This window comes from Papaver somniferum, chromosome 4, assembly GCF_003573695.1.
Source record: "Papaver somniferum cultivar HN1 chromosome 4, ASM357369v1, whole genome shotgun sequence".
NCBI lineage: Eukaryota > Viridiplantae > Streptophyta > Magnoliopsida > Ranunculales > Papaveraceae > Papaver > Papaver somniferum.
In genome coordinates this window covers 155311620-155455798 of record NC_039361.1, presented here as the reverse complement: position 1 = coordinate 155455798, position 144179 = coordinate 155311620, and the positions used below count along the sequence as shown (strand labels likewise).

General features: G+C 36.1%; 1 protein-coding gene, 1 long non-coding RNA gene and 2 pseudogenes across 2 annotated transcripts; 3 read left to right on the top strand and 1 right to left on the bottom strand.

Moving 5' to 3' along the window:
- The first annotated feature begins 3907 nt into the window (after positions 1-3907).
- LOC113276696 lies at positions 3908-4007 on the top strand (annotated as a pseudogene).
- Positions 4008-36997: 32990 nt separating this feature from the next.
- LOC113273328 lies at positions 36998-118222 on the top strand (annotated as a pseudogene).
- Positions 118223-121227: 3005 nt separating this feature from the next.
- On the top strand, positions 121228-121739 carry LOC113271659 (histone H4). Its single transcript, XM_026521555.1, has one exon. The coding sequence runs from the start codon at positions 121275-121277 to the stop codon at positions 121584-121586; it is 312 nt and encodes a 103-aa protein (XP_026377340.1). The 5' UTR covers positions 121228-121274; the 3' UTR covers positions 121587-121739.
- A 5648-nt stretch (positions 121740-127387) lies between these two features.
- Positions 127388-129630, bottom strand: LOC113274390. The gene is made up of 3 exons (XR_003322988.1): positions 129309-129630; positions 128299-129214; positions 127388-128201 (listed from the first exon to the last, which is right to left on the bottom strand). It is a non-coding gene; the product is annotated as an uncharacterized LOC113274390 (long non-coding RNA).
- Between the last annotated feature and the right edge of the window lie 14549 nt (positions 129631-144179).

Genomic DNA, 144179 nt, shown 5'->3' with positions numbered 1-144179 from the left:
AAGTATCGAAGGGATCTTTAGAACTGTTTGTAGATCTAAAATACATCTTGTGATAATCCATTGTTAACAGACTATGTTCTGTGCGTGATTGATCACAAGAGATTCAAGTGGTGTTGTGCATATTTAATTGAAGATTAAAGAAGATTTGAAGACGAAGAAGATTTCTTATTGGTTTCTCATATCTTTGTGTAGCACAAACCATGATCGGCTGGGATCCAACTAGAATCAGATTTATTGGATTGATTAGTTGCATGAGATCGCATCACTTTATAGTTTCTTGTTGGATTATGTACTGATTGATTTCAAATCTAAAATCTGCTACTTCGGTAGTTGTTAAATAGATTGATCTAACCAGGCAAAGGAGTTTATTAGTTTAAACGGAAGAGCCTTTGCATATGACTTGAGATATCTTTATCTGGAAAGAATTAATAGAGTTGTTACCAAACAGATTTGTTTTTCACTTTATTGTTTGAAATACGATCCAAAGAAATTTTTCCAGTGCGTCCACTTTTTGAATGTCGGTGTCACAGTATGCATAGTAGGGGATACCTGTTTAATCTTCCTTCAGTAGTAACTTGTGTGTATTTAACATTTCTGTTATTGGCTGTTACTAGCCGTTTGATTGCAGACATGTGTGTGTGATCCATTCCTTAGGGTTAGACCCAATTATTGGTCATTTAAGATGTAAGAATGATTTGTTGGATCTTATCTGAAAAGTTAATGAAATTGGTTTTCTTCTTGGCTACGTTGTTTAGCTCAGAAACTTGGCTTGGATCTCTGATTCAAGAGGTGATTAACACCAATTATCCTCCATTTTCATCCATCTGTTGTTCTATTGTTGTGTAACCATGACAATTGGTATCAGAGTCGTTCCAGCCACCAATTTTTTTCTTCAAATGACGCTGAAAGACATTGCAGATAAAACCACAGCTCATGAAGCTGCTATCAGTAAACTTCAATCGGATTTCAAAAACCTTTCCGCGGATCTAACTCAGCAGATTGCTACTATGACAGCTAGTTTGAAAGAAAACTTACAAGAGAGTAATCGCAATCTTATTCAGTTGCTCCAAAAACCTGCAAATCATAATCGTACTGAAGATCCAGGAGGTTCAAATCAACATGATGACGACCACCAAAATTATTCTCATCATCATTTTAACTTCGTTAATCACCATCATCGAATTCCTAAGCTCGACTTCCCAAAAAATGATGGAGATAACCCAAGAGGGTGGATTCAGAAGAGTGAAAGATACTTCTAACTTAATGATATTGAGGAACATAAGAAGGTCGACATAGCTGCCATCTATTTGGAAGGTAAGGCTGAGAAATGGTTTCTAAATTTTAAAGTTAATCGAAATAAAATTACATGGCAAGATTTATCTCTCCATTTATGTGCTAGATTTGAAAATCCTGTAGAGGAAAATTTTGTTGGTAGCTTCAATAAATTAGTTCAATCATCTTCTGTGGATGATTATTATGAAGAATTTGAGTCACTCAAAGCTTTGATGCTGCATATGAGCCCTTCTTTGAGTGAATCTCATTTTGTTATGAGTTTTCTCAGTGGATTGAAGGATGATATTGGAAAATATCTGTCTATGTTTCACCCACAAACATTGATTGATGCTTTTTCCTTAGCTAGATTACAAGAACAAAAGCTTCAGTTAACCAATGCAACATATAAAACATTTCACAAATATTTTCCAACCTATATAAACTCACATAGACCATACTCTCCTATCCCCTTACCTCTCAAGCAAATTATCACTTCACCTAAATCTATCCCTTCAACCCCAAAATCTTTTTCACTCCTCCACCAAAGTCCATCACTACAACTCATATCATTAAAAGACTAACTCAGGAAGAAATGGATAAGAGAAGAGCTCAAAGGCTCTGTTATAATTGTGATGTTGTATACAAACCTGGCCATTTATGTAAGGGTGGACAAAAACTCTACATGTTACACATGGAGTCTGCTGAATTCCAAGACACCGAGGAAGAATTTTTTTTTTATTGAGGCACCTGTCTGATGTTGAAGTATCTCTTCATGCTCTCACTGGCTCAGCAACTGGTGATACAATCAAAATCCCTAGTATCACAACAAGAATATTTTGTCTATACTTATTGATACAGGTAGCACCACTAGTTTCATTGACAGTGCTTTGGTTACTTCACTCAAGTGCTTCATCATACCAACTTCACCTATGCTGGTCATTGTTGTAAATGGAGAGCAAACAACAAGTTCGGGCATTTTTTCTAAGCTACAATGGAGCATGCAAGGGCACCATTTCATGAAAAACTTGAGTGGAGAGCAAACAACAAGTTCAGGAATTTTTACCACTTAGAGGTTGTGACATAGTACTTGGAGAAGATTGGTTGAAGAAATTATGTGATGTGACTTTCAACTTTGCAAAACTTAGTATTTATTTTCAATACAAAACCAAGCATATTACATTGCAAGGCACTACTCCAAAACATTCATTTCTGATGATGAGCGGAGAGGAAGTCAAAAAATTCTTTCTAAAACATTCACATGGGATAGTAGCTCAACTATTCTCCATCAATACAACTTAAACACCCACTAAGTCCTAGTTGTAAGTACACATGGTATGGCAGTAAGTTCACACTGGCTCCTAAGTCAAGTAAGGCTTTTTCTACCCGGAATTTACCTATTGTGCAAGCAATGGTAGGGGAACCTGGGTCTTTGTACTTTGGAGTTGTAGTGTTCTGAATGATTGAACTTACATGACTAGCTAAAAAGGCTTTCTTATGGACGCTAAGTTTTCGCTTTCATGTACACATATCCTTAAGGAACTTGGCATAAGCAGGAATTTGCCTAATTGCATATAATAAAGGAAGGTTTATGGTAACTTGCTTAAAAACCTCCAATATGTCATTAAAGTTCGATTCCTTCTTTGTTGGTACTAATAGTTGGGGAAATGGGGCTCTAGGCACAGAATCAGACCTCTCAGGGACCGAATTTGCATCATCAGAAATTTTATCAGTCCCCTCAGCTAGTGGTCCTGAGGGGTGAGATCCTGAGGGGTGAACTACAGTATGTTCACTATCGGGCATGGTTACCTGATTGTCTACTACTCTACCACTCCTAAGGGTTCTAATAGCATTCAACTGATTCGAGGGCATTGCACCTACTTCATGAACTCCTCTAGGATTGGGATTAGTCTGACTAGGGAACCTACCATTATCTCTCTCACTTAAAGTCTTAGCTATTTGGACGACTTGAAGTTCTAACTTAGCAAGGCTCTGATCATTAGTTTGAAAGTTCTGTTTGGTTTCCTGTTGGAAACTAACATGGCTCTGTGCTAACATTTCCTGAGTTTTTTCTAACATCTTAATAGATTCCTCTAAGCTAGTCGTCTTATTTTCTGGGCCTGAAGAATTCTTAGTGTAACCAAAACCTGGGGGAGCATTAGGGTTACTAAGCTGACCTTGATTCTGGCCCTTAGACCATGAAAGGTTCGGATGATTCCTCCAACCAGGATTATAGGTTTATGAATATGGGTCAAACTTCTGACGGTTATCAAACCTAGTGTTATTATAGAGAGCATTGGCTTGCTCTTCATTATTCTGGCCTTCCCAAAAAGGCTCCAATCTACCACTAGTGTGACCCACTTCTAAGGCTTCTAACCTTTTTGCTATAAGAACAATTTTGGCATCTGATTCATAGCCTCCTTCTACCCTATTAACGTTTCCTCTACCTAGAAGAATTGTTTTCTTGGGTTCCCTGCTATTTTCCCATTGTTGGGTTTTTTCGGCGATTTCATTCAAAAAGTCCATCGCCACATCGACAGTTTGGTTTTCAAACCCACCAGTACATAGAGACTCAACCATGGTTGTTGTGGAATAATCTAAACCCTCATAAAGGATCTGAACTAGCCTAACCTTTTCTAAACCATGATGAGGACACTGGGCTACTATATCATTAAACCTTTCCAAATACTTATACAAAGATTCTCCCTCTTGTTGTGAAAATGTGCATATTTGCGTCCTAATAGACGATGTTTTGTGCGTAGGGAAAAATTTGTTCAAAAAGGCAGATGTAAGTTGTTCATATGTTTCAATTGACTCGGAAGCCAAACTATATATCCACGATTTGGCTTTATCTTTCAAGGAGAAAGAGAATAGCCTAAGTTTCAATGCATCATCATCAAGGTTTCTAATTCTTAGGGTACTACAAATTTCCTCAAAATCCCTAACATGGTAATAAGGGTTTTCATTTTCTTTCCCTAAAAAGATTGGGAGCATCTGTAAGGTCCCAGGTTTAAGCTCATAATTTGCTTCTGTTTCAGCTAACTTAATACACGAGGGACGAGTAGTCCCAGTCGGATTCAACAAAGCTTTCAAAGTTTCCATTTCTGGCTCTATCATAGTATTAGGGATTCTTTCCTCAGTAAAAGACGGACGCTCAAAATTAGACTTGCCGAAAGTCGTACTCTCTAAATTAAGGTAATCGAGATTCTTAGAACTAATGAAACGTCCTAGAGCGTCTCTGTTACGTTCAGGCATGCAAAACAAATTCCTAAATTGGAAGGTATAGCAATCACAAACAAGGCTGACTCAACCGAATCAAACCTATTGATTTCTAGCAAACAAAAAGCATGATGGCTCCACTTAGATTGTTTCTAGACCAGCTTCTACTCTTCCAAGAGGCAACTAGGTACAATTTTAGCAAATCTCGTAGGACGATCCGAATAAAGTAAGTCGAAGAGAAGTATGAGAAGCTCAAGGGAGCTTTGATACCCCCACCTCTTTGGCAACGCTTCCCTGGGTTACAAGGCGGCTCTAATCGACTTCCAGTAATCTTCCTGAACTTTGAGCTAGGCTAACAAGATACCCAATACGATCCTTTTGAACGAATTTCCTATAAGCTCGTTACCTTATCGGTCTTGTTCTAGTCAAAATTTTAAGCTTGGGTTCGCGTTCGGTTTCGTTTTCCTAAAGCGGGCAAGAAGAGAATGGTGATGAAATCCGAACCCTTATATTGTATGGCCAGGCCTTTCCCTTTACTAGGAAAATAAATGTCCGTATTCAGTCCTCAGCATATATGCATAAGAAGGAGTCCAGTAACTCGCTGACAGGGGATTCGCGAGTGTTTAGAATTTTACCTCCCGTTCCAGACGGGGATGAACCGTTGCAGTCGACTTGGTCCACAACTCCTATGTCATGTACGAACCCGAGGGGCCGAGACGATATCGTAATCGTCGTCCTTCCCTGCAAACAGTTGTATATTTAAGGGTACCCTTCCATAGGGTAATAAAAAATAATGTCCAGTGTCCAAAGTTCAAAGTCCAAAAAGAAAAGAAAAATTACAAAATAATAAAGAAACCCTAATACACACTTTTTTTTTCTAAAATAACAAAACCCTACAAAATAAAATTGTCTTCTTTTCCGTTCTTTTCGCTTTAATCTTTAGCTCCAAGTCTATATGTAATCACCAACCTCCTTGGATCTATTTTCTTTATGTTCCAAAACCTGTAGACAAAAGATAAATACCAAAAAAAACGTAAAATAAGACAAAAATAATAAAAACCTAAAAAAAAAAGAAAAAAACCCTAAAAGCAAATCCGCGTCGGCGGCGCCAAAATTGATGTAGTTTTGAAAGTGATAAGTAAAGTTCGATTCTCAGACTTGCGAAGGATAAAATATAGACTTAAATTCTAAAACAAAATAGAAAACTCAAACAAAGATGATTTTGTTATTAATATTAAAAGAACACTGAGGCTAAGATTCCACTATTTTCCAAGTTCAAAGTGATTTAAATCCAATATTTATATTTATTCAATTTTTCGTTTGATTTGATTCTAAGATGTTGTAACAAGTAGATTTTTAAAATAACAAGTGTAAATCAAAAGCATGGGATATCAAAAACCTAAGTCCAAGCATATACCATCAATGGAAATCACAATTGTTGAATAAAAATCATTAAAACAATTCTCAATCAAGGCAAATAATCATATAAATAATTGTAATAAATAAATAAATAAATAAATAAGAAAATACCACTTTTTGTTGGAAAATAGCTTCCTATATCGCTTCAGCTATGGGGTTTAGCTCCTCATATTAATCATGATCTCAGAATACATGTATAAAGCTCAAAAGTTGAATAAAAGAGAGTAAATCAATTGAACAGAAAAATCGCAACAGAACTGTTGCAAAGGCGTTGTTCAACTGTTACAAGAAAAACAATATCTGGCAAGTGCTGTTGAAACTGCAGCTGCGACCTACACCTGTTCGTCGAAAACTCTGTTGAAGAACGACTGTCTTGGTTAGTCTGTTCTTCACGTTCTTCAGCTTCTTCTCCTGAAACAGCAGCAGCAAAAACTTCTCTTCTGGATTGATTTCGAGAGCTCTGTGGTGCTCCCAAAAGGTTTCTGATCTTTCCTAAGGCTCTGATATCCCTTCTGGGACTCGTAGAAACTCCTTATATACACAAAAACCTATCGAATCCGTGTATATCTCGGATTATTCTTCTCTGCCAAGTTACGGACTCTGTTTCCTTATAAAACTCTCTTCACGCGTATTTGATTAGAGTTGTCAAACGGGCAAGCTAGGGTCAACCCGGCCCTAGCTTGCCAACCCGTACTAGGGTTAGGGTCAACCCTAGCCCTAGTACTATTCACGAACAAGCTCAAAACCCAAACCCTAGCCCTAGACGGGTCAACCCTGACGGGTTGGCGGGTTGGCTTGCTAATGTTATCAATTTAAAAATTAAATTTAAAATTTAGGATTGTTTAGGATTATTCATTTAGTAAAGGTCGAACCTAGGTCAATTTGGTGTTTAATTAGAAGCCCCACCACTGAGTTGTTGTAAAGTGGACGTTTTTATTGCCACTTAATCAACGATATAGCCGGTTACGGCGCTTTAGTTTTCTTAGGCAGAGAACCCTAACATCAACTAAGCATTTTACTTTTTTTTATCATTTTATAAGTTTAAATTAATGTGAGTAAGACTAACTCACTGTTTAAATTATGCTAGTCCTTTTATCAATTTAGGATATCCCGAATAAATATGTGATTGATGAATCTAAGTTGTAATTTAATTTATTGATTGATTATTTAAAATCTAAAAATTGTTATATTTGTTTGGGTAGATCCAAAATTAGCTTTATTTATTGATTTAAAATTAACTAATTCTAATATATGTTTGCAAATCATGGATTTTAAAGAGTTGGTGGGATTGAGGGATATACTTATTAATTTTGACGGGTTGACGGGTAACCCGCGGGTTGGCCCTAGCCCGGCTTGTTTTCTAGTAGGGTTGTATATGCCAACCCTAACCCGGCCCGTTTAGACAACAAGCCAAGCCGGGCCGGGTTGAAACAAGCCGGGTTAGGGTCAACCCGCAAGCCGGGTTATAAATTGACAGCTCTATATTTGATATCTCCCAGTCCTTCCAAACTCTTTCTTTAGGTAACTACGAATAGTTTGGAAGCTTTCCTAACCTTTAATCTCCCTGAAACTACGAAACTCTTCCTCAACAGAGTCCCGTGAAAGTAAATACTCTGTTTTGCTTCTCCCGACTTATCCAGCCACTTCTAGTCATTCCAATCACTCCCATTAGCTTTCTCTAAGTCCAAGCAGCAAGCCCAAGCAATTACAGCCTTTTAATCCCCCTAAAACAGCCCCAAATCTTGAACCCTAAATCTGCCTGGTGAACAAAAAACAATTCCTGCCAAAATTTGTTTTCAAACGGTGAAGGTGACCTCCCCTAGTAATTAGGTTACCCCTTATCCAGGGTGCTGGGGTCCGCATAACACTTGTCCCTTGGGTGCCTTTAGCAATTTTTCTAGGATGTTTTCAACACTTTTTCGGGGTTCCTCTGGGGTATTTCTGGGGTGTCTCCAACATACTTCTGGGGTGCTTCTGGTACGTTATCTACGGAGGTTCAAATGCCACATTTTGAGCCAATTTCGCCGCAAAAGCTTATTTCTCCAAAAACACCTACAAAGACATAAAATAATCAAATAAGTACAAAATCGAGCACTAACAATATATACAATTGGGACAAATTAGACACATAAATGCGTCTATCAGTGTAGGACCGGCCATGGCTAGGGCATGGCCTGACGGCTAATGGGCCCGATCCCGCGACACCTTTCCTAAATTTTATTATTTCTTCGATACGAGGAAACACCATGAGACTGGGGAGTTTCCTTGAGACGAAGGAGATTTTTTCAAATGAAGGGATTTTCATGAGATCGGAGAAAAATAATAAAATATGATAAAATATAAATTTGGGCGTGGGACTGGTCACGGTGTGACTGGCAGGCCAGTGGGCCCAGTCCCCTAGCGCCTTTGCTAATATTTTATTGTTATTATTATTATTCCTATTTTGCATAGGTTTATCGTTCCTTTGTGTTTTGGAATGCTCGTTTGCGCATTCAGGTGCTCGTTTGTGCATTGTTGCTGAGTACACTCGCACCATTATGGTCGGGGATTACTCGATAACTGCTCAAATGCCCGTACATTGAATATTTATCACTAACCCGTGGAATTCTTCTAGGAAGAACCACGGATTGAAGTGACGAAATATTACGAAGAATCGTAGAATATTGCTGAATATTCAGTTAACGATTAGAGATAATTAATTGATGGCTCTATACTAGCAGGCATGCTGTCTATGAGCATTAATTATATGAGAATTGAGAAACATGAGACCGTTGAAATGTCATATTTCCTTTATATAGTCAGGGAAAACCTTGTTGCACCCTGAAGATGTTATTGCTCTATACTATCAGGCAAGTTGTCTAGGAGTCGTCCAATCATTCGATTTTATATAGAATTAATTACTGAAATTGCTCAGTATTTATGAGATGTATCGTTTCCTCAGTTGAGAGACTACACATCTACATATACTCTGAGAGACAGTATTCTCGGTCAGAGATTTTGCAGCACAAGCTTTCATGCTTTCGACGAGAGACATGGGTCTCAATACTCATCTGATTGATGCATCAGTAGTACTATAATTATGTTTTTACGATTTTAGCCTTTGTCAAAAATCCACCATCTATATTAAGTCCCCCGCTTAGTGAGGGACAGTCATGTTCCTCAGTCAGCACTGAACGGTGATTTCCCAGTTATGAACGAAATAAGTAATTGAACTTAGCCGTAAAATAAGATAAGACGTTACCGGATTTTCGATTGTGCGAGGGGACCATGACTTGAACGAAGATCCCAGTGGTACAATGGAGCATCGCCTAATGAGCATAAATTGGTGTTGAACCGCTGGTTTGGTGATGGGACCTTGATCGGATTAGGATTCGCGGGGCCGGCCCAAAAGGAAATCCTTGTGAAATTAGGTTTTGGAAATAAAATTGATATAAAAGGGAATTAACCCCCTTTTTTTTTATTTCACCTCACAAAACCACCACCTTATTCCTCCCTTCATCATCTTCACGCCTGAGAGAAAAATATATTTTTTTTCCAGAGCTTTGCACCGTCCGACCGGAGCGACCACCGTCCGGCCGTCGCTGATCAAGTTCGTGGCATTTTTTTATTTTTTTTGCTGATTTCATGAGTTGTTCATTTTTTGATCATATTCAAATTTTATACATGTGTATATATGAGTGTGAGTTTTGTAGAAAACCCTTATTTTCAGAAAACGTATGTTCGTTCGATCGTTAGTTTAAGAAACTACCAATAATCCCTGACTTAGGAGAATTTTATATATATATACATAGACCTGTGTCCAGTGATAAAATTTTGTTTATGGGCTTTCATGAAAACCAACACTTTATCTTAAAAGGGTGTGAACTTTTCACAAGACCGAAATAAACCTTCATTTCAAAGAAAAATGCTCATACGAAGGAAAAAAGATTTTTCATAAAATCGTGACCTGCTCACAGATTATATTTTTGTGAAACTGTGACACATATATTGCCATTTATTTATTTACGTGAGTAAATAAAGGTTTTTGAAAAAATACGTGAATGATTCACGTTAATGATTGTTTCGTAAAATCAAAACATAGATTTTGAGTAACCCTTGAACTTAGACAATTTATTTATGAAATATCGTCTCAGTGTAAGATTCATAGCTCAGTTGTGGATGTTTAATCTATGAAAACTATGTTCATGATTTATGAAAAATCGGGTTTCAATTTTCAAATGATAAGGCTTTGTTCGTTATTGCAGGTTTCAAAGAACGAACTAATTTCGGAGTGTTAACTCTTATATCACAATCACTGTTAGTGGAATTTTAAATAGGTAAGAGTTAAGAATTACCATTTTTGTAGATGCCTGCATGAATATTTTGTTGTCAGATTGTGTAGTTCCATCATATTGTCGAAGTTTGCATCTTGTATGACATTACTCTGAAATAATGTTTGCGCATATTACAGCTACTTCGCAAAGATGTCTGTCTCCCAGGAAATGATGCCTCCAGAGACGATATATGTATGGATGAGACCTTCGCTGGTAAAGAAGAAGAAACTCCTGGGTTCAAAAACGTCCCAAATATAGATGATGCATTTTTCGCGGTTCAGCAGGGAACTGAAAAACGTCTTCAATCTCCAGCATTTCGCCTTCTGATAAATCCCAAAGAGGTTGTTCAGAAGAAACTAGTGACAACTCGAGCATCTATTCGATTTTTCCTTGAACGAGAACTTTTTATCGCGTCGATTATAGAATTCAAGCTTTCTCGACGACCTTTAGAAAAATTCTCTGGATGGGCAAGACATATGCTGGGTTTTCTTCGTGTTAGAGACATGTTGGATAGAGCACAGGTGACCAGGTCTATCCAAGCATCTGGATACTTTTTCATTTTCCATGACGCGCGAGGTATTGTAGCTCTACTTTCTCGCTGCTGCATTCCAACTCATACCTTCATATGCAGATGGGGAGAGTTTACCATTACTTTGGAGGATGTAGTTGCTCTGTTACATCTCCCCATCACGGATAACTTCCCTGAAGAGCTTTCAGCAGAGGAGACAGCAGTTTCTAACATCTTGCGGTTGAGATGGAGAGAATTAATAAGGCATCTGGCAAAGGTTGTTAAGCCCACTGGTTAACACACTGGTGGCCACGAGATACCCCTCTTGACGAACCTGACGGTATATTATTTATTGCTGCTTTCTTGTGTTTATGGTTGTCCATGGACGTGTTTGAAGACATCGGAACTTTTCTAAAGCCATTTGTAATCCCTTTTTCCATTAAAATGGCTCAAGGTGAACAACTTCCCATAGGTAGTCTATTCTTTGGCTCTTTGTACTCTAACCTGGACTCTTTGGTTATAGACTCTAGAGTTTTGAATGGCTTTATGAAGATTGAATGCTACGCTAATACGATGTTTTTCAGGCCTTGATGTGGGAGCGCTTCAAGAATTATGCACCCATTCCCCGTAATATCTTGCAAGGGCTGAACGCTGCTGATTCTCGTCGTATTTTTCCTGAGAAGGATAATGCCAGGATTATGCGCTGGTCTACAAAGCAACCTCAATCCAAGACACGTCTCATTGATGTGTTATACAATGAATCTGAGTTTAATTTTTGCCCTGGGTGCTAATTCCTTCTTATGTTTCTCAGTTAAAAACTTTCAATACTAAAGAAAGTATGACTTTGAAATCTGGTGTTGACTTGAACGATGGAGAAAGATCCTTCATGTCGAGTTGTACTCCAGGTCACTTGATATCATCAATATATGAAGACTTTTCAGTAGAGGAATACAACATCGATGAAGCAGCTCGTCAGATGGGTATGGATCAATGTGTTCCAAATTTTCGAAGAAGGAAACCACCAGTGGAACAGCTTAATGCATGTTTATATCTCACCCGCATTGAAGGAGGTTCTTACTGGTTTCCTTGGTATGAACAAATCACATATGTAACTCCATGTTACATAGACTTCTGGGATCGGCAGCTTGAGCGTTTACATGATTTTGTAAGGGTTGACCAACCTTTAGTGAAAGATCCTCCTTATGTTGATATGATTGCTTCTCGACCAAGATTGAAACCTATCTCTGGCGGCGATAAGCGAAAGGCATCTCTAGGATGTTCACCAGTATGTGTCTTTTACATATTCTTCATAAGATTGAAAATAGTTGTTTTTGATTATCGCATCAATTTCCTTTCGCAGGATGGCCGTGTTGTGAGACCTTGAATCGAAGTAAACTTCTCAAAAGCAGAAACTGTCATTCACGGTGGACAAGGCAGGAACAAGAATTTTAAGTTGTTGCCTAACACCATAAAGTCCCCCGTTGTTTCCTTGGTGAGTTGTCAGTACTTTTCCGCAGTGACTTTTTTTGTCCGTATTACTAAGATCGTAAACCAACATTCGTTATTTGGTTACAGAACTTTGCTTCATCAAGTATTGATGGTTTTCAATTTTTTGTTGCTGGGCAGACGGTTTCTGACTTGAGTGTTTAAGAGGAGAATGACGTGAGTACTCCTCCACATAACCAAATATAATGCTTCATAGATAAAATGCTAATTGTTTGAAACTATGTCTAGGAGGATAATGCCATGGAAGTGGAGAGTGCTGATGATCATTCACCTTCGGAGGGTGGAGATAAATAAAACTCCCAGGGTTCAAAACCGAACGGAAGTAATGAGACTCTTGATGTTGACACGTGCAATTATGATTCTTTAAACGTTTCACAAACCATTAAAGTAAGTGTTTCCATTGAATTTTATATATGGAAGCATAAAATTGTTGACTTATGAATGAATGAACGAGAATCCATGTGCATATACGAAAAACTTTGCCGAAATACGTCACCAGAAAATTCAGAACTCAGTCTTTTAGAAAAAAACACCATAGAATCTTCGTATGAAGTCGGATTTTCAAGGTCTGCATATGTAGCTTCAAGCCCGGAAAATTTACAAGCTTTAACATAGAATATTTTTAAGTTTTGAGCATGTTTGGGACCTGAAAAATGCGAAACATTAAACTTTCAGAAGACTTTCAGAACTTTTTTAGACTGCATGTTGTCCAATGTTTAACCACACCTCCTTGCTCATCGGATTGTTATGAAATTTTGATATATTGTAGAAGAAATCAATACGAATAGAATGGTATATAACTCATCCTCATATTCCTTGTAGATTGCTCCCAGTTTGTGGTCTTGTACTGGGCAGAGTAAAATCTCTTCAGATGAGCTCGCCGTAAAAACGTGTTTCATGACTTTCACGCTATTTGTTTGTGTATTGAGTGCATAATGATGAATTTTGATGATGTTGGGATGCTTGTATGTTGTAGTGTGTGATCCCATTTGGTTTCCATGTTTAGATTGCTCTAACCTCATGTAATCTTCGTATTAGGTGCCAAATACCGAAGTTGAGGATACTAAAACCAATAAGGATAATTCAAGCAACCCTGGAGTTATTGATGAAGATACAACCATCCTTTCACTTCAAGGACATGAGAGAGTTGTCACCGAAGTTATGGAAACTTCAATTATTTCCACTCCAATAATAGAAGAAACAGAGCCACAAGCATAGGATACTGAAGAAACTGTTGCCATGACCGTAGAAGTTTCTCCAGTAATTGAGAATATCATAGTGGTGAATGAATATCCAAGTTCAGGAGTTGATTTTGATCCTCCATTTTATGCATCACTCCCATATCATGAACTAGTTGGTGGATTCAGCGTTCCTGTTGGATATGCAGGCTTATACGAAAAGATATGGAGGAAGTTTGGTCACATCGTTGTTACTAGAGATCCTAGACATGCTTATGCTTTAACAATGCAAGTAAGTGTAATCTTAAGGGTTGTAAGTGATATATCGCCAGGGATAGAAATACTGTAACTCCAGATGTACTCTTTGATTGGGAGTTCAACTTGGAGAATTCTGAAAGACTTCAACGTGAAGTCGCATCGTAAGAAAATAAATGCGATTAAGGACTCATGTGAGAATAACATACCCTTTCCCAATAATGCTGTGATGGAGAAGGAGGAAAAGATTGCTAAGCTGACCGAGGCGCTGAACCTGGAGAAGGCAGCTTTGCAAATATTGAAGGATACAGAGGAGCAAAAGTCTTTCTTTGCTGACTTCCTTTGATTCCTTTTAATAATCTCTTGAACTTCTGAACTTCTGAGAGATGTGAGGTTTTATTTTGGTTTTGGATTGGTAGATGATTGAGGATTTTCTTTTGGATTTGATAGAGATTTTCTTTAAGTAAAATGAACTGAATTTTGATAAATTGTTGAATTCAAATACTGAATGCAAGTATTGCAAACGTTTTTGAGAAATTGAAATATAAGGAAATAAAATCCTAAATGCTAAACCCCAGGCGTCATGAATGCTCAAACGCTCAGTATTTCAAATGCCCAATCATTTCTGGCGTCAAATGCCTTGAGCCAATTCTCATGGATTACTGGCAGGGTCCTGCCATCCATGTTGATCAACCTGTAGTATCCTTTGGTTATGGACTTAGAAACCACGAATGGCCCTTCCCAGTTGGAGTTTCTTGCAGAGTGTAGGTTGCACTGAGTTTCTTTGAGAACTAAGTCTCCTTCACAAAATTTGTTAGGTTTGGTTGTCCACGCCTTGAATATCTTCTGTTGATTCGGAATTCCTCGTTTGGAGGGATTCCAAGGATGTGGCACATATGGACACTCATACAAATGGGAGTATCCAGAGTACTGCCTGTCATGCTTAGCCATGTCTTCAGCAATGAATATTTTGATAGAATGCTCAGTTTGAAGAAACTATGTATTCAAACACTTGGTATAATATTGTCGCGGTGAGGCTATCCACTCATAACACTTTGTGACAGCTAAGTTGTCAGTGGGAAGAAGTTCCTGGACCATGGCAACATGATTAAAAATTGGCAATATAGGTGCATGAATGGGAATCAAACTTGCCTGAGTACGGAACCTTTTGATGAAAGAGTGTGCGCTTTCCACAGGTTTCTGTGTTAATTCCATCAAGGCTTTGACTTCCTCCAGATGCCCAAATGGTGGAGTATCCTCTATTTCTTCTGAGTCGGAGCTTTCTTCAATTGAAGGCATTAGAGTCACTTTTCCAACATGAAACCAAGGTCGTCCAAGAATCATGTCATATCATGGATCTTCCTGGATTATATAAAACTTGTCTTCAGTGCGAACCGAGTTTTATCTGATATTAAGGGTGATGTAACCGTACACATCTCTGGGTGTCCCTTCATGATCCCTGGTTGACATGGGAGCATGAGTAGCTTCTTGTCGAGTGATGCCAGCATCTCTGAGGAATGACGTTGATGGCAGTATCAACGTCAACTAATGCTCTTTTGAATTCATTTCCCTTGATATACAATATGGTGAGCAGTCCCCAATTATACATTTCTTTGTCGGTGGATGGAGGTTCAGGAGATACTTCTGGAAACAGTAGACGTTTCCCGGATACTATATGGTTCAAATCCATGAACATGTCTCCTCTTTGCGCTTTAGACAAATAAAAAAATTCACAGACATGCTCGATCAATGACTGAACTGCTTCTTTAACTGGTTGTTCAGAGATGGAGAAAGTCCTGACTGGGAGAGGGTCTCTGTGCACTCCTTCAGTCCCCAAGTTGAGCTCTCCTGATTCAACCTTTTCCTTGAATATGCGTTTCAATACTCTGCAGTCACTGGTGGGATGATTGACAAACCTGTGGAAGCGACGGTAACGAGGACTTTCCATGTCATCTTCAGTTGGTTCTTTCTTGACATATGGAAACTTGATTGCACCATCTTGGATCCAAGCATCCAGGAGCTCGATCACTTCTTCAATGTAAAGGAGAAAGTCAAGTGTGTCTTGATCGGGATCCCATGTGCGCTGGTCAGGGGCTTGCGCATCTTGCTTATCCTTCCTTTGTGCTTTTGAAGGAACAGAAGTATGCTTGCGCGGTGGTTCGGATTTCTGTTTGCTCCCTTCTGCGACAGCGTTTGTGGAAGGTTGAAGATTGTACTTCTTGTTGATCATACGTCTGCTACCTCGAGCGTCTCGTGGTTACTCATCCTTTGTAGATTTTGTTCTTTCCAGTAAAGCAGGTGCAGTAATTTTCGATCTCTTTCCCGCTTTATGAAGCTCTGAGAAAGTGTGGAAACGAATATTTTCCAATAAAATTCTATATACCGGGATCATGTCGTTGATATACAAGTGTACTAGCTGTTGCTCCATGACATTTGGATCATGACAGTCCAGGGCCTGAACTCTGAATCTATTCACGTAGTCATTGGGGTGTTCATTGTTCTTCTGAAACATTCTTCCAAGATCAGAGAGAGCAACTTTCTGTGAAACAAAGAAGTACTTTTTGTAGAAGGCGTTAATCATTTCTCCACAATTTTGATAGTTCCTGGTGCGATGTTGTTATACCAGGTGTATGCCAGGCCCTTCAAGGATTTTGAAAATTCCTTGAGGCGAACCACATGGTTATGCTCATGTTCACCCAAGGCCTATAGGAACCGAGACACATGATCCCGAGCATTGCATGTTATGTCATACAAAGTGAAGGTTGGAGAGGTATAACCTTTTGGAAGAGTAATCCTTTGCATAGCAGCAGGGTATGTATGTTGGTGACAATGGACATGTGATGTCTTGTCTTTTCCATGGTTCTCCAAGAGTCGTCATAAATCTTCTCGAGTAATGAAATTCGATGATTCCTTTGCTGATAGATCATCTGCAGCTTTGCGGACTTCTCTGTCATCCACTGTATGAATTGGAACCACTTCAGGATCAGCATCTGAGGATGTTTCTTTTTCTTTTCTTTTTCCTTGAGTCTTCTCTGATATTTTGTCAGTGAAAGTCTTGAGATAATTGAATAGATACCTATGTGTTGTATCCATGTCAATTTGATTCTTTGCAAGAGTCTCTTGCACCTTGATGAGATCATCCATGGTAGGTGGTGGATTCCCCCTGAATTCCTCAGGGTGTCGGCCGAACAGGGGATGACCTTCCATGTTAGCGTGAGGAGGAATGACATCACCACCGTCAGTGTTAGAGGCCGGAATGGTTTTCGGGATATCCTCATGGTTATTATTGCTAGTGCTCGCGTCATTTGTGTTGGAACCTATAACTAACCCAGACCTAAGACCAGGATCTTTGTGAATACTGAGATTGCAACTGAGAGAATGATCTCCCACTGTGGTCGCCAATCTGTAGATGGGGGAAAAAGATTTGCTGGTTTTCATGGAATTGAGGAGATGACCGTGCAGAGAAGACTCCTTGAACCGAGCAAATGCTCAACCTCACACAGAAGCATTGCAAGAAGGGAGTGCTTTAAGTTCGAGAGATCAATCTGAAGGACTCCGTCCTAAACCAAGACAATGGTCGTTCCAAATACAATTCGGTCACAAGACAAGATGGGTTGATCTGTATGAGGGAAGCTGAGAAATGTGTGAGATCAATGGTGATCGAGATTGTAAGTGTGTTGTGTATTATGCGTAAGAAAGTTCTGAATGATTGAATTTTACTCAATTGAGAGTGGTTACTCATACGGTGAGTTCGTGTAGACAATAGATTGTCTGTGTGAACTTGTCGGGAAATTCTTGTCTGTTTCAATCAAGATTCAGAGACTTATTTATATTGGCGGCATTGTAAATACCTTGATCCCATGAAGTGTGACAGTTGTTGAAGTCAAAGAGTGAGGAAGTGGGAAATCGTGTCAAAACCAATTGCTCATCGTGCGGAGACTTGGTTGATTTTACATCCACTATTTTTGCTAACTCCTTCAACTGATTGCACGACTTTCTCACATTCTAATCGTGTATATGAACACACGTGTCGTAGACCACCAGACCAAAACCCCAGTTAGTATCCCCCCGTGTGACGTGATTGACATCTTTTATGGAGTCAGTTGCTGACTTTATGGGACGATGAGTCCTTGTATTTCTGAGTCGAACGTGATTTGCAAATGTTTTGATATTCATGAATCGAACATGTCTGCTGAGGCAAAAGCATATTATCGAATAAACGTTGATAGCTAACGTGAACAAATTATGTTCTGAGTCGTTGAATATTTATAGTTGAACCAATATTCCTTGATCTGTGCAAATATTTCTCATATGAGCATATGTTGCTCATTTGATGAATTGTTGAATATTAATAGTTGAACCAATATTCTTTGGTATGAGCAGATGTTGCTCATTTGAACAAATGTTGCGTGTTTGAGGAATCATTGGTAACAGGACTAAGATAAATTTAAAATATTGGAAGCTGAACCGAGTATAATTAATTAGGGTGTTGATTATGGGATCAACATAAAATTATTAGCGTTTGAATCTGGAATTATGAACCCTGGATTCGAAACCCTAATTTTGATCAACTGTTGAATCGATGATAAATTGATGACTTATTGAAAATCATTCATGAAATGAAGGAGGGACCGGCTACATGGGATGATGAATCGACCATGTAGCGCCCAGATGCTCAAGTGAGCAAAATACCAAAGTCTTACGAAGACCAGTTGGTGAAAAGATGATTAAATACTGGTTTAATCATTTATTCAAATAATGCTCGTGTGAGCGTCAGATAGTAGAACTTTATTATGGAGAGATGAGAGACCGACCAAGGGGTTATGGACCGTCCCTTGATGGTCATGGGACCAGATGATGGTCGTGTGATCAAACTCCCAGTTTCCTGAGAAGAGTCTGGACCCAATGTGAGCAATTGAGCAAATTAAGTCAAAATTGTTAAAACGCATGGGAGAGACTTTTGCAAGCCTCAGGGACGGCCTTGGTTGTTCAAGGAGATATTCCCATGTCGTCATAATGTCATGTCTCAATCCTGAGAGTTTCGATATTTTTTTATGTGCATTTGAGCAACATTTTGAGAAAATATGAAAAAACCAGGGATTTTTGCTGAAACCGGGAAAACTTCATGAGATAAGGGATAAATTATAAAATAATGAAGGAACCATGAAGTATGGGATCCACTATGGCCAAGGCATGGACGGCTGGCCAAAGATCCCGGTCTCAAGGTGCTTTTCCTAATTTTATAATATTTTTCATGATTTTAGAGAAATATCATAAAATTAAAGAGTTTGTTGAAACCAAGGAATTTGTTGAAATCAAGGAGTTTCCATGAGAAAAATAAAAAATAATAATTATAAACTAAGAGGAGTGTGGGACCGGCTAGGGCATGACCGTCCGGCTAGGACCCGGTCCCACAGGTTTCCCTAATTTTATATTATTTTCATGACTTGAGGGAAATCTCATGAATTCAAGGAGTTTGCTGAAACTAGGGAGTTTCCTTGAAGTGAAAGAGTTTCCATGATATGAGGAAACAAATAATATGAAAATAATAAGACATGGGCGTGTGAGACTGGCCATGGCTAGGGCATGGCTGGCTGGCCAATGAGCTCGGTCCCATGAGATTTTTCCCTAATTTTATATTATTTTCATGAGTTGAGGGAAACATCATGAAATCAGAGAATTTTCATGGGATGAGGGAAATAATAAAATAATAAGGAGTCATGAGGTTTGGGACCGGCCACGGCTAGGGCATGGTCGGTTGGCTAGTGGGTCCGGTCCCGCGACACCTTTCCTAAATTTTATCATTTCTTTGATACGAGGAAACACCATGAGACTGGAAGTTTCCTTGAGACGAAGGAGATTTGTTCAAATGAAGGGATTTTCATGAGATCAGAGAAAAATAATAAAATATAAATTTGGTTGTGGGACTGGTCACGGCGTGACTGGATGGCCAGTGGGCCAGTCCCCTAGCGGCTTTGCTAATATTGTATTATTATTATTATTATTTTCCTATTTTGCATAGGTTCATCGTTACTTCGTGTTTTGGAATGCTCGTTGCGCATTCATGTGCTCGTTTGTGCATTATTTTTGAGTACACTCGCACCATTATGGTCGGGGATTACTTGATAACTGCTCATATGCCTGTAGATTGAATATTTATCACTAGCCCGTGGAATTCTGCTTGGAAGAACCACAAATTGAAGTGACGAAATATTACGAAGAATTGTAGAAACTTGTTGAATATTCATTTAAAGATTAGAGATAATTAATTGATGGCTCTATACTAGCATGCATGTTGTCTGGGAGCATTAATTATCTGAGAATTGAGAAACATGAGCTTGTTGAAACGTCATATTTCCTTTATATAGTCAGGGAAAACCTTGGTGCACCCTGAAGACGTTATTGCTATATACTAGCAGGCAAGCTGTTTAGGGGACGTCCAACCATTCGATTCTATATATAATTAATTACTGAAATTGCTTAGTATCTATGAGATGTGTCGTTGCCTTATCTGAGAGACTACACATCTACATATACTCTGAGAGACAGTATTCTCAGTCAGAGATTTTGCAGCACAAACTTTCATAATTTCGGCGAGAGACATGGGTCTCAATACTCATCTGATTGCTGGATCAGGAGTACTACAATTATGGTTTTACGATTTTAGCCTTTGTCGAAAATCCACCATCTACACTCTCTCATTCTTCTTGTAAAAAAGAAACATAACTCACGGAGTTCTGTATGGATTATAGGAAGCTCAACAACCTCACTATTAAAGATGATTTTCCTATCCCTATTGTGGATGAATTGCTAGATGAACTACATGTTGCTATCATCTTTTCAAAGATATATCTGAGGGATGAATATCATCAAATAAGAGTTCATGATCTTGACATCCACAAGACATCTTTTAGAACTCATCAAGGCCAGTATGAGTTTAAGGTCATGCCATTTGGCCTCACAAATGCTCCTGCCTCATTTCAAGCTCTCATGAATGATATTTTTCAGTCATTTTTAAGAAAATTTGTGTTGGTCCTATTTGAGGACATACTTATTTATAGTAAAAGCATGAGTGAACATTTGGAGCACCTCAGATTGGTCTTTACACTACTCAGACAGCATCAACTCTTTTCCAGACTATCCAAATGTTGCTTTGGCCAACCTTCTTTGGAGTATCTTGGTCATACAGTCACAACAGAGGGTGTTTGTGTTGATCCAGGTAAAATTGCTTGTATGCAATCTTGGCCAATTCCAAAGAATATTAAAGAGATGAGAGCGTTTCTGGGTCTTACAAGTTACTAAAGAAATTTTGTGCAGTATTATGGAATTATAAGCAAGCCACTAACTAATTTTCTCAAGAAAAAACAATTCCATTGGATCCCAGCTGCTACAACTGCATTTGAGATACTCAAAAAGGCATTGAGCTCTACACCTGTATTGGATTTACCTGATTTTTCTATGCCCTTTGTAGTGGAAAGTGATGCTAGTGACATGTTCATTGCATCTATCATATTGGAAGAGAAGAAACTCATTGCATACTTCAGCAAGCCACTAGGACTTAGAGCTGCAACACTTTCAACTTATGAGAAGGAATTTCTGGCCATTGTTACTGCAGTTCAAAGGTAGAAGTATTATCTCCAGGGTACCAAATTCATTATAAAAACTGATCGTCAAAGTCTGAAGTACTTATTGGAACAAAAGGTTACCACTGCATACCAACAAAAATGGCTCATCAAATTATTGGGGTTTGATTATGAATTTCAGTACAAGAAGGGCTGTGACAATGTGGTTACAAATGCACTTTGTAGAAGACCCTCAGATCCTGCTACTTGCCACTCCATGGAAATATCTTCCCCAACTTGGGTACAAGAAGTTCAGCAGAGCTATGTTAATGATGTCAAGGCCAATCAACTTATATCTCAACTCCTACTAAGCCCTGATACTATACCTAACTACTTATTCCTTGATGGTGTTCTGAGATACAAGAATAAAATTTATATAGGTACTGGTGCTCAGATTAGAGATAAACTATTACAATCCCTACATACTTCTGCCATTGGAGGACATTCTGGCATTCAGGCTACATCTGTGAGAGAAAGAAGTCATTTTTATTGGTCAGGTATGCATAAAGACACAGTCTCACTTGTCTCTCAGTGTGATGTTTGTCAAACAAACAAAGATGATCACACTAACTCTGTTGGCTTGCTACAACCTCTGCATGTACCTGAACATGCTTGGCAGCATATTACCATGGATTTTATAGAGGGTTTGCATTTAAGCAACAACAAAAGTGTCATTTTAGTGGTGGTAGATAGACTGACAAAATATGCTCACTTTTTAGCTCTGCAACATCCATATATTGCTGCATATGTAGCTTATTGATAAACAAGAAAGTGCGACGCATTTACGCCCGTAACTACATTAGCTGGGACTCCTTTTATCACTAATAAACTTGTTTTAAGTCTTTTCCAGGAAATAAACTCTTATGGAGAAAGTTGCTCGAAAAGTTGTATTTGCACCCCCGGAGGTCATTTGCTAAACGGACCCCTACTTTGGATAAGGGGAACCCAGTTGGTTAAGGGGCACCTCAATTACAAAGGGGCACCTTCTTTACTATTTGCACCCCATAGCGTCAGCTGCTATTCACACCCTACTCTGGTTAGGGGGCCACCATTTTTCATCGTTTAAATTCCAAAATTGGCGGGAAAAAACCCCAGGCACATGCACATTCCTGAAACAGAATTGCACGAGTTTTAATCGGATTTTCTTCACAGTATGGATTGATATGAAGTCAAACAGGGGTTATGTACGCTTCAGATTCGTTTAAAGAGGAAGTTACATGTACTTTCAACAAAACAGGGGAAGTTCCACCTGTGTAATCGCTGGAAGAGTTTTTGGAGAGATTAATTCGAAGTTCGACGTAGAAAAGGATTGGTGTTATCCTGTTAGTCTCAAACAGGGAATACACGGTGACTAGATTTGAGTAAATAGGGGTATATCTTCAGTTCTAACAGAACATGGAAGTTTATTCCCGTGAGAAGAAATCAGGGGAGTATGTACGAAGTAAGATAATCGTGAGATCTTCTACCATTTCCCGAGTATTATTGAGGGTGGCATGTGTTGGACTCAATCTCTCGTGAGTTTTCAACTTATTTGGAGGGTGTTCGGATGTTGCGGAGACTTGATGAGCTAAAACAGGGAAGAAATATTCTCGACTTCACTCTGTTGAAGTTATTTTGGGCAGTTTAAGGAAGTAATATTCCCTGGATTTTATTTTAATTATTAAGAGAGATTTTTCTAACCCAGAGATGCTGGAAAAGTTAAAGAGAGAAATAAATCTATGTGATTTGGCAGAGGGAGTAAAGACGAGATATATTGCATTGAATCGAGTGGGTTGAGGGTGTTGGTGATGTATAAATAGGTTGTTGGTGTCTCACGGGAGAAGATATCGAGAGTTGGGGAGAAGAACAGAGGGATTGCAGAGAAGACTTCTCTGCTGCTGCAGAGAAGAAGAAGAACATTTGACGCCTATTGACTGTCGCAGAGAACTGTCATTTATTAACAGTACTCGTAACAGTTAGTTTGGCACGCTTGTTTTGAATTTGCAACAATTCTTGTAACGATGACTTCTGTAACGCCAATACAGCGTTGAGATTCATTGTATTATTAGTTTTCTCCAATAAAAACACCATTTGAGCTATGAATTATATTTTTGAGTGTATTTTCATCATGAGAAGCTAAACCCCAACACTGGGTCGACGGGGGAAGCCGAACTTCATATATGGGTGAATTTATTTTATTTTCTATATGACTTTTGCACTAAGTAAAAAAGAATTATGGTTTGAATTAATTAATTATTATTTTATTTGATGGGTCATTGTTGCTTACATGTTTGATGTCCCATGCTTACGATTTATGACTAATATTTTGAGAATCTACCTTGGTAAAAATAAGAGTCCATGTTATTAAGCTTTAATTGTTGAGGATAAATAAATTGAATCCTATGTTATGAATTCAGTGAACTCCTAGACCCCTTAACTCTCCCTTTGTTATTTTCTTTAAACCTTTAAATTTAATCTTCACAAGTCTTAGAGTTCGAATCTTTATTACTACAACAATTAAAAAATCCATCAATTTTTGGCGGCGCCGACACGGAGTTGTTTTTAGATTAATTTTTAGGTTTATTTTTTTATTTTGTACAGTATTTTTATTTCATTTTAGATTTTTTTTCCTTTTTATGCGTTTCTTTTTGTATTTCTTTTTCAGGGAATTTTTGAGGATGATGACTTCTTCCGAGGAGACGTCACCTAAGATGACATTGGCAGAATATAAGCGTAGAAATTCAAATCAACAGGTATCCTCATCTGAGATGACGCTTGGTGAATACATGCATAGACAACGGTATGGAGTTTTTGATCCAAATGTGGTAAGTGAAGAATCTCTTCTAGAAATATATGAGAAGTATTATAAACACACACCACTTAGTTTGGACTTGATTGAGAATACTGGAATGTAAAAAATTATTTGATGATGATGATCAGTCTTGTAGTGACTCTCAGGTCGAGACAGAATTTGTAGATGACCCTGTGAATGATTATGTAGATGATTTTTCTAATTTATTAGAAGAATCTATCTCGCAAGATCTTTCACCCGACTTAGACGTTGTTTCTAGTCCCCTAGACTTCCAAAAGTTACCTAATTTAGGGTTAGAATTATGTGCTTCAAAAAAATTGTTGGATTACTTTGCATCCAAATACCTAGAGGACGTCCTTATTTCTGATACCGTGCATGAGCCAATTGACAATTTCCCAGTCCCAATAGTATCCCCATATTATGTTCTTTATGCACTTCCTTGTGAAGTAAACACCAAGGTTGGGGGTAACTTTTTCTTTTTGATAGTTTCAGTGTCTCCGCGTTGTCATGACATAAATGTGAAGCTGTCATTTGTGAATATAATATTTTGGGTTGATCCCCAAATTTTCAGGTTATTAGTTTATAAGGATCTTTTATGTACATTCCAATAGGTATATTTGTTTATTTATTTATTTTTGTTTTTCTTATTTTTATTTTTATTGAATTTCCCATCTTAATTTTTACGTTGGATGACTCAATTACATTGAGGACAATGTATGTTTAAGTGTGGGGGAGCGGTTAACTTTTTACTTTTCTTTTTCAGGAATTTCCTTGCATTTTATGACCAGCTGTGTAGCGGGTATACAATGAAAAAAATAATAATGATCAGTTGTTTAGTGGGTCTAGAAAAAAATTGCATATGACCAGCTGTTTAGCGGGTCTTAAGAAATGAAAAAATAAAAAAAATTATTATGATTGTTAGGTTATGACTAGCTGTGTAGCGGGTCTAAAAAAAATTGATATGACCAGCTGTAGCGGGTCACTTTCTCTCTTATATGACCATTTGTGTAACGGGTCTTCTTCTGTTTTGCTCGAGGACTAGCAAAATGTAAGTGTGGAGGAATTTGATAAACACGAAAATGCGACGCATTTTCACCCGTAACTACATTAGCTATGACTCATTTTATCACTAATAAACGTGTTTTAAGTCTTTTCCAGGAAATAAACTTTTATGGAGAAAGTTGCTCGAAAAGTTGTTTTTGCACCCCGAAAGTCATTTGCTAAATGGACCCCTACTTTGGATAAGGGGCACCTCAATTACTAAGGGAACCTTCTTTACTATTTGCACCCAGAGCGTCAGCTTCTATTCACACCCCTACTCTGGTTAGGGGGAAACCATTTTTCATGGTTTAAATTCCAAAATTGGCGGGGAAAAAACCCCAGGCACATGCACATTTCCTGGAAAAGAATTGCACGAGTTTTAATCGGATTTTCTTCATAGTATGGATTGTTATGAAGTCAAACAGGGGTTATGTACGCTTAAGATTCGGTTAAAAAGGAAGTTACACGTACTTTCAACAAAACAGGGGAAGTTCCACCTGTGTAATCGCTGGAAGAGTTTTTGGAGAGATTAATTTGGAGTTCTAGTGTTATCCTGTTAGTATCAAAAAGGGGATACACGGTGACTAGATTTGAGTAAATAGGGGTATATCTTCAGTTCTAACAGAACAGGGAAGTTTATTCCCGTGAGAAGAAATCAGGGGAGTATGTACGAAGTAAGATAATCGTGGGATCTTCTACCATTTCCCGAGTATTACTGAGGTAGGCATGTGTTGGTCTCAATCTCTGGTGAGTTTTCAACTTATTTGGAGGGTGTTTGGATGCTGCAGCGACTTGATGAGCTAAAACATGGAAGAAATATTCTCGACTTCACTCTATTGAAGTTATTTTGTGCAGTTTAAGGAAGTATTATTCCATGGATTTTATTCTAATTAAGAGAGATTTTGACAACCCAGAGATGCGTGGAAAAGTTAAAGAGAGAAAGAAATCTCTGTGATTTGGAAGAGGGAGTAAAGACGAGATATATTGCATTTAATCGAGTGGGTTGAGGGTGTTGGTGATGTATAAATAGATTTTTGGTGTCACAGGAGAAGATATCGAAAGTTGGGGAGAAGAACAGAGGGATTGCTGAGCGGATTTCTCTGCTGCTGCAGAAAAGAAGAAGAAGAAGAACATTTGACGCCTATTGACTGTTGCATAGAAATGTCGTTTATTAACAGTACTCGTAACAGTCAGTTTGGCATGCTTGTTTTGAATTTGCAACAATTCTTGTAACGGTGACTTCTGTAACGCCAATACAGGGTTGCATATTCATTGTATTATTAGTTTTCTCCAATAAAAACACCATTTGAGCTATGAATTATATTTTTTGAGTATTTTTTCATCATGAGAAGCTAAACCCAAACACTGGGTCGATGGAGGAAGCCGAACTTCATACATGGGTGAATTTATTTTATTTTCTATATGACTTTTGCACTAAGTAAAAAAGAATTATGGTTTGAATTAATTAGTTATTATTTTATTTGATGGGTCATTCTTGCTTACTTGTTTGATGTCCCATGCTTACGATTTATGACTAATATTTTGAGAATCCACCTTGGAAAAAATAAGAGTCCATGTTATTGAGCTTTAATTGTTGGGGATAAATAAATTGAAACCTATGTTATGAATTCAGTGAACTCCTAGACCCAGTAACTCTCCTTTTATTATTTTCTTTAAACCTTTAAATTTAATCTTCAAAAGTCTTAGATTTCGAATCTTTATTACTACAACAATTAAAAAGTCCATCACTCATGCATTTCTAAATCAGGTGGCCAAGTTACATGATTACCCTCTTCTATTGTGTCTGATAGAGATAAAGTCTTCACCAGCAATTTCTGGCAAGATTTATTTAAAGCATTGAGTACTAGCATTAACCTCACCACAGCTTATCACCCCCAAACAGATGGCCAAACTGAAAGGGCAATGCTTGTGTTGAAAATTATTTAAGGTGCATCATTGGATACAAACCAGGGAAATGGAATGAATTCTTAGCACTGGCTGAATGGTGGTATAATACTAGCTACCACACAAGTTTAAAGACTTCTCGTTTTCAAGCATAGTATGGGTATGTTCCTCCTCATGTTGCTTGTCCTTCTGCTACTACCACTTCAGTTGATGCAGTGGAGACTTACTTGAAAGACAAAGCTTCTTTACTTGACATATTCAAAGAGTCCCTTCTTAAAGCTCGGGAGAGAATGAAGCTATATATTGATAGGTCAAGACAAGATAGAACCTTTGAAGCTGGAGACTTTGTCTACCTCATACTTCAACCATACAGGCAGCCCTCTCTTTCTTTGAGAAATTTTTTTAAGCTATCTTCCAAAGTTCTATGATCCTTATCAAGTTCTTCAGCTCATTGGCAAAGTGGCTTACATGTTAGATTTACCATCACATTCTCGCATTCATCCTGTATTCCATGTCGCTCAACTCAAGAATCACATTGTTCAGAAGCACACTCCCTCACAATCTCTGCCACTAGTGGATCATGAAGGCCAAGTGATTATGCTACCTGAAAAGCTTTTGGGTACAAGGAAAATTCTACAGGGAAAGCATCTTGTCAGGAAGGTATTGATTCAATGGACTAATTCCTCTCCAGAGAATGCAACTTGGGAAAACCTCTCCAACATTCGCACTCACTATCCAAAGTTCATCCTTGAGGACAATGATGTTTTTCAGGGGAAGGTAATGTCATAGTATGCATAGTAGCGGCTACCTGTTTAGTCTGCCTTCAGTAGTAACTTGGGTGTATTTAAAATTTCTGCTATCAGCTGTTATTTGTCGTTTGATTGTGGACACATGTGTGTCTGATCCATTCCTTAGGGTTAGACCCAATTATTAGTCAATTAAGCTGTAAGAATGATTTGTTGGATCTTATCTGAAAAGTTAATGAAATTGGTTTTCTTTTTGGCTGCACTGTTTACCTCAGATACTTGGCTTGGATCTCTGATTCAAGAGGTTATTAACACCAATTATCCTCCATTTTCATCCATCTATTGTTCTATTGTTGTGTAACCACAACAGTCGGAAGCGCAGGAATATTGAAGAAACTAAGTGAACTAAGATCAGTTATTCTAAGAGTATTCAATTCTGGACTTGGTCCCGGGGTTTTTTCTGCATTTTCGGTTTCCCCGTTAATAAAATCTTGTTGTGTCTTTTACTATTTTTATTTTCGTAATTATAATTGTTTATTATAATTAAAAGTAAAATACACAAACTTTAACTCCGTATTACTTGATAGTGATCTTATAGAGTTTGGTTAAGTCTGAGCTTATTATCAAGTAATCATACTTTGATTGTTGTATTGTCTCGATCTCGTATCCTTAACGATCACACAAAATGTGAATACCAATTTGTCGTATTGTCTCGACTTTGTCCATAGACAAACACTTTCAGTAAGAGGACTTATAGGTGGATATTTTAAAGATTGTGGTGTATTTGGGTACCCTCGTCTTTTCAATGGAAATAAATAGAAGGAAAAACAAAAATAAATAAGATGCAACAATGATTATTGGTTTTGATATTTGTGATTTTGGGAATGAACAAACTTCAGTTATGGCTAAAACACCAAATAATAATTCTAAAGAAGTAGTACACGGAATTCATGTGGAAGAAGGAAGTGTCTTCTGGGAGATTTGAAGTATTCAAAGAAATAGAGCCTACTCAGGAATCTTATGTAGAATTCCTTCATTTAGAGGTAAGTAAAATGCTTTTTGTTGGTACTTCTGCTAATACAAATGTTATCAAGGTAATTCTATCGGTAGTGAGTAAGGAAGTTATTTTGGAAATCCCTCCTAAAGTAAAACCTATTAGCAACCTTACCACTATGAAACAAGATGCAAAAAATAAGTAAGGATGAAAATAGGACGAAGAGCAATGATCTTCAAAAAAAATTAAATTTCTTCTAAATGAGATAGTTATTCTGGAATGCCAGAGGCTTGAGAAGAAATAAATCCAAATACAAGTTACAGAATTTAGTTAAATTTTTTAGTCATTCTTTAGTTTGGATTGTTGAGCCAAAGATAAGTGTTACTTCTAAATATGCAAAAATGTTGAGGTTGATTGGAATAGAGTAGTTTAATTCATAACAGTGGTGATGGTAGGAAGGGAAATGTATGGTTATGTTGGAATGCATATGTATCTGATCTCATTGTAGTTTCAGTAACAAGACAATCTATACCAGTAAATGTTGGTGGTGTATTGGTAACTGGAGTTCATGGTGCAAATTTAACAATTGATATAAGAATTCTATGGCAAGAACTTGAGACAATCAATACATATGATTTTCCTTGGTTGATGATAAGAGATTTTAATGCGATTATATATATGGATAAGAGATGTTTTGATGGATTTCAGTCATTGCTTAAATTATTGTGGTCTCATTAATGCTCCTAAATCTGGAATTGAGTTATCCTGGTGTAACAACAGAGTGAGAGTTAAAAGGGTTTTATCTAATCTTGACAGAGCAGCATACAATTTAAAATAGTTAGACTTGTATCCAAACTGGGAACACAAAGTGGTAACTAGAGGTTTCTAACCATAGTCCTTTAAGTGGAATCCTAAAAATTTTGACTCTTCGCATTTATAGAAAGAACCTAAAAGACAGGAATCCTACCAAGGTCCCATTTTCCCATCTTTGTTGTCCATTTCGTTAAGGTAGAAAGAAGAAAAGAGCAAATAAAATAATTCTTAAGCCTCTAAATACTCCTTTTATAGCTTTAAAGGTGTGGTTGTCACATGAAGATTTCCCAAAAGTAGTTGATGAGGAATGACACAAAAAAGGTGAAAGGTACTCTTATATTTAAATATATGACAAAAATAAAAAAAAATCTGAAGAATATATTGAAAAATGATATTGGAGGTGTTTGGAGATGTGAATGAAAAATTAGTAAAAGCCGATGAAGAAGTTATGAAGGCTGCTTTAATCTCTGACATAATCCATAAGATATCAATCTTTTAAATTACTTGGTTACAGCAAGAGGAGTGCAAGAAATATTATCTAACCAACAAAAGAGTGTTTCTTCATCAAAAGTCTAGAGTAAAATGGCCGAAGGAAGGTGCCAAGTTTCTTCACACAAGTATTAAAATCAGACAAGCTCGTAACTCAATTTCAAAATAAAATATGAGAATGGAAATATTGTGGCAATACAACATGAAATATCTGATACTCTTGTGAAGCATTTTGTGAAAAAGTTTAGATATCATGAAGTTCAAATTTCTGATAGTTTGATGTAAGTGATCCCAAAGGTTCTCACTGATAATGACAGATTTTGGATTGATTCGGTTCCAAATGCTAATGAAATAAAAGTAGTTGTGCATAATCTTGATCCAGATAGTGCACCAGGACCTGATACTTTTGGGGGATGGTTCTACAATAAATGTTGGGAGATTATAAGAACATATAGGATATTGGTTGTTCAGTATTGCCGGAGAAGATTTTATATTCCAAACGGGGTAAATTCAAATTTTCTGGTATTGCTTTCTAACACTCAAAGTGCAAAGAGACCTAATCAGTTCATACCAATTGGTTTATCAAAAAAAAAAATTACAATGAGAATAAATAGTTGCATCATTAAACTTAATTCTCCTCATCATGTGCTTTTATTAAAGGTAAAACCATTCAAGAGCAAGTAGTTTTAGATTCAGAAATAGTGAATAAAATGGAAATAAAGAGGAGAGATGGAAATATGGGCATGAATATAGATATTACTCAAGCATGTGATTCTCTAAGTTGGGAGTTCTTATTTGCAGTAATTGAAATTTTTGGTTTTTTTGAGAAATTTGTTTGCTGGTTAAAGGTATTATTTACATTTGCAAGGGTATCCGTTATGGTTAATGGATTTCCAGCTGGATATTTCTCAGTGAGTAGAGAATTGAAACAAGGAAAACAATGTGGGACAAACCTGACCATAGGAGAAGAGTACAACAAACGTCTCTGGATTGAACACGTATACAATAAAACCTATATATGTATAAGAATATCCTAGGGACTACAAAAAAAATCTTATATGGGGAGTATTCTTATATGGAAGTCTAGAATGAATAGACCAAAAGAAAACTTTTTATACATGTACAGGGGAAAATACATATATATATGCATGGGAAACACAAAAGTATATCTAGGTAAATGCAAACTCAAATTTGATACCAAAATTTGACAAACAAAATCATACGAGTGAAAGATATTTGTACTGAGTTATGAAAAAAATGCAAAGAATCTACTTTGAAGCAAGATGATTTTGTAAACCGTATGCTTCATCGTTAAAACCTTGACAAGAAAAACCCCACTGGACAAAACCTTTGTGAAGAAAAAAGAGTACAATGCGTGTAAGTACAAATACAAACCTTAGAGACAGAGAAATCGAAAGAGATCAGATGCTAGTAAATAAAATATCTATGAGATATTTCACAAGAGAAACATGTATTTTGCAAAGAACGAAAATGAAGGTGGGTCAAGATTATCAACTCTCGATTATGTGAGAAATTTTGTAGATTCTATGAGAGTGAATCGATGAGGAACCTATGTTATAAGTGTTATACTATTAATTTTTTATCAACTTTGAGTAATGAAGAGTGTCCTTTAAATCAACCGGTTCCCACGAAGAAAGATCCGAATTTTTATATTTTCAAGTTTGTATGAGTCTCAACATCTGCTAATGATAATTGTGTTAAAAATAAGAGCAGAACGAATGCGTTACCAATAAATTGTTCAGTAGACACAAATCGATGTTCAAATTATAAAAAGTGGGTTTGACATTTGGGTTTTAAGTGTCGTGGAGAAAATTTCTATTATTCGGTGCATCGGCTCCCTGAGGTTCATGGTCTTCCTCATGATTGTAAGAGTATATGGCGTGATTGCTAAAGAAAACCCTTTACTGAAGAAATAAAGATTGATAGAGAGGATTTAAATTCCATTGGTTCCTTTTTAATATTTCAAAGCTGAATCATTCACTAAATACCGCTTTGTTTTTTTTTTTGTTTTTTTTTCTTTAGGCACAATGCACAAAGAGAATTCATTTATTCAAAGAAAAATGTTAATGTATGGCAAGATGCATTTGAAACAACAAGATTAAAAATTACGAATACTTATCGTACTTTCAAGTTGTTTATGTTTCATGGTAAAGAAATATCTTTTACGACAAAGAGTTAATAAATTAGTTTAAAGGATATTATATAAGTTATTCCTTCTATCTCTTTATGTACACCGATTTAGGTGCGCTTTTCTCGTACATTAAGATAATACGATTTTATAGTCATTTCCTTTTCTTATTCTTTTTTGATCTTTGGATAAAAGAAAATATTAAACACAATTATTACACTCATGTATATAAATAACAATAAAAAACAGTATTTACTTCTTGACAATCGATAGTAGGATAGTTTAAATGAACAAAAAATTCCTAAATTATATTTTAGATAAACTAGAAAAAAACGACATATTGTTATGGAAACACAAAACTCGTTTTAAATTATGTACGATTACTTACTTCTTTTCTTTATAAGTTTTTTCTCTCCAAAAGATAGGAATGAGCTAGTTTCCCTACAAAAGAAACAAAACCCAAAATAACATTTTGCAGATGACGCTTAAACGTCGGCATGATTTCACTTGGCAAAGATGACCTACCTCCTTCTTTTCTTTTTTTTTTTAAGTTTATCAACTAATACTAATAATAATCTTGTTCAGAAAAAGAGCAGAATGATGGGTTACCATCATATGGTTCTGCAGTCACAAACCAATGCTCAAGATGTAACAAGAAGGTTCAATTTTTGGGTTTTCAGTATTGTTATGGAAATTTATATTTCTCGATGCACCAACTCCCGGAGATGCATAGTTGTACACATGACTATAAAAGGGTGGGGCGTGAGACGGTTGTTAAAGAAAACATTGAAGAAAGATAATCGATGTTCTTGATTATTCCGTGCATCTTCAACCATCTTCAGTAACTCACCCAGTGTTGGTGATATTATATCTTTATGATGACCACCATTAATTTTAGCGGGTGGTTCTAACTCCATTTCTCGATTCAGAAACCCTATCTTCTACATCTATTACAGATGATACATAGGATGCAGATGATGAAGATGAAATATCATAATGGTGATGATGGTCAAATTAATGATGAACATGTTGATGACAATGATGGATGAGGGCAGCATGATGTAAATGAGGTTCCGCCACCACCACCATTGGATGAAATTAATGGTGTTGATGGAGCTGATGACGATAATAGTAATGGTGGTGGTGGAGGTGATGGAGATGATGGTAATGATGATGATCCTCCTAGTCACATTAGGATCATGGAAGACGATAGGTGCCCGTATTGTGAAGAGGAGGATCATCAAGTAGAGCTGCAGAGGTTTTTTTTTTCTACCAAAGGTAGAAAGGTATGTACTGGTGTGCCTCGGGTGTGGGCACACCTAGACAAGGGATGTGAAAGTTATCATGTTGATGGCAATGATGGAGGAGGGAAGCACCATGTAAACGAGGTTCCGCCAGCACCACCATTGGTTGAAATTGATGATGGTGGTGGAGGTGATGGAGATAATAGTAATATTGATGACCCTCCTAGTCACATTAGGATCATGGAAGACGATAGGCGCGATATTGACGATTTAAATTCTTTTATTTCTTATTATTTAACGTTTCAAAACTGAATTGTTCACGAAATACCGGGTTAGTTTTGTTGATTTTCTTTGGGCATGAAATCCAAAGATAGAGTTCTTCTATGAAAATAAAAATAATAATGTATGGCAAGATGCATTTGAACCAACGACATTAAAAGTTACAAATTCTTACTCCCTGCGTCCCACTATTAAGTGATCTAGTTCAAGTTTGCATATTAAAAGTTACAAATTCTTACTCCATGCGTCCCACTATTAAGTGATCTAGTTCAAGTTTGCACAATTTTTAAGGCAAGCAGGAAAAAAAATATTTTTAAGCATTTTTTACAATTATACCCTTATGGATAATAAATAGTGAATTTTTAAAATGTTTTATCTCTCGAACTACACCACGGATGTTCGTACCATTGAAAAGCATTTTAAAACACTTATGTAACGAATATAAACATGACTATCAAATTATGCATATTTCTTGTATTTCTTATAATCAATTAAAAGGATAATTTTAGAAATATCTCCTTGTTTAGTGATATAGGTCACTTAATGGTGGGACAAAATCTAAAAGCAACTAGGCCACTTATTGGTGGGACGGAGGGAGACTTTTAAGTTTCTCAAAAAGATATTTTCTCTATAGTCCAATAACTTACTTTTAATGCTTAAAAAAGAAAACAAAAAAATTCTTGAGACTTGCAAGAGTGTAAATCTTTTTCAAGATCAATGGAGTCCTATAAACATTATATGAGTTATAAAATTGCACCACAAGACTAATGTTTGTTTGTTTTTCTTAGTAAATTGAACAAATATGTTCTTTTCAAACAACCTAGTAGGGAAATTTATTTGAGTAAAAACATAAAAACAAAAATCAAAGGGTAACATATCCAAGACCTCTTGGCAAAATAAAAGAAAAAGAATAATTTTTTTTATCTAAATCATTTATAAGTATGTGTCATTTTACTTTATCGTCACCAAGAGTATATTGAATACGGTAAATGCTTACTCCATAAACGAGATTATTGTTAAGGTTATTCTAAATAGACCGCTCAAAAAGTCCCTCAAAAAACGGATACTCAAAAATGAAGAATGCTCTCTTTTGCGGGACAGTGGACCCAATAGAATCATTGCAATTGGTTAAAAATTTTACCACATATATTTCATTTTTTTGTGCAAATACGAAAGTACCTGAAGTAAAGAGTTGAGACATCTTTCACCTGTAGATATGTTAGAGGATCTACACTCATAGACTTTAGATATTTAAAAAAAATCCAAAATATCAAAATTCTAAAAAAAATAATAATAATAATAATTGTAACTATAAAAAATAGTAAACATATTTTCAATTTAAATTGCATATTATCATGTGATTACAAGTTAAAAGCAACATTATTCATAGTTATTTTAAGAAATGCGCACGATTAAATAAAATTCAAATCCCAGTAAGAGTCTCTTGTAAAATAATTAATAGGGGTAGTCAATTAGGATTCATGCGGATCTAAAGAGGTATGGAATCTCTTGTTAGTTGATTTAGAAACCTTCCAAATTTCTGAAATCTTTATTGTTGGATATTGTGTTTCTAAAAGCCAATGAAATCCTCCGTTATTGGATTAAACTTTAGTATTTTTTTGGATTTTTGAGAGTCTTTTTAATTAAAATAGGCTTGATAGAAGTCTCTCCGAATATACAATATTTCGAGGGACTTCTTTATTTAACAAGTGTTTATTTCTTTTAAAGAAAGTGTAAATGAAGAACGGAAATGATATTCTGCGCCCTTTTGTGATCCCTGATCTCCGCCCATTCCTACGTGTCTCATGTGTGGCTTGCTCAGCTGTAAAGGTCCACGTGTCATCTTCTTTTTCTAGTCCAAGTTTTTTTCTCTTTTTTCAATTTCTTTCTTCTTCTTGATCTCTTTTTCATCGTTTATTACAAGAGAAGTAAATATTCAAGATCAATCAAAAATTAAATTGAAGCTTGGGTTCATAAAATCAACCTCTCAAGGTTATCAAGTGCAAAAATTTCAGCAGGTGGTTATTGTGAAGGTTCCATTAAGATCATCCAGATGCCCCCATTTCTGAATCAGTTAATAAATCTCATGGATTCCACTGGTTTTATATGAAACTTTTACAAAACCTAACTTTTATTTCACATCAAACCCATACTATAAATATGTTTTTACACCCTTAAATCAGTAAATACTAACCCATGAAATCAAAATAGGGTTTTCTGAAACAGTGAGTTGGGTTTGTTTAAGTTAGTCATTTTTCGGTCTTGTTTAAATTTAATTAGGATTTTTTTTTATTCTTAAGCATGGGAAGAATCAGTCAGAAGAGGGAGATGAAAGACAAAAAAAAATTGTTGGTATCATGATTAAATGTAATTCCAATGGAAAATTCTTAACTCAAATGAATGTTAGTGCTTCATCTAATTAATACAAAGAAAATTCAAGATTGCAGGGAAGTTGGAATTTTTGAACTTAATCAAGATATTGTTGTTTCTGCATTGTAGTACCATTTTGATCATCGTCAATTTCAAATCAAAAATTTTGATCAGGATCTAGAAACTGAAATGAGAAAGAAGGAGAAAATTTAACAGAAGGAGAATATAGAGAAACTGGAAAAGAAATAGAAAGAGAAATTCACGTGACACGTTTCAATGTTTCTGACATTTTCCTACACGTCAGTTTGCCATCTCAGCGTTGGCGATAACTAGGGAGCAGAGCAGGGCGCCGTGTAGCATTGTCGACTGAAGAATATGCAAAATGATTAAAGAAAATGACATGGCAAGGAAAAAAAATAACACTCTTTTTTCACCTTTTAAATATAAAAAAAATAAATACTACCGTTGAGTTTTTCCTCAATAAAAAGTTACTATCATACTAACTAATCAAAAACAATTTCTTTTAAAGGAACTATAAATATTTTTCTTGGTGATCAAAAATATTTTTTGTACCTTGATTTGCATATAATAAGGGATATTTAATGTTTGGTATCCAGTAAACGTCCAACACCTAATTTTGGTACTCAATAATTGAAATACTAAGAATTGGTACCTTAATTGGATGTTGACTGTCAACGACTCTGTTTGACCCATTATTATTTGATTTCTTTAATTTTTATTAAAACTTTATTCAAAGTTACAATTTAATCCCTAATAAAAACCCGATAAACGGCCATGATTAAATCCAAATTCTAAAAGAATACTAAAACTAAATTGTCGCCTTTTCTTATTCTTGTCTCTCTTGTTTCATGGAACCAACTTCGTCCATGGCGGAAGGAGCTATTGCAAAGGGAAACACCGCTTTCCCAAATGGCGATAAACCAGCAGCATATGCGTATGCATCACTTCACCAACACACATAAGCTTTAACTAATGCTTAATATTTTATTGTATTTTTCTTTTTGAAAGTAAACCAGATGGGAGTAATAAATGGTATAGTAGATTAGGTGCTCCTTTAATTGGTTTAGGTAAGTTCTGATGATGTTATTTCAACTTATAAGAAAGGTGTAGAAATTGATTAAAACAATAAAGTGGTAGAAGTTTGGATTACTGATGCCCAAGTCGACAAGTGTCTACGATATCTAAATGGAGATCGAGTTAGAAACCCGTTTGTTACGATTTCCATAGATCTGATTTGTGGTTAATGGATGATCTATCAACAACGATGTACTTGCAACAGCCTGATTTTGTTTCGGTGATATGGTTAGAAGAATCCTTATATGGTGATTATGTGTATGAATGATTTAGTGGTTCTTGAGGTTTCGTTGAATTGGATGTTAATATGAGAACGGGTAATCCTGATTAGATAATAAAAAAGGATAGAAACGGTTTAATTGGTAATCTGTTAACAGGGATGGGTTTTAATTGAATTTCATTAGATTGATTATGTTGGCCGTGGACCGTGGTGAGTGTTGGGGGATGTTAGTGGTGGTGAAGGTAGAAACGAGTAGAAGTTGCGGTGGTGCAGGTGCAAAAAAGAAGGAAGAACATGGGAAAAAACCGGTGGTGGTAGGGAAGATGTGACAGGGGGTATTTTTATGGATGTTTTATTAACTCCCTTTCTTTTAAAAATTTAATTTGTAATAATTATAAAAATAGAAAATTTAAAATAACGGGGTGAAACGAAATCGTTGATAGTCAACATCCTGTCGAGGTACTAACCCTTAATATTTCAAATATTGGATACCAAAACTAAGTGTTGCATATTTATTGGGTGCCAAACGTTAAATATTTTTTATAATAATATGCGAAAAATCTTTACAAATCAATAAATTAGTCTCTGCAAGCCTCTTACAAAAATCTCTTATGAAAACCGTTGAGAGTGTCTCATATATTAATTATTAAGTTACAAAAACTCTCTCAGATTCTTTTAAACTTCAAGTTTCTAAAAACCACCGGTAATCTTAATCGAGTACTTCGTAGAGAGGGGGAAGAGGAGAAATTTCTGGCATATGTAAAGGGAAACAAAAATGTTGCTTTGGTCGAGTGGTTAAGGCTTGTGCCTGCTAAGTAGTACGTGGGATTTCCCCGCGAGAGTTCGAATTTCTTAGGTGACGAGTTTTGCTCGTTTTTAGTTATTTATTTTTGAAACTTTAGATAGGTTAGCCATCAATGCACCAACCAAATTTAGATTAATTATTTATTTTTGAAACTTTGGATGGGTTAGCCATCAATGCACCAATCAAATTTAAATTAGAAAAGCTAACTGATACCCTTAATAATCATGTAAAAGATTAATCTAATTTGAAAAGTGAAGGAAGACCATCGTCTAATTTTAAATGTTTAGTACATGAGAGGGAAAAAATAAGAAATTCAACATCATCTATGTAAGTCTATAAGCCGACCTATACTTTTTTGAAAATGCCTTATATTTCTTTCATTCCAAATAGAACACCAAACTGCCAAAGTAATTAAATCCCAGATTTTTCATTTCTTAGCTTTGTCTTGCTTCTTCTTCCACTACCAAAGAGAAGCTCTGAAAAAATCTTGACAAACCCAACTCATCTAAGGCTAATAAGAAAATAATTCAGATTTTTCTTGTCACTTCACAATGCATGACCATATGTCTATTGGATTCAGTTCTTTTTCTTTTTTTTTTGCATAAAATGCAACCACTGATCACAACGGCATTATGTAGTTTATAAAGAGTTGTGAAAATGCAGGGGAAACCAAATACACACGACTTTTTTGTTCAGCAACCTTTGTAGACAAAACTTAATAAAACTGCAAGTATATCAACTTAATGATCCTTGACAATATGTATATAGAGTTAATATCTCAACCTTTACTCAATCAGTATGTATATAGACACAAGGTTCGCAAACCTGATTGAGTGATTGTTAAGCAGAGTACTTGAACGATCACAAAAAACAATATTCAAGATCAAACTATTCATATCCAAATAATTCTGTCGGAATTTTGTCAAGTGATTGAACTTGTTATCTATCTTTCAAGATATTAATTGTATAAGAAATGAGTCTCGTAAATGGTAACAATTAAGCGGGCTTATCTACTTAGATTAAATACATACAAATCTGTGTAAATCTAATTATAATGATAAACAATATAATGCGGAAAAGGAAAAACACAAGACACCAGAAATTTTGTTAACGAGGAAACCACTATAGCAGAAAAACTTCGGGACCTCGTCCAGATTGAACACCACACTGTAGTAAGTCGCTACAAACATTGGCCTCATATCAAACTTCGGACTAGAATGTAGTTGAGACCGAATCCACCCTCCAAGCGATTCATTTACAGTCGTGTTCCTTGTGAAAAGTTCTACGCACTTGATTCCCTTAGCTGACGTCCTTTACAGTCTAAGAGTTTTTTCAACCGAAGTGGAGACTTTTGATACCAATATTCCTCTAACAGATAAGCATATTTAATTTCGGTTTAGATCAAATATCTAGGTGTGGAAATATGTTTGCAATATAAAATCTATAAAACCTCCCAAATTCGGAACTTACGACTCCTGAAGAGCATCCTAGATTCTCAACCACCTCTCAACAACAATCGTCGAAAGATTAACTAAGATCAGTCTTTAGATATTTCTATCTCGAGGAATCACAAAGTCTAAGACAAAGAGAACTTTGTGTTTACTATCTATATTGTGTGAAAGAGATTACGAAAACCTAGATAACAGAAAAGCAAGATCAGGATTCACGAACTATCAAGGTAAAGATAGTCGTACATAGCTTCACGAATCCCCAAGCGAAGTCTTTGTAGTCTTTGACCTAAAAGGTCAATAGAGGCGACTTTAGAATCAACCAGGACACAAAGTATCAGGTATTGATTTTCCCAGTTGATAGGGATGCTCTATTTATAGTTTTTGAAGAGCAGGGTTAGCTTAGAATTCAAGCTAAGATAACTTGAGAATCAAGAAAACTAATTAGGTCTTCAAACTACGATAAAATATTATACACATAGGTTCTGTTACAGAACCGTGTATAATGATTATTCGGTTTGGCAAGTTTTCCAAAGAACTAAAAGTTATTGGACGTCTATTTAAATACCTAATGAATTAATCAAAATTGACACACATAAGTGTTTAAGTGATAAATGAATTCTTAGAAGTGTTTAAGTGAGTTTTAACGATGCTAAAAATATTAAAATAATAATTCTTTAAGCGTCTGTTAAACATTATCGGGACAGTTGGTATAACAATTTTCCAACCGTAGGTTTCTCTTCCTATTTTTAAAGATTATAATAATCCCTAATCTACAAGTTTTTTTTGATATTACTTTTACCTAGTAATTGTTTTTATCAAAATAAACACAATATTTTCAAAACCTTGATTCACATCTAAAGGGAAATCAAAACAGTGTTTTGTGCAAACAAAATATCAAATCGTATCAATCATGTTGGAGTATCTTCTAAAGAGAACCTTGAGTTATGCTAGAAGATTTGCGTGAAGAATTTCTAAAGAGAATTGGTATTCTGCTAGGAGTTCTACAAGTGCTGAAGTAAGTATTACATCTAGCCCGAATAGGTAGTAGGAAATTGGTGTAACAACTTATAGTTAGTGTGTGTTTATTCTTGAATAGGTCCCGGGGTTTTTCTACATTTGCGGTTTCCTCGTTAACAAAATTTCTGGTGTTTGTGTTATTTCTTTTCTGCATTATATTTTTTATATAATTGAAATATCACAGGTTGTACGTAAGTTCAATCAATTGTGGATCCGAACTTTGGGTTGTTGATTAAATTGATTGATACTTGGATATTGGTTTTTGGTTTTTGATACCGTCCAAGTTATTTCTTATATTCAATCGGGCTCGCAAGTTTTTATTTGTTTGATTGCGGATTGAATTGAGAAATTGAGATATAACTTTTTGATATACTTTTCTTAAGATTGAGTATGACTGTCTAGTTGATTCTCTTGAAAGTATATTAGAGTTAGTCCATACAAATTTCCAAACAAATTATTGGGTGTGGTTGTTGTACCCCCGCTTTTTCATCCTCCTTAATCAATAAGAACAAAATTTGTACAAGGAAGAAAGCCAAATCATTCCCGAACTCTTCATCATCAACGGACATTGGAACATAAATTTTATGAAGAAGAGCATTAGATCCTTCAAACATGTTTGGGTGTTGTTTGACAAGTGCTTATTGAATTTTCAAAGATTTATGCAAGATGTTTTTAAGACCTTGCACTTCCATCTTGGTATTCTTAAGATCTTCAAGAATATTTGCAAACCTTTGCTGATTTAAGAAGTTTACCCCAGATTTCTTCATGTTATTCATTTTTCTCATAAAAAGTGAATCTTTCTCCTTAGGAACAACAAACTCAACATATTTCGTTGTAGAATCAACAACCATAGGTAGAGAAGGTACATCCGAAGAAATCATACCTGAGGATACCATAGCTCTAACTTGAGTATGATGTGTAAAAAAAACTATAGATCTTCAAGTCACTTTAGGTTTTTTGAAAATTTCCGAAAACCAGTGAAAGTTTAAATAGAAAGAGTAACAAATAGTTCAAGAACCGACCGACCAGAAAAGGTTCGTTCATGTACCAAAAATCAAATTAAAAAGCAAAATACAATTATACCCTTTCTTAAGTTTGTGCAAAGGTAACTCTTTATACTTATTACTTGAAAAGTAGTGTGAAAAGAGCGAAATTAATAGTTTCAAGATAAAATTCTTTTGAATATTCCAATAATTTCTTTATGGAAGTGAGAATAAATTTGGATTATAACCAAGTCAAAAACCTTAAAGTTGTACAGAACTCAATGGAGCAAAGCTCAATATGAATTAATGTTATTCCCGTTTTAAGCACGAAATATCAATAAGAAAGTTTAACCTTGAATCTGTGAAAAATATATGGAAATTCAAGTAATAAGTTTCAAGATACAAACAAAAGAGTTTGTCCCAAGCCCTTTGGAGGTGCAATGTTCTCGTCTCTTTTCAGGGCATATGAGACAAGGCGACACCTTTTCCAATACAATTAATTTGTGTTGGGTGAGTATTAATAAGCTCACCACTTGGTTCATGTAATGGTTGTCAATTTTCATCTTTTTCGATCGTTTAGACCGTGATCTCTTATTTCCCCTTGGAACCTTTTCCTCATGAATATTAACACTTTTAGAAGAAGTAGGAGAAACAGGGTTGCATACCTTAGCAGGGTTAGGATTTTGAAAGAATTTAAGCACATTCGTCAAATGATTCGCCCTCCGTTGTAGTTTATTGACATACCTCACTTTATGCTTGTACATGACGCATGTTGAAGTTCATGACTTTCAGTAGTACAGTAAGGACATGATCGGTTGAGAAGGGGATCAGAAACACTTTCAGTCTCAGCTGTCAAACACATCGAAGATGTTTCTTAAGATCAATAATGTGTTTTTCCAAAGAAAAATCCATTATATCCTTAAAAGTTATCGATGAGAATCTTCAAACAGCTTGTTGAGATTGATATGAGTATCACTACTCTCATCAAGATTAGTTGTTTCAGCTAGAAGTATTAAACCAAAACTTTCTTCTTCTGAATCATAACAATCAGTAGTTTCATCAAGAGTTGCAGCAAAACCCTTGTTGCCAGTGTATTTTCGTCAATTTGGACACTCATTGGCAAAGTGACCAAAACCTCTACACTTGAAGCACTGAGGCATATACTCATCATCACTCTCATCGTCATCCCTTTTAAAAGTAATACGATCATGAAGTTTGGTTGATGATGAAGTACATTCTCCTGAGAACCATTTATTCTTCTTTTTGATAAGATCTCCAAACTGTCTTTTAATAAGAGAACCCAAATTTTCAAGATCTTCATCTGAAATTTCGTTAACAAACTCTTTCTCAGAGATACCAACACTTTCACTTTTAATAAGTACATCAGTGTTTTTAGGTGCTTTGAACGAAATAGATTTATCAGCTTTAGTTTGTTGTTCATGATCAAAGATCTTTAACTTTCTAACAAGAGTACTTCTGGAAAGTGTAGTAAGATCGTTCCTTCCATGATGGCATGTTTCTTAGACTCGTATCGAGCTGGTAAAGATCTCATAATTTTCATCACAATATCCCATTCAGGAATAGTCTTTCCTAGTGAATAAAAAGCATCCAGAATTTCCAATAATTTGAGATTAAATTCCTGAAAATAATTTTTATCAGACATAAGAAGTTTTCCCAGTCATAAGTTAGGTTTTTAAGCCTGACATCCTTCTCTACAGAATTCTCTTCAAATATGGTTTCTTAGATATCTCAAGCATCTTTTGATCTAGTGCATGTAGACACATGATGGTGAAGATCTTGGCTTATGTCGTGGATAATGGCGTCTAATCCATCAGAGTTGCATTTAGCATCTTTGATTTCTTCGTCGTCATATGTTGTTATGCCTTTAGGAAAAAAATCAGCTCCTTCACCAACAAGTGAAGCATCATATCCTCTTACAACAAGTGCTCATGTCTGAAAGTCACGAGCTTGTAAAAAGGAAAGAATAAAAGTTTTCCACCATAAATAATTTGTGTCATTGAAAGCTGGTGGTACGCTAATTGAGATTGAACCCTTGTTCATAATAGCGATCACTTCAAACACGTCACACCTTGGCAGACAAGCAGGGGATACCAAGTACACCCAACTTTTTCGTTCGATAACCTGTATAGGCAAAGCTTAATACAATCGCAAGTAGACCAACTTAATGATCTTTGGAAATATGTATATAGAGTTAATGTCTCAACCTCTATTCAATCAATATGTATATAAACACAAGGTCTGTGAACTTGCCTGTTAAGGAAAGTACTTGGACGATCTCAAAAATTAATATCCAAGATCAATCTAGTCATATCCAAATAATTCAATTGGAATCTACCAAGTGATTGAAATTGTTATCTATCTTTCAAGGTACGAATTCTAACTAGTCTCATAATCGATTACAATTAAGCGGAATACGTACAAACCTGTGTAAATCCAATTATAAAGATAAAATATAATGCAGAAAAGGAAAAACACAAGACACCATAAATTTAGTTAATGAGGAAACCATAATAGCATAAAAACCTCGGGACCTCGTACAAATTGAATACCACATTGTATTAAGCCGCTACAAACACTAGACTACTATCAGACTTCATACTGGAATGCGATTGAGACCGAATCCACCCTACAAGCGATTAAGTTGCAGTCGTGCTCCTTACGTCTCTTGAACCTATCAAGGTTCTACGCACGTGATACCCTTAGCTGACGTCCTTTACAGCCTAAAAGTTGTTTCAGCCAAAGTGAGGACTTTTGGTACTAATCTGCCTCTAACAGATAAGCCTATTTGATTTCCGTTTAGATCAAATATCAGGATGTGGTAATCTGTTTGGAATAGAAAATCTACCAAATCTCACAAATCCAAAACTTACTACTACCGAAAAGCAGCCTAGATTCTTAACCACTTCTAAACAATAATCGTCAAAAGATCAACTAAGATCACTCTTTAGATATCTATCTTGAGGAATCACAAAGTCTAAGACTATGAGAACTTTGTGATTACTATATATCTTGCCTGAAAGAGATTACGAAAATACCAATAACATAAAAACAAGATCAGGATTCACGAACTATCAAGGTAAAGATAATCGGACCTGGCTTTACGAATCCCCAAGTGAAATCTTTTTAGTCATGGACCTAATTGGTCAATATAGGCGACACTAGAATCAACTAGGACACAAAGTGTCAGGGATTTATTTTCCCAGTTAACATGGATACTCTATTGATAGTTTTGAAAGAACGAGGTTAGCTTAGAATTCAAGCTAAGATAACTTGAGAATCAAGCAAAACTAATTAGGTTTTCAAACTACAATAAAAGACTATACACATAGGTTCTGTTATGGAACCGAAAAATAATGATTGTTCGGTTTGGAAAGTTTTCCAAAGAACTAAAAGTTATTTGATGTTCATTTAAACACCTAAAAAATTAATCAAAGTTCGCACACATAAGTGTTTATGTGTTCAATATATTCTTAGAAGTGTTTAAGAGAGTTCTAGTAATGCTAAACATATTAAAATAATAATAAGTATTTATCTTCTAAACATTATCGGGACAGTTGGTATAACGGTTTACCAACTGTAGGGCTTGTTCACGAGTCAGGGACCATGGTGCTAAGGTTCGTGAACCGAATTCGGCAACTGCTAGACAATTTATCAAACTTATAAAATCAGTCCACCACGGTTCACCAACCAGGTTCGTGAATTGTACCCATATGAACTTGTGGTTTGAGTTCGCCAACCTTCCCTGAGTTGTAATTTCAGTAAGTTCATATATATATTATAATGTTTGACACATCCCCAAGTGATACAATCACTTGCATGGGAAATTTTTTAATTGATCCACAAATTAATTCATAGAACTAATATTGTTAAGGACCTTTGAACATCTAATCGCTAACTCATATTTCGAGATTTTTCACAAGACAAGCTTGACTCGAAACATCTTCTTATCATATTTACTATAAGTCATACAACATAATCTCAATAGATATGAAGATGGTATAATGAGTAAAATAGGATGGTTCGCTCTTCACATACCTTATACAGAAGTTTTTCCGAACGTCTTCGTCGATATTCAGTCTTCAAGGGTGATCACTGATACTCAACTACAATTCTAACCTATCTAAAATTTGACTTAGTAGATGTTAGAGTACTGCTCGGTCGAACTCGCATGCATTGCTATCTCAAGCATTTTTGTTAATGTTAGTGATCAAAACTATAAGTTTTGATTTCTAGCCTATTTATATATGTCTCGGATTAGGACATAAATAGTGTAGTTGAGCTTAGATTTCAAAAAGTTCATCATTTGAAGACGAAGAACGACTAAGGGGAGCTTGTGGAAATTCTTCGATAAAAGGTATGTGGAGACTTGAACTCATCTATCACTTGGAAAGTCTATTTCTACTATCTCATATATTGAGACATAAGTCATGTTACGATATAATTTTCTCTATACACATTTGAGATTTTGAACTGAGTATATCTCGCTTACATATTTCTCGAAATATGTGTTGGTAAGCTTTCACTTCGACCAAGTTCATCTTATATCATGAGAAAATTGTCGAGTAACATCTTACATGGTTTGTGTGATGCAATCATTTGATGTAGGCTTGGAATGTTTCGATAATGATTATTTCAATACCTTGAAAATTGCTTTGATGTTAATAGTGTGTGAAAACGGCTACTGTCATTATAGAAGAATATTTCAATGATTGAAATAAAGAGTTGAGAATGTAACCATGTTTAGATATAAGCATATATAGTGTGTTCGCACATTAGTGCATAAATCCACAAACCGGGAACTAATTGTATGCATATGTGTGTATACCAAATTGGTGAAGGAGACAAGATACTGAACTGAAAATATCTGCTGAGTTTGGGAATTACAAACTCCTAAACTAGTCTTAAGTATGCGTACCCGTACGCATACTGGCAGAAGTTTTCGAACCGAAAATTTCTTCTGAGTTTAGGAACTTTACAAACTCAAAAAACCGGTTGCTTAAGTACGCATACTTAAGCTGGTTACTTTGTAAAATTGGTTAGTTTATGGAATAAAACATTTAAATAATAAGGAATGCAATCTTTGCAAACCGTGGCTACAATGTTCATGATTGATTCAAGTGAATCAAACCGATTTTATTTCAATTGTGTTTTCTAAACAATTGGACAACTCTTAACTAGTTTCATTTGAGTCATTTGAAATAGTTATGGTTGATATGAATTAGGTTGATATCAGAGCAATCATATGGCTAACCTCGGTTAACTATTTGTGAACCAACATGGTGTACACGTTTAGGTACGGTGACATAAACCTAAATGAGGGTACATTTTATTTGTGTGTAACAAGCTAAGTTTGATCTAACGGTTGAAAGATATTAGCTTGGTTGAATCAGGTTTTTCATCTAACGGTGATTATTGAATGCTTTGTTACCAAGGTAACTTGGATTGCAAACCCTGATTTGAAAATTATATAAAGGAGAACTCTAACAACTGGGGAACCTAATCCCCACACCTCATGTATGTTACTAGTTGCATAACTAGAGTCGATTCTCCTTTAACCTTAAGTTTCTTCTCGAGACCCTGTAGGTTAACGACTTAAAGACTTCATTGGGATTGTGAAGTCAGGCCCAACTATTATCATTGTAGTTGTGTGATCTGATCTGGCTGTTTCTATCGTTTTGAGTACAATTGAAATAATTGGATCGCGATTTATGTCTCTGATATGCAAGATAGAGAAGTAATCAAAAACACCTTTGTTTCATCGTTTGTGATTCCACGATAACTTGTTTCGCTAGTCGATTAAGTTTATTGTGAGGTGATTGATAATACTAGGATGTTCTTCAGGAATATAAGTCTGGTTTATCAATTGGTTCCTGTTCACCTTGATTTATCAAAAGACGGACAAAAACTCTTGGGTATTTCTGTGGGAGACAGATTTATTCAATCCTATAGACTTTTCTGTGTGAGACAGATTTGTCTATCAAGTCTTCGACTTTGGGTCGTAGAAACTCTTGGTTGTGAGCGAGATCAACTAAGGGAATCAAGTGCGTAGTATCCTGCTTGGATCAGAGACATAAGGAGCGCAACTGTACCTTGAATAAGTGTGAGATTGATTAGGGTTCAACTACAGTCCAGTCTGGAGTTCATTGGTAATAGGCTAGTGTCTGTATCGGATTAATACAATATGGTGTTCAATCTGGACTAGGTCTCAGGGTTTTTCTGCATTTGCGGTTTTCTCGTTAACAAAATTCTGGTGTTTGTGTTATTTTTTTTCCGAATTATATTTTGTTATATAATTGAAATATCACAGGTTGTGCTTTAAGATCAATCAATTAGAATATCCAACCTTGGGTTGTTGATTTACATTGATTGACACTTGAACATTGGTCTTTGGTATCGTTCAAGTACTTCCTCTTATGTTCAATCGGGCTCGCAGATTTCTATTTGCTGATTGCGGATTGAATTAAGAGTTAGAGATATTAAACTCTTTGATATACTTTATTGTAGATTGATAGTTGATTCTCTAGAAAGTATATTGGAGTAAGTCCTCTCAGATTTCCAAATAAATTGTTGGGTGCGGTTGTTAGACCCCCGCATTTTCAATTGGTATCAGAGCAGACAAACACGTTAAAGAACTTATAAGTCTGTGTTTGTAGCAATCTGATTTCTGTGGGCTTGTATGTCTCTTAAACCAGCGCATACAGAGATGTCTTCCGAATCTTCTGATTACACCACAAATCTTGGGTTTTCCTCAAAGGATAACTCCTTAGTAGATTCTTTCGAATCCCGAGGGAAAAACAAGATTTGTGAGATCATGTCAGAATCAAAAATGGAACTCACCAGAACATTAAAAAAATCTATTGAAATCATCGATTGTCAAGCCGCCAAAATCAAGTCTCTTGAAGAAAATATTGATCATCTTATTGATGAATTTGAGAAATCTCTTGACAGTGAACGTGAACTCTATAGCTACGTTCAATCTCTCTCTAACAGTATCGAAAAACTGGCTCAAAAAACTACTCTAAAACACAAGAAGATTAGTATGCTTGAAAATTATGTCAGAGAAAACACAGCTACAGAAGAACGCCTAGTCAAGACTCATTCATCAGAAATTAACAGTTTTCGTGTTGAAAAAGAGAAACTTGTTGCATCTCTTCAATATGCCCGAGAACAGTGTAATGCCTTAAAAAGGGAAAACTCTGTTTTGATGAAAAAATCATCTCCTGCACCTTCTTCTGTTTCTCACAAGGGTTTACCTAGTATGAATGGTTCTTCTAAAGAATTACCCACCATGATTACTTGCAAAATATGCATGTGATATAAGAAGTTATGGATCAAGACAAGCATGTCTCTAATCCACGATGTTGTTCCTTCTGCGGGAAAAAGAATCACTATGCTCTTCATTGCTTTGCCAGAAAAAAACATATTTCTATTATCCATAATTTGCTTCTTTCTACTGTCAATGGAGTAAATCGTCTGACGACATCTATAATGAATCTCTTACCGACATAAAACCAGAATTCTTATAAATGATCTCTCTTCTGGAGATCATCACAGGTTGCATGTTCCTCATTATGGTATAAACTCTTGTGCTACTAATAAAGACTTTCTATGTGTTTATAAGAACAAGTCTGGTAAGTCTATATAAAGAAAATGTAAATCCTCCAAATTCCTTTTTCAGAAACCTATTTCTAGAGCTCCTAGACTCAGTCTTCTGAAAAATCCTTCAGATGGACTTTTGATAGGGTTTATGACTAATTCCTCTGGAATACATTATAATCAATGGAAAAAGGTTAATATACAAGTAAAACGGTCAAAAAACTTGTACAACCCTTCTTCCATGTTTGGCAGTGAGATCACTTCTCACTCCTGTACCTAACTTTAGGTAACCTCATCCTTGAATTTATCTTCAGAGGAACAAGGATGATGACTATGGGAGTCTCAAGGTTTTTTGTACGTCATTATATGTCGTTTTATTTTGTCAATCAATCAAAGTTATGAAAGTATGTTTTATGACTCAGGCTCTAATTCTAAGGATTATTGAGAAATATTTGGCAAACATTGTGTTTTTTTTCTTCTTACAAAAGTTAAAGCCTTTTATGTTATTGTTTTGATGAAAGAAAGGATAAAAATTTTGTTTACAAGGATTGAGTCTATTATATGTCATTGTGCAAATAGTGATGGAAAATAGAATGAATTTCTTGTCTATTCCGCAGTATTGGTCGATATCCGAATGTGCATATATTGTGTTGCTCCGTAAGGTTCCTTATGTTTGAGCATGACCAAATAAATTGATCATTCTCTTTTGGTTATTTTAGTTGTTGTTCCGTAAGTTCTCTTATGTCGAGTATGACCAATTGAATTGATCACTTTTTGTGGTGAATTTAGTTGTGTTATTCTAATTGAATTAATTATGAGTTTTCTTGTGATTAATTTAATTGTGCATTTTGATTGGATTAATCATGAATTCTTTTATGGATAATTCAATTGAATACTTTGGATTCAAATTCATGTTTTCATGTGATTTAAATTTTTCCAAAGAAATCCTTATTTTCTTGTGAAAGTAAGGTCGCCTTTGTTGTTCTTTCGGGAATGACATTTAATGGGGGAGAGTTCATTTTGAACTTGTGCTTAATTACCAAATATTTGTGGGGAGTGCGGCTGTGTAATATTAGGGGTTATCTTGTATCTTTATAAACTCCTTGATGAATTGATAAGCGCATAATTCATATGATTTTAGTGTCCATTCCATACTTGTTTTAGCTATTATTCTAGCATATTTTCGTATTATTACTATTGTTTTCTCTTATTTGCCTCCAATAGGTGAATCATCCAAAAAGGAGCTACAAAGTGATGAAAAGAGATATGAATACAAGTATTCCAAGTATCCAAGTACCCAAGTCCAAGAGAAGTGGAAGAAGTGCGACGAAAAAGAGCAAACCGCTCAAAATCAAGAGAAGGGTCAAATAACGATCTTAACTCATTCAAATTAAGGATTTCTGATCACCATCTTGAAGAGAATTTAAATAGGAAAATAATTCAAAAAGAATGAGGTCATTCCGAGTTCGGATGAAGAAGTTGTGGCCAAAACAAGTTTTTATCAATACCAAAGACAGTAAGGTTCGCATACCGGGTACGCATACCGGGTATGCATACTTAATTCCGAAAATTTCTGCTGGAATTTGAAGTTTTTGGACCAGGTACGCATACTTAGCAAGTGGTAAAACGTGTATTCATACCTTGGAAGGCCTAAGGTCACGTTTGGAGTCGTTATTTCGTATTTTTTGAGTCGGGTTCTTCAACCGAACTAAATACTTGATGGCCAAGCAATGTAAACCTATAAAAAGGTATTAGGTCATGTAAAATCAACGATATCATATCACAAGTTCTATATCAAACCTAGGGTTTACCCCTTTAGGGGGAAACCACCATTGTCATCTTTTTTGTAATATGAGTAGCTAAATGCTTTGTTGATTAAGGATGAATTCAATGTTCTAAGCGTGAAGCTTTATTATTAATACAAATCTATTGAGAGTTTTTATCATCATAGTTTGTTTTTACCATATCTAGGGTTTATGAGTGATCCTTAGATTGATTTGAAGTGTACGTTAGATTAATCTATTGATCGTTTTATTGTTAGTAGAAGTTAGGAGATAGGTAATCGTCGAATAACTCTCTACACAAGTAGAAATAACGAGACCTTACAGAGGTATTTTGTGGAAAAATCGTGTGTAAAAACAAAACCAGCAAGTAAACCTTGATCTAAGAGTTTAACTACTGAGATTAACCTAATTCACAAAGCTTAAAGCGTTCTATTAAATTACACCTTGAGTGAGATACTACTTGGTGGTTCGGTTTATTAGAATCTGATATTGGAGATCTTTCGTATTCGTGGTAAAAGAAGTTTTGGGGATAGCACTGAGCTAGCTGTTATTCTACGTTTGGTGATGAATGGTTCTTGCGAATAATAAATAAGTGTTGTAATCCTGTTAACTCTTGGTAACGGCGAAGGATTCCTTGATCATCTCTTTTTTATATTATTGTATTTTTATTTATATCTTATAACCAAAACCCCCCTTTGTTATTTACTTTATTTTGTTATTTCAAATAACCTATCAATTACACAACTCTCTGTGGGAACGATCTCTTACTACCGCTCTATTATCAGTTAGTTGGTGGTAAATGTATTTATTAACTTGTTGTGCCTACGACATCCCATACAAATTTTGGCGTCGCTTCCGGGGAGCAGTCGCTAATTGATTTGCTATTTGTTTAGCTTGTTTTATTTTCTCTTTTGTTCTTGTGAGTCGTCATGTTTCCTTACGGAAATAACATATACGTAGCACAAGATCAATCACGTAATAGTGATAATCAATATGGTTTTCAATCTCATTCATATGATAATTACCAACCATCATATGGGTATAATCAAAACCAATCTTTTGGTTACGATCAATATCTTACGGAACCTTTTGGTTATTCTCATACATATCAAGAACCTTATGAAGGGTATGTAAGTGAGCAACCACAAGGATGGGGGGACAGTTGTGCTTCTAATGATAATTCTACTAGTCTGGCAGATCTAATGCACCAGTTTATGAATAAGTTGGATCGAGATAACCAAACAATGAAATAGTTTCGTCAAATGATGGACGAGATCAACAAAAAGACTGAAGAGTCACACCAAGAAATTCAAAGGAATTCAGAAAAATTATATGAACAAATTGCTCAACTCGGTAAAAATAGGGATGAGGAAGAAGTTCATCCTCAAAAACAAAACAATTCTGAAATTCCTATGGACGATAAAGAATATTTTGAAGATGAGCAACCTTTGGAGATTCCATGTAACAATGATGCATTTATTCCAACTCCGGATCATAATAATGATCCCTCACCTATTCAAAAGGAGGAGGTTGGGTATGACATATTTATTGTTATAAATGGTGTAACGTATTCAAACGGAGATATTGTGAGTTGCATCAATGAACTAGACTTTTTGGGGGAAGATTCTGAATCCGATAAAGAGGTTATTGAAGAGATGGAGAATGAGAATAAAACCAAATTGATTGAAGTGGTGAAAGACCCAATTGATCTAGATAATAATAGTTCAATAGAGGACCACGATATACTTGAGGTAAGTAATTCATTGGAGATAATTAATGAGGATCTGAAACAAGGTTTGTCTAATCCTTTGCATAATTCTATATCCATTGATCCTTTTCCTCTAATCAAAGTAGCTTATGAAAGAGTTGTTAACCCAACTTTTAAGAAAGTACCTCACTTAGGATTGGATTTGTGTGCTTCCAAAGTGTTAAAGGATTATTTTTCTTATAAGTACCCACCACTTGATTTGTTTGATTTGAGTATTGTGCAGGTTCACCAAACTTTGGAACCTTTTGAAGTTCTCGAATTCTACGTTCTCTATCCACTTCCGAGTGTAGAAGGGACTAAGTGTGGGAGAAACTTCAATAAAGTGATAGTTTCAATATTTATATTTTGTGCTAATGTTTTTTTGAAGCTATTATTGGAATTGCTTATTTTTATTTGGAGGGATTACCAAATTTTAAGATTGTTGATGTATGGACGATAACAATAACGTCGAGTTGACGATGTTAAACCAAGCGCTAAATGGGAGGCAAACCATCGTTTTTGTATCTCTATCCCTTTTGTTTTTAATTTTTCTTAGTTTTTCATATCATATGTTGCATTACCATCTTAAATTTTACAAAGTTCTATATCTATAATGAAAGTTTTGACGAATTCTCGTCAGAAATTTCTGACTGCGCACTAGCCACGAAATCAACTCTCAAGACTTCATACGGAGTCCGATTTGAGTGGTTGACCCCAAATTTTAAAAAGTACAGACTCACCTTTCTTTTAAAAAATAAAATCTGAATTTGGAGTCTGTTAAGTTGGAGAGATAGGCCTGGACATTTGAGTTTCAGTATTCTTACAGACTTTTTTCAGATTGCATGTATGTCAGTCCGGAGGCGATAAAAGTCAGACCATTTATCGAAACAATGTTCCCTTTTGAAACTTTATAGAAAAGACGTAGGCGAACAACTTTAGTATAGGATGTTATTCCTAGTTCCCTACCCATTGGTACATTTTTCGAGTTTTTCAGGGCTGGTATGTCAGAAATCAGAATTTTCGGTTTTGAACATTGAGGACAATGTTGAGTTTAAGTGTGGGGGATTAGTTAAACATGTTTGGATTGCACAAAAAAATACTCTTTAATTTCTTGCGTTCTTGAGACTTAATCTTTTGGAGTTAATTATGAGCTATTTAGGATGACACTCTAAACCTCTTAAGGTTGAAACGATTCTTCAAGCTATATATTAAGTTCCATTTATTTCAATCCTTAAATATATACGTTCATAATTGAATGCCAAACTAAGCTACGGTAGTCGTTTGAAAGATTTATCCTCGCAATTAATCAATACTGAATCACTTACCCTTTATTTTTGCAGTTATATGTTTGTCTAAAGTGATTTGGTGGGATCCTGATACTACCGTGGATGTTGTAGCAAGGTAATCATTGGTTGAGTATATAAAAGCCCCATAATACATTTGTCTTACACTCATAAAGAATAAGCCGAAAAAAAATAAAAAATAAATAAATAAGGCTCCTCTTCATTTATTGACACTAATAAATGATAGGTCCGGAATTTCGGACTAATCATAGTCGATAAAACAAAAACCATATCATCATTATATATCAAGTCAAAAAGACTATTGATGAGGTTCTTGACGCTTAGATAACAGTACGTGTGAAACGTTATCCCTGTCTCCGTCGCCTAAGCAAACATGGAATGCAGGATCCAAGGCAACTATCACATACTTGCTGAAAAAGAAACATGCGCTTAGAGTATCTAATCATGTGGTCAAGTTAAATGGGTGCTTCTCTCAACTATTTTGTTATAAATAGAATCCTTTAGCGACATTCATACAAGTATTGTGGGTAATATCTTTCACTTTAGTCAATATTTGCACACTTCATTTTTTCATTTCCATTTTCTTATCTATCCATGTGATTTCAGTGTGCGAGTGTTGTGACAAACATTGAAACAAGTACGATGACTATCTTAGTATAGTTTTGCAATCAGGTTGAATGTCATACTAAGTAATTGCTTGTGTGTGATGATTGGAATGTATGTGGGATGTTTGCATCTAAAGATATGTATGATGATTATCTTATTAGCTACTATTTTGTGTCTATCCTTAGTAGTTCTTTCAAGGATAGAAATTGGAGTAGGTTTTGTGGGTATACCTCTTGTAAGCCCTCACGAGACTATAACTCGTCCACTAGGGACACCTAGGAGTTTAAAGGTCTGTTATTCATGCTAATAGTAACCGTATCCTCACGACATGGATTTGTTGTATTTAGGATTAGTTTTATTTAGTTTGCTCGAGGACTAGAAAAATCTAAGTGTGGGGGAATTTGATAAGTGCATAATTCATATGATTTAGTGTCCATTCCATACTTGTTTTAGCTATTATTCTTGCATATTTTCGTATTATTATTTTCTCTTATTTGCCTCCAATAGGTGAATCATCCAAAAAGGAGGTACAATGCTGAAAAGAGCTATGAAGAGAAGTATTCCAAGTATCCAAGTGCCCAAGCCAATAGAAGTGGAAGAAGTGCGATGAAAAAGAGCAAAACGCTCAAAATCAATAGAAGGGACAAAGACCGATCTTATCTCATTCAAATTAAGGATTTCTGATCACCATCTTGAAGAGAATTTAAATAGGAAAAGTATTCAAAAAGAATTAGGTCATTCCGAGTTCGGATGAAGAAGTAGTGGCCAAAACAAGTTTTTATCAATACCGAAGACAGTAAGGTTCGCATACCAGGTTCGCATACCGGGTACACATACTTAATTCTGAAAATTTCTGCTGGAATTTTAAGTTTTCGGAACAGGTACGCATACTTAGCAAGTGGTAAAACGTGTATTCATACCTTGGAAGGCCTAAGGTCACGTTTGGAGTCGTTATTTCGTATTTTTTGGGTCGGGTTCTTCAACCGAACTAAATACTTGATGGAAAAGCAATGTAAACCTATAAAAAGGTATTAGGTAATGTAAAATCAACGATCTCATATCACAAGTTCTATATTAAACCTAGGGTTTACCCCTTTAGGGGGAAACCACCATTGTCATCTTCTTTGTAATATGAGTAGCTAAATCCTTTGTTGATTAAGGATGAATTCAATGTTCTAAGCGTGAAGATTTATTATTAATACAAATCTATTGAGAGTTTTTATCATCATCGTTTGTTTTTACCATATCTAGGGTTTATGAGTGATTCTTAGATTGATTTGGAGTGCACGCTAGATTGATCTATTGATCGTTTTATTGCTAGTAGAAGTAAGGAGATAAGTAATCGTCGAATAAATTTCTACACAAGTAGAAATCACGAGACCTTACAGAGGGATTCTGTGGAGGAATCATGTGTAAAAACAACACCAGAAAGTAAACCTTAAGCTAGGAGTTTAACTACTGAGATTAACCTAATTCACAAAGCTTAAAGCGTTCGATTGAATTACACCTTGAGTGAGCTACTACTTGGTGGTTCAGTTGAATAGAATCTGATATTCGAGAAATTTCATATCCGTGGTAAAAGGAGTTCTGGGGATAGCACTGAGCTAGCTGCTATTCTACGTTTGGTGATGAATGGTTCTTGTGAACAATAAATAAGTATTCTAATCCTGTAACGCCTGGTAACGGCGAAGGATTCCTTGATCACCTCTTTTCTTTATTATTGTATTTTTATTTATATCTTATAACCAAAACCCCCCTTTGTTATTTAATTTATTTTGTTATTTCAAATAACCAATCAATTACACAGCTCTCTGTGGGAACGATCTCTTACTACCTCTATATTATCAGTTAATTAATGGGAAATATATTTATTAATTTGTTGTGCCTACGACAGCCCATACATGAATACATTTAACTTCGGATTTATGATGGTATCTAAATAAGTTGATATGGTATTCTCTTTTGGTCATGAACTATCTCTGTGAAAATTTCATGAGTATCCCACTAGTTTTCGTATCTTTGCCAATTTAAATTGACAAAAAGGGGGAGAATTAATGTGTAGTATGATACTACAAATACATATGGTTTACGGATCATTATGTAAGGGGGAGTGGTTTTCATGTTGAGATGAAGTATCGACTAAGGAGGAGTGATACATATCACCATAATATTGTTGTCAAAGTTGTGATACAATTGGACTTTGATGTTGTGTAATAATACTATGACACTGTATAACAATGATTGAGAGAATTTTGTTTTCTCATTGTTATCACTATAGATCTTCAACAACTGTGATGATGAACTTAAAACCTTTAGGATCATGGAGTACTTGGAAGTGACAAAGATTTCGAGTCGCGTTGAAGATGCCAAGGAGATCAAGCATTTGGATGACAAGCTATAATTTCTATCTATTTTGTAATCCATATATGTTGATAGTTTTGTCACTAAAATTGACAAAGGGGGAGATGTTAGAGCACTGCTCGGCCGACCTCGCATGCATTGCTATCTCAAGCATGTTTGTCAATGTTAGTGATCTAAACTATAAGTCTTGATTTCTAGACCATTTATAGATGTCTCGGACTAGGACATAGATAGTGTAGTTGAGCTTAGATTTCATAGAGTTCATAATTTGAAGACGAAGAACTATTAAGTGGAGCTTGTTGAACTTCTTCGACAAAAGGTATGTGGAGACTTGAACTCATCTATCACTTGGAAAGTCTATTTCTACTATCTCCTATATTGAGACATAAGTCGTGTCACGATATAGTTTTCTCTATAAACATTTGAGATTTCGAGCTGAGTATATCTCGCTTACATATTTCTCGAAATATGTGTTCGTAAGATTTCGCTTCGACCAAGTTCATCTTATATCATGAGAAAATTGCTGAGTAACATCTTACATGGTTTGTGTGATACAATCATTTTATGTATGCTTGAAATGTTTCGATAATGATTATTTCAGTATCTTGAAAATTGCTTTGATGCTAATAGTGTGTGAAAACGGCTATTGTCATTATAAAAGAATGTTTCAATGATTGAAATAAAGAGTTGAGAATGTAACCATGTTTGGATATAAGCATATATAGTGTGTCCGCACATTATTGTATAAATCCACAAACTGGGAACCAAGTGTATGCATATGTGTGTATACCAAATTGGTGAAGGAGACAAGATAAGTATGCGTACCCGTACGCATACTGGCGGAAGTTATCGAACCAAAAACATCTGCTGAGTTTTGGAATTACAAACTCATAAACTAGTCACCTTAACGCATTGATAGACGCATTTATGTGTCTATTTTCATCTCTATTGTGTATATTGTTAGTACCCATTTTTGTACTTATTTTGGTATTTTATGTCTTTGTAGGTGCTTTTGGAGAAATAAGCTTTTACGGAGAAATTGGCTCGAAAAGTGTTTTATGCGCTCGTGGGAGAAAATTACTATACGGACCCTCAATTTGGATAAGAGGTAACCTAATTACTAAGGGGCACCTTCTTCACCATTTGAAATATTGAATTTGGCGGCAAAGTTTTCTTCCTCGACTGAGCTTTTCTGGATCGAAAATTGGAAGATGTTTAATGAGATTAAATCGCAGTTTCATATTGGGCTGAACTCGTCTGGGCTTAGAAGTGTTACTATGGGTGTTTGACTCCCAGAAACAGGGCCAGTTCATGGTTTGAAAGAAGACAGAGGTGAAAAATATTTTAGGAATTTTCTCGGTCGTATTCCGGGAAATTAACTGCAGTTGAGGAAGTTATATTTGAGATTCATATCTAACAAGTTTGGTAAGAGTTTTAACAAATCAGCAGACGTGTAGAAAGAAAAGAAGTAAAGAAAGGAAGATTTTGATTCTCGACAAGCCAGGGGCGGGGAGCAAGTTTTGGGTTTAGTTCTGGTAACTACGTGGAAGTTTAGGAAAGAATATCTCCTCTGGATTTTCTGGATTCGATCCTGTGATAACAAAGAAGAGTTTGGATGAGAAAGGGAAGCCGTGTGAGAGAAAACAACGAGTAAGGAAGGCGTGAAGAATAAAAACAGAAAGAAAGTCCCGTAACTTCCTGAGGAGAAACAAATATTTTTGCGAGATATTTTGGTCGCTTTGGTGTATTTATAAGTTGGTACGAGCCACAAAAGGGGAGTTGAGTCTTTGGGGGTCGAACATAAACGCTGCAGAGTTAAGAATCACGCTGCAGAGAAAGTTGCAGCAGCATGAGGAAGAAGACGAAGCTGAAGAACATTGGACGATCGAAGTCAGTCGCATAAAAGTGATGTTTATCCACAGTAACACAGAACTGTCGTTTTCCAGCAGTCTTATTCTTCTGTATCCTTTGTAACAGCCTATTGCAACGCCTACAAACGTTGCAGATGATCTGTTTTAGTGGTTTTTCTTGTATTATCATCTTCAAACATCTTTTTGAGATATGGATTATTATTTTGAGCAAGTGTTTGATATGAGGAGTTAAACCCCATCACTGGGACAATGGAGGAAGCCATGTTTCACAATTGATTGGTAACTATATTTGATTCTTTTGACTTTTTGCATTATGTTTAATCGATTTATGATTTTCATTAATTAGTTGTGATTTCGTTTGACGGTATATTCTTAGACGTAAGAGCTTTTGATATACTATGCTTGTGATTTACATCTAATGTTTTAGAAATTTAACTTTGGCAAAGAATAAGAGTCTACAAAAGAGCTATAATTGTTAAGAATCATTATATGAACCAATTGAATGCAATTAATGGTGGAATCTTGAGTCCCAGACTCTCTCGATATTGTGACAACTTTTTGTGTATATATTTTCTTTATTTTTAATCCTAGTTACCAGTCTTATCAAGTCCGAGTTGAACGAACTTTACTTATCACTTTCAAAACTACATCAATTTTTGGCGCCGCTGTCGGGGATTTGTATTAGGTTTTAGGTTTATTTTTATTATTTTTTTGTTCTTTTTTACGCCTTCGGTATTTTTTTGATTCTTTTCAGATTTGGAGTGAAGCTACAAGGAAAGAAAAAGTGTTGTAAGAGGAAAGCATCGCCAAAGAGGGAAAGAAAAGAGGAATCCAAAAGGAGTGAAGAAGAAGCTTTGTATATAACTATTTTATTTTTATTTTTTTTAGAAAAAAAAAACTTTGTATTAGGGTTTTTATTATTTTTGTAATTTTTCTTTTCTTTTTGGACACTTTTGGACATTTTTTTTATTATTACCCTACGGAAGGGTACCCTTAAATATACAACTGTTTGCAGGGAAGGACGACGATTACGATATCGTTTCGGCCCCTTGGGTTCGTACACTGACACTGGAGTCAGTGGCCCGAGTCGACTACAACCGTTTCATCCCCCGTCTGGTGCGGGAGGTAAGCTTCTAAACACCCGTGAATCCCCTGTCAGCGGGTTTACCGTCTTCCTTAAGGTGCATATATGCTGAGGAATTGAATACGGACATTTATATTCCTAGTAAAGGGCAAGGCCTGGCCATACAAGATAAAGGTTTGGATTTCATCACTGTTTCCTTCTTGCTCGCCTTAGGAAAACGTAACCTACGCGAACCTAAGACTTAAAATTTGGACTAGAACGAGACCTATAGGGTAACGAGCTTAATAGGAAAGTCATTCGAAAAATATTGGTTACTATTTTAAGCATACTTCGAAGTTCTTGATGGTTTCTGTAAGTTGAATGCGTGACTGCGCCGCCTTGTAATACCGGTGAGGCCTTGGGTATCAAAGCTCCACTGAGCTTCCCTCGCCTCTATTCAACTTACTTAAACTCGGATTGATTCCAGAGGGGTTTGCTTAAATTGTAACGAATTCCCTTTCGAAAGATTAGAAGCTGGTCTAGAAACAATCTAAGGGAGCCATCATGCTTTTTGTTTGCTAGATTTTATAGGTTTGATTTGGTCGAGTCAGCCTTATTTGTGATTGTGTAGAATTCCTCTGTAGTTTGTATTTTTGGGGTGATGAATCCTTTTCAGGAGACGCCACCTGAGATGACGTTACGAGACTATAAGCATATAAATTCTCATTATCAGGAGACGTCATCTAAAACAACTCTTCGTGAATATATGGATGGGAAACGACATTGGGATGTTCCAACGGTAAGCGAGGAATCATATCTAACGATCTACGAGAAGTATTATAAAAACAGGCCGCTTAGTTTGGAACAAAGATCGAGAATTCTTGAATGTCAAAAATTATATTATGATGATGAGAATAGTGATGATGAAGAATCTGAAATATGCAGTAATCAGGAATTTGTTACTTCAAATATTGACTTTCAAGAAAATAGTGTTATTTCTGGTTCAGATCCTAATAATTTTAACAATTATTCACCTATTCAAAAGGAAGAGGATTTGACTAGAGATACTGTTTCAGACGATGTAGAATTTCCTTTTTACGAAGCCGGTGATAGTTTTGAGGAACGAGTTTATTCTGAGAATATTGTTTTAGAGTCTAGAGATTTAGAAACATTAGTCTTAGACAAATAAGATGAACTCGTAGAGCTTTCAAATATGAAGAGTGAGGATGCACCTTCCGATTATAACTTAGAAGAAGCAATTGACCATTCTCAGGATTCTGATGATCTAGGAATTAGGGAAATTGTAACTAGTCTATCTAGATACACTGAAACCTCTAAGTTTGGGGGTGATTATCATCCTCCATATTCCTTACCTTTAAGTCTCAGAGAGATCCCTCACTTGGGAATTAACATATGTGCCTCAACCATTTTACAAGATTATCTTCATACACATTTTCCGGAACCTAATGATGTCCATAAGGAAGTTCATTTGTTAGAAACCCATCCTCCGGTTGATGTGGTTTGCCCAGGCAATAATACCAAGATTGAATTTTTTTTCCCACCAAACAGTTTTATCCCAAATGTGGGAACTCATAGATTTCAAATGTTTCAATTATTAAGTTCTGAGACTAAACCTAATTACTTTAGGATATTAGAATCGACACATTTTCTTAAGAATGACCACTACTCTCACTGTGGTCAATTATGTAAGACAAACCCGATTGACTTAGAGGATCCTCAATTATTTAGGTTATTATTATGTGCTTCTAAGTTCTTATTTGAGTATTAACAGACTCTAGGACCTAATAATTCGGATCTCACTTTTGAGGAGTTGCAGCCTAAAGAAATATATTTAGACCCTTTCATAGAACTTGAACCTGAACTACAATTAGATATAGATATCTTAATCAGGAAACTAGATAAGGGCATGTTATTCTTGTTCACTTTCTTGGTTTATTGCAGTTTCCTTTGGTCAGATCTATTTGGTTTTGAAGACCCACAGTTATTTTGACTGTTACTATATGATTCGAGGTGACTAATCCTTTCTTAGTCTGGCTGAAGACATTAAACTTAGCACTTCTTGGGAGGTAACCCAATCTCATGCAACACGGTAATATCTTTCCTTAACTCTTTTGCTTCAAATGGTAACAGTTCTCCTTGTTCGTGCTTTTAATTTTATCTTTAGAACATTGAGGAAAATGTTAGATTTAAGTTTGGGGGTATGGGAGAAAAATTTTAGTTGCAATAAAATAAACTCCAGAGCCTAGAAATTTATGCGTATTTAGGATGACACTAACCGATCTAAGTGGATGGAAGCATTTTGGTTATAGGAGTTGAGGAACCAATCTGAATAGATGGAAACATCTAAAGAGTCTATTCATAAAATCACAGAGCTCAGGTGTTAGAAATAACATGATAGTTTCACCATATCTCGTTGAGTCCTTTTCACTTCTATTTTTTTTTTCATTTTAAACTATGTTCTCTAAGTGATTAGGTGGGGCACACGATTCAAGTTGTTACCACTGGTAGGGTGAAATAGAGTGATTGAGTTACTATTTAAAAAAAAAAAAAAGACTAGACCAATCAAACCAATCGGAATAAATATTAACACTTGGATAACAATATGTGTATGTTCCCCCTGTCTCCGTCACCTAAACAAGCGTGGAATGCAAGACCCGTGGGAACTATCGTGTAATATGCTGACAAGAAGCATGCGCTTGGATCCAAAACATCTATTCATGTCGTTAAAAAAAAAAAAAAAAAAAAAAGGCTATAGTTCTATGTAGTCAACCACTGGTTCCCTTGTATATGCCAGTTTGTTGATCTAGATTTAGGTTATCGGCCACTGGTTCCCTTGTATATGCCAGCAGTGTTGATATTAGTCAGACCGGTATCTCAGTCCATTAGGATAGGTTCATTTTGGCAGTGGCCTTCAGACAGATATGTGAAACATCGATCATTTGGTCAACATTAAAACCATCTACATTTTTCTATTTCCATCTTCTTAATCTATCCATATGATTAGTTTGACTCCGAATATGATGTCCAAAGTGCAACTATATGAGTAGAGCTCTGTCACTTATATATGAATTTTAGTATGCTTGAGTGCAAACTCGTGTACATCAATTGGAATTTCGCATCAGGGTACTTCCTCTTGTAGTCAATAAGTATGCCAACCAAGGAGATTATTTAGTGCCTTCCAAGGTTCTGCGTAGATAGCTAGGGTCTGGAGTAAAGGTTTTGTGGGTATATCTCTTGTAAGCCCTCCCGAGACTATAACTCGTCCACTAGGGACACCTAGGGGTTTAAAGGCTTATTACATACGCTAAATGCAATCGACGACGCCTGCGACAGTGAGTTAGGATTTTATTTTGTAGTTTGATTTGCTCGGAACTAGCAAATAATAAGTTTGGGGGTATTTGATAGACGCATTTATGTGTCTATTTTCATCTCTATTGTGTATATTGTTAGTACCCATTTTTATACTTATTTTGGTATTTTATGTCTTTGTAGGTGCTTTTGGAGAAATAAGCTTTTGCGGCGAAATTGGCTCGAAAAGTGTTTTTTGCGCTCGTGGGAGAAAATTACTATATGGACCCTCAATTTCGATAAGGGGTAACCTAATTACTAAGGGGCACCTTCTTCACCATTTGAAATATTGAATTTGGCGGCAAAGTTTTCTTCCTTGACTGAGCTTTTCTGGATCGAAAATTGGAAGATGTTTAATGAGATTAAATCGCAGTTTCATATTGGGCTGAACTCATCTGGGCTTACAGTGGTTACTATGGGTGTTTGACTCCCAGAAACAGGGCCAGATCATGGTTTGAAAGAAGACAGAGGTGAAAAATATTTTAGGAATTTTCTCGGTCGTATTCCGGGAAATTAACTGCAGTTGAGGAAGTTATAATCTTTGAGATTCATATCTAACAAGTTTGGTAAGAGTTTTAACAACTCAGCAGACGTGTAGAAAGAAAAGAAGTAAAGAAATGAAGATTTTGATTCTCGACAAGCCAGGGGCGGGGAGCAAGTTTTGGGTTTATTTCTGGTAACTACGTGGAAGTTTAGGAAAGAATATCTCCTCCGGATTTTCTGGATTCGATCCTGTGATAACAAAGAAGAGTTTGGATGAGAAAGGGAAGTCGTGTGAGAGAAAACAACGAGTAAGGAAGGCGTGAAGAATAAAAACAGAAAGAAATTCCCGTAACTTCCTGAGGAGGAGAAACAAAGATTTTCGCGAGATATTTTGGTCGCTTTGGTGTATTTATAAGTTGGTACGAGTCACAAAAGGGGAGTTGAGTCTTTGGAGGTCGAACATAAGCGCTGCAGAGAAAGTTGCAGCATCATGAGGAAGAAGACGAAGTTGAAGAACATTGGACGATCGAAGTCAGTCGCATAAAAGTGTTGTTTATCCACAGAAACACAGAACTATCGTTTTCCAGCAGTCTTATTCTTCTGTATCTTTTGTAACAGCATATTGCAACGCCTACAAACGTTGCAGTTGATCTGTTTTAGTGGTTTTTCTTGTATTATCATCTTCAAACATCTTTTTGAGCTATGGATTATTATTTTGAGCAAGTGTTTGATATGAGGAGCTAAACCCCATCACTGGGACAATGGAGGAAGCCATGTTTCACAATTGATTGGTAACTATATTTGATTCTTTTGACTTTTTGCATTATGTTTAATCGATTTATGATTTTCATTAATTAGTTGTGATTTAGTTTGATGGTATATGCTTAGACTAAGAGCTTTTGATATACTATGCTTGTGATTTACATCTAATATTTTAGAAATCTAACTTTGGCAAAGAATAAGAGTCTACAAAAGAGCTATAATTGTTAAGAATCATTATATGAACCAATTGAATGCAATTAATGGTGGAATCTTGAGTCCCAGACTCTCTCGATATTGTGACAACTTTTTGTGTATATATTTTCTTTATTTTTAAGCCTATAACCCAGTCTTGTCAAGTCCGAGTTGAACGAACTTTACTTATCACTTTCAAAACTACATCACGCATACTGGCAGAAGTTTTCTAACTGAAAATTTATGCTGAGTTTGGAAACTTAACAAACTCAAATTATATTGCTTAAGTACACATACTTAAGCTGGTTACTTTGTCAAATCGGTCATTTCATGGACTTAAACATTTAAATCATAAGGAATGCAATCTTTGCAAACCGTGGCTATAATGTTAATGATTGATTCAAGTGAACCAAACGGATTTGGTTTCAATTGTATTTTCTATAACAATTGAACAACTCTTTAACTAGTTTCATTTGAGTCATTTGAACTAGTTATGGTTAAGATGAATAAGGTTGATATGAGAGCAATCACATGGCTAACCTTGGTTAACTATTTGTGAACCAACATGGTGTACACGTTTAGGTACGATTACATAAACCTAAATGGGGGTACATTTCATTTGTGTGTAACAAGCTAAGTTCGATATAACGGTTGAAATATATTAGCTTGGTTCAATCAGGTTTTTCATCAAACGGTGATTATTGAATGCTTTGTTACCAAGGTAACTTGGATTGCAAACCCTGATTTGAAAACTATATAAAAGAGAACTCTAGCAACAGGGAAACCTAATCCCCACACCTCATGTTTGTTACTAGTTGCATAACTAGAGTCGATTCTCCTTTAACCTTAGGTTTTTTCTAGAGACCCTGTAGGTTAACTACGTGAAGACTTCATTGGGATTGTGAAGCCAGACCCAACTATTATCTTTGTAGTTGCGTGATCTGATCTAGTTATTTCTATCATGTTTAGTACAATTGAAATAATTGGCTCGAGATTTTATATCTCTGATAGGCAAGATAGAAAAGTAATCACAAACACCTTCGTATCATCGTTTATGATTCCACAATAACTTGTTTCGCTAGTTGATTAAGTTTATTGTGAGGTGATTGATAATACTAGGTTGTTCTTCGAGAATATAAGTCTGGTTTATCAATTGGTTCCTGCTCACCTTGATTTATCAAAATACGGAACAAAAACTCTTGGGTATTTCTATGGGAGAAATATTTATTCAAGCCTATAGACTTTTCTGTGTGAGACAGATTTGTCTATCAAGTGTTCGAACTTGGGTCATAGCAATTCTTGGTTATGGGTGAGATAAACTAAGGGAATCAAGTGCCTAGTATCCTGCTGGTATAAAAGACGTAAGGAGCGCAATTGTACCTTGAATTAGTGTGAGATTTATTAGGGTTCAACTACAGTCCATTATGGAGTTCATTGGTAGTAGGCTAGTGTATTTAGCAGCTTAATACAGTGTGGTGTTCAATCTGGACTAGGTCCCGGGGGTTTTCTGCATTTGCGGTTTCCTCGTTAACAAAATTCCATGTTATTTCTTTTTCGCATTATATTTTGTTATATAATTAGAATATCACAGGTTGTGCGTTAATATCAATCAATTAGAATATCTAACCTTGGATTGTTGATTTACATTGATTGACACTTGAACATTGGTCTTTGGTACCGTTCAAGTACTTCCTCTTATATTCAATCGGGCTCACATATTTCTATTTATTGAATGCGTATTGAATTAAGAGTTAGAGATATTAAACTCTTTGATATACTTTATTCTAGATTGAGTCTGACTGTCTAGTTGATCCTCTAGAAAGTGTATTGGAGTAAGTCCTCTCAGATTTCCAAACGAATTGTTGGGTGTGGTTGTTAGACCCCCGCATTTTCAGTAGACTAGAACTCAATATATAGTTTTGATCACCTAAAATTGACAACAGTCTTGTGATAGCGGAACTTTTGGGTTCAACCGAGCAATGCTCTAACAAGTTGGATCTGCATTGTAGCATAAACTCCAAGTGAAAAATGAGATTTTTTTGAGGAACTCTATGATTCTGTAAGCTTGATGAGAGAATCTTAAAAAACCATTATCTTCTTGTTGAAAGTGACAACTAACTGCTGAAAAGGTATTACCATGTCTCCAAATTTTAGAATCAGTAGCACCAGATAAGAGATTTGCTTCTGATACCAAGTTAATAAGGCTTATAACTTTATTTACATCTTTAAAGATAATACCTATAGAGAAGTTAAAATTCCAAGAAATAGTGCCATTTGATTGAATCACCATATCCTGCACGGTAAAGTTCTTCTGTCTAGAGAGATTGTAAAGAATAGGGTAACTAATGCAAAGTGCTTTGATATGTAACCAGTTATCTTTCAATAATAAAACTCTCGCACCATTGTTTACTTTGATAATATAATTTTTTATAACCAAATCCCTGCTTTTCAAAATAACACACCAGAGACTTTTCCCCACGGATATATTATTAGTATTAGGATACAAGGCTTTTTCCTTTCCACCAAATTTTTGATGAATAACGAATCTCCATTGATTTTTTTTTTCGTTTCGTATCTCTGTGTTCATTTGGCATGAAGGTCTTAATTCATCAGCTTTAATCTTCTAATACCAACACCACCTCTTTCATTCGTTAGGCAAGCCTTGTTCCAACTTAACCATCCTTTTATTCTTCTTAGAAACAGAAGACCCCCATAGCAACTAGCACATAATCTTTTCTAATCGTTTCTTCCACCCTTAGAAAGGTTTTATCTCTACTAAGTATTCAAACTTGAATGACATTTTTGACTAATAACTACCCATACACCTAAAGCCTTAGATTTTCTTCCTAAAAGGATGCCCAAATAGTTGAATGTAAAACATAACTTTTGACATCCAAAAATTGTAGCATACTAATTTAAATTCTAAGAGTTTTCACTTCAGCTATAACAGTTTTCTTGAAGCTTACACTTTGGACAGAATCTTAAGATTAGTAATTTTCTTCGCATTGAAGAAAATTAAGTCATCCGCGAATCGTAAATGATTTATAGCTCATCCTTCTGGAGAAGGTTTGAAACCTGAAATCAATCCTAAGGAAGTAACTTTTATAATCATAAGAGAAAGTAAATCCACCACCATGATGAATAAAAATGGTGGCGTCGGCTCATCTTTTCTAACCCCCCTTGTTACTTTTGAAATTTTTTGAATCTTGAGCATTGATAAATACTGCAAATTTGACAGAAGACACACACCAGTTTATCCAGTTTTTACCAACATTACCAAACCCAAATCTCTTCGAATATAAAATTGTTAGATCAATGCTCGGTCGAACTCGCATGCGTTGCTATCTCAAGCATGTTTGTCAATGTTAATGATCTAAACTATAAGTCTTGATTTCTAGCCCATTTATAGATGTCTCGGACTAGGACATAGATAGTGTAGTTGAGCTTAGATTTCACAGAGTTCATCATTTGAAGACAAAGAACTATTAAGGGGATATTGTGGAACTTCTTCGACAAAAGGTATATGGAGACTTGAACTCATCTATCACTCGGAAAGTCTATATATACTATCTCCTATAATGAGACATAAGTCGTGTTACGATATAGTTTTCTCTATACACATTTGAGATTTCGAGCTGAGCATATCTCGCTTACATATTTCTAGAAATATGTGTCCGTAAGCTTTAGCTTCGACCAATTTCATCTTATATCATGATAAAATTGACGAGTAACATCTTACATGGTTTGTGTGATACAATAATTTTATGTAGGCTTGGAATTTTTCGATAATGATTTTTTCAATATCTTGAAAATTGCTTTGATGCTAATAGTGTGTGAAAACGGCTATTTTCATTATATTAATGATTGAAATAAAGAGTTGAGAATGTAACCATCTTTGGATATAATCATACATAGTGTGTTCGCACATTAGTGTATAAATCCACAAACCGGGAACCAAGTGTATGCATATGTGTGTATACCAAATTGGTGAAGGAGAAGAGATAAGTATGTGTACCCGTACGCATACTGGCGGAAGTTTTCGAACCAAAAATATCTGTTGAGTTTGGGAATTACAAACTCCTAAACTAGTCACCTTAAGTATGCGTACCCGTATGCATACTGGCAGAAGTTTTCGAACCGAAAATTTTTGCTAGGGTTTGGAAACTTAACAAACTCAAAACCAGATGATTAAGTATGTATACCCGTACCCATACTTAAGCTGGTTACTTTGTCAAATCGGTCAGTTCATGGACTTAAACATTTAAATCATAAGGAATGCAATCTTTGTAAACCGTGGCTATAATGTTCATGATTGATTCAAGTGAATCAAACCTATTTGGTTTCAATTGTGCTTTCTATTGCAATTGAACAACTCTTTAACTAATTTCATTTGAGTCATTTGAACTAGTTATGGTTGAGATGAATAAGGTTGATATGAGAGCAATCACATGGCTAACCTTGGTTAACTATTTGTGAACCAACATGATGTACACATTTAGGTACAGTTACATAAACCTAAATGAGGGTACATTTCATTTGTGTGTAACAAGCAAAGTTCGATCTAACGGTTGAAAGATATTAGCTTGGTTGAATCAGGTTTTTCATCTAACAGTGATTATTGAATGGTTAGTTACCAAGGTAACTTTGATTGCAAACCCTGATTTCAAAACTATATAAAGGAGAACTCTATCAACTGGGAAACCTAATCCCCACACCTCCTGTGTGTTACTAGTTGCATAACTAGAGTCGATTCTCCTTTAACCTTAGGTTTCTTCTCGAGACCCTGTAGGTTAACGACTTGAAGACTTCATTGGGATTGTGAAGCCATACCCAACTATTTTCTTTGTAGTTGTGTGATCTGATCTTGTTATTACTATCGTGTTGAGTACAATTGAAATAATTGGCTCGAGATTTCATATCTCCGATAGGCAAGATAGAAAAGTAATCACATACATCTTCGTCTCTTCGTTTGTGATTCCACAATAACTTGTTTCGCTAGTCGATTAAGTTTATTATGAGGTGATTGATAATACTAGGCTGTTCTTCGGGAATATAAGTCTGGTTTATCAATTGGTTCCTGCTCACCTTGATTTATCAAAAGACGGAACAAAAACTCTTGGGTATTTCTGAGGGAGACAGATTTATTCAATCCTATATACTTTTCTGTGTGAGACAGATTTGTCTATAAAGTCTTCGACTTTGGTCGTAGCAACTCTTGGTTGTGGGTGATATCAACTAAGGGAATCAAGTGCGTAGTATCCTGCTGGGATCAGAGACGTAAGGAGCGCAACTGTACCTTGAAACAATTTGAGATTAATTAGGGTTCAACTACAGTCCAGTCTGGAGTTCATTGGTAGTAGGCTAGTGTCTGTAGCGGCTTAATACAGCGTGGTGTTCAATCTATACTAGGTCCCGGGATTTTCTGCATTTGCGGTTTCCCCGTTAACAAAATTCTGGTGTCTGTGTTATTTCTTTTCCGAATTATATTTTGTTATGTAATTGAAATATCACAGGTTGTGCGTTAATATCAATCAATTAGAATATCCAACCTTGGATTGTTGATTTACATTGATTGACACTTGAACATTGGTCTTTGGTACCGTTCAAGTACTTCCTCTTATATTCAATCGGGCTCGCAGATTTCTATTTATTAATTTCGGATTGAATTAAGAGTTAGAGATATTAAACTCTTTGATATACTTTATTCTAGATTGAGTCTGACTGTCTAGTTGATTCTCTAGAAAGTGTATTGGAGTAAGTCATGTCAGATTGTCAAACGAATTGTTGGGTGTGGTTGTTAGACCCCTCGCATTTTCAGTAGACTAGAACTCAATATATATTTTTGATCACCTAATATTGACAACATTTTTGTGATAACAGAACTTTTGGGTTCAACCGAGCAATGCTCTAACAAGTTGGATCTGCATTGTAGCACAAACTCCAAGTGAAAAATGAGATTGTTTGAGGAACTCTATGATTCTGTAAGCTTGATGAGAGAATCTTAAAAAACCATTATCTTCTTGTTGAAAGTAACAACTAGATGCTGAAAAGGTATTACCATGTCTCCAAATTATAGAATCATTAGCATCAGATAAGAGATTTGCTTCTGATACCAAGTTAATAAGGTTTATAACTTTATTTACCTCCTTAAAGACAATACCTTTAGAGAAGTTAAAATTCCAAGCAATAGTCCCTTTTGATTGAATCACCATATCCTGCACGGTAAAGTTCTTCTGTCGAGAGAGCTTGTAAAGAAGATGGTAAGTAATGCAAAGTGGGTGGCTATGTAACCAGTCATGCTTCCAAAATAAAACTCTCGCACCATTGTTTACTTGGATAATATAATTGTTAGTAACCAAATCCCTGATTTTCAAAATAACACATACCAGAGACTTTTCCCAACGGATATATTAGAAGTATTAGTATACAAGGCTTTTTCCTTTCCACCAAATTTTTGATGAATAACAAATCTCCAATGATTTTTTTTCATTTCGTATCTCCATGTTCATTTGGCATGAAGGGATACTAACACCACCTCTTTCATTCATTAGGCAAACCTTGTTTCAACCTACCCATCTTCTTAGAAACAGAGGACCCCCCATAACAACTACCGCATAATCTTTTCTTCCACCCTTAGAAAGGTTTTATCTTTACCAAGTATTCAAACTTGAATGAAAATTTTGAATAATAACTACCCATACACCTAAAGCCTTAGATTTTCTTCCTAAAGGGATGCCCAAATAGTTGAATGAAAAACATAACTTTTGACAGCCAAAAATTGTAGCACACTCATTTAAATTCTAAGAGTTTCCACTTCAGCTATAACAATTTTCTTGAAGCTTACACTTAGGCCAGAATCTTAAGATTAATAATTTGCTTTGCATTGTCATCAATGAAGAAAATTAAGACATCCGTGAATCGTAAATGATTTACAGCTCATCCTTCTGGAGAAGGTTTGAAACCTGAAATCAACTAAGGAAGTAACTTTTATAATCATAAGAGAAAGTAAATCCACCACTATGATGAATAAAAATGGTGGCGTCGGTTCATCTTTTCTAACCCCTCTTGTTGCTTCTGAAATTTTTTGAATCTTGAGCATTGACAAATACTGTAAATTTGACAGAAGACACACATCAGTTTATCCAGTTTTTACCGTCATTACCAAACCTAAATCTCTTCGAATCTAAAATTGTTAGAGAATTGCTTTGTCGAACTCGCATGCGTTGCTATATCAAGCATGTTTGTCAATGTTAGTGATCAATACTATAAGTCCTGATTTCTAGCTTATTTGTAGATGTCTCGGACTAGGACATAGATAGTGTAGTTGAGCTTAAGTCTCTCGACGTTCATCTCTTGAAGACGAACAACTACTAAGGGGATCTTGGGTAACTTCTTCGACAAAAGGTATGTGGAGACTTAAACTTATCTATCACTTGGAAAGTCTATTTCTACTATCTCCTATATTGATACATAAGTCATGTTACTATATAGTTTTCTCTATATACATTTGAGATTTCGAGCCGCGTATATCTCGCATACATATTTCTCGAAAATATGTGTTGGTAAGCTTTCGCTTCGACGAAGTTCATCTTATATCATGAGAAAATTACTGAGTAACATCTTACATGGTTTGTGTGATACAATCATTTGGTGTAAGACTTGGAAGGTTTCAATAATGATTATTTCAATATCTTGAAAATTACTTTGATGCTAATAATGTGTGAAAACAACTATTGACATTATAGAAGAATGTTTCAATGATTGAAATAAAGAGTTGATGATGTAACCATCTTTTGATATAAGCATATATAGTGTGTTCGCACATTAGTGTATAAGTCCATAAATCGGAAGCCAAGAGTATACATATGTGTGTATACGAAATTGGTGAATGAGACGGGTTAAGTATGCGTACCCGTACGCATACTGGCGGAAGTTCTTGAACCGAGAATTTCTGCTGAGTTTGGTTTTGGAAAAACTCTTAACTAGTCAACTTAAGTACGCGTACCCGTACGCATACTGGCGGGGAAGTTTTTGAACCGAAAATTTCTGCTGAGTTTGGGAACTTTACAAACTCAAAAAACTTTTTGCTTAAGTACGCATACCCGTACGCATACTTAGGCCGGTTACTTTGTCAAATTGGTCAAGTCCATGAACTTAAACATTTAAATCATAAGGAATGCAATCTTTGCAAACCGTGGATATAATTTTCATGATTGATTCAAGTGAATCAAACCGATTTGATTTCAATTTTTTTTTCTAAACAATTTAACAACTCTTAACTAGTTTCATTTGAGTCATTTGAACTATTTATGGTTAAGATGAATAAGGTTGATATGAGAGTAATCATATGGCTAACCTTGGTTAACTATTTGTGAACCAACATGGTGTACGCGTTCATGTACGGTTACATAAACCTAAATGAAGGTACATTTGATTTGTGTGTAACAAGCTAAGTTCGATCTAACGGTTGAAAGATATTAGCTTGGTTGAATCAGGTTTTTCATCTAACGGTGAATATTGAATGCTTTGTTACCAAGGTAACTTTGATTGCAAACCCTGATTTGAAAACTATATAAAGGAGAACTATAGAAACTGGTAAACCTAATCCTCACACCTCATATGTGTTACTAGTTGCAACTAGAGTCGATTCTCCTTTAACCTTAGTTTTCTTCTCGAGACCCTGTAGGTTAACGACTTGAAGACTTCATTGGGATTGTGAAGCCAGACCCAACTATTATCTTTGTAGTTGTGTGATCTGATCTTGTTGTTTCTATCGTATTGAGTACAATTGAAATAATTGGCTCGAGATTTTATATCTCTGATAGGCAAGATAGAAAGATAATCACAAACAAACTTCGTCTCATCGTTTTTGATTCCACAATAACTTGTTTCGTTAGTCGATTAAGTTTATTGTGAGGTGATATATAATACTAGGATGTTTTTCGAGAATATAAGTCAGGTTTATCAATTGGTTCCTATTCAGCTTGATTTATCAAAAGACGGAACAAAAACTCTTGGGTATTTTTGTGGGAGACAGATTTATTCAATCATATTTACTTTTCTGTGTGAGACAGATTTGTCTATCAAGTCTTCGACTTTGGGTCGTAACAACTCTTAGTTGTGGGTGAGATCATCTAAGGGAATCAAGTGGGTTGTATCTTGCTGGGATCAGAGACGTAAGGAGCGCAACTATAACTTGAATCAGTGTGAGATTGATTAGGGTTCAACTGCAGTCCAGTCCTAAGTTAATTGGTAGTAGGCTAGTGTCTGTAGCGGCTTAATATAGTGTGGTGTTCAATCTGGACTAGGTTCAGAGGGTTTTCTGCATTTGCGTTTTTCCCGTTAACAAAATTATGGTGTCTGTGTTATTTCTTTTCCGAATTATATTTTGTTATATAATTGAAATATCACAGGTTATGCGTTAAGATCAATCAATTAGAATATCCCACCTTGGGTTGTTGATTTACATTGATTGACACTTGAACATTGGTCTTTGGTACCGTTCAAGTAAATCCTATTATATTCAATCAGGCTGGCATATTTATATTTGTTGATTGCGGATTAAATTAAGAGTTATAGATATTAAACTATTTGATATACCTTATTCGAGATTGAGCCTGACTATCTAGTTGATTCTTTATAAAGTGTATTGGAGTAAGTCCTCTCAGATTTCCAAACGAATTGTTGGGTGTGGTTGTTAGACCCCCACATTTTTAATTGGTATCAGAGCAGGCAAACACATTAAAGACCTTATAAGTCTGTGTATGTAGCGATCTGGGGATGGAAGATATAGTCTCTGATAAACGCATTGCCAGAAATAAAAGTTTTGTTTCATTAACTTATATTAAAGATAAAAAATTTAAATCTCGAATATAGAAGAACCTTGTGTTCAAAGGAAATAGATAAAATATTGACAAGTGTTTTCCTGACTACCTTACAGAAGAGTCTATCTCTAAAGTTGAAAGGTATGCAGCCAAAGAGAGTGATCTGATTCTAAAACTTGTTAGAATCCAGGTTGATAATGTCAACCGCTTGAAACTCTAGTTGGTATGATAAGTGAGCGCGACTCTCATTTAATGATCCTTCAAGAAGTAAATCTCAAAAAGGATATTTTGAAAATTGAACATCTCTTAAGTAAACTCTCAATTCAAGAGTGTTCAAAAGAGTCCGCCATACCAACTGCTTCTGATTTAACTGTAAGAGAATCGAGTTCAGAAGCAAAACTGAAAAACCCTTCTGTTGAAAAAGATGTGCTTGTATCTTCTCCTAATCAAGGAAATCCCACATCAAACATAAGGAAGAATTATCCTAACAATGGTAAGACTGTTTTATCTAATCACTCAGGTGATCAGAAAGTGTGTCTCTTTTGTGATTCAAAGGACCAAGTAAATAAAGAGGACTTTTAGGTTGAATGACAGTTCTATCATTTGTCTTTAACACACCTTAGATTTAATTCTCAAAGGTGTAACTGACGTTCGTATGTCTAAACCAATTAGTTTTAGTACTTACCATGTGTATCCCACCAGGAAATCAGTTCAATGTGTTCCTCAAATGTTCAAACACATAATAGTCCTCCTAAGCCATTTCGACAACGAAGAAGAACTCATGGATATTCTTCAATTAGGAAGGGAGATTATGTTGTTAATGATGTGAAAAAGATACCAGAAGAAGGAAGCAAAAATGGAGGTATGGAAGAAAACTTAAAAGGGATAATTGAAGGATATAAAGAAATTATCAACAGGCTGTCTATTCCCTCTGATCAAAATTCTTCAGGTAAGAATCAAAATTATGTATCATACCTTGATGATAGTAAGTTTAGTGATAATTTTGACATCATAATGTTTTTCCTCCAAAGAACAGGAAAAAGAGGCTTAACCATTGTTAGAGCACTACCCAGCCGAACTCGCATACGTTGCTATCTCAAGCATGTTTGTCAATGTTAGTGATTACAACTATAAGTCTTGATTTATAGTCTACTATTATCTAAGTCTCGGACAAGGATAGAAAGTGTAGTTGAGCTCAAGACTCCATGGTGATCATCATACAAAGACTAAGAACTACTCAAGGAATTGGTGGAACTTCATCGACTAAAATATATGTGGAGACTTGAACTTATCTATCACTCAAAAGTATATCTACTCTATCTCCTATCTTGAGACGAAAGTTTTGCTATATAGACTTTGATTATACACATTTGCTATTTCGAGCCGAGTTTATCTCGCTTATCTATTTCTCGAAATATGTGTTGGTAAGCTTTCGCTTTGGCCAAGTTCATCTTTACCAGTGACGAAAGTCATGTTAAGTTTCAATCACTTAAAAATGGCTTTGACGAAAAATGGTTTGTGAACAACAACTATATAACGTCCTCTAAGGATTTTTCAATGATTGAAATAAGAGTTTAGATTATATAACCATTGTTGTATATAAGCATTGTGTGGTAACTCATACATGTATAAGTCCTTATTCCTTGAACCAAAGTATGCATGCTTTGTTGATCAGGAAAACCGGAACAGAGTCCGCGAACACAGTCCGCGCACTGTCGGAGGTTCTCTTCCCGAGAAAATCTGCTGGAGTTTGTGAACTATTTACAAACTTATTCCGGGTACTTAAATCCGCGTACTTAAGTTGGTTATTTCTAAAAATGAGTATTAATGAACTTAAACTTATATAAACTAAGGAATGCAAGTTTGCAAACCGTGGCTATAAAGTTCATGAATCGATTCGAGTGAATCAAATATTTTTTTGTTTCAACTGTGTTTATTATAAAGATCTAAGCAATTGAACAACTCTCTAACTGGTTCGTTTGAGTCATTTGAACTAGTTGTGGTAAAGAAGAATATGGTTGATATGAAAGTGCTCATATGGCGAACCATTTGGTTAACTACTGTTGAATCAACTAAATGTACATGTTTGGGTACGGTCACACAAACCTAGAAACGTGCATTTCATTTGTGTGTAACAAGCTAAGTTTCGATCTAACGGTTGAAAGATATTAGCTTGAATCTAATCAGGTTTTCATCTAACGATGAATATTGAATGCTTTGTTACTAAGCTAACATTGATTGCAAACCCTGATTTGAAAGACTATATAAGGGAAAACTCTAGCAACTGGGAAACCTAATCCCCACACCTCCTATGTGATACTAGTTGTATTAGATAGAGTCTATTCTCCTTTAACCTTAGGTTTTTACTGAGACCCTGTAGGTTAACGACTTGAAGACTTCATTGGGATTGTGAATCCAGACCGATACTACTTTCTCATAGTTGTGTGATCTGATATTGTTTTTTCTATCGTACTAAGTACAATCGTAAGGATTGACTTGAGATTGATTTCTCTGATATGCAGGATATAAAAGTAGTTACTAACATCTTCGTCTCAAGTTGTAATTACACAATATATATTTTCTCCATCATACGATTTATATTATTGTGAGGTGATTAATAATACTGAGTTGTTCTTCGGGAATATAAGTCTGGTTTATCAATTGGTTTATGTTCACCTTTATTTATCAAAAGACGGAACAAAAACTCGTAGGTATTTCTGTGGGAGACAGATTTATCTCTTACCATATACTTTTCTGTGTGATACAAATTTGTTTATTAAAGTCTTCGATTTTGGGTCATAGCAACTCTTAGTTGTGGGTGGGATCATCTAATGGAATCAAGTGTGTAGTATCCTACTGGGATCAGAGACGTAGGATCACAACTGTACCTTGGATCAGTATGAGATTGATTGGGGTTCAACTACAGTCCAGATCGAAGTTAGTTGTAGTAGGATAGTGTCTGTAGCGGGTTAATACAGTGTGTGTTTAATCTGGACTAGGTCCCGGGGTTTTTCTGCATTTGCGGTTTCCTCGTTAACAAAACTTCTGGTGTATGTGCTATTTCTTTTCCGCATTATATTTTGTTATGTAATTGAAATATCACAGGTTGTGCGTTTGAATCAATCAATTGGAAAATCTAACCTTTAGTTGTTGATTGAAATTGATTGGTACTTGAACATTGGTTTTTGGTACCGTTCAAGTGATTTCTCTTGTATTCAATTAGACTCGCAGATTTCTATTTTCTTGAGTAAGTATTGAATCGAGAAAGAGATATATAACTGTTTGATATACTTTCATTAAGATTGAGTCTGAATGTCTAGTTGATTCTCTTAAAAGTATATTGGAGTTAGTCCATACAGATTGTTAATCGAAATATTGGGTGTGGTTGTTAGACCCCTGCTTTTTCAACCATAAGCAACGTTCATTTAATTAACTCAAGGCTCATACTTGTGCTAATTAATCACAAGGTTGAAACCTCACTCTTAATAAAATTCTGACTGAGTGAGATGTTTTCAGGTATACTTATGTTAAAGAAATTGTCTCTTGATTCTCTATGCTGATTTCTTATCGTTCTTAGCTGGATTATCATTCCTAAACAAGTCTTGCATAAGTATTTGTTTATTTCAATAAGTGTCTGGTTCTACAAATTTCTTCTTGAGACTTCTTTTGTGAAAATTGCTACACTTATATGCTCTGAATTTTTCTCATATGAGAATATTAGATTTATTGATCTTATGTCTGTGAATCTTTTCACGTAGAAAACACCTTTGCGAATAAACGACATTCTTGTTTGTTTGATCACTTCTAGGTCCTTTCTGGTATAAGGTAAAGTTGTGTACGTGCGTGTACCGCCTTTCACATTGGCCCTGACCAAACTTGAAAAACCCTAATTTCTGGTTCTTGCAAAACCAATAAATACCAAACCTTCTATAGAGTATGCATACTCTTGTTGTGCTCTTTTAAGGATGGCGTCAACTTCAAGTTCTTGGAATTTACCAGCCGATTCAATTGATGATTCGGTCTATTTGAAGTTTGTTTTGAAGAAGAAAAGAAACCTTGTTAATCCGGACGAACTCGAATCCTGTGGATCATGCTATTATGCATTTTCTCATCAAGATCGAGAGAATGCTGAGATGGTCTCTGCTGAAGTGGTTCATGGATTTCTCACTGATCTTGGGAAGACTCAACTTAAGATCGAGAACTCTGTAAATGATCTTAACCTGTTACAAACTGAGTTGAAAAATATTAATATTTGTTAGAGCACTGCTTAGTCGAACTCGCATGTATTGCTATCTCAAGCATGTTTATCAATGTTAGTGATCAAAACTATAAGTCTTGATTTCTAGTCTACTATTATCTAAGGCTCAGACTAGGATAGAAAGTGTAGTTGAGCTCAAGACTCCATGGCGATCATCATACAAAGACGAAGAACTACTCAAGGAACTGGTGGAACTTCATCGACTAAAAGGTATCTGGAGACTTGAACTTATCTATCATTCAAAATTCTATCTACTCTATCTCCTATCTTGAGACAAAAGTCGTTTTGCTATATAGACTTTGATTATACACATTTTCTATTTTGAGCCGAGTTTATCTCGCTTATCTATTTCTCGAAATATGTGTTGGTAAGCTTTTTCTTTGGCCAAGTTCATCTTTACCAGTGATGAAATTCATGTTAAGTTTCAATCACTTGAAAATGGCTTTGACGAAAAAAGGTTTGTGAACAACAACTATATAACGTCCTCTAAGAAAGTTTCAATTATTGAAATGAGAGTTTAGATTATATAACCATTGTTGGATACAAGCATTCTGTGGTAACTCATACATGTATAAGTCCTTATTCCTTGAACCAAAGTGTGTGTACTTTGTTGATCAAGAAAACCGGAACAGAGTCCGCGAACCCAGTCTGTGTACTTTCGGAGTTTCTCTTCCATAGAAAATCTGCTGGAGTTTGTGAACTATTTACAAACTTATTCCGAGTACTTAAATCCGCGTACCAATCCGCGTACTTAAGTTGGTTATTTTCTAAAAATGAGTATTCTTGAACTTAAACTTATATAAACTAAGGAATGCAAGTTTGCAAACCGTGGCTATAAAGTTCATGAATCGATTCGAGTGAATCAAATCGTTTTTGTTTCAATTGTGTCTATTATAAAGATCTAAGTAATTTAACAACCTCTAACTAGTTCATTTGAGTCATTTGAACTAGTTGTGGTAAAGAAGAATATGGTTGATATGAAAGTGCTCATATGGCTAACCATTTTGTTAACTACTGTTGAATCAACTAAATGTACATGTTTGGGTACGGTCACAAAAACCTAGAAACGTGCATTTCATTTGTGTGTAACAATCTAAGTTTCGATCTAAAGGTTGAAAGATATTAGCTTGAATCTAATCAGGTTTTCATCTAACGATGAATATTGAATGCTTTGTTACTAAGCTAACATTGATTGCAAACCCTGATTTGAAAGACTATATAAGGGAGAACTCTAGCAACTGGGAAACCTAATCCCCACACCTCCTATGTGATACTAGTTGTATTAGCTAGAGTTTATTCTCCTTTAACCTTAGGTTTTTATTGAGACCCTGTAGGTTAACGACTTGAAGACTTCATTGGGATTGTGAATCCAGACCGATACTACTTTCTCATAGTTGTGTGATCTGATATTATTGTTTCTATCGTACTAAGTACAATCGTAAGGATTGACTTGAGATTGATTTCTCTGGTATGCAGGATATAAAAGTAGTCACTAACATCTTCGTCTCAAGTTGTTATTCCATAATATCTATTTTCTCCATCATACGATTTAGATTATTGTGAGGTGATTGATAATACTGAGTTGTTCTTCGGGAATATAAGTCTGGTTTATCAATTGGTTTATGTTCACCTTACGAGCAAAAACTCGTAGGTATTTCTGTAGGAGACGGATTTATCTATTACCGTAGATTTTTTGTGTGATACAGATTTGTTTATTAAAGTCTTCGACTTTGGGTCGTAGCAACTCTTAATTGTGGTTGAGATCAGCTAACGGAATCAAGCGTGTAGTATCCTGCTGGGATCAGAGATGTAAGAGCACAACTATATCTTGGATCTATATGAGATTTATTGGGGTTCAACCATAGTCGAGACCGAAGTTAGTTGTAGCAGGCTAGTGTTTGTACCGGCTTAATACAGTGTGTGTTCAATCTGGACTAGGTCCCGGGGTTTTTCTGCATTTGCGGTTTTCTCGTTAACAAAACTTCTGGTATTTGTGTTATTTCTTTTCCGCATTATATTTTGTTATATAATTGAAATATCACAGGTTGTACATCTGAATCAATTAATTGGGAAATCCAACCTTTGGTTGTTGATTGAAATTGATTGGTACTTGAACATTGGCCTTTGGTACCGTTCACGTGATTTCTCTTGTATTCAATTAGACTCACAGATTTCTATTTGCTTGAGTAAGTATTGAATCGAGAAAAAGAGATATAATTCTTTGAGATAATTTCATTAAGATTGAGTTTGTATGTCTAGTTGATTCTCTAAAAGTATATTGGAGTTAGGCCATACAGATTTCTAATTTAAATATTGGGTGTGGTTGTTAGACCCCCGCTTTTTCAATTGGTATCAGAGCAGGAAAACACGTTTAAAGATCTTACAGTTCTGTGTTTGTGGCAATCCGAGTCTGAGGACAAAATATCTTCTTTGGCATATACGCATAACAAGATGTCTTCTAAAGCTTTTAACTATGCCAAATGTCTTGGGAATACCTTAAAGGATTACTCTTTAGCTGATTCTTTTGAATCCCGAGGTAGGAAGGTTGTTCCATCAAATGCTGACATCTCTCCCTCCAATGAGATATTTGGCACTATGGCAAGAGCTGAAATGGAGCTCACTAGAATCTCAAAAAATTCTACCGAGGTTATTGATTTTCACGATCATGCTCAGCTTATTGATGAATTTGGAAAGTCACTTGATCGAGAACGCGAACTCTATAACATCATATAGTCATTTTCTAACAATATTAAAAAACTTCTCCAAGAAACTAATCTACAGCGTGAAAGGATTAGTGTTCTTGAGGATATTGTCAAGGAAGACTTGATTAAAGAAAAACGTTTGATCGAGACGCATTTATCAGACCTAGACAGACTTCGTGTTGAAAAAGAGAAACTAGGTGCATCACTTATTCTAGCCCATGAACAGTACAGATCCTTGGAAAAGGAAAACTCTGTCTTAAGGAGAAATTCTTTTGTACCAACTAATTCTCATGAATTACAGCACATGAAGAGATGTCCTTCAGAAGAAGGTTGTGTCAAGAAAGGTTTACATGACTTGCAATCTACTCATATGGCTATGAAATTAAAACAGGTGCCTGTTGTTGCTTCTCCTCCACGAACCTGTACATTCTGTGGGAAAAAGAATCACTATGATATTCATTGTTTTTCCGGGAGGAAACAAATCTCTAATCTTCAAAATTTGCTTCTTTCTACTATCAATGGAGTAAATAGTCTGTCGACTTATGCAGTGAATCTTGTGCCCACAGAAAACCAGCAAACCTTATAAAAATGATATCTTTTCTAGAAATCATCACAGGGTACAAGTTTATCCCAATGGTATAAATTTGTGTGCCACTAATGAACACACTCCCAGTGTCTATAAGAATAAATATGGTAAATCTAAGTCTAGAAAATGGATCCCTTTCTATCCTGATCCTCTTGAACCAATCTCAAGAGGTCCTAGATTTAGTCCTCAGAGAAAGCCTTCTGACGGATATGTTAAACAAGCCGTGTCTTACTCATCTGGGATGAAAGTCAACCGAAGAAAGGCGAAGAACACAAAGATAAAACTGTCAGATGATATGTACAACTCCTTTCTCAATGATCATGGTGGGATTATTTCTCACTCTACCACCTGGTTCCAGGTATTATTTTCCTTGTTTCTAACTTGAGAGGTGCAAGGACAATAATTGAGAAATGCTCAAGTATGTTGTATATTATTTTTCTTATGAGTTCATAGGGTTTCCATAACAAGAGTTCCCTTCTCCTGTTTACAAACACATATATATTCACTCTATATTGTATTTTTCCATCCCTAACAAAAAATTATATGGAGAACTCTGCAAAATCTCAAGAGATTGTGCATCTTGATATGGAGGAAGACACTCAAGGACGTGAGTCAATTCAAGATCTGGTTCTAAAGAAGATGCTTGAAAGAAAGGATCACAACTCTTGGATTAATGAGTCTGTCAAGGATTTAATTCGTTCCCAGAACGATTCAAAGGTCGAGCTTGCAAATCTTCAACTGCAAATAAACCATCTCTTAGATGGTCAGGACAGAATCCTTGCTAATCAGAACATTCTGATACGGAATCAGAAGAAGCTCATCATGGACTGCGTCAAGTCTAGACAACTTGCTCGGGTTGTTGATCGCAAAGTTGGTATTCTAACTCACGAACATGTTGTGTATACGGTCAAGAGAGTAAAGGAAATCGGTGATACCTTCTTTGATGGATTCATTGAAAGGTATGAGGTTCTCTATGAACTTTGATTTCAATTATCTAGTAAATCTTCGGATGATAATTTTATTTTCTTATTTTGTTCAGAAGAATAACTAGAGTTTGTAATATCCATTATTGTGATTACACATAGCTATGTCCAACGTTTTCATCTTTCTTGTTTTTCAGATTTATTTGATTAAAAATTCTAAAAATTTGTTTGGAAGATGATTTTTTGCAGTATATATTAATCTTTATGGTTTTATATATTGCAAACTTGTTATGGGAATGTGTTTGCGTCCGTGAACTGTGATTGTCCCATACTTTGTCAAAAGTAAGTCTTTCATATGTTGATATTCATGTATTGATAAAGAATGAATGAGCTTTTGACATTACAAAATTTTTAAACCTATTATGTCATTATGCAAATATTGATGGAAGATAGGATGAACTTTTGTTTACGAGGATTATATTTATTGTATGTCATTGTGCAAATAGTGATGGAAAATAGAATGAATCCTTGTCTATTCCGCAGTATTGATATTCCATGATCCATATTTTATGTATATATTGTGCGGCTCCGTAAGTTCTCTTATGTCGAGCATAACCAATTGAATCGATCACACTCTTGTGGTAATTTAGCATGGGTTTTCTCGTGGTTAATTTAATTGAGTATTTTTGGATTCAAATTCATATTCGTCTGTGACTTGTTATGTCCAAATAAATCCTTGTTTTCTTGTGAAAGTAAGGTCGCTCTTGTTGTTCTTTCGGGAATGACATTTTATGGGGGAGAGTTCTTAATTGAACTTGTGCTTAATTTCCAAATATTTGTGGGGAGTGCGGTCGTGGAATATTATAGGGGTTATCTTGTATATTTATAAACTCCTTGATGAATGCATTTAGCTTCGGCTATATGATGGCATCTAAAGAGTTGATATGTGCTTTCTTTTTGTCATGAAATGTCTCTATGGAAATTTCATTAGGATCCCATTTTCGTACCTTTGCCAATTTTATTGACAAAAAGGGGGAAAATGAATGTGTAGTTCACACTACAAATACATATGGTTTTCGGATCATTATGTAAGGGGGAGTGGTTTCCATGTGAGATGGAGTATTGACTAAGGGGGAGTGATACATATCATCATAGTATTGTTGTCGAAGTTGTGATACAATTGAACTTTTATACTGTATAATAATACTGACACTGTATAACAATGATTGAGAATTCTTGTTTTCTCATTGTTCTGACTACGGATTTTCAACAAATGTGATACTAAACTTACAACCTTTGGGATCATTGGAGTACTTGAAAGTGACGAAGATTTCGAGTAATGTTGAAGAACCAAGAAGATCAGGCATGTGGAAGAGAAGCTACAAAAGTTTGTTTATCTATTTTTATATTCCATATGTTTTGATAGTTTTTCACTAAAATTGACAAAGAGGGAGATTGTTAGAGCACTGCTCGGTCGAACTCGCATGTGTTGCTATCTCAAGCATGTTTGTCAATGTTAGTGATCAAAACTATAAGTCTTGATATTGCAGTAGTCTTGCCACGATTCTCTGCGACTGACTCTGGAAGTCTGTTCTTCGTATTCTTCTTCCTATGCACCAGCAGAATATTTTTCTGCAACTTGATTTGTTCGGCTCTGTAGCCTCCCAATTATCCGTACTGGTGCCCCCAACTCTTGAAAAAACCCTGCTAAACTTCTCAGCATCCTATATATACTCAAAAGAGTTATTGATTCTCGAAGAAATAACCAAAAATATATGTTCCTTCTTTTCGGCCAAGCTACGACAATTCCTGTTTTCTCCCTTCTTTCCACGTCTGTTGATATCCAAACAAATATAGGACTTGATAGAGTCGAATCTATGTAAAATATCTTCTCCCATTCCCATGTAATTTCCAAATACAACCCGTACACCCGTGAGACTCTCCTTGCTGGATTATCGAGTAAACATAGAAATCCCCTCTTTTACCGAAACTATCCAACTACCTTCCTTGTTTAAGCATAAGCACTCGCTACCAATCAAATTGCATGTGAGAACTCGAATAGATTTCGTCCAAAACCAAAATTGAAAGTTCGCCGGTGAATTTTTGTTCTTCTCCCTGTTTATCGAAAACCCAACGATCCAATCCAATTTGATCGATTATAAAAACCATACCAACCATGTTTATTCGTCATACATGCATCCCATCAATATCTCTAGTTGAATCTCCCTGAAACAGCTCCAATTATCCAGCCCTAAATCTGTCCATGAATATCCATTTTTCCCGGCCAAAATTTCAGAATTCAAATGTAGAAGATGATGCCCCTTATCCTGCTGCTGGGTGTCTTTAACACTTGGGGTGTCCTGGGGTGTAAATAGAAAATGAGTGCCCCTTAGTAATTTAGGTGCCCCTTATCCAAATAAGGGGTGTCTTTAGTGATTTTATCTCACGAGTACAATTACCGCTTTTCGAGCCAATTTTCCCACACATGTTTATTTCTCCAAAAACACCTACAAAGACATAAAAAGCCGAAATAAATACAAATATGAGTACTAACAATATATAAAATCGAGATCAAAATAGACACATAAATGCGTCCATCATATGATTTCTAGTCTACTATTAGCTAAGTCTCGGACAAGGATAGAAAGTGTAGTTGAGCTCAAGACTCCATGGTGATCATCATACAAAGACGAAGAACTACTCAAGGAATTGGTGGAACTTCATCGACTAAAATATATGTGGAGACTTGAACTTATCTATCACTCAAAAGTCTATCTACTCTATCTCCTATCTTGAGACGAAAGTTTTGCTATATAGACTTTGATTATACACATTTGCTATTTCGAGCCGAGTTTATCTCGCTTATCTATTTATCGAAATATGTGTTGGTAAGCTTTCGCTTTGGCCAAGTTCATCTTTACCAGTGACGAAAGTCATGTTAAGTTTCAATCACTTAAAAATGGCTTTGACGAAAAATGGTTTGTGAACAACAACTATATAACGTTCTCTAAGGATGTTTCAATGATTGAAATAAGAGTTTAGATTATATAACCATTGTTGCATATAATCATTGTGTGGTAACTCATACATGTATAAGTCCTTATTCCTTGAACCAAAGTATGCATACTTTGTTGATCAGGAAAACCGGAACAGAGTCCGCGAACCCAGTACTGTCGGAGGTTCTCTTCCCGAGAAAATATGCTGGAGTTTGCGAACTATTTACAAACTTATTCCGGGTACTTAAATCCGCGTACTTAAGTTGGTTATTTTCTAAAAACGATTATTCGTGAACTTAAACTTATATAAACTAAGGAATGAAAGTTTGCAAACCGTGTCTATAAAGTTCATGAATCGATTCGAGTGAATCAAATCTTTTTTGTTTCAACTGTGTTTATTATAAAGATCTAAGCAATTGAACAACTCTCTAACTGGTTCGTTTGAGTCATTTGAACTAGTTGTGGTAAAGAAGAATATGGTTGATATGAAAGTGCTCATATGGCAAACCATTTGGTTAACTAATGTTGAATCAACTAAATGTACATATTTGGGTACGGTCACACAAACCTAGAAACCTGCATTTCATTTGTGTGTAACAAGCTAAGTTTCGATCTAACGGTTGAAAGATATTAGCTTGAATCTAATCAGGTTTTCATCTAATGATGAATATTGAATGCTTTGTTACTAAGCTAACATTGATTGCAAACCCTGATTTGAAAGACTATATAAGGGAAAACTCTAGCAACTGGGAAACCTAATCCCCACACCTCCTATGTGATACTAGTTGTATTAGCTAGAGTCTATTCTCCTTTAACCTTAGGTTTCTACTGAGACCCTATAGGTTAACGACTTGAAGACTTCATTGGGATTACGAATCCATACCGATACTACTTTCTCATAGTTGTGTGATCTGATCTTGTTGTTTCTATCGTACTAAGTACAATCGTAAGGATTGAATTGAGATTGATTTCTCTGATATGCAGGATATAAAAGTAGACACTAACATCTTCGTCTCAAGTTGTTATTCCATAATATCTATTTTCTCCATCATACGATTTAGATTATTGTGAGGTGATTGATAATACTGAGCTGTTCTTCGGGAATATAAGTCTGGTTTATCAATTGGTTCTTGTTCACCTTGATTTATCAAAAGACGGAGCAAAAACTCGTAGGTATTTATGTGGGAGACGGATTTATCTATTACCGTAGACTTTTCTGTATGATTTGGATTTGTTTATAAAATCGTCGTAGCAACTCTTAATTGTGGTTGAGATCAGCTAAGGGAATCAAGCGTGTAGTATCCTGCTGGGATCAGAGATGTAAGAGCGCAACTGTATCTTGGATCTATATGAGATTTATTGGGTTTCAACCACAGTCGAGACCGAAGTTAGTTGTAGTAGGCTAGTATCTGTTGCGGCTTAATAAAGTGTGTGTTCAATCTGGACTAGGTCCCGGGGCATTTCTGCATTTGCACTTTCCTCGTTAACAAAACTTCTGGTGTCTATGTTATTTATTTTCCGCATTATATTTTGTTATATAATTGAAATATCATAGGTTGTACGTTTGAAACAATCAATTGGGAAATCCAACATTTGGTTGTTGATTGAAATTGATTGGTACTTGAACATTGGTCTTTGGTACCGTTCAAGTGATGTATTCAATTAGACTCGCAGATTTCTATTTGCTTGAGTAAGTATTGAATCGAGAAAGAGAGATATAACTCTTTGATATACTTTTATTAAGATTGAGTCTGACTGTCTAGTTGAGTCTCTTAAAAGTATATTGGAGTTAGTCCATACAGATTGCTAATCAAAGTATTGGGTGTGCTTGTTAGACCCCCGCTTTTTCAATATTGATCTTGTTCTCATGAAGTCACAGGTTAAAGATCTTTTTAATGAGGATATCTTCTCCGAAGATTCAGTTGATACAGTTAGTCATAAGTTTGAAGGTCTTGGTACCAGTGAAGCTTCCGTTCTGGAACTATAATTATCACTTGTGGTTACTCTTTGAGTTTGTTTTGGTTTGACTTTAATGTCTAGTAAATCTTTTTTTTATGTTTTTAGAAGAATAACTAGGGTTTGGAATAGCCATTATTGTGAGTACACATAGCTATGACCAACGATTTTCATCTTCATTGTTTTATATTTATTTATTTAAATTCTAAAGTATTTTTTGGAAGATGATTTTTGCAATTTTAATCTTTACGATTTTATATATTGTAAATTGTTATGGGATAATGTTGTTTACGTCCGTGAACCTGTGACCGTCCCATACTTGTTCAAAAGTTATCTCTATTATGTCGATATGAATGTATTGATGGAAGATAGAATGAATTTTTGACATTACAAAAGTTAAAGCCTTTTATGTCATGTTTTGATAAAAGAAATGATAAAACTTTTGTTTACAAGGATTAAGTCTATTATATGTCATTGTGCGAATAGTGATGAAAAATATAATGAATCCTTGTCTATTCCGCAGTATTTGGTCGATATCCGATCCACAATCTTTGTGCATATATTGTGTTGTTCCATAAGGTTTTTTATGTTGAGCACAATCAACTGAGTTGTTTATTCTTATGATTAACTTAGTTGTTGCTCCATAAGGTTCCCTATGTCGAACATGATCAACTAAATTAATCATTCTCTTTTGGTTATTTTAGTTGTTGCTCCGTAAGTTCGCTTATGTCGAGCATGACCAATTAAATTGATCGCTTTTTGTGGTTAATTTGGTTGTGTATTCCAATTGAATTAATCATAGGTTTTTCTTGTGATTAATTTGGTTGTTATTTTTCGATTGAACTAACTATGGGTTCTCTTGTGGTTATTTCAATTGAATTTTTTGGATACACAACCAAATTAAGTTATCCAAATAAATCCTTATTTTCTTGTGAAAGTAAGGTCGCCTTTGTTGTTCCTTCGGGGATGACATTTTATGGGGAGAGTTCTTTTGAACTTATGCTTAATTGCCAAATATTTGTGGGGAGCGCGGCTGTGGAAATTTTAGGGGTTATCTTGTATCTTCATTAACTCCTTGATGAATGCATTTAGCTTCGGCTTTATGATTGCATCTAAATTTGTTGGTATGTGAATACACCTTTTGGTTATGATGTATCTCCGTGGAAGTTTCATTAGGATCCCACTAATTTTCGTACCTTTCCCAATTTTTTTGACAAAAAAGGGGAGAATTAATGTGTAGTTCACACTACAAATACACATGGCTTACAGATCATTATGTAAGGGGGAGTGGTTTTCATGTTGAGCTATGTATTGACTAAGGGGGCGTCATGCATATCACCATAGTGTTATTGTCAAAGTTGTGATACAATTGAACTTTGATGTTGTATAATAATACTATGACACTGTATAACAATGATTGAGATAATTTTGTTTTCTCTTTGTTATGGTTACGGATCTTCAACAACTGTGATGTTGAACTTACAACCTTTAGGATCATAGAGTACTTGGAAGTGACAAAGATTTCGAGTCGCGTTGAAGATTCCAAGGAGATCAAGTATGTGGACAAGAAGCTACATTTTGTATCTTTTTTGTAATCCATATGTATTGATAGTTTTGTCACTAAAATTGACAAAGGGGGGGATTGTTAGAGCATTGCTCAGTCGAACTCGCATGCATTGCTATCTCAAGCATGTTTTTCAATGTTAGTGATCAAAACTATAAGTGTTGATTTCTATCCTATTTGTAGATGTCTCGGACTAGGACATAGATATTGTAGTTGAGCTTAAATCTCTCGACGTTCATCTCTTGAAGACGAGGAACTACTAAGGGGAGCTTGTGGAACTTCTTCGACAAAAGGTATGTGGAGACTTGAACTTATCTATCACTTGGAAAGTCTATTTCTACTATCTCTTATACTGATACATAAGTCGTGTTATGATATAGTTTTCTCTATGCACATTTGAGATTTCGAGATGAGTATATATTGCTTACATATTTCTCAAAATATGTGTTGGTAAGCTTTCGCTTCGACCAAGTTCATCTTATATCATGAGAAAATTTCCGAGTAACATCTTACATGGTTTGTGTGATACAATCATTTGGTGTAATACTTGGAAGGTTTCAATAATGATTATTTCAATATCTTGAAAATTGCTTTGATACTAATAGTCTGTGAAAACGGCTATTGACATTATAGAAAAATGTTTCAATGATTGAAATAAAGAGTTGATGATGCAACCATCTTTGGATATAAGCATATATCGTGTGTTCGCACATTAGTGTATAAGTCCATAAAATGGAAGCCAAGAGTATGCATATGTGTGTATACGAAATTGGTGAAGGAGACAGGTTAATTATGCGTACCCGTACGCATACTGGCAGAAGTTCTCGAACCGAGAATTTCTGCTGAGTTTGGTTTTAGAAAAACTCTTAACTAGTCACCTTAAGTACGGGAATCCGTACGCCTACTGGCGGAAGTTTTGAACCGAAAATTTCTGCTGAGTTTGGGAACTTTACAAACTCAAAAAATCAGTTGCTTAAGTACGCATACCCGTACGCATACTTAAGCTGGTTACTTTGTCAAATCGGTCAAGTCCATGAACTTAAACATTTAAATCATATGGAATGCAATCTTTGCAAACCGTGGCTATAATGTTCATGATTGATTCAAGTGAATCAAACCGATTTGATTTCAATTGTGTTTTGTAAACAATTGAACAACTCTTAACTAGTTTCATTTGTGTCATTTGAACTAGTTATGGTTAAGATGAATAAAATCATATGGATAACCTCGGTTAACTATTTGTGAACCAACATGGTGTACACGTTTAGGTACAGTTACATAAACCTAAATGGGAGTACATTTAATTTATGTGTAACAAGCTAATTTCGATCTAACGGTTGAAAGATATTAGCTTGGTTGAATCAGGTTTTTCATCTAATGGTGAATATTGAATGCTTTGTTACCAAAGTAACTTGGATTGCAAACCATGATTTTAAAACTATATAAAGGAGAACTCTAGCAAATGGGAAACCTAATCCCCACACCTCTTGTGTGTTACTAGTTGCATAACTAGAGTCGGTTCTCCTTTAACCTTCGGTTTGTTCTCGAGACCCTGTAGGTTAACGACTTGAAGACTTCATTGAGATTGTGAAGCCAGGCCCAACTATTATCTTTGTAGTTGCGTGATCTAATCTTGATGTTTTTATCGTGTTGAGTACAATTGAAATAATTGGATCGAGATTTTATATCTCCGATAGGCAAGATGGAAAAGTAATCACAAACAAACTTCGTATCATCGTTTGTGATTCCATAATAACTTGTTTCGCTAGTCGATTAAGTATCGTAAGGTGATTGATAATACTAGACTGTTCTTCGGGAATATAAGTTTGGTTTATCAATTGGCCCCTGTTCACCTTGATTTATCAAAAGACGGAACAAAAACTCGTAGGTATTTCGGTGGGAGACAGATTTATCTATTATTGTAGACTTTTCTGTGTGATACAGATTTATTTATTAAAATCTTCGACTTTGCGTCGTAGCAACTCTTAATCGTAGGTGAGATTGGCTAAGGGAATCAAGTGTGTAGTATCCTGCTGGGATCAGAGACGTAAGGAGCTCAACTGTACCTTGAATCAGTGTGAGATTGATTAGGGTTCAACTACAGTCCAGTCCGAAATTAATTGGTAGTAGGCTAGTGTCTGTAACGGCTTAATACAGTGTGGTGTTCAATCTGGACTAGGTCCCGAGGTTTTTCTGCATTTGCGGTTTCCTCGTTAATAAAATTATGGTATTTGTGTTATTTATTTTCCGCATTATATTTTGTTACATAATTGAAATATCACAGGTTGTGCGTTAAGATCAATCAATTAGAATATCCAACCTTTGGTTGTTGATTTACATTGATTAACACTTGAACATTGGGCTTTGGTACCGTTCAAGTAACTCCTCTTATATTCAATCAAGCTCGTAGATTTCTATTTGTTGATTGCGGATTGAATTAAGAGTTAGAGATATTAAACTCTTTGATATACCTTATTCTTGATTGAGTCTGACTGTCTAGTTGATTCTCTAGAAAGTGTATTGGAGTAAGTCCTCTCAGATTGCCAAACGAATTGTTGAGTGCGGTTGTTAGACCCCGTTTTTTCAAAAATAATTCTTTCATTGTTACTGTTTGTATTTGGTTTTTCGAAACTTGCAGTTGAAATCATGTAAATAGTTTTTATGCATAGTTCCACCCTCTTGTATCTTCCTTTATAATTATTTAACTCGTTGAGTGATTTAGGTTCTTTGGTTAAGTATCTCCTTGTAAAGTTGTTTCCCTAGTGATTTAATTACATTTTCTAATTAATTTGTTCAATATTATTTATTTATTTGTGAATTCTATTAAATTGTACAACAAATTTATAATATTATATTATAATTTGTCCACAAACCGCATTCAGGGTATCTTTTTTCTACTAGGTAATTAAGAAATATATTGATAGCACTCATAGGGACTCATCAATAGGTTTGCATAGATCTTTTGTGTCGAATTGAGATATGTGAAACTTTTACCATATCGCAATAAATAATCATGTTTGAGAAACCGATATTTTAATAAGTTTTATAAACTTGAATTTTTTTGGTCCTGGTTTGAATTAACCCTAGGACCTAAGGGTCACTAAAAATACTTTTTCATTTCCGTATGAGTGAATGAAAGGGAATATTTAGTCTGGCGTTGCTTAAACTAAAGATGGATGTCCTATTTGTAAACATATTCCCACATTAGGTATATTAGGATGTGCAGGCACGGTGAGCAAACTATACTTACCATTCCCTATGCTTTTGTGCTAGAGTTGGTATGTCAAGCTTGTTATCAATTTTAGTTGATAAAAACTATGTAATATTATACTATACTAAATTCAGTCTCGGGCTAGGAACATAACACGGTAGTTGAGTATCAGTGTTCACCAATCAACCTTGAAGATTGAAGACTGAAGAAGGACGACATCAATAAAAACTTCATCAACAAAGGTATGTAAAAACTGAATATCCTATTTACTCATATTATCGACCAGTCTTATGACTTTATTAAAATAACGAACATTTGCAAAGAAGAATGCAAGCTAAGGTGTAAGTCAAGATAATTCTTATAGTTCACAGACTGATTTACCAGTTCACGAACTTGAACTTATCGAAATAAGCGATTGTATTTGTGCAATCGGTTTAGCAAGGGAACTAAGTTTCTTAGTCAATCTGTTAAACTATTAGGGAAAATTGCTTCTGGAAATTGTTTCCTTGATAACATATTAAAACCAAGTTACTTGTAGTTTCGGTTTTGATATTGGTTATCTAAAATGGTATGTGAAACCTTCGTTCTCAACTCGTATAGGTTGTACAAGTCTTTTAGATTTGTAAGATCCTTTCGGTTTTGGTATTTGCTTGAACCTTTGTCATTTTGTGACAAAAAGGGGGAGAAATACATGGAGTAAACAAGTGATTTGTAATCACTAAGGAAAGGACAATTGTGCTTAAACGTTATATCTAACGAAAGAGTAAAGCATTGACTAAGTAGGAGCAACATATCATATTGCTATTGTAGTTATCTTTACTAAAAAAAGGGGAATAACAAAGATGTTCGGATTGAAAATCTACCTATCTTTCCTTTAGGGGGAGTATTAGCTTTGTTATTCAAATGTCAACATCGGCATATATGGATTGAATACATGCAGGGCATTGTGTTGTTGAAACTTGGAATCAAGCGTATGTGTAATGAATTCTTGTAATTTGTTTATCCATATGTATTAAGATTTATGTCACTAAAATTGACAAAGGGGTAGATTGTTAAAGCATAGCTTCGGTTGAACCCACCAAGCGTTGGTATGTCAAGTTTGATTGTCATATTTTAGTGACTCAAAACTCAATTAAAGAGTCGCTTGATTATGTACTAGAGACAACTTCGTATAGGTTTGTTGATGGTGGATTTTGGTTCAGGGATAAAATTGTAAAACCAGTATTTTTTTCCGTGTCACTCTGCAAAGGGAAAAGCAATTCAATAAGTGATGAGCGCAGAAAACCTCTTCACTGTATTTGAAGCAATTCAATAAACACACGAAATTCACCCAAAATGGTGCGTGCAACAACAATCCCAAATATTCTGTGAATTTTATTGGCATTATTAATCAATACATTATTTGCCTAGTATTTTCCGTGCTATGTTCTCAACCGAAACTCTCATTATTGACATGACATGACGATTGAATATTCACTCTCAACAGAGTAGCATGAATCTCCCGAAGTGCCAATATAGAAATGTGCATGAAATACCCACACAGGATACATCACTCTCTGACAGAGAGTCTCGCATCGACGCGCTTTGGTTAGCCCGATCGATCATGCTTAATTTCCTGAAGGGAAATCTAGACTTTCCATATCAGTCTCAGAAATGATCGCGGACACACAAGTTGGCCGCACAATTTAACAAGCCTAGCCAAACCCTGGCAGGAATAGGCAATCGTCGCGATGACCAACAATGGGTCCATTAATGCCCTAACCGACCGAACATTACCCATGTATCTCCCAGCGCTGTCAAACGCCAACCGTAAGTAGGGTGGTCGCTATTTGCAAGAAGCTCGATCGAGCATGGACTGTCCAAGACAGTCTTAATATCATCACAACCGTCCAACTTCTCCAGCCTGGTTGGACGGATTAGATCATCCCGCGAATGATCGGGGAAGCGCTAACACATACGTTGGCGGGCCCCACACGATCGGTCTTCCCAAAGGAGAAGCACAACTCACCAAATCGTTTGGCCAAAGTCACGTGGTGTGACTGTTTCAAAATCCTAATTAGGGTTTGCGGCAATACACATCTGTCGTAGTTCGATCACGTCCATCCATCTTCTCCAGCCTAAACTGAGGGTGTAGATATAGACTCAAGAAGTCCCAATGATGTTGACGTGATCACAATGGGCCCATATGTGTGTGTAACCGGCCGTCCTAGGCAGACTATGGCCAGGCGGCTCGAAACATGCGCCCAAAGATATCATCTCGTGCGGCCTTTAATCCTTTGCGGCAATGGATTTCTGTCGCAAATCGATCACGGCCACTCATATTTTCCGGTCAAATTGAGTGGCCTAGATCGAACCTTCATGGGACCGAGAGGTGTAGACATACAAAGCAATGGCCCGTCTTCACGCATGATCGGTCGGTCCCACCAAAACAAGCTCCCATGCTTGAATTCGATTAAGCCAAAGAGGATGTTGCGCACCTCTTTAAAACCCTAAAATCCATCAACGACAGCAAACATACGCCGTAAATCATCTCGTCCGTCCAAATTTTCCATCTTGTACGGATGGTTTAGATTTAAAGTTAGGCGACCAATGAAGCGCCTGAGTGATCACCGTCCACCACTCTACTACAGTAAGTGATCGACCAGATGGTGGCCTGCCCATGCGGCCTCCAAACGATTACTCGAAGATGGTTGGACATGCTACCATTTTAAGACGCTTAATCCGTGACTTATTCAGTTAAGCTTTAAAACAGCGATGCTTCATCCATATTGATCGTTTTCGATGCATTACATGCATCGAGCATACACGACATTTCATGAATATCAATTCTTTAAATAACTTAGTTGTTTAACTTAATAACACTGTATGCTATTTCTTGCGGTGGGTCCCACGACTCGATCCGCTCGTTCGAGACATCAAACATGTCACAAACTTGGGGATACTTACTGGGGTATTGGTCTGGCGTTTTACAGCGTGCAACATGCCATTACGAGAACGTGTCAGGAAAAGGTGGACGATTAACAGTGACGAGGGAAGTGGGCAAAGATGTGATCGTGTGACAATCACTATCCATACACGACCCCACTACTCCATCACTTCACCTCCTCCACTTCCTACGAGATGAGGGTTGTGCTCAATGACTTGTATAAATAGGTTCTTCACCTATTTCCAAACACACAGAAAATCAAGTGTTGTTAACTACGTATCCAGAAAACACCCAGAACTGATAGCTTACATTATGCAAGCCAGTTCAGCATTCTGATACAAGACATAAAGAACCAACACCTTCACAATCTCAACACCTTATTCGCTTCCCTCCCTAAGATCAACCCCATCTCCTTCATTTTGTGACCGAAGCAAGTCTGGAACGACCATTTCTTGGTTTAGGACAGAATTGTACTTATTGATCTCTCGAATCTAAAGTACTCCCTGCAGTGCATTTGTTTAGGGTTTAGATTCGTTTCTCATCCACACATACCCAAATTTACCAAAACTAGCAGAAACAGTTTTCATCCTCAAACAATTGGCGACCACAGTGGTAGATTGGTTGCATAATCAGTTTCTCAAGATTCATTCCAGTTTTCTGAATTTCAGAGGGATAGATTTTAGATTCAATTAAATTATTAGGTTCAACAACCAATTTCAATTCCAGCGTTCCATTCACTAAGAAGCTTCACAAAAATGCTTGTTCAAGCAATGCTACTGGAAATACCTTGGATAGATGAGCTCCAGTAAATCTCCCAGATGAGAGGACCAGAAAGCCGCGTGGAGACACAATATGCAACTACTACTTAGAATAATGATGGCTTCTCTCGAGATCCGGATTGAGCAATCACCTTTTCTGCAACACCACAAGTGTTGTATGGAGCAAGCCAGAAATGCCTCAAAGGGTCCACACCCAGAAAGACGAAGTGAAGATTCGCGTAGCCATTGTTTCAGTATGGAAATGATCGACAAAAAATTCAATACTAGTGGAGTCCTGGGAAGACACCTGCAGAGGTCACAAAATAAAAGGTCTATCTCTATTCCATCACTGCTACCAATTTAAGATCAGGAGTATCCGCTATCACTTCATCAACAAAACGTGTAGATCCAGAATACGGTGTAATTCCGAGAATTCATACATCTACAATAACAAAGGAGGCTCGACACATCTTCAAATCATCATAAAGGGTTCGCCTATTATGTCAACCCGAATAGGAGCGAACCCGGGACATCTCCAGGTCTACTGGAGACGACACCTCAAGAGAACAACCTCAAGAAGATAACAATGCCCGCATCGCAGTTTGCGCGAATAACTCAAGAATGTTAACGAACATCCAAATGATCAAGAGATGACGGACCCGAGGTACTAACACTGTCGTAAATTCTTTCATCGCTTTACCAATGCAACGGCCTGAAGCATATTCTCCAAAGGAATATTAATTTAGGAGAGTTACCCCTTTTCTTCGAAGATTAACGTGCGCAGTTTCATCGATGTGATCGAACCAACTACGGGTTTCTCGAGGTGCTCCATAACAACTTGGATTCGAAGCGATCACCCTTGGATAATTCAAGTCTTGTTCAACCGAAATCTTGTGAACCAGTAAGTTTCGTTAAACAATTTTACATTTTAAAAGCCCGCTGGGGACTTGACGCATGCGTCCCACATCGAGGAAGGAAGTCAATGATGCAGTTGTTCTTAGACACCAAATTATCTTCCTTTTACATGTTTCCATTTTTATGCAACTTTTGCAATTTTTACGAGATACTTAGAATGATCGAATTGAAAACCAGATGTCGGATTTAAGCGGATTTAAACATAATTCCTTTCAGAAAGTCATTCATAAAATCATCTCAAAAATAAACCAATTCAAAAATTCAATCACATACTAGTTCAAGAACCAGAAAATCAATCTGTGAAATGAATTCCTTACATCACTCAAGACACCTAAAAGGGAAATATAAAAGAAAATGCACAAGTATTCAAGGGAAGTCTTTCAGCAGCAACTCATTCTTTTGAAAAGAGTGCCTTTCATTTTGCGGAGAACAGCCTGCTTCAGCTTCAATTCCAAGGATATCCTCTCAATCTCCTCCTCTCACCGAGCAATGAAGTCCACGTAGGGAACTTCGTTTGTCTAATCTTGCAGCTTCTGGATTTTAGAAAACCCTTCATAAAACCAGGAAGCATTGAACACATCTCAGTGGAACTCCCAGTTTGAAACCACCTCCTCAGAAACAGTGCGCCCGGTCACGCTGCTCATGACATGAATTGAGGATAAAGCTTCTTCGACACGTCGGACCAACAGGCAAGACAACCTTCAAACTTCTGTAAGCGGTTTCACTGAATCAGCAAGAGAAAAACTATCGAGATACAACATCTTGCGCGTCCAAAATCGCCCACTTCAACTCCAGTATCACATGCACGACTGCCACAATGATAAAATAACGTCCAAGATATTCCATATCTGGATCGATGGAAACATCATCTATGAGGTACACTTTCAGAATTTCGTCTCCCGTAGAAGAAGTAGTTGCGTCACCAAAGGAGGTTGCACCTGAGACTTAGAAGGTACACACAGACTCTCCATGTCAAGATCTTCATCATATTTGAAGAACCTATTAGTTAAGTCATTCATACCTCAAAGACACGATCCAAAGATGATAAATGCAAATAGCACTACACATCTCAAAGATCCTGAATTTGGAGAGACGCAAGCCCAGTGTCATTATGATTCCAAGGTGCCCAAAGACGTAGACGTATTCGAGGGAGCAGAAACGCAACGTAGGCGCAAAGACGACCTCAACAACTCGTGCTACCCTCATCAATATTGGGTACAACTCCGACTCTCTTTCAAATTATTTCTTCAGAAACCCAGCATGACAACATCTATGAAGTTGAAAGCTCTGTAGATACTCTTGGTCAGGGGACTGTTTCCCTCCTTTCTGTTCCATGAGGAAACATCAAGGAAGCTATCGGTTCCATCATCAGCTTCTCCCTCTAATAACGAGACGGTCCCTACCATTATATGAAGACTACCAAGTTCATGCAAGTAGCTACCACGCCTCTCCCCCTGCCAGTCTCTTCTGATCACAACTGATGCTTGCTCGCCAGAGCTTCACCATAGAAACAACCACTAAGGACAGAGGTAATTTGAACTTCTACATATTTTTCTTTCCCATGGGGAAGTAATAGAGTCACAGTACGGAGGCGAGATGGTAATATCTTTATTATGGTAAACCCACTGACCATACAAGATGGAGCCATATAACTCACGCTTGGGGACTGAGACTCGGCATGAAATTCCTTCACCGTCAGTCAAGGTATTCTTCAACACAATAGAGACAGTCAATCAAGAAGCATGTAATTTGCAAGGGAACATCAAACTGAAGGAGAAGCCGCTTCAACGCTCTCTCCAGAAGAAGCTGCTTCAACACACACTCTCTCTTGAATCTGCTTCAACGCTCTCTCCGGAAGAAGCCGCTTCAACGCACTCTTTCCCGAATCTACTTCGATGCTCTCTTCAGAGGCCGAAGCCGCTTCAACACATTACCAGCAAATGCAATGGAAGTACGTCTTTCAAGAGAAAATAAGCTCGGGATAATTACACCTGGGGACTGCCAGCACAAGAGGCCTTCAAGTCCCTCAACCGGTTTATTTATAATATCATCAATCATCACTGTTGAAACTTTACGAGCCGTAGAAAATTCTCAACATGAAGACGTACATGTGCTTCAAAGACTCCAAAGTACAAATCGGAGATGTTTTCACGTGTCCAGCTACGCATCGATTCTGAAGTGTAACTGGGGAATGCTCATCGCATCCCATTCCATACAACCATCTAGGATTCAGAAGACGGTTCAAAGGATGTTGCTTGAAATGAAGTCCTTGAAGACTGATAGCGGCACGTCGACAACGAAAAGCCTCTCAGCTTGTCTACTTCACTTAACGGCTCTGGAGGATTGTTCCCATACAAGCATCCCCAGCATATCATCATCGCAATTAGAATGAGCAAGATGACTGAAAGAAATCATCAAACAGCCAGTACATTCTTCTTAGGTCAAGCGTCATTTGTACTCTGATGTGCATCCGCTTCAGTGACAAAGCAACCTCTCAATCACCATATCATTGTGCCTAGATCCCAGAAAGAGGTTTCGCCATCTGTAATTTCATATTTTGGAAAATCCCTTCACGAAATCAGGAAGCGTCGAGCTAGCGCGGTACTCTCAGATTGCAATTACTTCTTCAAACGTGTCCAATCACATCATACAGGCTATTAATTGGGGACAGAGCCTCCGCACCTAATAAATACGACTCCTGGATATACTTTTCACCGAATCACAACACACGTGATGTAACAAATGGAAATTACGGCATGAATGAGGTATTATTATTCGATCAAGCCCTAGCTCCAGCCGTATGAAACAAAGCCTACTAAACATCAAAGAAGTGTCGTCAACACCCGGGACAATGGTGCCTTCACTAGAGTCCTCTCCAGCAGCTGCTTCAACATCCTCTCCTGAAGCCGCTTCAACACCTTTCTCGGAAGCTGCATCAACGTTCTCGTTGGGAGTTGCTTCAACATCTTTTTCATAAATTGCTTCAGCGGCCTTTTAAGGATATTCCTCATGTCGGGCAGCAAACCTTTCAGCCCTAGCACTTGTTAGCTGAGATGCTTCATCGCGCCTCCGCTTTTCCTCCATACTAACCGAAGCCAGGAAAGGTTGGACACGCTCTCGAACGATACTCAGATGTACAAGGGACTTGGAATGCAGTTTGAGATCCCAACCAACAGTATGCCTAATCTACCTGATTCCAACCAACAACATGCTAGGGGAACGCTTACCTGGACGCCTCTTGAACGTGACATGTTCCAAGGACAGGTCGAACCATCTCTCCTGGTAACATCTAACTTTGTCTCATAAGTTTTATCTTTATTTGTCACCATCTAATGCCTACCCCACAATAGTGCAACCATTGCGCGCTAGGCAGGGGACTTAATGTTGATGGTGGATTTTAGTTCAGGAATAAAATTGTAAAACCAATATTTTATGCGTTGTCACTCTGCAAAGGGAAAATCCATTCAAGAAGTGATGAGCGCAGAAAACCTCTTCACTGTATTTAAAGCAATTCAATAAATACACGAAATTCACCCAGAAGGGTGCGTGCAACAACAATCCCAAATATTCTGTGAATTTTATTAGCATTATTAATCAATACACTATTTGCCTAGTATTTTCCGTGCTATGTTCTCAGCCGAACTCTCATGATTGACATGACATGACGATTGAGTGTTCACTCTCAACAAAGTAGCATGAATCTCCCGAAGTGCCAATATAGAGATGTGCATGAAATACCCACACAGGCTATATGATAGACGCATTTATGTGTCTATTTTGTTCTCAATTTTCTGTATTGTTAGACTCGATTAAGTACTTATTGTGTTATTTTGTGTTCTTGTAGGAAATTTTAGAGAAATAAGCCCTTGCGGCGAAATGGGCTCAAAAAGCAGTGTTTTACACCCCGGAGAAATGTACCGTAGGCACCCCAGAAATGCACCGGAAGCGTCCCAGAAATGTCCCGGAGGAACCCATAAAAATTACTATTTCCACCCCAATTGATATTCGCACCCCAGCACTCTGGATAAGGGGCACCTTCTTCAACAATTTGAATTTGTGTTTTTGGCGGGAAATGAAGTTTTCAACTGGCAGAATTTTGATTGTCAAAATAAATGGGTTAGAGTGCGATTCAATCGCTGAAAATTGGCAGAAAGATGTGATTTGGCATAAGGAACAAAGTTTGGGTGTCGAATTTGATCGGAATTGGCTGGAAATATCGATTTGATTCTCGAGCTAAAAACAGAGCTACACGGACAGAACACACCCTGTACACGCTGTTGTGTGTGTTTTGGCCATGCATGGAAGTGATTAAGGGACGTTGGACGGCTTACTAGGCGTGGGAGAGCTGATTTGGAGTGTGCAGAACCAATTCTAACGTGTGACAGAGTTAATTTTGGAAATTTTCGTTATTATTGGCAGCCGAGAATATTTGGATTAAATGGAGAATATATGCAATCAATGGTCGGATTTTTGGCTCCAATTCACTATAAATACAATGCAAAACAGTTTGGGAAAGGTTTTCGAGAGTTTGGGGAAGGCTAGGAAGCAAAGAGAAGCGAAAGAAAATCACACAGTGCAAGTTTCTGCTGCTGCTGGCGAGAGGAAGAAGATGAAGAACTGACGCTACGGAAGCGTCGTTCTTCAACAGTTCCCACAGCAATTCTGTTGTGTCGCTGTTTACAGCGCTGTGTATGTATCGTTCTTTCCTACACTTAAGTTTATGCAGCGCAACAGTTAACAACGCAATTGTAACGCTTATAACTGTTGCGAAATCTCTGTTTAGCATTTTCTCATCATTTTATCAACTTGTTGGGCTATAAAATTGAATTTTGAGAACATGATTAATATGAGAGCCTAAACCCCAACACTGGGATGATGGAGGAAGCCGTACTTTATGCATATAAATATTACATTTTAATTCTTTTATGACTTCTTGCACTTTTATTAAATGTTTTATGATTTTTCTTAATTGATTGTCATTTCTTTTGATGGTTTATGCTTGGTCTTAGTACTTTTGATATGCCATGCTTTCGATTTACAGTTAATCTTCTAAAAATCTACCTTGGCAAGAATGAGAGTCCTTTTATTTGAACTATAACTGTTTGGAAAAAAATATAATAATTATATGAATAATTATGGTGGAATCCTGAATCCTAGTAACTCTTGATCCTGTGACAATTTTGTATATATTTATATTTTAAAAATCTATTCAAGTCCGAGAAACGAATCCCTTATTTATCGCAATATTATTACTACAACAAAATGGCGCTGCTGCCGGGGAGAGCTAGAGAAGACGAAATCAGAGTTTAACAAAACTCTGCTGCTGCTGCTGATGAACACCAAGAACACGAAGAACGGACTCGCGAGGGCAGTCGTTTATGAACAGTGTCTAAGACGCGCATCCGTGGGTCGCAGCGCAGTCTAAATATCAGCAGCACCTGTCTCTTATCGTTCATTTTGTGACGCCTTCTGTTGGTCGTACATTCACTGTTTTACTCATTTTTATCATTTTAATCAACTTTTGAGCAACATACATGTATTTTGAGATTATGATTAATATGAGAAGCTAAATCCCAACACTGGGGCGATGGAGGAAGCCTTATTTCACACTTGGGTAATTATATTTAATTCTTTTCATGACTTTTGCATTAATTTTAATTGAAATTATGATTTAAATTAATTAGTTGTGATTTGATTTGATGGGTCATGCTTAGCTTAGATGATTTGATGTCCCATGCTTAACATTTACACCTAATATTTTGAGAATCTATCTTGGCAATAAATTAGAGTCGATATATTTAATATATTTTTCGAGCTATTATTGATAAAAGAGTTATTATTTGAACCTTAAGAAATGAATTTGGTGGAATCCTAGTCCCAGTACCTCTCGCCCATTGTTAATATTTTTGTATATATTTTTGTTTCAAAAATCTATTCAAGTCCGAGAAACGAAAACCCTTACTTATCGCAATATTATTACTACAACAAAATGGTGCCGCCCACGCAAACTTGTATATAGATTTATTATTATCTTTTTTTTTTTAGGTTTTTTTTTTTAATTATTTGTTCCTTTTTACTTTGTTTTTTTTCTCTTTGATTTACAGGTTCGAAGTGGAGCACTAAGGACTTGGAGAGGAAAAAGCTTAAAGCGAAAAGCGAAAAGAGAAGAAAAAAAGGACAATTTTAGGATTTAATTTTTAATTTTTTTAGAGTGTGTGAGGAAAACTGTAATTTTTTTTTTTATTTATTTATTTTGGACTTTGGACTTTAAACAATTGGAATTTATTTTTTTAACCCTACGGAAGGGTATTATTAAAAAGAAAATTATATAAACTGTGTGCAGGGAAGGACGACGATTACTATATCGTCTCGGCCCCTCGGGTTCGTACATGACATAGGAGTCGTGCCCCGAGTCGACTTCAACGGTTCATCCCCCGTCTGGTACGGGAGGTAAGTCCATCGAAACACTCGCGAATCTCCTGTAAGCGAGTTACTGTATTCCTTAAGGTGATTCATTGATTGAGGACGAATTTGGACTGTTTTTAAATTCCTAGTAAAGGGCAAGGCCTGGCCAATACAAGATAAGGGTTTGGATTTCATCACCGCTCCCTTCTTGCCCGCCTTAGGAAAAAGAAACCTAACGCGAACCCAAGCTTAAAATTTGGAATAGAACGAGACCGATAGGGTAACGAGCTTAATAGGAAACTCATTCGAAAAATATTGGTTGCTCTTTAAGAAAACTCCAAAGTTCATAATGGTTTCTGTGAGTTGAATGCGTGACTGCGCCGCCTTGTGATAGCGGTGAGGCCTTGGGTATCAAAGCTCCACTGAGCTTCCCTCTCCTCAATTCAACTTACTTTGACTCGGATTGATTCCAGAGGGGTTTGCTCAAATTGCAACGAATTCCCTTTCGAAAGGTAGAAGCTGGTCTAGAAACAATCTAAGTGGAGCCATCATGCTTTTTGTTTGCTAGAAATCTTTAGGTTTGTTTTGGTGGAGTCGAGTCGGCCTTGTTTGTGGTTGTGTAGAATTCCCTTGCATTTAAGAATGTCGAACTGGTATGATAGAAGCCAATACAATGAGTATCGACCTGAATTTGAATATGGACATCATCAGTTTTATGACCATGGTGGGAATAGTAGTTGGGAACGCCAACCTTTTCAAGGTTATGGTTCATACCATAGTGAGCCCAATTACTATCCACACACGAACTGGTCTTACGAGCAAGAAAATCAGGAATATTATAGTACTAGTCATGCGTTTTTGGAAAATTACTTAAAAACTAGTCCTGATTATGACATTTCTAAACCTGTTCAATCTCTAGAAGAAACCTACCAACAAATTCGAAGGGAGTATGAACGTGCAGTTAGTTCAAGAGAAGAGAGTACACAACAGTCTAAGATATTCAATGAGACTTGTGAACGTATAAGTGTTACGCTCAGTGAAATTCAAGCACGTTTAGAGGCAGAAAATGAACAGTTAGCTAATGCTGCTCGAAATAATCTAAATTTCCAAAATAGTGTTTCCAATTCTACCCTTGATATCAATAGTGAATATTTGCCCAATCTAGAGGACGAGGTTAGAATAAAAGACACTACTTATTTAGATAAGGTTCAATCATCTTTGTACTATTATGATGATGAGGATAGTAGTAATGAAGAATCTGAAATATGTAGGCATAGTAATCAGGAATCTATTAATCAAATTGAGCTTTATAATGATTATATTATTTATAGTTCAAATCCAAATAATTTTTATGATTATTCACTTATTCAAAAGGACGAGGATTTGATTAGGGATACCACCGTTTTAGACGATGTAGTTTTTCCTTTTGATTACGAAGCCGATAGTGGTTTAGAGGAACGGGTTTATTCCGAAAATTCTGTTTTAGAGTCTAGCGACTTAGAAACAATAGTATTAGATGAAGAAGATATACCCGTAGAGATGAGTAAAGATGCACTACCTGATAATAAATTAGAAGAATCAATTGACCATTTTCAAGAATCTAATGATCCAGAAATTAGGGAGATTGTAACTAGTCTATCTAGAGACACTAAAAACTCTAAGTTTGGGGGTGATTATCACCTTCATAGTGCCTTACCTTTAACTCTCAGAAAGTCCCTTCACTTAGGACTTGATATCTCTGCCTCGACAATTTTACAAGATTATCTTCATACTCGTTTCCCGAACCTAAAGATGTCCAGGAAGAAGTTCAATCGTTAGAAACCCATCCTATGGTTGATGTGGTTTTCCCAGGCTATGATCCCCAGATTGACTTTGTTTTCCCACCAAATAGTTTTCTTCCAACTGTGGGAACGTTTATATTCCAAATGTGTCGAATATTAAGTTGTGAGACTAAACCTAAATGCCTTAGGAAATTAGAATCGACACATTTGCTTAAGAATGACCACTATTCTCACTGTGGACAATTATGTAAGTCATACCTGATTGACTTAGAGGATCCGCAATTATTTAGGTTATTACTTTGTGATTCCAAGTTCTTATTTGAGTTTTTCCAGACTCTAGGACCTAATAATTTGGATCCAACCTATGAAGAAACGCAGCCAATGAAAATATTCTATTTAGACCCTTTCATAGAACCTGAGCCTGAACCGCATTTAGCGATAGTTTTCAGGAAACTAGGTAAGGGCATGCTTTTCTTGTCCATTTTCTTGGTTCACTGCAGTTTCCTATGGTCAGCTCTTTTTGGTTTTGAAGACCCACAGTTATTTCGACTGTTACTTTATGGTTCGAGTTGACCAATCCTTTTCTAAGTCTGGCTGAAGACTTTAAACTTAGCACTTCTTGGGAGGTATCCCATGCTCATGCAACACGGTAATATCTTTCCTTAACTCTTTCGCTTCAAATGGTAACAGTTTCTCCTTGTTCATGCTTTTAGTTTCATCTTTAGAACATTGAGGACAATGTTAGATTTAAGTTTGGGGGTATGGGAGAAACTTTTTAGTTGCAATAAATAAACTCCAGAGCCTAGAAATTTATGCGTATTGAGGTAGGCACTAAATAATCTAAGTGGATGGAAGCATGTTGGTTGTAGGAGTTGAGGAACCAATCTGATTAGATGGAAACATCTAGAAGAGTCTATTCATAAAATCACAGAGCTCAGGTGTTAGAAATAACATGATAGTTTCACCATATTTCGTTGAGTCCTTTTCACTTCTATTTTTATTTTATTTTTTTATTTTAAACTATGTTTCTCTAAGTGATTAGGTGGGGCACACGATTCAAGTTGTTACCACTGCTAGGGTGAATTAGAGTGATTGAGTTACTATAAAAAAATAAAAAAATAAAAAAAGTTAAGACCGGACCAGTTAGACCAATCGGAATAAGTATTAACACTTGGATAGCAATATGCGTGTGTTCTCCCTGTTTCCGTCGCCTAAGCAAGCGTGGAATGCAGGACCCGTGGGAACTATCGTGTAATCTGCTGACAAGAAGCATGCGCTTGGATCAAAAAGATCTATTCATGCCGTTAAGTTAAAAAAAAAATGGTTATTGTTCTGTGTAGTCAACTGCTGGTTCCCTTGTATTTTCCAGTTTGTTGATCTAGATTTAAGTTATTGACCGCTGGTTCCCTTGTATATGCCAGCAGAGTTGATATTAGTCAGACCGGTATCTCAGTCCATTAGGATAGGTTCATTTTGGCAGAGGCCTTCAGACAGATTTGGGAAACGCCGTTCACTTAGTAAACATCAAAACCATCTATGTTTTTCTATATCCATCTTCTTGATCTATCCATATGATTAGTTTGACTCCGAATATGATGTCCATAATGCAACTATCTGAGTAGAGCTCTGTCACTTATATATGAATTTTAGTATGCTTGAGTGCAAACTCGTGTACATCAATTGGAATTTCGCATCAGGGTACTTCCTCTTGTAGTCAATAAGTATGCCAACCAAAGAGATTCTTTAGTGCCTTCCAAGGTTCGTTGAAGATAGCTAGGGTCTGGAGTAAAGGTTTTGTGGGTACACCTCTGGTGAACCCTCCGGAGACAACACTCCGCCACTAGGGCCACCTAGGGGTTAAAATGATTTTCCTTTCTAGAATAAATTTGCTCGAGGACTAGCACTATATCACTCTCTGACAGAGAGTCTCGCATCGACGCGCTTTGGTTAGCCCAATCGATCATGCTTAATTTCCTTAAGGGAGATCTAGACTTTCCATATCAGTCTCAGAAACGATCGCGGCCACACAAGTTGGCCGTACAATTTAACAAGCCTAACCAAACCCTGGAAGGAATAGGCAATCGTCGTGATGACCAACGGTGGGCCCACTAATGCCCTAACCGACCGAACATTACCCATGCATCTCCCAGCGCTGTCAAACGCCAACCGTAAGTAGGGTGGTCGATGTTTGCAAGAAGCTCGATCGAGCATGGACTGTCCAAGACGGTCTTAAAATCATCACAACCGTCTAACTTCTCCATCCTGGTTGGATGGATTAGATCATCCCGTGAATGACCGGTAAGCGCTAACACATGCGTTGGCGGGACCACTTCTCCCCTACCCGATCGTTTTTCTCACGGAAAAGCCACGGAGCAATGAAACGTTTGCTCAAAACATGGCTGGCGTGATGCTTTAAATGGTCGTGGAAATTCCGCTAGTGTCTTAAATCGATCACAACCATCCAACTTAGCCAGCGTACTTGGATGGCTTAGATCGAATCTAGGACCATCAGAAAGGTGCATATGTTCACCGTCATCCCAACGTGGGCCCCGCACGATCGGTCTTCCAAAAGGAGAAGCACAACTCACCAAATCGTTTGGCAAAAATCACGTGGCATGACTGTTTCAAAACCCTAATTAGGGTTTGCGGCAATACACATCTGTTGTAGTTCGATCACGTCCATCCATCTTTTCCAGCCTAAGCGGAGGGTGTAAATATAGACTCAAGAAGTCCCAATGATGGTTACGTGATCACTATATATGGGCCCATCTGTGTGTGTAACCGGACGTCCTAGGCAGATTATGGCCAGGCGCCTCGAAACATGCGCCCAAAGATAGCATGTCGTGCGGCCTTTAATCCTTTGCGGCAATGGATTTCTGTCGCAAATCGATCACGGCCACTCATATTTGTCGGTCAAATTGAGTGGCCTAGATCGAACCTTCATGGGACCGATAGGTGTGGACATACAAAGCAATGGCCCGTCTTCACGCATGATCGGTCGGTCTCACCAAAACAAGCGCCCATGCTTGAATTCGATTAAGCCAAAGGGGATGTTGCGCACCTCTTTAAAACCCTAAAATACATCAACGGCAACAAACATACGCCGTAAATCATCTCGTCCGTCCAAATTTCCCATCTTGTACGGATGGTTTAGATTTAAAGTTAGGCGACAAATGAAGCGCCTCAGTGATCACCGTCTGCCACTCTACTACAGTAAGTGATCGACCAGATGGTGGCCTGCCCATGCGGCCTCCAAACGATCACTCGAAGATGGTTGGACATGCTACCATTTTAAGATGCTTAAACCGCGACTTATTCAGTTAAGCTTTAAAACAGCGATGCTTCATGCATATTCATTGTTTTCAATGCATTACATACATCGAGCATACACGATATTTCATGAATATCAATTATTTAAATAACTTAGTTGTTTAACTTAATAGCACCGTATGTTATTTCCAGCGGTGGGTCCCATGACGCGACCCGCTCGTTCGAGACATCAAACATGTCACAAACTGGGGATACTTACTGGGGTATTGGTCTGGCCGTTTACAGCGTGCAGCGTGCAAGATGCCATTACGAGAACGTGTCAGGAAAAGGTAGACGGTTAACAATGATGAGGGAAGTGGGCAAAGATGTGATCGTGTGACAATCACTATCCATACACGACCCCACTACTCCATCGCTTCACCTCCTCCACTTCCTACGAGATGAGGGTTACGCTCAATGACTTGTATAAATAGGTCCTTCACCTATTTCCAAACACACATAAAATCAAGTGTTGTTAACTACGTATCCAGAAAACACCCATAACTAATATCTTACATTATGCAATCCGGTTCAGCATTCTGATACAAGTCATAAACAACCAACACCTTCACAATTTCAACACCTTCTTCGCTTCCCTCCCTAAGATCAACCCAATCTCCTTCATTTTGTGATCGAAGCAAGTCTGGAACAACCATTTCTTGGTTTAGGCCATAATTGTAAAGATTGATCTCTCAAATCTAAAGTACTCCCGTGCAGTGCATTTGTTTAGGGTTTAGATTCGTTTCTCATCCACACACACCCAAATTTACCAAAACCAGCAGAAACAGTTTTCACCCTCAAACAAGGTTAGGCTAGAAAGATTAGGATTATGAGACATATAAGCATTACTAGAAGACTTGAAGAATGTGAAGAAGTAACAAGCTACAACGACGACATCATCCTTTCTCTTGAGGTTAGTAATATTTTGAATTGAGTTGTTTCATTCCTAACATATATTTCAAGTCGTGCTATATTGAAAACATAATTACGAAGCTGTGAATGATTATACTCTAGTAGTAAGACATAGTGTTAAGGAATTAGAATACGAAGTACAACGCTTATCTTTTGAACTTCGTATGTAAGACATCGACATAATCGTATGAATGCTATTGTGATTGTATGAATGTGTAAAGGTGAAGATTTCATCCTAGGAAACAATGTTTACATTTATTTAAAGGAAGTATTTTCATGAACTTGTTTCATGAATCGAATGGGAAATCGCTAGGATTATTAGTATTGTTATTCATTGCATATCTTTGGATTACCAATATGTGTGAGTTAGTGGAACATATCATAACTTTTTATGTATCTTGGTAAAACTAGTCACAGTGCCTGACTTATGTATTGGTATGACTTTTATTAGTGTAACTGATTCTAAGTAATCACCTAAGATGGTATGACCGATATTTGTAATTGGTGTAACCGATCCTAGTAATTGGTATGACCAATCACAAAACAGTTGTGTAATCAATCCTTGTAATTGGCATAACCTGTCCCAGTAATTGGTGTAACCGATCCTAGTGACTTGTGTAACTGATCACAAGTAATACTATGAGAATATGGTAACCGGTCCTGGTAATTGAAGTAACCGATCCTGGTAACTAATGTAACTGGTCCCATTAACTATATTAAGGTAGAACCGATCCTTGTGTTTGGTATAACTGTAAACCCATGATTAGTGTATTAATATTTGATCAATCACATAGTCGTTCTTGGAATACAGATGAACCAATTCTAAACTTGCTTGGTGTGGTATAATTGATTCCAAGATTGTAAATATGAAAAAAGATTTACAAAGAAAATAAGATGTCGACATACTTTGAACATGTTCAGTAACTTTTATCTTTTATTGTTCACAGATATTCCTTAATAACTCAAGGAGATCCCATACCGGAATAAATTAAGAATCTTTTAATTAAGATTATTTATTTTATATGCTTTTAATTACCAACAATTAAATGCATATCCCTGGAAAATAAATTTGGTAATGTGCATTTTCTAGTGAGATTTTGGAAATATTGGAAAAAGCATTTCCAGGAATTATGAAAACCGATTTGGGCATTTATTGCATATCTTAAGAATAATTCGGTTTTGGAAATTCCTTGGTGTCCAAACATCCTTGGTCTATAAATACCCAAGTTTGCATTTCAAGCAAACTATCCTAAGAGCCAGGCAAACTTCATCTTCTTGTTGTTTCTGGTGGAGTCATCTATTCGGAGAGGAAAATACCTTAATTACGCGAAATCTCTTACGACTGCTCGTTTAAAGACTTATGTGGGATCAAGAAGCGTCTACGAGTACCGTTGGTGGGAAACTGGATATTTGAAGTTTATTTTAGTTTTAGATTGATTTGATTGACTAATGGTTGTTGAACTTTGATTGCACATAGTTTTTTTATTCTTGATAATCTTCTTATCTGATATAAGATTCACTCAAACTAGATTGAACTTTCGACGGGATCTTTAGAACTGTTTGTAGATCTAAAGACGTCTTGTGATAATCCATTGTTAACAGACTCCGTTATGTGCGTGATTGATCACAAGATATTCAAGTGTTGTTGTGCATGTGTTTATTGAAGATTAAAGAAAATTTGAAGACAAAAAAGAATACTGATTTGGTTTTTATTTCTTTGGTTGTGCACAAACCTTGATCGTCTAGGATCCAACTATAATCGGATTTATTTGATTGATTAGTTGTGTAAGATCGGCATCAACTTATAGTTTCTTGTTTGATTCTATATTGATTGATTGCAAATCTAAACTCTGCTACTTGGGTAGTTATTGGATATATTGATCTGACCAGGCAAAACAGTTTATTTGTTACACAGAAGAGCCTTTGCTTATGACTTGAGATATCTTCATCTGAAAGAATCAAGAGAGTTGTTACCAAACAGATTTGTTGTTCATTTACTGTTTGGAATACGATCCAAAGGAATTGTTCTAGTGCGTGCAATTATTGAATGTCAGAAGCGCATGGATACTGAAGAAACTAGGTGAAGTATAGGTTTAGTTGCTTGGTCTCAAATATACAAAGTTTGTTAGATTTTGTATAGCGACTTAGTTATGAGAGTATTCAATTTTGGACTAGGTCCCGGGGTTTTTATGCATTTGTGGTTTCCTCGTTAACAAAATCTTGTTGTGTCATTTACTTTATATTTCCGCATTATAATTGTTTTATTATAGTTAAAGTAAATTGCACTTGTACGTTAACATGGAACTTGATATTGATCCTATTGGTTTCGGTTATTATCGTACCTTTTATCCAGTGATCACTTTGTTGTTGTATTGTCTCGATTTCATATCCATAGAAAATCACACAAAGTGTACTGGATTTCTCCACTTGACTTTGATATTTAATTCACGCGTTAGGCCAGTTCGTACTAACCTTATATCAAGTGGACACTGTGTTGAAATATTCCTCGAGTGATTGTTGCTCAAAGAGGTTTATACACAGTGCGTCTTGTATAGGTTGTGATAAAAATAAAAGATTGTGGTGTATTTGGGTACCCTCGTATTTTCAAAAAATCAATATCCAAGATCAATCTAGTCGTGTCCAAATAAGCAAGTATGAAACTTTTTATCTGTCTTCCAAGATAAGATTGTTTTACAGGGACGAGTCTAGTAATCAATCATAATTAATATGGACGTATATACTAGAATTGAATATGCACTACTTGTGTAAATCCTATTACAAAGATAAATAATAAAATGCAGAAAAGGAAAAACACAAGATATTCGAAGATTTGTTAACGAGTAAACTGCAACTGCAAAAAAAAAGGACCTCGTCCAAATTTGAACACCAAACTGTATTAAGCCGATGTATCAGATTTCAGCCCAGAATGTAGTTGAGGCCGAATTTACCCTCCAAGCAATTCAGCCGCGGTCGTGCTCCTTGCTGAAAAGGAGAGGTTACCAAGTATACCACCAAATTTCCATTCGGAAACTTGTATTGAAAAAACCTAATCCAATTACAAGTATACCAACTTAATGATTCTTGACAATATGTATATCGAATTTATATCTTTGCCTCTTCTCAATTAGAAAGTATAGTCCATGGAGTCCGTGAACCTTATTGTTAAGAAGAGTACTTGGACAATCTCAAAAATCAATATCCTAGATCAATCTAGTAGTATCCAAATAATCGAATTGGAATTCTGCCAAGGATGAAACTTGTTATATATCTTTCAAGATACGAATTATACATTCTAGTTCGAAGAACTGATAATAGGCTAGTGTTTGTGGTGTCTTAATTATATAGTATGGTGATAAAACTGGACGGGGTGCTAAGTTATTCTTTCTTTTTTTTTACATTTGCAGTTTCCTCGTTAACAATTTTTTTGGTTTCATGTGTTATTTATTTTCTGCATTGTATTGCCAATTTCTATAATCAAAATATTACACGAAGTACATTATCAACCTAAATGGTTATTAACTCAACTACATAGAACCTCAAGAGTTGTTGTTATGAATTTGTATGATTTAGTTGTATAATTACCTCCACCAGAGGCTTATCCTAACATCTACAATGCAGGTAGGTTTTAACTAAACATTGTAGCTGAAAATAAGAGGATACCAAGTACACCACCAACTTTCTTGTTCGACAACCTATATGAAAAAAACCTAATATAAACACAAATATACCAACTTAATGATCCTTGACTATATGTATATAGAGTTTATATTTATATCTATTCTCAATTAGAAAGTCTAGACAATGGAGTGCGTGAACCTGGTTGCTAAGAAGAATACTTAGAAGATCCCAAAAATGAATATCCAAGATCAATCTAGTCGTATCCAAATAATCCAATTGAAATTCTGTCAAGTATAAACTTGTTATATATCTTTTAAGATACAAATTCTATAAGAACGAGTCTCCTGATCGATCAGAATTAATATGGACGTATCTACAAAAATTGAATACATACTACTTGTGGAAATTCAATTATAAAGATAAAGAACATAATGCGGAAAGGAAAAAACATAAGACACCAGAAGTTTTGTTAACGAGGAAACCGAAATAGCAGAAAAACCCCGACACCTCCTTTAGAGTTGAACACCAAACTGTATTAAGCCACTACAGACACTATCCTACTATTGGACTTTGACTGGTATGTTGTTGAGACATAATCCACCCTGCTAGGATTCATTTACAGTCGTGCTTTTTACGTCTCTTGAATCTCGCAAGGTTCTACGTAATTGGTTCCGCTTCTTACGTCTCTTGAACCTCGCAAGGTTCTACGTAATTGGTTCTCTTAGCTGACGTTCTTTATAGCTTAAGAGTTGCTTCAACCTAAGTAAATACTTTAAATAACAATCTTCCTCTAACAGATAATCCTATTTGATTTTACTGTAGATTAAAGACCAAGGCTTGGAAATATGTTTGCAATACACCAAGGTAGAAAACATCACAATATGGAACACTTATATTCAGTTAGCTGAGAAGCATGGGTCTTTAACCACCTCTCAAGAACAATCTTGAACTAATCAATGAAGAGAAGTTTTTCAGATATCTGCCTTGAGGAACCACAAAGTTTGAGATGAAGAGAACTTTGCGATTGCGAAAACCTAGATAACAGAAAAATATGATTAGGATACAAGAAATATCAAGATAAAAGAAAGTCAGACATGGCTTCATGAATCCCCAAAAGCAAAGTATTTTAGCTGCAGACCTAATTATATTTCTTGGAGGATACCTAGGTCAGTAGAGGAAGACTATAGCTATTACCTAGGAAATAAACTGTTATGAATTGAATTTCCCAGTTAAAAGAGCATCTTTATTTATAGATATTCAAGACTAAAGGTTGCTTAGAATTTAATCTATGATAACTTGAGTTTCAAGTAAACACCAATATTAAAAATGAAGATCACCACTGTTCGTGAAGTGACCCGTTCTTGAAGTTACAGTTTGCAAACTGGTTCTCCGACCTTCCCACTCAGAAACTCAGAAATTTATTGTTTGCGAGATGGTTCGCCAACCTACCCTCAGTCGAAATTACAGAATTTCTGAATTTTTCTCTTTAGATGTTTGAAACATTCCCTAATGATAAATTCATTGCTTGGGCAATTTTCAGATGATCTACAAATTAATTCCTGAATAATAGATATTTCCAAACTAATATTGTTAGGGACCTTTGAACATCCAATGCTTGAATCATATTTTGAGATGTTTAACATGACAAACTTGACTTGAATTTTCTTTTTTTTTTTGTAATAAATCTACTTGAAATCATACGACATAGTATCGAATAGATAAAATGGTAAGATAATAAGTAAACTATAATGGTTCAATCTTCACATACCTTGTTGATGAAGTTCTCCAGATGTCTTCGTCGATATTCAGCTTCGAGGGTGATGTCTGATACTCAACTACCAAATTCTAAGCCTAGTTCGAGACTTGACTTAGCAGACTAGAAATCAAGATATAATTTTGATTAACTAAAATTGATAACAAGCTTGGGATAACAAAACATGTAACTTCAACCGAGTAATGCTCTAACAGTAGCCAAGTTGATTTTTGTTTAGACGATGTTAACTCCTGTAATCTTTCTATTCCAAAAAGGTTAAATGTTTTGGCTCAAGGCGAGTTATTAATTTATATATACTATGAATACCATTACTTTTAGATTTGCAGGAGAATATACATTGGAATAAAAATATTCCAATAAGAATACTTATTCAGTTAAGTCAGGTTATGAACTTATTAATTCTCATATAGTGAAAGTTGTTTTAAAGGTTGCTTCGAGCTTGTTTTGAGACAAATAACCTTAAAGATCGATTTCTATTTTTTGGATTTTATTGGACAAAAAGTAGCTGACCACAAATAACTTTGTACATATGCAGATTGGGACATACGAAATTGCATTTTCCGTTCTAATTAACATACGAAATTGTAAGTCATATTTTTTTGCATTGTCCATTCACCAAGAAAAGTTGGATTTACTTATTAGTGGAGTTCAACTGCAACTACATACTTCCCGCATACATCATTACTTTGCTTCTCTCATGGAACCTTATTCGGATTCAGTTAATCATTTTGTTTGGAATAAATTATATACTACAATTTTGTGAACCGTTTAGAGTGAGTGTAATAATTGTTTTTTCAAGAATAAATAAAAAATAAAAAATCAAATAATCCAGACGGACGATTTTTACGTAGGCTCGCTAAGCCTGACACTACCTTCTCTTTTTATCCTGGCTGAGGATGGGCTATGTATACTTCATACATTTCAAGCTTTTGATAGCAACAACCATATTTTTTTCATTATGCAAATAATATTCTATTTAATTGAGTTAATTGAGTTAATTGTTACCATCCGATAAAGAGCTTCTCATGAATCTTTTCTAAATTTTTTGGAAAGCAACATCTACATATAAAAAAGAGACACATAATAATCTAGTAAGCTAAAAAGAATGATAATACAAAATTAATTTTATCTGACCTGATATTAAAGTTTTTTTGGTTGTAACCTGCAAGTTTTTGATGAACTTGTTAATATTATTTATTTAGTCACTCCTTTATATTTATCTCCTAAAAGGAGACCAAAATATACGATAGGATTAATATCGTTGTAACAACCCAGAAAAGAAAATCACCAACGTTGCGAATTCCAAACTAGAAAGTATAACATAAAAAGTAAACTTCACGGGCATATAGCATCTAAAAAAAATCAAAATATTGCATGCAAATTGTAAGTAACTTGCCGGTGTAACAACATTAGCGACTTTGAAACCAGTTTCGAACCTAGATTTGTTCATCATTTTAGTTAAGTTTCACTAGCCATTAAAAACAAAAATGATGATAATTTATAATATTTTTTTCTCTAACCTGTTGGATACTAAAAACAATACAATAGTGTTTTTGCTACTCCAGAAGCAGAAATTGGAAGTAGGGTATTTTTGTTTTGCTTTACAAAAAATTATAGGGTGTTTGGATGTACGCTCATAAGTTACTTTTTGACATTTAGAAGTCGAAAAGTCAGAAGTCAGTTTGGCAATATTATATTTGAACGATTTCTACTTGCAATTAAGTCAACTTTCTGTAAAGAAAAATAATTTTACTTCTGACTTTTGCTTTTGACTTCTTTTTCTGGACAATGCTTGTGATTTTTTTGCTTTCACAAATAAATGGACCTTTTTGATTTTAGGAGTCTTTCTGAAATTTCATACCATAAATCAAAATACTACTTTGAATGTGTATCCAAACATGCTCGAAGTATCATAATACTCACGGTTTTTAACACAAACCAAACAATACGCAAATGCACGGATCACATACCAATTGACAATTTACAAGGAAAGCTTAATTGGGGGCCCCGAAAACTAATTAGGGGCCTCACACTAGAAGACAAAAAAAATCACCCAAACCTAATTTCAATTTCCCTTATCCAAATATTTTAGGTAATGACTAATCTACCCTTATTTAATTAGTGATAATTTTACTTAATTAATGTTAATCTCACTTAATTTGAGTTAACTTTTTTTCCTTCAAATTTCTTGTTTGCAATTTTTTTTGTTTTTCTGAGACTCGCATGAAATATCGTTAGTTAGTGACGTTTTTTAATAACGACTCTTAACAGTCGTTAAACTTTCAAAAACGACTCCAAGAGTCGTTACTTTTTAAAAGTTTTTTCTTGACGACTCCAAACTGTCGTTAATGCTTATAAAAGAGTCGTTAACTTCTTTAATGTATTTCCGCCATTAATGGCTCTTTGAAGAAAACACAAAACCATTTTTCCTTCCATAATCCACAAACTCTTCTCTAAACCAATCAAATTAAAGTATTTCTAATCCGACGACCGAACACAAAAAACACAACGTTCATGCGGATCGGTCTGTAATCTGACAGACATAATCAAACCAAACAAATTATAAAAACCCCTTCTCTTCTTCCTCAAATCACAAATCAAAAAATCATAGAAAAAGAAAAATAATTTTGTAGAGAGAAAACGTCAGGAAGAGGAAAAGGAGGAAAGGGTTTGGGAAAGGAGAAAAAAAGAGACACAAGAAGGTATTGAGAGACAATATCCAGGGAATCACAAAGCCAGCCATCATAAGATTAGCAAAGAGAGGTGGAGTGAAACGTATCAGTGGATTGGTTTATGAAGAGACTCGTGGTGTTCTTAAGATATTTCTTGATAATGTGATCCGTGATGCTGTTACTTACACTGAGCATGCTAGGATGAAGACTCTGTGGATATTGTCTATGCTCTCAAGAGGCAAGGAAGAACTCTCTATGGATTTGGGGGTTAGTTAGGGTTTGTAAAAATATCTAGATCTAGTTTTTTTTTTGGGTTTCACATATACCTACCTGGGAAAATTAACTTTATGAATGTGAAATGTTATGAATATCAGTAATCTACTTGTTTCTGTTTCATTAATTTGTCAAATTTAATCCTTTTTATTATTGTTTTTTTGTTTAATCAAGCAAAACTGGACCTAGTAATTTGAGTTGCAACATTACCTTATATGTGTTTGTGCAATTCAATTGACAATTGGTGTTCTATCTGAATGAATTACTGGTATGGGCTTTTATCTCTTTGTTCTTCAGTTTATGTTTTTGCTCAAATCCAAATCTAATTCCTTAGGTCCAATCTTTTCACTGATTTACAAATTTTGCATCGAACAATTTTAAAATCAGCTAATGTTATTTGACCAAACTAGAACCAACTATGAATTTAATTTCAGTAGACTATTCATTTTCCTGCACCAAAATTAGTAGTACCCATCTGGCCAAATATCTCCATGCTCTTCTTCTTGTATACAACATAATAGCATTGAAGTGGCGAAATATTATGAATAATATAGAATATTTTCCAGGAATTCAGTTAATGAATCTGATAATTTAAGAATAATTAATTGATAACTCTATACTAGCACGATCTTCTAGGAGCTTTAATTATTCAGGAATTGAGTGATATGAGCTTGTTGAAGCATCATATTTCTTTCGTATAGTCAGGGAAAACATTGTTACATCCTGAAGACGTTATTGCTCTATACTAGCAGGTAAGTCGTCTAGGAGACGTCTAATCTTTCGATTCTATACAGAAGCGATTACTGAAATTGCTCAGCATTCATGAGATGTGTCATTGCCTCAGCTGAGAGACTGCACATCTTTATACACTCTGAGAGATATTATTCTCAGTCAGAGGTTCATGCAGCATGAGCTTTCATGCTTCGACGAGAGACATGAGCCTCAATACTCATCTGATTGCTGGATCAGGAGCATTACTATTATGGTTTTACGATTTTAACCCTTGTTGAAAATCCACCATCTACACTTGGTTAAAAAGAGTTGATACCAAACAGATTTATTGTTACTTTACTGTTTGGAATACGAACCAAAGGAATTGTTCCAAGTACGTGACTTATTCATAAGTTGGAGGCGTGGAAATACAGAAGGAACTAGGTGAACAATAGGTTTAGTTGTTTGGTCTCAACTATACGAAGTTGGTTTGATTTTGTATAACGGCTTAAACCTGAGAGTATTCAATTCTGGACAAGGTCCCGGGGTTTTTCTGCGTTTGCGATTTCCTCGTTAACAAAATCTTGCTTTGACTTTTATTTTTTTATTTCCGCAATTATATTTTTTTTTATTATAATTAGAAGTAAAATACATAATCGTTAATTCCTATTTAATTGATAGTAATCCTATTGTGTTTGGTTAAGTCCGAACCCTTTATAAAGTAAACATACTTCATTGTTGCATTGTCTCGATCTTGTATCCATAGTCAATCACACAAGTTATCTTGTTGTCGTATTGTCTCGATCTCGTATCCATAGACGATCACACGAAGTGTGAACCGATTAGTTGTATTGTCTCGACTCAGTCTATAGACAATCATTTTCGGAGAAAGGACTTATATGTGGAAAAGTTTTAGATTGAGGTGTATTTGGGTACCCTCGTCTTTTCAATGACCAACATAGCGAATTCCATAAATATGGCTCATGTTAAAATATATTCCCGAACTAAAAATAAGCTCAAAGTATATAACATAAAAAGTAAACTTCCACCACGTAACATCTAAAAAGATCAAAATATCACATGCAAATTGTAAATGACTTGTCGGTGTAACAACATTAGCGACCTTGAAACTAATATCGAACTTAGCTTTGTTCATCATTTAAGTTAAGTTCCACTAGCCACTAAAAGAAAAAATGGTGTTAATGGATCATCTTTTTTAATACTTTTTTTTCCTTTTTGCTCTGACCTGACCCAATAATGTTTTTGCTACTCCAGAAGTAGAAGTTAGAAGTAGGATATTTTTGTTTTGCTTCACAAAAAGTTATAACGTGTTTGGATGTATGTTCAGAAGTTGCTTTTCGATATTTAGAAGTCGAAAAGTCATAAGTCAGACTGGCAGTATTATATCTGAACAATTTCTAGAAGCAATAAAGTCAACTTTTTGCGAAGCAAAATAGTTTTATTCCTGGCTTCTTCTTTTGGAGAGTATTTTTGTGTTATGACTTTTTGATTTTTTTAACTGATCTTTTTGTTTTCACAAAAAAATTGATCTTTTTGCTTCTAGGACTCTAGGTGTCTTTTTGAAATTTCATACCCAAACTAATTTTTTGACTTCTAGAAATCGAAATATTACTTTAAATGTGTATCCAAACATGCTCTAAGTATTTAGTAACCAGTCAAAATTCACATTATCAATCCAACGAACAAAAACCAAACAATAAGCAAATGCACGGATCACATGCCAATTGACGGTTTACAATTTTAGCTTCATTTTCCTAAAGCTTTAAACAACTTCTCAACACAGTTATAGTGAAGACAACTAAGCAGCTGATGGTATAGCAAACTCTGCGGCAGATAGAAGCGAAGAAGGAAACTATTCGACAACGATATGAAATCAAGCAAACCTGCCTTTTACTAATTAAATTCTATTAAGTGACTCTATGAGAATTACTTTCCTCCGTGTAATCGCTACTTATTATTTTTTATCATATACATGCTTCAAAAAGAAAAAAAAAACTTCTCAATCTCCCAACCAATCAACTTGAAGAATTTCCAATCCAACGACCCTAACAAAAAACACAACCTCCATACGGATCGCTACCTAATCCGACGGAAGTTATCCAACCAAAGAAAACACAAAACCTTTTTTACCTTCCACAATCCGCAAACTCTTCTCCAAACCAATCAAATTAGAGTATTTTTAATCCGACGATCGAAACAAAAAACACAACGGATCGGTCTGTAATCTAACAGACATAATCAAACCAAACAAATTATAAAAACCCCTTCTCTTCTTCCCAAAATCACAAATCAAATCAAAAACCAGAGAAAAAGAAGAAAAATAATTCTGTAGACAAAAAATGTCAGGAAGAGGAAAAGGAGGAAAGGGTTTGGGAAAGGGAGGAGCAAAGAGGCACAGGAAGGTGTTGAGAGACAATATCCAGGGAATCACAAAGCCAGCAATCAGACGTTTAGCAAGGAGAGGTGGAGTGAAACGTATCAGTGGATTGATTTATGAAGAGACTCGTGGTGTTCTTAAGATCTTCCTTGAGAATGTGATTCGTGATGCTGTTACTTACACTGAACATGCTAGGAGGAAGACTGTCACTGCTATGGATGTTGTCTATGCTCTCAAGAGGCAAGGAAGAACTCTCTATGGATTTGGGGGTTAGTCAGGGTTTGTAAAAATATGTAGATCTAGGGTTTCTTTTTGGGTTTCACATGTACCTACCTGGGAAAATTAACTTTATGAATGTGAAATGTTTTGAACATCAGTAATCTACTTGTTTCTGTTTCATTAATTTGTCTAATTTAATCCTTTTTATTCTTGTTTTTCTGTTTATTCAAGCAAAATTGTGTTTGCGCAATTCAATTGACAATTGGTGTTCTATCTGAATGAATTACTGGTATGAGCTTTTATCTCTTTGTTCTTCAGTTTATGTTTTTGCTCAAATCCAAATCTAATTCCTTAGGTTCAATCTTTTCACTGATTTTCAAATTTTGCATCGAACAATTTCAAAATCAGCTAATGTTATTTGACCAAACTAGAACCAACTATGAATTTGAGTTCAGTAGACTATTCATTTTCCTGCACCAAAAGTAGTAGTACTCATCTGGCCAAATGTCTCCATGCTCTTCTTCTTGTATACAACATAATGGTTGTTCTCATGGAGCTATTAATTCTTGTATACACATGAGTTCGTCTGATCTTATACTTCTCTCGCTGTTTTAAAAGCTCTTGGGGACATAGTTTATTTATAAATGCTTTGTTGACTCGTATGTATTCCCAGTTTGGGGTTGTGATTGATGACATGAGGAACGAGATAAGAGTTACTGAAATGCTATTATGTCTGGGTATTGTTAAAATGGGAATGCAGTAGAAGCTTCGGGTGTCTTTGGAGACATGACAATGGAAGGGGGTAGCATGACTGTCTCAAGAACTCCCTGTTGGTGCTCCACTTGGTGAAGAATTGAAGGGGATTTTGATTCATGTGTTTCTTATGAAGCCAGGTCTTGAGGAGCCTTGAGGAGAGTTACAAAGAATTGGAAGGTTTGTTGTCTAAAGTAAGAGCTTGGTTATGTGCCAGGTTACAGTATCATATTGCTCGCCGACAGGAGTGCCCTGAGCTGCAATTTAAAGAGTCAGCACAGTAGCGTTAGATGTTTGGTTGCATAGCTCCTCAACAGGATTGCCTTGCTAGAGTTCCAGCTCTTGATCTCTGTACTTCAGCTAATGGTGACAGTGTGGTTCGACTTCGTTCACTTGAGGCATTCTTTTCATTCATGTTGATCATCATGCTATTATAATTGTGTAGTATACACTTTAGTGGACTGCACAGATTGCATGTTTATATTGCTTTTTGGTTGCTTTCTCCATCAATTCTGGGGTAGTAGGACATTGGCATTTATGCGCTCCTTGGTTTCTCTTATTGTGGTGATATCTTTTTTTATACTTTATTTAACATTTATGACAAAATTTGTATATCATGTGTGTTGCTCCGAAGAAAACTTTGCAGGCAGAGGTGCACAGCCTTGGAACAGGTATGTTGCTCAGAATTTGTTGCTTTAGTCATGCATACGAAAAGATGAGTAGCTTACTGCATTTTCTTGGTGTTGTTCACTGCTCCCGAGCTGGATTTGGAACTATTAGGGATGCTGTATTCAGTCATTAGGTTTCTGGTTCTTCGACACAATTGTGTAGGTTTCTTAGATGTTAGATGGCCTAATGCATACTCATGAGCATGCTGAGAGGTGAAAAGTTAGCCTATTGTTTACAGCTAGACAGTGTTATTTTGGTAACTGATTCTAATATTGAAAGCTTTGCGGTTCTCCCAGACTTTCATGTAGCCTCTCTCCTGATACACAAGTTTTCTTTTTCACCCTTAGCCACTATTTATAAATGATAATCTGTAGAGTCACAAGACTCACAACATAAAGTGCCTCCATTGGGATTATTTTCCTTGTCCACTGAACATTTTTTGCCCCAAACCCGCGACCTTATTATTTGGTGTTTATCAATGAAAACCAAATCTTCTAGTTCTATGCATGCCTTAATTAGTCATTGATATGTTCATGTTAATGTTACCCTTTACATCCTACAATATATTTGTTTTCACCTCTAAGCTATTCAAAATCAGTACATATTGCAAAAAATATATGATCTGTCCCAGTTTTTTAGCCTCCCTTCGATAACATGTATAACATTTCCTACAATGTAATCATGTTTCAATTACTAAAAGTTTGCTACTGTCTGGCTCCTGGCCTTGGAAATGCGTCTTTTTTGTTCCTTGTATAATGTTGAGGGGCGGCATGGGCCTTCTACCTGTTCTTTGCAAAATTTACTGTTGCACTCGACAACTGCAGGCGGTTTGCCAGAAACGAAGCGAATCTGATGACATGGTGAACGATATAATCAGTTCCCTGCAAAATGTGTAAAGTTCCAGCCAAACAAAGGTATGTTGAGCTGAGAACCATGTGTTTCATGGTTTCCGTTGTTTATCTGTTCTAATGCTGCACCTGAATCTTTGTTCCCGGGGATATCGTGTTGCAATTTTCTATCTTGGCTAATATTATGCTTTGATTTGATTCACATGCTCAATTTTGTTTCCTATGTTCCAGCAATTGCTTAGATACAGGATCCCTATCTTATGGTATGGAACCTTACTGGTTTTGTGATTGATGCATATAGAAAAATTGTTCTTAAGATCTTTCTTGAGAATGTGACTCGTGATGCTGTTACTTACGCTGAACATGCTAGAAGAAAGACTGTCACTGCTATGGATGTTGTCTATGCTCTCGAGAGATAAGGAAGAACTCTCTACGGGTTTGGGGTTAGTTAGGGTCTGTAAAAGAATGTTTAGATCTAGTGTCTTTTTGGTTTCACATGAACCCCTATCATGAAATTAACTTGATGGATGTGAAATGTTTTGAATATCAATTAGTAATCTACTTGTTTCTGTTTCATTACTTTGTCAAATTGATTTCTTTTTAATCTTGTTTTTGTTATTTATTCGACATTAGCTGGATTACTGGTATGAGAAGGTTTTTGGAATGCAAAATCCTTGGACCAGGTAATCAACTACTATTCATTTTCCCGCACCAAAAGTATTGCTCTTGCCAAATGACTCCATGCTTTTCTTCTCGTAAGAGCAACCATAGTGGACGATCAAACATAAAAATATGGTCTAGAGATGGGACACAACGGACGGAGTAAAGACTAAAGGCTAGACCAAAACCAAATTCCAGACTATATTTGGTCTGAGACCAAGACCAAAACTATATACAGTCGAGCGAACGTATAATGTACGTTTGTCATCAGGCGTGTATATAAACTACGCTTCACATGAAACGCTTGTATAGTCCTCGTCCCATGATCAAACCTGTATATAAACTACGCTTCAATGGAACGGTGGTGAAATGTACGCTCGTCCGGGTGTTGCTAAAATTTACGTCCCATGCCAGGCGTGGACTATAAATCGCCCTAATTAGACAAACATTATACGTACGCCTCAGTCGGACGTTCATAAAGTTAACGTCCCAACTTGGGGCGCATATAGTACACGCCTTAAGTTGAGAGGACCTATAACCTCCGCCCCAGTTGACCTATAAGTATGTTTATCTGAAATTGTTAAATAAAATCCAAACCGTTATACCCACCAATCAGGTTTGAGATACATGGAAACGTGGCCTTTTGGGGATGGGCGTATCTATCCAAAATTAGTTTTCTGTCCAAAGTGTAAAAACTAGGTAGCGAGAAGCTGAATTCAGGACATATCTATCGAACGTCGGTGGACGTCGTAGAAATGCTTGTTTATCATCATAATATGAGTATTAATGGAACAATAGAAATTAATTAGATAATGATTGATCAGTTCATATTTCTAACTTAGAAGTCGGCTAATTAATTAGGTGATCAATATAGTTAACGCCACACGTGTTGTTTATGTGTGTGAAGTTGAGCGGAGATTATATGTACGCCGGGCTTCAGGCGCTCAATTTGTCATTCGGCCCAACAGGCGCTCAATTTGTCATTCGGCCCAACAGGCGTGGATTATACCTCCGTTCCTTGTTCCGGTGTGAACTATATGCACGCCCCAAAACCCGCATAACTTTTACCAACGCCCCATAACCTGCATAAACTATATCTACACCTTAATGGGACGAACTTTATAACTACGCTCCACAAGCAAACGTAGATTATACATCCGCTCGACTAAATATACTCCCCTACCGTAGCGTGACACTACAAACTAAATTTGGTCGTTCTTTTCATGGAGCTATTAATTATTACCATAGATTGTTGATAGCTCTTGCTGTTTGAAAAGCTCGTGGGGATTTTGTTGATGAAAGAATGTACAGAGTTGGGTCCTGCTTAGATTTATTTATAAATGCTTCTTTGATTCATATCTATTCCAAATCTGGTATGGTGATTGATGAAATGGGGTTCGAGATAAGAGTTTTTGGAATGCAATGATGTCTGGTTTGGGTGTCTTTGGAGAGATGACAATGGTAGCACGATTAAATCGAGGAGCTGCAATATCAAGGGCCTGTAAATAGTTTTGATTACATTTGGAAGAAGTTTGTGCCACCAAAAGCTCAAATTTTTGCATGGTTTAAAGTGCATAATGCAATTCCCACTATTGACAACCTACAGAAAAAAGGCTGTGAAATAGACACAACTGCTTGCTGCTTCTGTTCATCTGCAGATGAGGATGAACCACTTGCTGATTCACTGCAGCTTCGCAAGAGATATATGGGATTAGTTTTATATCCAAGTCAAGATTACCATGAACCGATTATACAACATTGCAGGACCAACTCCAGAATTGGCCAGATTAGTAGATTACTAACACCAATTTTAGGGGTCAACTGAGAAATTAGTAAGCAAGGGAGAGTGAGAGACAGATTTACCAGACGGTCCCCATCACCCAAGATCAAAAACTTTTTTTTGCCGAAGATGAGCTACGAAGTCCCTGTCCCAGGAACTTGAACTTACTCCATTTCCCTGCAATTCAGTGGCAATGCATACAATAAAAATCGAAGTGTGGTATTTCGACGAACCTCGAAATGAGTAGGTCAACTACATTTTATGCTGGATTTTTAGGCTCTTTTAATATCAAAAAAGAAGATGTAAACTGAATCCAGCGCAAATAACTAAGACCACAATCTTTTGAAGAGAATCAGCAACAATGAAACTTAAATTCAGAAGAGCAAGGACTGCTTGCTGAAATGAACAGAAAACATGGTAACTGAAAAGCAAAATGTTAACAAAATCCATGGAAACTAAACCACAAACAAAAGAGGAACTACTGCTGTAGAGACAATGTAAAGATCAGTTCATGTCATCATTTTCAATAGATTGAATGAAATAGAAGCTAGAAAACTGAAAGACTTACAAACTAACAGATGAAAGATTATCATTCTTAAGCAAATAAATGCTCCTTTTTCCTGTTTCCTGATTAGAGATCATCTGTAATACTATAAGCAAAACAACGACAAACAGCAAAACACAAAGGGAAAAAGAGACTAGATCAGACTTAAGTAGTGCATCAGATGCTAATACAAGTACTAGTATATGCTGCACACACCCTAATCCATCACAATCACCCATGGGCCATTGAGACACATGAAAGCTAACATCTACTGCTGGATAATGAGGATTGAAAACGAAACTAACATCCAACACGATAAAATTTTGGTACAGGTAACAACTAACAACTGAATAAGCACACCCCAGCACAGGAAAAGAAGATGTATTTTCTGAAAAAGTCGAATTTGGCAGCAGTTATTTCAAACTCAAAACATTTACAAGACCAGTTTATTGATCCATAGTTAAGAGGCATGTGTACTTAAAAAGGAACTACTTCTGTAGAGACAATGTAAAGATCAGCTCCTGATATCATTTTCAATAGATTGAGCGAAACAGAAGCCAAAAAACTGAAAGACCTACAAAAGAACAGATTAAAGATTATATTCCGAAGCAAAATTCTCCCTTTCTTTTTTTCCTGTATAGACATACAAAGAAACCGATGAAAGGTAATCATTCCTAAACAAAATTCTCCTTTCCTCTTCCTGAATAGAGATCATCTGTACCACTAAAAGAAAAACACATAACAAACAGCAAGAGGAAAAGGAAAAGGAGAATATATCAGACTTAAGTAGTGCATCAGATGCTAATACAAGTACTAGTATATGCTGCCCACACCCTAAACCATGAAAGCTAACCTTAACTGCTGGATAATGAGGATCGAAAACGAAACTACAACCAAGGCTAATATTGGTACAGGTAACAACAAACAACTGAATAAGCACACCCCAGCTTGAAAAAGAAGATGTATCTTCTGAAAAGGGCGAATTTTTCATTTGAAATTCAAAAACATTTACAAGTTTGAAGATCAGCATCGCATCATGAGCAGACCATTAACATCTCTACTCTATCCTTTCCAATGTATCATTATCCCATCACGTAACTCTTTTTACACACATCTGAAATTTTGTATTATGTTAGCATCCCTCCCCCTAATGTACTCAGAAAACCTTAAAAGATAAGACATTACTACATTCTTACTTTTCAGCTGAAAATCCTTAGCCCGGTCAAAGGAATACTTGCACAAGGCTGGTGTGGAAGTTGGTCACTTTTGCTTAGCTGTACGATTAAATTGAAAACTAATCGCTTCTTTCAGCGTGGCTCTCTTCTTCTCTCTAAAATTCCACAACTTAGGATCTCCTCTCGTGTTCTCTTTTACTCCAATCACCGGATTTCTGGTTACCTTTTTTGACGCCATTTGCTGCATTAGTAGCATACACTTTCTTGAATAAGAAATAGAGAAAACAATAATCTTGTTAGTTGAACAATCTAAAAACAAGACATTTAGCAATGCTTACCTCGATAAGTTCTAGTAGGGCTTTCAAAAACTCTTCAATGTAAAATCGTTCCCTGGCAACCACTTTTTCATTCTCAGTTAATGCCTTTTCTCGTTCAGGAATAGATTCATTAATTTCATGTATTGCGCCACAAATAAATTCATCCTTCTCTTCACTGAGATCTTGGTGTAATGTATCCTTTTCTTCCTTGAGAAATGCAACACCAGTTTGCAATCTACCCTTCTCTTGGTTAAGTAACTCAATGTCAGTTCTCAATTCTCACTTGCTAAGATAGCCTTCTCCCTGTTCATCAATTCTAATTTACTTCCTAGTTTGTTGTTTTCGCCGTCGAGTGATTCAATACCCTTTCCAAGTACATTCTTCTTTGAGTTCATAATCTCAATTCCATTTCTAATCCCACTTTTTAGTCAACATTTGTCTTTATCAAGTTGGTCGACATCACTTCTCAGCTTAGATTTCTCTTTCTTAAGTGACTCAACATCACTTTGGAATTTTCCCTTCTCTTTGCTGCACAACTCAACTTCCCTTCCCAATTCACTCTTCTTCCTTTTATCTGATTCAATATCAGTTTCTAAGACGATCTTCCTCTTATTGCGCGAACAAATATCAGTAACCACTACAGTCTTCTCACTTTTAAGTGATTCAATATCACATAAAAGTTGAGTCTTTTCTACAAAGAGTGTAGTCTTCTCACTGTTAAGTGATCCAGCATCACTGGAAATTGGTTCATAATCATCCTCAAAATTACCCTTACATGATTCAGTATCACTGGAAATTGGTTCGTAATCATCCTCAAAATTGCCCTTACATGATTCAGTATCACTGGAAATTGGTTCATAATCGTCCTCAAAATTGCAGTATCACTGGAAATTGGCTCAAGATCATCCTCAAAACTACCCACATAGTTAAATCTCCGCTGAATGCATCACAATGAAATCAAATAGTCAACACACACATACACACAAAACAAAAGCAAACTCTAATGCGTTTTATAAAATTGAACTTATTACCTCCATCTCCATGGATAGAACTTGCTGTGATAAGTGGTGCTACTGCTTAGGGTTTGTTAATGGAACCAATTAAAGTCAGATGCAGTAAACAAAGTAAATCGGGGGTTTTTATTGAGATGAATAATCATTCCAGGACAAGTTGTTGCTGTTAGCTGGTGAAGAATCGACCATGAATTTGATGGATCATGAGTTGAGTGAAGGGGGATTAGTTCCATGCCCTCAAGAGGCAAGGAAGAACTCTTCGTGGATTTGGTTTGTAAAGAATGTTTAGGGTTTCTTTTTGGTTTCACATGAAATTAACTTGAGGAATGTGATATGTTCATCAACCAATGAAAACCAGCACTATATGATGTTCATGTCATCCTTTACATCGTGCAACGTATTTGTCTGTTACTTTTTAAGTTATTCTAAACTGCAAGCGTAAGTCAAACCTAAGTCAACATAGTCAAACTTGATTTCACCAGAAATTTGTTCATCCGTTTTGGTTTTCAATCAATTGTTTTCAACTTTTTTTTCTCATAAGTTTTGGAAAATTCTCTAATGCAATTGCTAGCTTTTCCTAGCAATACCTTCTCTATTCAATTCAATCTCTTGTTACTATCTATCTTTGGATTGTCATCAACTTTTGCACTCACAGTACTACTTTCACTACTACCAAAGTTAACAAAAGTAAGAAAATCAACAATTACTCTCAAGATCAACAAACCAGTACCATTCAAAGTATTAACATCAATGAGACTCGATTTGAACAAGAACAAGTAAACAAAAGCATACATCACCACTTCTTTCAACCTATTGATTGTTTAAAGGCTCACAGCCCTCAACCACAACAAAATATCACTAATTCTATTCACCATAAATGATATAGTTTTGAAGTGGTAAGTAAAGTTCGTTCAACTCGGACTTGATAAGACTGGGTTCTAGACTTAAAAATGAAGAAAATATATACACAAAAAGTTGTCACAATATCGAGAGAGTCTGAGATTCAAGATTCCACCATTAATCACATTCAATTGGTTCCTATAATGATTCTTAACAATTATAGCTCTTTTGTTAACTCTTTTATTTGCCAATAGTAGATTTTGTAAAACATCAGTTGTAAAACACAAGCATGACGCATCAAAAGCTCTAAGTCTAAGCATACGTCATCAAACGAAATCACAACAAATTGATAAAAATCATAAATCAATTAAAAACAATGCAAATAGCCAAAAGAATCAATCATAGTTACCAATCAAATATGAAACACGGCTTCCTCCATTGTCCCAGTGTCGGGGTTTAGCTCCTCATATCAAAAACACACAAAAAATAATAATTCATAGCTCAAAAAGGTGTTTTATTGAAGAAATTGTGTAACACTGAGATTTGCAACGCTGTTACAGACGTCACTGTTACAAGGTTTTTACACTGTAGAAGAACGATAGTTTCCTGGTGTAGCACAGCTGCGACTGTCTTTGTAAGTACAATGTTCTTTGTTTTCTCCTTCTTCAGCAGCAGCAGAGGACTCCTCTGCAAGTCTTCTTTCTTCGATTCTATGGCCTCTGACCGGACCCCTAACTCCCGATAAACCCCTCTTGGACTCGACCCAATGTATTTATACACAACCGCTCCTTAAATCTCTGAGGAAATCTCTTGTTTATTCTTTTCTTTTCTTTCACTTCAAGTCCCGACAATGTCTCTCTGCCAGCTTCTTTACGCGTCCAAGACTTGGTAAAATTCTTTCCAAACATGATAGAATCAAACACTAACAGAATATATCTTTCCCAACTCGTGAAACTCCTAAAGATAAACCGAAAATAATTTGTTTCTCTGTTTTATCCAGATAAATACGGAAACTCCCTTTTACCCGCAACCAGCTTCTTTACCAACTCTGTTATGTCCAAAAAGGGTTATCGTAATTCAATCCCATGAAAAACTCCGGCTAAATCTCTCTCGAATCCTTCCCTGAAATACCCGTGAGAATATCTCTTTGTTTCGCTTCAATCCAATAATTGGGCCCTGTTTAATCGAATGAAATACCCATGATAACTCTGTTTGAACTTAACAGGACCAACCCAAACAAAACCCTTGATTGAATCTCATCCAAACACGTCCAAAACCCAAATTAAAACTACGCCAGTTGCTGCAAAATTTTCCCGCCAATTTTTATTTTTCAAAAGATGAAGATAACCTCCCTCTTATCCAGAGTGGGGGTGCGAATAGCAGTTGGTCTTGGGGGTGTCCTTAAGGTGCCCCTTAGTAATTAGGTCACCCCTTATCCAAACTTAGGGCCCGTAGAGTAATTTTCTCCCATGAGCGCAAAAACCACTTTTAGAGCCAATTTCGCCGCAAAAGCTTATTTTCCCAAAAATACCTACAAAGACACAAAAAGCCATAATAAATACAAAATCGAGCACTAACAATATATACAATTGAGATTATATCAGACACAAAAATGTGTCTATCAAATACCCCCAAATTTATTATTTGCTAGTCCTCGAGAAAAAATAAAATAAAAATATAATCCTAACTCACTAACGCAGGCATCGTCGATTGCATTTAGCGTATGCAATAAGCCTTTAAACCCATAGGTGGCCCTAGTGGCCGAGTTATAGTCTCAGGAGGGCTTACTAGAGATATACCCACAAAACCTTTATTCCAGACCCTAGCTATCTACGCAGAACCTTGGAAGGCACTAAAGAATCTCCTTGGTTGGCATACTTATTGTCTACAGAAGGAAGTACCCTGATGCGAAATTCCAATTGATGTACACGAGTTTGCACTCAAGCGTACTAAAATTCATATATAAGTCACAGAGCTCTACTCAGATATCCGCACTATGGACATCAATATCCGGAGTCAACAAATCACATGGATAGATTAAGAAGATGGAAATAGAAAAATGTAGATGGTTTTGATGTTGACCAAATGATCGATGTTTCACATATCTGTCTGAAGGCCACTGCCAAAATGAACCTATCCTAATGGACTGAGATACCGGTCTGACGAATATCAACACGACTGGCATATACAAGGGAACCAGTATTCGATAACCTAAATCTAGATCAACAAACTGGCATATACAAGGGAACCAGTGGTTGACTACATAGAACAATAACCTTTTAACTTTTTTTCGATTTTTTTTTTAACGACATGAATAGATCTTTTGGATCCAAGCGCATGCTTCTTGTCAGCAGATTACAACATAATTCCCACGGGTCCTGCATTCCACGCTTGTTTAGGCGACAGAGACAGGGAGAACACACACATGTTGCTATCCAAGTGTTAATATTTATTCCGATTGGTCTGATTGGTCTAGTCTTTTTTTTTTAATAGTAACTCAATCATTCTATTTCACCCTAGAAGTGGTAACAACTTGAATCGTAAGCCCCACCTAATCACTTAGAGAAACATAGTTTAAAATGAAAAGAATAAAAATAGAAGTGAAAAGGACTCAACGAGATATGGTGAAACTATCATGTTATTTCTAACATCTAAGCTCTGTGCTTTTATGAGTAGACTCTTTTAGATGTTGCCATCTACTCAGATTGGTTCCTCAACTCCTATAACCAAAATGCTTCCTGATAGACACATTTTTGTGTCTAATTTGTCCTGAATGTCTGTATTGTTGGAACTCTATTTTTGTACTAATATTGTGTTTTTATGTATTTTTAGGAAATAAACATTTTTGGAAAATTCGGCTCGAAAACTTGATTTTGTCACCCGGAGGACAAGTGTTATTCGGACTCTCGCTTTTGGATAAGGGGTAACCTAATTACTACGGGGCACCCCCAGGTCACCCCAAGGCAGCTTCTATTCGCACCCCAGTTCTGGTTAGGGGGGAGGACATCTTCTTCCCACATTCAAAAACCAAAATTGGCGGGAAAAATTGTTATCAACTGGCAGATTTAGGGTTGGCAGTTTGGACGGGATTAAAGGAGATTCAACGACCCAAATTGATTGGGTTTGTTCCTAGGGCCTAGACAGAGCTGGTATGGATGTTCAAATCGAGTTAGTTGGGTTGGATAATCGTGGGATGCGAAAACAGGGAAGTTGAGTTATTCACGACATTTTCTTGTTTATATGGAAGTTACGTGACCAAATGGGTAAGAAGTTATCCTGTTTGATTTGAATACATCCATTGAAGATTTGGAGAGGTTAAAACAAGCCAGAAGACGCGTGCATGGAAAGAAAATTTCTTAGGAATATTTTCATTCACTGCCGAGTAATTGGAAGATTTGTTGGATCAATGAGAAGTTATTCTTGGTCCAAAGGTGTATAAATATAACTCTTGGGTTAGCATAGAGGATGTCGAGAGTTTGGGGGTTTGAGGAGAACTGAGGAGCAAGAAATCAAGATGAACATCAAGCTTCCTGCTGCTGTTTTCTGCTGCTGATGAAGATGAAGAACACGAAGAACAGACTCGCAGAGACGGTCGTTCTTCTCAGTGAAAAAGACTCACAGGTGTGAATCGTAGGTGTGGGTCGTAGAACTATAGTAACAACAACATTCCTTCTGTGTCGTTCATTTTGGACCATTTATGTGGGTCGCACATTCACTGTTTTATTATTTCATCTCCATTTTCACCATTGTAAGCACTTTTTGAGCAAATAAAAAAAATCTTTTGAGAGTGTCTACAACATGACGAGCTAAACCCAACACTGGGATGACGGAGGAAGCAACTTTATATGATTGTGGTAAATGAATTAATTCTTTATATGATTTATTTTGCATAGATTTAATTGTTTTATGATGTCTATTAATTATTTGTTATTTTGTTTGATGTCGCATGCTTAGTTTAAATTACTTTTGATCGTCATGCTTACGACTTACAGATGATGTTTTATGAAATCTATTTTTGGCAAAGAGTTAGAGTCACAATTTCTTTTGTTTGAGCTATATTGTCTAGAGTTAATGACTGAACCACAATAATATGAAAAGTAGCCAAATCCTTAGTCCCAGTACTCTCACCCATTGTTAATATTATTTGTATATATAATTTTATTAAATCTAAAAAAATCTACTTTCACAAGTCTTAGAGTTCGAATCCCTTTTACTACAACAATCACAATCAAAAATCTTAACAATTTTTGGCGCCGCCGACGCGGACCTGTGTTTAAGTAGCATTTTTAGATTTTTTTTATTATTCCATTTGCTCTTTTTACGTCTCTTTGGTGTGTCTTTGTATTACAGGTTTGAAGTTGGATACTAAAAGACTTGGAATCAAAGCTTAAAGCTAAAAGAGAAGGAAAAAAGACAAAGCAAAAAAAAAGAGCGAAAAAAAAGAAAGAGAGAGAATTAATTTATTTTTTAAGAGACTTTCCATTTTTTTTTTTGTAATTATTATTATTATTTCTTTTCTTTTGGACTTGGACATTTGGACTTTTATTTTTTTTACCCTACGGAAGGGTACCCTTAAATACAAACTGTGTACAGGGAAGGACGACGATTACGATATCGTCTCGGCCCCTCGAGTTCGTACACGACATAGGAGTCGTGGCCCGAGTCGACTTCAGCGGTTCTTCGCCCGTCTGGTACGGGAGGTAAGTCTTTCGAAACACCCGCGAATCTCCTGCAAGCGGGTTTACTGTATGCCTTAAGGTGATTATATGTTGAGGACTGAACCGGCTGCTTTAATTTCCTAGTAAAGGGCAAGAACTGGCCATATAAGATAAGGGTTCGGATTTCATCACCGTTCCCTTCTTGCCCGCCTTAGGAAAACGAAACCTAACGCGAACCCAAGCTTAAAATTTGATTAGAACGAGACCGATAGGGTAACGAGCTTGGTAAGAAAAATCTTTCGAAAAATATTGGTTACTCTTTTAAGCATACTTCAAAGTTCTTGATGGTTTCTGTGAGTTGAATGCGTGACTGCGCCGCCTTGTGATAGTGGTGAGGCCTTGGGTATCAAAGTTCCACTGAGCTTCCCTCGCCTCAATTCAACTTACTTTGACTCGGATTGATTCCAGAGGGGTTTGCTTAAATTGTAACGAATTCCATTTCGAAGGATTAGAAGCTGGTCTAGAAACAATCTAAGTGGAGCCATCATGCTTTTTGTTTGCTAGAAATCAGTAGGTTTGATTTGGTCGAGTCATCCTTGTTTGTGATTGTGTAGAATTCCCTTGTAATTAAGAATGTCGAACTGGTATGATAGAAGCCAATACAATGATTATCGACCTGAATTTGAATATGGACATCATCATTTTTATGACCATGGTGGGAATAGTAGTTGGGAACGCCAACCTTTTCAAGGTTATGGTTCATACCATGGTGAGCCCAATTACTATCCACACGCAAATTGGTCTTACGATCAAGAAAATCAGGAACACTGTAGTACTGGTTACTCGTTTTTGGAAACTAGTCCTGATTATGATATTTCTGAACCTGTTCCATCTCTAGAAGAGACCCAACAACGGATTGAAAGGACGTATAAACGTTTAGTTGCAATGAATAGTTCAAAAGAAGAGTGTACACGGTATTCTGAGATGATAAACGAGAGTAGTGAACGTATAAGTGTTATGCTCAGTGAAATTCAGGCACGTCTAGAGGCAAAAATGAACAGTTAGCTAATGCTGCTCGAAATGATCTAAATTTCCAAAATAGTGTTTCTAATTCTACCCTTGATATCAATAGTGAATATTTTCCTAATTTAGAGGACGAGGTTAGAATAAAAGACACTACTTATTTAGATAAGGTTCAATCATCTTTGTACTATTATGATGATGAGGATAATAGTAATGAAGAATCTGAAATATGTAGGCATAGTAATTAGGAATCTATTAATCCAATTGAGCTTTATAATGATTATATTATTACTAGTTCAAATCCAAATAATTTTTATGATTATTCACCTATTCAAAAGGACGAGGATTTAATTAGGGATACCACCGTTTTAGACGATGTCGTTTTTCCTTTTGATTACGAAGCCGATAGTGGTTTAGAGGAACGGGTTTATTCCGAAAATGCTGTTTTAGAGTTTAGCGACTTAGAAACAATAGTATTAGATGAAGAAGATATACCCGTAGAGATGAGTAAAGATGCACTACCTGATAATAACTTAGAAGAATTAATTGACCATTTTCAAGAATCTAATGATCCAGAAATTAGGGAGATTGTAACTAGTCTATCTAGAGACACTGAAAACTCTAAGTTTGGGGGTGATTATCACCTTCCTAGTGCCTTACCTTTAACTCTCAGAAAGTACCTTCACTTAGGACTTGATATCTCTGCCTCGACAATTTTACAAGTTACCTTCATACTCGTTTTCCCGAACCTAATGATGTCCAGGAAGAAATTCAGTCGTTAGAAACCCATCCTCTGGTTGATGTGGTTTGCCCAGGCTATGATCCCCAGATTGACTTTGTTTTCCCACCAAATAGTTTTCTTCCAACTGTGGGAACGTTTATATTCCAAATGTGTCGAATATTAAGTTGTGAGACTAAACCTAATTACTTTAGGATATTAGGGTCGACACATTTTCTTAAGAATGACCACTACTCTCATTGTGGTCAATTATGTAAGTCAAATCTTATTGACTTAGAGGATCCTCAGTTAGTTAGGTTATTATTGTGCGCTTCTAAGATCATATTTGAGATTTTCAAGACTCTAGGACCTAATGATTTGGATCCCACTTATGAAGAAACGCAGCCGATGAAAATTTTCTATTTAGACCCTTTCATAGAACCTGAACCTGAACCTGAACCACAATTAGATATAAATTTCTTAATCAGGAAACTAAGTAAGGTCTTGCTAGTCTTGTTCATTTTATTGGTTCATTGAAGTTTCCTTTGGTCAGCTCTATTTAGTTTTGAAGACCCACAGTTATTTCGACTGTTACTTTATGGTTCGAGTTGACTAATACTTGCTTAGTCTGGCTGAAGACTTTAAACTTAGCACTTCTTGGGAGGTAAAGCAAAATTTATGCGACACGGTAATATCTTTCCTTATCTCTTTTGCCTCATTGGTAACAATTTCTCCTTGTTCATGCTTTTAATTTCATCTTTAGAACATTGAGGACAATGTTAGATTTAAGTTTGGGGGTATGGGAGAAAGTTCTTAGTTGCAATAAATAAGCTCCAGAGACTATAAATTTATGCTTATTAAGGTTGGCACTAACTAATCTAAGTGGATGGAAGCATTTTGGTTGTAGGATTTGAGGAACCAATCTGATTAGATGGAAACATCTAAAGAGTCTATTCATAAAAGCACAGAGCTCAGTTGTTAGAAATAACATGATAGTTTCACCATATCTCGTTGAGTCCTTTTCACTTCTTTTTGATGTTGTTTTGTTTTTAAACCATGTTTCTCTAAGTGATTAGGTGGGGCTCACGATTCAAGTTGTTACCAATGCTAGGGTGAATTAGAGTGATTGAGATACCATGAAAATAAAAATAAAAATTAAGACCAGACCATTTGACCAAAAGGAATAAATTCAATAAAGTCGACCACTGGTACCCTTGTATATGCCAGTTGTGTTGACCTAGAGTTAGATTATCGACCACTGGTTCCCTTGTATATGCCAGTGTGTTGATATTAGTCAGACTAGTATCTCAATCCATTAGGATAGGTTCATTTTGGTGGAGGCCTTCAGACAGATATGGGAAACGCCGTTCACTTAGTAAACATCAAAACCATCTATGTTTTTATCTATTACCATCTTCTTGATCTATCCATGTGATTAGTTTTGACTCCGGATATTGATGTCCATAGTGCGACTATCTGAGTAGAGCTCTGTCACTTTATATGAATTTTAGTATGCTTGAGTGCAAACTCGTGTACAACAATTGGAATTTCGCATCAGGGTACTTCCTCCTGTAGTCAATAAGTATGCCAACCAAGGAGATTTTTTAGTGCCTTCCAAGGTTCTGCGTAGATAGCTAGGGTCTGGAGTAATGGTTTTGTGGGCACACCTCTGGTAAACCCTCCCGAGATTAACTCGGTTTTATTTATTTTTTATTAGTTTTGCTCGAGGACTAGCAAATAATAGGTTTGGGGGTATTTGATAGACACATTTTTGTGTCTAATTTTTCCTCAATGTCTGTATTGTTGGAACTCTATTTTTGTACTAATATTGTGTTTTTATGTATTTTTAGGAAATAAACATTTTTGGAAAATTCGGCTCGAAAACTTGATTTTGTCACCCGGAGGACAAGTGTTATTCGGACTCTCGCTTTTGGATAAGGGGTAACCTAATTACTACGGGGCACCCCCAGGTCACCCCAAGGCAGCTTCTATTCGCACCCCAGTTCTGGTTAGGGGGGAGGACATCTTCTTCCCACATTCAAAAACCAAAATTGGCGGGAAAAATTGTTATCAACTGACAGATTTAGGGTTGGCAGTTTGGACGGGATTAAAGGAGATTCAACGACCCAAATTGATTGGGTTTGTTCCTAGGGCCTAGACAGAGCTGGTATGGATGTTCAAATCGAGTTAGTTGGGTTGGATAATCGTGGGATGCGAAAACAGGGAAGTTGAGTTATTCACGACATTTTCTTGTTTATATGGAAGTTACGTGACCAAATGGGTAAGAAGTTATCCTGTTTGATTTGAATACATCCATTGAATATTTGGAGAGGTTAAAACAAGCCAGAAGACGCGTGCATGGAAAGAAAATTTCTTAGGAATATTTTCATTCACTGCCGAGTAATTGGAAGATTTGTTGGATCAATGAGAAGTTATTCTTGGTCCAAAGGTGTATAAATATAACTCTTGGGTTAGCATAGAGGATGTCGAGAGTTTGGGGGTTTGAGGAGAACTGAGGAGCAAGAAATCAAGATGAACATCAAGCTTCCTGCTGCTGTTTTCTGCTGCTAATGAAGATGAAGAACACGAAGAACAGACTCGCAGAGACGGTCGTTCTTCTCAGTGAAAAAGACTCACAGGTGTGAATCGTAGGTGTGGGTCGTAGAACTATAGTAACAACAACATTCCTTCTGTGTCGTTCATTTTGGACCATTTATGTGGGTCGCACATTCACTGTTTTATTATTTCATCTCCATTTTCACCATTGTAAGCACTTTTTGAGCAAATAAAAAAATCTTTTGAGAGTGTCTACAACATGACGAGCTAAACCCAACACTGGGATGACGGAGGAAGCAACTTTATATGATTGTGGTAAATGAATTAATTCTTTATATGATTTATTTTGCATAGATTTAATTGTTTTATGATGTCTATTAATTATTTGTTATTTTGTTTGATGTCGTATGCTTAGTTTAAATTACTTTTGATCGTCATGCTTACGACTTACAGATGATGTTTTATGAAATCTATTTTTGGCAAAGAGTTAGAGTCACAATTTCTTTTGTTTGAGCTATATTGTCTAGAGTTAATGACTGAACCACAATAATATGAAAAGTAGCCAAATCCTTAGTCCCAGTACTCTCACCCATTGTTAATATTATTTGTATATATAATTTTATTAAATCTAAAAAAATCTACTTTCACAAGTCTTAGAGTTCGAATCCCATTTACTACAACAATCACAATCAAAAATCTTAACACTTCCATCCACTTAGATTGGTTAGTGGCATCCTAAATACGCATAAATATCTAGGCTCTGGAGTTTATTTATTGCAACTAAAAAGTTTCTCCCATACCCCCAAACTTAAATCTAACATTGTCCTCAATGTTCTAAAGATCAAATTAAAAATATGAACAAGGAGAAACTGTTACCATTTGAAGCAAAAGAGTTAAGGAAAGATATTACCGTGTCGCATGAATATTGAGTTACCTCCCAAGAAGTGTTAAGTTTAACGTCTTCATCCAGACTAAGAAAGGATTAGTCACCTCGAATCATATAGTAACAGTCGAAATAACTGTGGGTCTTCAAAAACAAATAGAGCTGACCAATGGAAACTGCAATAAACCAAGAAAGTGAAAAAGAATAGCATGCCCTTATCTAGTTTCCTGATTAAGATATCTATATCTAATTGTGGTTCAGGTTCTATGAAAGGGTCTAAATAAATATTTTCCTCGGATGCATTTCCTCATAGGTGGGATCCAAATTATTAGGTCTTATAGTCTGGAAAAACTCAAATAAAAACTTAGAAGCACATAATAATAACCTAAATAATTGTGGATCCTCTAAGTCAATCAGATTTGACTTACATAACTGACCACAATTAGAGTAGTGGTCATTCTTAAGAAAATGTGTCGATTCTATTAACCTAAAGTACTTAGGCTTAGTCTCAGAACTTAATAATTGACACATTTGAAATCTATAAGTTCCCACATTTGGGATAAAACTGTTTGGTGGGAAAACAAAGTCAATCTGGGTATCATAGCATGGGAAAGCCACATCAACCAGAGGATGGGTTTCTAACAACTGAACTTCCTTTCGGACATCACTAGGTTCGGGAAAACGAGTATGAAGGTAATCTTGTAAAATGGTCGAGGAACGGATATCAAGTCCTAAGTGAGGGGACTTTCTGAGACTTAAAGGTAAGGCACTAGGAAGGTGATAATCACCCTCAAACTTAGAGTTTTCAGTGTCTCTAGATAGACTAGTCACAATTTCCCTAATTTCTAGATCATCAGGTTCTTGAAAATGGTCAATTGATTCTTCTAAGTTATTATCAGGTAGTGCATCTTTACTCATCTCTACAAGTCTATCTTCTTCGTGTAAGACTATTGTTTCTAAGTCGCTAGACTCTAAAACAACATTTTCGGAATAAACCCGTTCCTCTAAAGCACTATCGGCTTCGTAATCAAAAGGAAAAACTACATCGTCTAAAATGGTGGTATCCCTAATCAAATCCTCGTCCTTTTGAATAGGTGAATAATCATAAAAATTATTTGGATTTGAATTAGAAATAATATAATCATTATAAAGCTCAATTGGATTAATAGATTCCTGATCACCATGCCTACATATTTCAGATTCTTCATTACTACTATCCTCATCATCATAATAGTACGAAGATGATTGAACCTTATCTAAATAAGTAGTTTGACCAATTCTAACCTCGTCCTCTAAATTAGGAAAATATTAGCTATTGATATCAAGGGTAGAATTAGAAACACTATTTTGGAAATTTAGATTATTTCGAGCAGCATTAGCTAACTGTTCATTTTCTGCCTCTAGACGTGCCTGAATTTCACTGAGCATAACACTTATACGTTCACCACTCTCGTTTATCATCTCAGAGTACCGTGTACACTCTTATTTTAAACTATTCATTTCAACTAAACGTTTATACGTCCTTTCAATCTGTTGTTGGGTTTTTTCTAGAGAAGGAACAGGTTCAGAAATATCATAATCAGGACTAGTTTTTAAGTAATTTTCCAAAAAAGAGTAACTAGTACTACAATGTTCCTGATTTTCTTGATCGTAAGACCAATTCGCGTGTGGATAGTAATTCAGCTCACCATGGTATGAACCATAACCTTGAAAAGGTTGGCGTTCCCAACTAATATTCCCACCATGGTCATAAAAATGATGATGTCCATATTCAAATTCAGGTCGATATTCATTGTATTTGCTTCTATCATACCAGTTCGACATTCTTAATTGCAAGCGAATTCTACACAATCACAAACAATGCTGACTCGACCAAATCAAACCTATAGAATCTAGTAAACAAAAAGCATGATGGCTCCACTTAGATTGTTTTCTAGGAATTCGTTACAATTTAATAAAACCCCTCTGGAATCAATCCGAGTTAAAGTAAGTTGAATAGAGGCGAGGGAAGCTCAGTGGAGCTTTGATACCCAAGGCCTCACCGTTATTACAACGCGGCGCAGTCACGCATTCAACTCGCAGAAACCATCATGAACTTCGAAGTATGCTTAAAAGAGCAACCAATATTCTTCGAACGACTTTCCTATTAAGCTCGTTACCCTACGGTCTCGTTCTAGTCCAAATATTAAGGCTTAGGTTCGCGTAGGTTACGTGTTCTTAAGGCGGGCAAGAAGGAAACGGTGATGAAATCCGAGTCCTTATCTTAATTTGGCCAGACCTTGCCCTTTACTAGAAAATTAAAACAGCTGTATTCAAGTCCTCAGCATATATTCACCTTAAGGCATACAGTAAACCCGCTGACAGGGGATTCACGGGTGTTTAGAAGCTTACCTCCCGTACCAGACGGGGGATGAAACGGTTGTAGTCGACTCGGGCCACCGACTCCAGTGTCAGTGTACGAACCCAAGGTGCAGAGACAATATCGTAATTGTCTTCCTTCTCTGCAACAGTTGTATATTTAAGGTACCCTTCCGTAGGGTAATAAAAAATAAAAAATAAAAAAATAAATAATGTCCAGTCCAAAAGAAAAAATAAAGTCCAAAAGTGTCCAAAAATAAAAACAAAAAAATTACAGAAATAATAAAAACCCTAATACAAAGTTTTTTTTCTAAAAAAATAAATAAAAATAAAATAGCTATATAAAAAACTTCTTCTTCACTCCTTTTGGATTCCTCTTTTCTTTCCTTCTTTGGCGATGCTTTCCTTTTATAACACTTTTCTTTCCTTGTAGCTTCGCTCCATCTGAAAAGAATCAAAAAATTGCCAAAGGCGTAAAAAAGAACAAAAATAATAATAAAAATAAAAATAATCCTAAAAAAATAAAATAAACCTAAAACAAATCTAAATACAAATCCGCGTCGGCGGCGCCAAAAGTTGATGTAGTTTTGAAGTGGTAAGTAAAGTTCGTTCAACTCGGACTTGATAAGACTGGGTTCTAGACTTAAAAATAAAGAAAATATATACACAAAAAGTTGTCACAATATCGAGAGAGTCCGGGACTCAAGATTCCACCATTAATCACATTCAATTGGTTCCTATAATGATTCTTAACAATTATAGCTCTTTTGTTGATTCTTTTATTTGCCAATAGTAGATTTTGTAAAACATCAGTTGTAAAACACAAGCATGACGCATCAAAAGCTCTAAGTCTAAGCATACGTCATCAAACGAAATCACAACAAATTGATAAAAATCATAAATCAATTAAAAACAATGCAAATAGCCAAAAGAATCAATCATAGTTACCAATCAAATATGAAACACAGCTTCCTCCATTGTCCCAATGTCGGGGTTTAGCTCCTCATATCAAAAACACACAAAAAATAATAATTCATAGCTCAAAAAGGTGTTTTATTGAAGAAATTGTGTAACACTGAGATTTGCAACGCTGTAATGGTGTTATAGACGTCGGTGTTACAAGGTTTTTACACTGTAGAAGAACGATAGTTTCCTGGTGTAGCACAGCTGCGGCTGTCTTTGTAAGTACAATGTTCTTTGTTTTCTCCTTCTTCAGCAGCAGCAGAGAACTCCTCTGCAAGTCTTCTTTCTTCGATTCTATGGCCTCTGACCGGACCCCTAACTCCCGATAAACCCCTCTTGGACTCGACCCAATGTATTTATACACAACCGCTCCTTAAATCTCCGAGAAAATCTCTTGTTTATTCTTTTCTTTTCTTTCACTTCAAGTCCCGACAATGTCTCTCTGCCAGCTTCTTTACGCTTCCAAGACTTGGTAAAATTCTTTCGAAACATGATAGAATCAAACACTAACAGAATATATCTTTCCCAGCTCGTGAAACTCCCAAAGATAAACCGAAAATAATTTGTTTCTCTGTTTTATCCAGATAAATATGGAAACTCCCTTTTACCCGCAACCAGCTTCTTTACCAACCCTGTTATGTCCAAAAAGGGTTATCGTAATTCAATCCCATGAAAAACTCCGGCTAAATCTCTCTCGAATCCTTCCCTGAAATACCCGTGAGAATATCTCTTTGTTTCGCTTCAATCCAATAATTGGGCCCTGTTTAATCGAATGAAATACCCATGATAACTCTGTTTGAGCTTAACAGGACCAACCCAAACAAAACCCTTGATTGAATCTCATCCAAACACGTCCAAAACCCAAATCAAAACGACGCCAGTTGCTGTAA

Excerpts from the sequence above, each read along its gene's own strand:
- LOC113271659 (XM_026521555.1), top strand. The coding sequence starts at position 121,275 with ATGTCAGGAAGAGGAAAAGGAGGAAAGGGTTTGGGAAAGGGAGGAGCA.